Source organism: Pogoniulus pusillus, chromosome 21 (assembly GCF_015220805.1).
Source record: "Pogoniulus pusillus isolate bPogPus1 chromosome 21, bPogPus1.pri, whole genome shotgun sequence".
NCBI classification, from domain to species: domain Eukaryota; kingdom Metazoa; phylum Chordata; class Aves; order Piciformes; family Lybiidae; genus Pogoniulus; species Pogoniulus pusillus.
Window position 1 is genome coordinate 14,366,652 of NC_087284.1, and position 144,179 is coordinate 14,510,830.

The 144,179-nt window shown below is 43.2% G+C and overlaps 3 long non-coding RNA genes across 9 annotated transcripts; 1 reads left to right on the plus strand and 2 right to left on the minus strand.

Annotated features, from left to right (window-relative positions):
• The first annotated feature begins 8,320 nt into the window (after positions 1–8,320).
• Positions 8,321–114,332, plus strand: LOC135184860 (uncharacterized). 6 transcript variants are annotated; one of them, XR_010306224.1, is made up of 4 exons: positions 8,321–8,507; positions 27,674–27,796; positions 62,455–62,785; positions 113,114–114,332. It is a non-coding gene; the product is annotated as an uncharacterized LOC135184860 (long non-coding RNA). The 6 variants fall into 6 exon arrangements; XR_010306220.1 differs by lacking the exon at positions 113,114–114,332 and adding an exon at positions 81,675–83,514; XR_010306223.1 differs by lacking the exon at positions 113,114–114,332 and adding an exon at positions 73,032–73,364.
• LOC135184706 (uncharacterized) lies at positions 97,456–105,494 on the minus strand. The gene is made up of 3 exons (XR_010306131.1): positions 105,405–105,494; positions 103,481–103,643; positions 97,456–97,689 (listed from the first exon to the last, which is right to left on the minus strand). It is a non-coding gene; the product is annotated as an uncharacterized LOC135184706 (long non-coding RNA).
• Positions 107,175–111,091, minus strand: LOC135184861 (uncharacterized). 2 transcript variants are annotated; one of them, XR_010306226.1, is made up of 4 exons: positions 110,820–111,091; positions 110,396–110,590; positions 109,912–110,054; positions 107,175–107,649 (listed from the first exon to the last, which is right to left on the minus strand). It is a non-coding gene; the product is annotated as an uncharacterized LOC135184861 (long non-coding RNA). The 2 variants fall into 2 exon arrangements; XR_010306225.1 differs by having other exon boundaries at positions 109,912–110,590.
• Positions 114,333–144,179: the final 29,847 nt, after the last annotated feature.

Genomic DNA, 144,179 nt, shown 5'->3' on the forward strand with positions numbered 1-144,179 from the left:
AAATTTGGAAATGTGAATTTAAAAGTGCATGAGAAAACTGTCAGTGAGTAAATCCTGATGCTTTTGTGTCTAAGAGTCAAGCACACAAATGCTTATTTGTATACACTTAAAATCCAGACTATGCTGTGCATGGGAACCCCACCTGCAACCTGGTTAGAGGACAGATGAGTTATCTTGGCTATATGTGTTGTGGAGAAAGATCCTTATGGACAACAAAGAGTTTCAGGAATAAAATCTGGTAGGGGTGGAGGGAGGTGGAGGGGAGAGGGAGCAACAGACCAGCTCTCTGTTATTCAGAGGCTGCTCTAAAGCAAGGTAATGCAGTCCAGGCAAGAGCCTGAGGGATCTGATCCCAGCCATTACCACTCATGCGAAGGAGAGGGTATGTCAAGGGTAGGGAACGTCTTGGGGGACCTGCAATATGGTAACTCACTTTCAGCTAAGTGGAGAACAACAGCTTTAGCTGTACAGTTTAATAACAGGCTAGGCCACTCTGTGCACCGGCAGGGCTGTTAATGCACAGTAGTCTGCCTTTCATTGTTAGGAGAGGAACCCTGCAGTTCTCATTTGACAGCCAGGAGTAAAATTATTTTGCCGCTAACATTTCTCTTTGGCATGAGACAGTGGGGTAGCTCATTGCACTCATCCTGCCTGCAGCCCCCTGCACCTGCAGCTCCCTCCTCACAACACATGAAGGTTCCCATGGGCTTGGAAGCAATGGATTTTTGCTTTCCTCCTGCAGCTCCCGTGCTATGCCATTCAGCTCTATTTGGGTGGCATACCCGCCTGTGTACCATTGCTGCCAGCTGTGAAGTGCTGTGCAGCATCCTGGAGTGCCTCCAATGGTATTTTGAACAATTAGTAACCAGCCCGGCATGATCATATCCTAATGAATTACTGAACTGTTTTCTTCTGGTTGAATACTGGGCTAAATCCTGAAAGGAAGTGGACACCTGCAGGTTGTGTTGGCCAAGGCCTGTCAGTGAGGATTTGCCTGAGTTAGGACCATAGTAGTTGTCTCAACCTTTCCCAAATGTCCTATATTTACCTTAATGTCATTAATTTCCCTTGCCATTTTAGAAGGCATGTTTCACACAGGTATCAAGCAGCAATTCAGAGAAACAGAGGCTCTGTCAAAGCATCAAATGCCATAATCACAAAATGGCACTTTCCTTACTTACCTGTTGACCCGTGAAAGCATTTTTTATCCCTTACCTGAGCTTAGTTAGGAAATGATGGGGAGCAGAGGATTTTCCCCAGTACTGCTGCATTGCCTATATTATTAATAATCCATCTCCTGTAGTCACAGAGTCAGTGTAAATCTTCCAGAAGAAAAGCCATTATCAAAAACAGATTGCTCGAAGAAAAAGACATGACTTTATCCAATATTTTTTGATCTCTTACTGTGCTTGGCAACATCTTTATCAACAAATTATTTTGAATGGTTATAAAAGGGCACACTGACCATGAAATGACAGAGTATTTCTATTGTTGGAGAAGAGGGGAGGGGGTAGCAGAACTGCCACCTGGGAATTCTGGTGGGCAGACTTTGGCCTGTTTTGGAAACTTGTCATGAGGCTGTGCAAGGAGAAAATTAGAAGGGTCAAAGCCCAACTGGAAATTAATTTGGCTTTACCTGTTAAAGGGAACAGGAAATCCTTCTACAAATATATTAGCAATAAAAGGAGGACTAAGGAGAATCTCTGTCCTTTGTTGGATTCAGGGAGAAACATAGTGGTCAAGGATGAGGAAAATGCTGTGGTGTTCAATACCTTCTTTGCCTCAATCTTTAGTAGTAAGACCAGTTGTTTCCTGGATACCCAGCCCTTTGGGCGGGAAGACAAGGGATGGCTGGCAGAATGAAGACCCTATAGTCCAGGAGAGGATGGTTAGTGACCTACTGCACCACCTAGACACAGATCTATGGGGCCAGAGGGCATACACCCACGGGTACTGAGGGAGCTGGCAGAAGTGTTCAGCCAGTCCCTTTCCATCATATGCCAGCAGTTCTGGTTAAGTGGGGAGGTCCTAGCTGACTGCAGATTGGCAAACATGATGCCCATCCACAGGGGCTGGAAGGAGGACCTGGGAACTATGGACCTACCCGTCTGACCTCAGTGCCAGGGAAGGTCATGATGCAGGTAATCTTGAGTGCCATTGTGCAGCATGTGCAGGGAAACCAGATGATCAGGTCCAGTCAGCATGGGTTCATGAAGGGAAGGTCCTGCTTGACAAACCTGATCTCTTTATACAAAAAAGTAACCCACTTAATGGATGAGGGGAATGCTATGGAATTTGTTTATCTGGACTTTATTGAAGCCTTTGACACTGTTTCCCACAGCATCCTCCTGGAGAAACTGGCTGCTTATGTCTCAGATGGGTGAATGCTTCACTGGGTTAGGAACTGAGTGGATAGTTGAACTCAAAAAGTGAGGCAAAGAGAGTTAAAACCTGTTGGTGGCTAGTTACAAGTGGTGTTCCCCTAGGCTCAGTATTGGGGCCAGTTCTCTTTAATATCTTTATCAATGGTCTGGATGAGGAGATCACAAGCACCCTCAGTAAGGTTGCAGATGACACTAAATTGAGTGGAAGTACTGATCTGCTTGAGGGCAGGCTCTGCAAAGGGATTTGAACAGGCTGGATTGATGGGACGAGGTCTATGAGGTTTAACAGAGCCAAGTGCTCAGTCCGGCACTTGAGACACAACCACCCCATGCGACACTACAGGCTTGGGGAAGAGTGACTGGAAAGATGCCCGGTAGAAAATGACCACGGGGTCTTAGTTGACAGCTGGCTAAACATGAGCCAGCAGTGTGCTCAGGTGGCCAAGAAGGCCAATGGCATCCTGGCCCCTGTCAGGAATAGTGTGGCCAGCAGGAGCAGACAAGTGATTGTGCCCCTGTACTTGGCACTGGGGAGGCTGCATCTCAAAATACTGTGTTCATTTTGGGGCCACTGACTACAAGAAGGACACTGAGGTGCTGGAGTGCATTCAGAGAAGGGCATCAAAGCCTATGAAAGGCCCGGAGAACAAGTCTTATGAGAGGCAGCTGAGGGAACTGCCATTGTTTAGTTTGGAGAAGAGAAAGCTGTGGGAAGACCTCATTGCTCATTAGAACTACCTAAACGGAGGTTGTAGTGAGGTGGGGATCAGTTTCTTCTCCTTCTATCAGGTGGTGATATAAGAGGGAATGGCCTGAAATTGTGCCAAGAGAGGCTAAGATTTAATATTAGGAAGATTTTCTTTACTGAAAGAGTGGCCAGACACTGAAATAGATTGCCCAGGGAGGTGCTTGGAGTCACTGTCCCTGGAGGTGTCTGAGAAACACATGGGTGTGACAGTCTGGGACACGTTTTAATGGGCATGATGCTAGTGGGTTGATGGTTGGACTCAATGACCTTAGAAGCCCTTTCCAAACAAAACTTTCTCTGATTCTATGAAAAATGCTACTTATCACTCTTGAAGTAATTTTAATCAAAGCACTTGCTTTGCTTAAAAATTACATATGATATTTTCAGTAACAATCACCATAAAATTCAATTAAAAGAAAGATCTCTTTAAAAGAAAGAAATCTTCTTTGAATTTTGCTAGTAGAAATTATTTTGTGTGTCCCCCCAGCCAAGTATGTTTTTTCTCTTTCATAAACAGCTCATATCTATAAGTCTGACTTTTTGGTGGGTGTAATCATACAGGTCATTGTTTCAGCGAAACAGACCACCTCTGTCAGCAGATAATAGTGTGTTTTCCCTTCTGTACCAAACTGGTTACAATTGACTGGGGCATCTGGTAGCTGAGATGTTCTTCTTTGTGCTGATTTTTCACGTGTGTGCTATAATCCTTTCCACAATTTATTTTTTGTTAAATTGTTTTATTCCACCTGGCTTGCAGGAAGATTTCATCTGCATCAGAAATAGTTTGACTGTGCATTTTTAATTCTGGTTTAAAGAACTAAAATGGCCATATTTAATGTAGCTGGTGTAATTTTTCTTTACAATGAATCCCAGTATCCAGACAATTCTGGATAAGGAAGAGATACTGCAGCCAGCACTTGCTTCTATCGCTAGACCATTTCACAGCTTATTTAATTTGCTGTAAGTTTTCACAAGATTTGATAGAAGCCTGTGAGACATGGGGAAAAAATACAGGATTGTTTTTTAACACGGTAGTATTTGACCAAACTGGAGGAAGGAGGTGGGGGAATGTGAAAGTCAAAAGTGTAAAGGATGCTGGAAATTTTTTGAGCAGATGTAGCAGGTGTAAACATGCTTCCTTATTTTGGTTCCCGGATTTAACATCCTCCTACAAGACTTCCATGCGCTCAGAAAAAAGGTTATATGTGCAGATGGTAAACTGCTAAAATGCCCAGAAGGTTCAAACTCATCTGTGCTTGAGAAGACAGGGAGAATTTCACATCGTCTGACTCACAGGTGTTTGGAGCACTCTGAGTTAGATGCAGGTTCAGCAGCCCTGCTTTGCTTGAGCAGATGCCTTAGGTTGTGCACTGGAAACATGCAGGCTCTTTTTCCTGTGATGACCAAGCAGCTAAGAACATTAGGAGAGCTCCCTGGAGCAGGGAGGTGGGGAGAGACTTTTTGGCATGTGGTCCACACAGTCATTACAAATTGAGGCTCTGGGCTGTTGCTGTCCCTGGGCTGCTGCTCTCTCTTCCTGACACATTGCACTGCCTCGGGTCACTGCTTCACTGCTTGCCTGCCCACTGTAGTTTTGATCATACATTTCCTTTTGGCACAGGACGATTATTTTCTGCGTTCTGCTAGGTCCTCTTCCTGTTTGTCCCTATTAGTCTGTGGCCAGCACATGAGTGAAAAGAAGCAGGTGTCTTAAACGCTTGGCTGACACACTGGAATGGGGACGCACCGGGGACAGCTCCGACTGTGCAAGCACTGCTCGCAGCACGCTCTGACCAGCTTCGCTCAGTGCTGACAAGCAGCAAGAAAGCACTGGGCTTGCCTCTGACAGCCTTGCTCATTATTGGTGATAAACATACCTGTCAGGCCTTGTGTGTAGGGGAGCTATGATGATACCATCACCAGGTGAGCAAAGCATAGACACTGTCTCCACAGGTTCACCTTCAACCCAGGACTGCCCTGCAGAGTCTGCTCAGGCCACCAGATCTGCCTTCGCTGCAGTGGAGCCAAAGTCACCACACCTACACATTACATGTCCACATCCCTGCAATGGGCAACTACCACCTGTGACTTCATGTCTTCAGTCAGATCTTCAGCTAGTATCAACTGCTTATGTCACCTGAACAGCCAGCTTTATGCACACTGCCTGGCCTTCACTGGCATCCCTCCAAATATGCTGCAGGGTCAAAAAGAGCCTGCCAGGACCTCCCTGAGGAGAGCAGCTATCTTAATCCAAATCTAGGTAAGATGTAATCTGTGCTGGCTGAGAGAGGAGAAATAGTAAAGGTACCCCCTATTTCCCTCCCTCTTGTTTTGCCAGGATATTAAGGAGATATCAAATCTGTCTGCTGAACTGATACAATACAAGGAGGATGAACAGCAAGGTGGTAAGCTTCTGGGTGACACAACATTATTTATGGCAGTAAACCCGTGACACATGACAAAAGCCATCTCATACAGAGTAAGTCGGTGACAAAACAAAGGAGGAAATGCAGCATAGATATGGGTATTGTAATGCCAGTGGGCAATGCAGACAACCTCATATACAGAGTTGAGGGTGCTGGGCTAGCTGTCAGCTCTCAGAGAAGAAATCCTTGCAGTGCTGTGAAATCTAGATATGCTTATGAAAATGCCAGATCTACCCTTAGCAGTGTTCAAAAAAGCAAGTAAAATTTTAGGATTTAGTATGGAAGAAACAAAAGTGAAACCACTGCTACATCCTGGCATAAATACATCTGATCTGTCTGCACCCTGAACGTGGTGTTGCTCAAGTCCACTGGCACAAAAATGGTAACACTGGAGCTAGAAGAAGGTCCAGGCTGCAGGACAGCTTCTGTATTAGAATTTCGTAATAGAAGTATCTGTCTGGGAAATGAAAATGTGAGGGAGATATGACAGAATGCTATAATATCATGAATGGCACCACGAAGGCAAATGGGGAATGATTGTAATTGACTCTTGTACTACGAGAAATAAGAGTATCAGATGAAATTATTAGGTAGCCTGTTCAAACTAAACAAAATAAGGCTTTTCCTTACACACTGCTTTGTTGGAGCATGCCACTAATTGTCATGGGATGCTGCAATGTCAAAAATTGATACGGGTTCAAGAGGCAATTATACAAATTCATGGAAGCAAAAAATCCATCAAGGGCTATTAAATTTAAAGATTCCACATCTGTCTCAGGGAAGTCCCTAAGCCACAGCTTGCTGGAGTTTGGGACAGCATGCCAGGGAACTATCACTGTATGCTTACCCCTCTCTTATGCTGTTCTCCAGGCATCAGCTGTTGTTTATGTTTGAGACAGGCTACTGGGTTGGATGGACTTGTCTCAACCAGCGTGGCTGTTCTTACACTTGAATGCCAGGAAATTAATTTCTCCACATCCAGCCTGTCGGAAATGATGCCCTTTCTTTCATACAAGGACTTGGGTAGGATGATTCATGAATTTGTTATCTGTTGATTATTGTAATCACCTGTAATGGGAATTGAAGTCCGCAGCCACACAGCCATTGCTCTGAGGCAAACTGTGTTCAGTTCTGGGCCCCCCAGTTTAGAAGGGACATTGAGATGCTTGAGCGTGTCCAGAGAAGGGCGACGAGGCTGGGGAGAGACCTTGAGCACAGCCCTACGAGGAGAGGCTGAGGGAGCTGGGATTGGTTAGCCTGGAGAAGAGGAGGCTCAGGGGTGACCTTATTGCTGTCTACAACTACCTGAAGGGAGGTTGTGGCCAGGAGGAGGTTGCTCTCTTCTCTCAGGTGGCCAGCACCAGAACGAGAGGACACAGCCTCAGGCTGCGCCAGGGGAGATTTAGGCTGGAGGTGAGGAGAAAGTTCTTCCCTGAGAGAGTCATTGGACACTGGCATGGGCTGCCCGGGGAGGTGGTGGAGTCGCCGTCCCTGGGGCTGTTCAAGGCAGGGTTGGACGTGGCACTTGGTGCCATGGTCTAGCCTTGAGCTCTGTGGTAAAGAGTTGGACTTGATGATCTGTGAGGTCTCTTCCAACCCTGATGATACTGTGTGATACTGTGAAATGTGGTAGAACGTTGTCAAAGCATAAGAAAAAGCAGGGGCATAAGTTTCAATGGCTCTTAGGCCCCCACACATGCTAATTCCAGAGCTAGTGCTCAGTTTTCAAGGGCTAAGCAGAGGGGGCTTCACTGATAAGCCAGGAATTCACCTCTCAAAAATCCTCCGAGGCACACTTGCAGGTCCCACTTTTATGAGCAAACTGCAGAGGCTTACAGCAGCCAAAACCCCAACAAGCAGCCCACGTCAGACAAAGAATTTTTTTCTTCTTTATCTATTTACAACACAGATATATTCCTACGATGAAGCCTACACTTAAAAGATTTTCATCACTCACCAATGCATCTAACTGCAGCCTATTGCTACGGCCAGTGGCCTCCTGGTGCTCTGAACCACAGAGAATGCAGACATGTCTTCTTTGCATTGCCCTGGCTGAGGTGAAGCTAAAGAGCGGTGGCACACTTCCAGCGCCTGGTGAGTCACCACAATACACACAGCAGAAGGCTGGCCTTTGTTGCCCATTGTCTTCAACAGCAGTTCAGCCACAGAGCCCTGATCTTCCACTCCATGGGCGTGCAAAGCTCGCACAGACCGAAATTGGCGTGCAGGGCGGCTGCACTAAGCAGCTGTGCAGGGGAAGTCGCGGTTCAGCTAATGGGCCTCAGGTGTTGGCAACTATCGTTTGAGGTAGCTAGCATTATTCCAGAGCCTTCTGCCTTTTAAAGGAGTATATCTGTGCAACGATTACTTTATTTATTCGTTATTATTATTACGGATGCTGAATCATGGAGTGACCATTTTGGCCTGAAAGTGCAGCCGTTAGGCTCACATAGCCCTGACGGCTGTGCAGATGGGGTTCAGTCCCCAGCTGCCGCCCTGCTTGCCCCGTGGGCACTAAACGTGACCGTTGCACCTGCACGGGACAGGGGCGCAATACCACCTGAGGACCAGCACCGCGGAGGCGCGACAGCCGCACGCAGAGGGTGCCGGGGCCGCTGCCAGGCCGCCAGCCCGGAGGCGCCGCTGCGCTGGTCTCCCGGCAACGCTGCCACCCGCGCCCCGCCGCCTCTAGGGGGAGCCCGGCAGCCGTTGGCCACTCCACTGGTGCCTGCCGGGGGCGGGGGTGGCTGAGGGGGGAGGGCGGCGGGCGCCGGCGGGCGCCATTAACGCGGATGAAGGGAGCGACGGGCCTTGAGAGAGGCCGATCGCTGCGGAGGGCGGGCAGGATAACTCACCCCCCGCCCTCCTCCCCTTTCAGGCGGGAGATCTGTGGAGAAAGCTCTGCTGCAGCCTCGTTGTAGCAAACATCCCTCTTTACCAGCGTACAACGTAAGAGTTTTCGCGTGGGGGTTCTGCCGTAATGTTGTGTGTTGAGGAGCTGTGTGTTGCTCGGGGAGGAGCGGCAGCGGGGAACCTGCAGGTTATCTCTGTGCCGTCTTCCGAGGTGGTGTGGGCTGTGACCCTTTCCCAGCACCAGAAAGAGGTTACAGACTCGGTCACATCACCTCACGCCTTTGGACAGCGTTTGCCACACCGTCGTGGGGCAAATACTGTAGGCCGAGTAAATTGTTAAGTGTTGGTAGCTGAAACACGCCGTTCAATGATGAAGTAAAGAGTTGCAGCTGATTCGGTTTGCTCAGGTAGCCAGGTGGAGGGTATCATGACCTATTTGATCAACGGGAAAGATAGGGTGGGAAGGATTTGCCCAAGATCACGGAGAAAACCCTTGCAGAGCCTCGTCTGGAGGCAGCTGTTGACTGATCCTGTTTGCTTGGCGTTGCTGCAGTGAACATACTGCTTGTGGAGTTTGTTGTGCATGTGGCCCTGGGTGGGCAAAAGCCATTCTTGAGTTTATGTAGCTAGCACAGACCCAGGACAGGAATGACAACTGATGCAAAAGAGAGCTTACTTTATCCCTAAGTGATTGCAGACCACTGCTTAGCTCTGCGGAGAACAGACTAAGAGAGGTTTGTTAAAAGGAAAAAAAATGTAATCTGTCATTTTATGTTTTCCCAGAAGTTACGTAGGGATTCTTAGAGCCAAACCTTGTGTCTGGCACATTCAACGGCATGGAGGTATTCTGGACATGGGAGGGGCTAGGGAGGTGGGTGCAGACAGGACAGCTACACATAAAGGCTCTGTTTTTCTGTGGCACAAGTCCTTCTGCTTGACTCGGGTGACTTTGTTCACAGTTAGTGTTGGGAACAGGATTTCTTCCCATGGATGATAGACAGACATCCCAAAGAGTCTCAAAGGAGCAAAGCACACATACTGAGCAACCCCAGACTAGCATGAAATGCAAGGGCAGAGAAATACCTCCTCCAGCTAATTCAGTTTCCTGCAAGAAACTTTTAGCATGCAGGTGTGACAAATTTATGCAGTGGTTATGTTGACAGTTTGATCTGTTCCCGCCTCTCACTGTGGCTATCTTGATCAGGCAGTGCTGGCTCCCTTACAAAGAAATACATGCTGCTGCTGGAGGTCTGTTTGCAGGGACGTGCACGGTCCCTGGTGGGGTGTGCATGGCATGCAGGTAGCGATGCCCCTGTGAGTAGCCTCCTTTCAATAAACACAAGTTGCTCCTTGAACATGTGCAACTACTGATTGAGTTGGCTGGGACAATTAACGAGGCTGGCATCAAAAATGTGTAGTTATTTTTTATTTCTGAAAAGCCCCACCTACAAACTATATACTAACTAGTTAAATTTGGATTCTAATTCACTCAGGAAAATCTTCACAAGGATGTTTATGAGCAAGTTAGTAATTTAAGAGAACCAGAAAATTGGAAAAGGTTTAGCCACAAAGTGTCTCCGCCCCAATTATAAATAGGCAGCCTGGAGCCATAGGGAAAGTTGGGTTTACTCATGGTGGTGGAGTAGAATTCCGTGATAGTCCCTTGGCAGGTCCTTTCAGCAGGGAGTCAGGTTGTGGTAGTCCAAAAGTGGGAACTACATGCTTTCTCTTGACCCTTCTTCAAAATGCTGCTTCTTCAGGGTTTGCCTCAGGGTCCCACTAGGCAATGTCCCTTTGGGCAAACTTAAGTTTCCAGGTAGATCAAGTCCAAAACATCAGGGCTAAGTTGGTTCGAAGCACGAGGCAGAGCAGAACACATTGTCCAAGCCAAGCCAGGCAGAGCACGCTGTCTGAGCAGAGCACAGAGTGCTTGCAACTTAGCTCCATTTATATTATTTGCCCAAATGATGGCTCCTTTGTCCACAGAGATTTGCCAATCAGAATGACACTTTGCCAAACTGGCCATATTAGGTGAAACCAGGGTTTGCTTACGTTTATTTGGGCAAGACACAAGTACATAAAAACCTGTGGGTATCTGTTTATCACTTTGGGAGAGGATATAATGGCCCAAGCCTTCGTTTTCCTCCAGCCCTTGCTTCCCCCATCAGCATAAGGGTGGGACATGCTTGGTGCCATGGTCTAGCCTTGAGCTCTGTGGTAAAGGGTTGGACTTGATGATCTGTGAGGTCTCTTCCAACCCTGATGATACTGTGACATGTTTTAGGCCTATTGGTCTTCCAGAACGCTGATGAAACAGCAAAATGGATGTATGAGTTTGTCCTAATTCAGCAGGCTGGATTGTGTAACTTGGAGAGCAATATTCAGCTGAGGATCTGTGTCTTCTACCTGGAAGATGGTATTACTTAAAGGTGATTTGATGAAGTGTACTTTTGCCTTAATCCTGAGGAAAAGTGATCTCTCCTGCAAAATTGCATCCTTTCTTGCATACCTCTGCTCATCTGTCAGACAGCTACAGGTACAGTGACAGCAGAAAGATATGAATATTCCTTACCTTTGGTGAAGGGTGCCAGTAACGATTGCACAAATGCTCTTTCATAACAAACTCTAATCATCAGCAGACAAGTTACAATCAAGGTTTTCTTTCCATCCTCAGCCCCACTGCTGGTTTGAGTAGTGTATCATTAGAATGATTGGATAACAGATTCATGCACAATGCTGAAATTAAACTTGACCTGTCTAATCATATCATAAATAGCAATTGAAGGTTGGGGTTTTTTCAGCTGTCAACTGCAGATCTCATCTGAAATGTGTTGGCATTGGGGAAACAGTTGCAGTTGATGAGAGGAAATATTAGCAGAAAAAGTGTGCAGAATGTCAAGATACACAAGTGAGTTATCTTGTACCTGAATGGTATGCTTGTTTGGGAAAATACGTGTGTGTGTGTAAATCCACTATATTTGGCACCAGAGAGGCTTGGAGATGAGTGCTTCATGTGGGTCTTGTGGAGTTGGTTTGCCATAACTTTGCAGAAGGTTAACTGTTTAGGGCTGCCCTTGTCAGTGTTTGTCAACAGTCACAACAGTTGCCAAGAGAGAATTCTGCCCTCTGTGTGAAAAAAAGATATAACTGCCCCCTCTCAAACACCACTCTTGAGTGGTGAGTATTGTACAAGGTCAAACAACCTACTTCAGAGCTTTAAGAAAGAAGTGAGAAAGTGCAGTAATTTGATCAAGTGTCAGAACAAATAACATGGGTGACTTATACACCCACATGAAAGCGTAACAGAAACCAAAACAAGAAACAGCTCCTCAGCTTCTACTAAAACTTAACCCAAATTCTCTGGCATACAGTGTAATAGAATTGATCCCTCTTAATATTTTACAAGGGAGTTCACTAGAGATCTATAACAATGTATTTTGTTGTTGAAGTCTTTGTCCAGCAGTTTAGGTGTGAGGAAAGTGCAAAAAGCCCCGACCTCAAGTGAGAGTTCACCATGCTGTGGTGTCTTTAAGGTGGTTCTTTTAATGTAAGTCATGATAAAGAGAGAAGGTGAGATGTAACATATATAGGATACTGCAAAATCTATCACAGTTTAATGATATACAGTACCAAAAAAAAAAAATCTTGTGTGTTGGCATAAGTGTGTAATACATAGCAAAGGCACAGTTTGGCCTGGTATTTTATTCCAAACAGAAGTGTTAAGGATATAAGCTATTATTCCAGATAGCACAAAAAAAAAATGCCCCAAACAGAAAATACAGTTGGTAGCAAGGTCAGCTATATGCTACTGAAAGTCTTTGTTACCTTTGTAGCTGGAATGGGTTCTGTATTTATATTTCTCTGGAAATAGTGAAGAAAAAATACAAGAATTTTGCAAGTATAATCCAGTGTTAAGAAGGATTTTATTTTTTTAATATCAGTGTTCTTTTAAATACATTAAGAGTACTTTCTATATAAGGATTACTGGTAGTGACAGATAAAGATACTTATTTGGCATAGCTCTTTTCTTTTCTTAGTACAGTGTCTCCTATTTATGTCGTAATGCTCAGACTGTCAATGTTATTTCATTACAACACATATAGGAGATATATGTGTTTTACAGTTGTTTTAGTACCAGATAGCAGGAGTCCTTAGTGATATGACAGTAAAATAAAATGATTTTTCAATTGTCCTTTTATTGTGTAGGTAATACTAATGCATATGCGACAAGACTATATAGGAAAATGTGAAGACGTAGTGTGAAAAAGGTCTGTATGAAACGGAGCCACTAAAAGAATTTTTTTAGATTAGTCTTTAACATACAGATTTTTGAAATGTGAGTAATATTTGCAGTTAGAAATAGGAAATTTTGTGGAAATGTTTTTTTTTTTTTTTTCCCCTCATAACTGTATTGCCAGCAGTTTTTGATAAAAAGAGATCCCCTAGTTGTTGCCATGTGTGCGCTTTAAAAGGAGGAAGTGATATGCCTGACTTCCCAGACTTCCTCAAGCATCCCTCAGGTCAGCTGTGGCTGAAGGGTCACTGTCTTTGATTACTGGTTTGTGAACAGGGAAGGGTGGTCTAGTCCCAACAGGCACACTTCCATTTACATACTTGCAATTGCACGTATGGAAGAAGGCTGAAGGAAAGCCATATGCCTAGCATAAATTTTAGGCTTCTGAGCACCAGGTATGCCTCAATGAGGCATAGAAAAGAACTGATGGGCTCTTGTATTCCTGTTTGCCCAGGTTCAAGAAACATTATATAGAACCAAAAATTGGACTCTAACTATGTCCACCTTTTTTGCTTGACTTCAAGGACTGGAGAACAATGGCGACTGCTTTTAACCCTCTCACTATACTGAACTGTTGTTGCAAAGAATTATTTCTTCTCCCATTAATTATTTAGAGTACATGCTGCCTTTTCAGTATAGATATGCACAGTACCAAACTAAATAGAGCTTCAGTCACTAGGGCCTCCAAGTAATACCATGATGTAAATGCAGTAATAATAAGGCCCTAAGTGCAACTGACTTCCCATTTGCTGGAGACAGATATCAAGCCTTCTATTCCCAGAGAACACACTGGGCACAGCACAAAGCAAATTACAGAATAATGCATCCATAGAATGGTTTGGGTTGCAAAAGACCTTTAAAGGTCATCTAGTCCAACCCCCCTGCAGTGAGCAGGGACATCTTCAGCTCAAGCAGGTTGCCCAAATTTGTTAGGTATGTAATGAAAGAATTCCACACTGAAGTGGATGAATTTCAAGCGTTATTGATAAGAGTAAGCTCCTTATATAAGTATTTTGAATATATTCAGTGCTAGCAAGGTACAAAATCACATAAATTGAAAATTAGCCACTGCAGAACAAAGCCTACTGTGGGCAGAGGAATTGTAATTTTACAGGCAACATTGAATTCAGTTCCAGGGAAAACGAATGCCAAACATAGCTGTCTTGACAACTCCATTCATAGAGCTACTCAAGATGGAAGCTATGTGAATGAAAAACATTCTGCAACAATAAAAACAGCACTAAGGAGGAAAATCTCTACATTACTAGGACATGTCAGAAGCTGTCAATTCCTCAGCAGACATTTATAAATCCAGATAAGGAACAAAATATCCAAACCTTTAAAAGTGGCAGAATCATAGAATGGCTTAGGTTGGAAGGGACCTTAGAGATCATCTACTCCAATCTCCCTGCCATCAGCAGGGGTGCCTCACAATTAGACTCAGCTGCTCAAGGCCCTGAACACCCAGCCCTGAACACCCCCAGGAAGGAGGCACCCACAGCCTCCTTGCGCAAACTATTCCAGAGGCCTGCCACCTTGTACTGAAGGACTTCTTCCTCAGATCCACTCTAAACCTACTTCCTCTCAGCTTAAAACCATTCCTCCTTGTTTTATTGCTAGACATCCTTCCCATAGGATTTCTCCAGGTATTGGAAGGCAGCTATATGATCCTGCTGGAGTCTTCTCCAGGCTGGACAGCCCCAGCTCCCTCGGCCTGCCCTCACAGCAGAGGTGTTACTTTTCTGCAAAGAGAGGGAAGACGTGGCACAGAACTGGAGTTTCTAGGACTTCTGCTAATGATCTTCAGAAGGATGTAGACAACAAAACACGTTACAAGCAGCTGATGACAGTTTTTCATCACAGTGATAGCTTTTAGGCATGTGGGAGGAGAAAAAACGTTTGCAATGACTTTCTGGGAGAACTTTTACTCAGGAGTAATAGTTAAAGTGGGAGAACATGGAGCTAATTCTTCTCTACCTTTCCCTTTGCTTAGAAAGTGTAAAATTCTATCATAATGTAAAAATGTTCCTTTCCCACAGACATGCATTGATATTTTACTTCCAAGGACAAACACGAATATAGCCAGTGACAACAGACAGATTTTGCAGTCTAACCTGATGTTAAGGGGTCACAGCCATTGACTCAGAAGGCTTTTGGCCTGTGGGTTAAATAAGATGTAGCTTTAGTTCAGTGTCAAGAGTACTGATTCTCAGCAAAAGGCTGCTGTTGACATCTGAATTACCAGATCATCTAGAACAAACCTGAGAATAGATAATTGAATAAAAACTTGAGACTGGGTCACTCCTAACAAAGCTGAGGGTAGGATTGCTTGTGTGAGTTGATGGAAATACTGAGGTGAGTTCTGTGTCCATTTGTTGAGATAAAAGATGCTTTACTGTTGTAGACTTTGATTCAGCAGTTGATGCCTGACGGAAGGGGAAGAGAGAGAAAGGAGTAAACCACTTATCTGGTTTCTTTAGACTTGGTGTAGTTTTAAACTAATCTTGACAGCTTGTTTGCTTGTGGCACAAAGGAGATCCTGACCTGACACATGAATCCTTCAAGTGCTACCCAGTTAAGACAGGTTTGAGGGGAACTGCTGTCCCTGGTGTATGAGAGCTTTAAGCCAGCTGTCATAAGCAGAGCAGAACAGTTGTGGAGGAAGAACATAGGTAGGAGGCAGACAGGAGTTTGCAGCAAGCTGTACAGCAGCAGGAGTGCTGCAAACTGGAACCTGACCTAGGCTGCTGCACAAGCCCAGGGCTGTGGAGGTCTTACCGTTTGTACTGGAAAAGAGATGGATGCACATGCAGTGGCTGGGTTGGAGAGAACAGAATGAGACAGTACCCATCTCTCACATGGGCAGTGATCACAGAGAGAGCAAGAGAATGAGGATATTGATTACCCCAAGTGCCATGTCTGTCCTCAAATGATGTATGACTTTAGCTAAGCAGGCCAGCAAGTATGATGGAGCTAGAGGTGACTTGCTGCTCCTACTGATGCTGTTTTACTTTGCTGAACCACCTCAGTCCATGATGGAGCCCATGTGTTTCCCCCTTCTGACAAGTGCCCTAAGGCCTTCATCAGATTATTCTCATGCTCTCTGACTCAGTGAATATATAAGGGTTGCAAGCAAAGGGGAACAGAGCCAAAAGGAGAGATTGAGGCAAAGTGGCCTCATATGGCAGTTTCCTTGCATTTAGGGCTAAGGCTGTGGTTCAGTGATGCATTAGATCCAGTTCCAGTGCTCCTCCTATGCTATCAAGTACATCCCAGCTAGATTTGTAATGCAAGTGCTGACACTGGTTCCAAAAATGTTCATGGGTTACCTTCAGCACCCAGCTTTATGCTGAGACTGGCTGATGTCTTGCAGCCAGACAAAGGTCAGTGTAAGGATAAAGGCAGCATGAATCCAATCACATGGCAGGTCCACGAGAAATAAAATTGAGTGTTAGCTTCTGCTGTGGATCAGATTGGTACTGCTGGTGTACGTACAAGTTTGTACAAATCTAGGGTTGATTAATAGATTCAGGGCTGAGAGCTGTGTTCTCAAATCCTTGCTCTAAAGAGTGGTCAGGACAGAGAATAATTATTGTGGAATGGATTATTGAAGATACTTGTTCAAAAGGGGACATCTTCTGTGCAGGCTGATCAAGTGACTTTCAGGTCATTGAAAACAAAAGAAATGAACAACACATACACCTGACAATACTTACTGTCTTTTGTGTGGCAGTCTTACAAGGGTTTCTGCAACTGTTTCCTTTGAAATTTTAAAAGGAAAATGGATTTCTACTCCCATTTCCCATCCCTTTTCCTTTTGTTTAGAATGCTTGTGGTTTTCAGCAGAAATAAGGTAAAACTGGCAGTCCCAAACTCCCATCTTTTGCTGAGGATTCAGTAAAATCAAGCACTTTAGTTTACATACTGTGTGTCTGTAACTGGATGCTCCGTGCAGAGAGCTGCTTACCTTCTGCAGTGCTTGGAGGAAACTCGCTTCCCCTCTCAAAGACTAAGCCATACACACACTGTTCACTGTATATTAGTTAAGAAAGAGTGTTCTCAGTAAAGGGCACGTCCTGGGGAGTATGACTGGCTTGGTGAATGGATGGCCTGAGATCTTTAATTAAAGGTGCAAGCTTTTTCTGTTCTGGCATGTGAACTTCCATTTAAATTAGGTTCTGTAGAATTAAGAAGGTTTTTATGGCATGAAGTTCACCCGTGCTGGCAGTGCCATGTTCCCCAATTTAATGGGTGGTGGTGCACTTTAGAAAGACAGCTTTCAACTGTCTCATCAGTTCCAAAGTAGTATTGCTGTGTTTGTGGCCAAAGAGACCCATTTGCTCTGCTGGGAGCTTCAGAAACTTTCAGCTGCTTTATCTGTGGCAGCAAAAGAGTTGTTTTCAAAATTGTAAATACATGAGGTCATAGCAGAGATTCTTTTCCATTCAGAGTCTACACTGAACTTTCTAACAACCCTTCACCTATGTGAAGATGGAGGTGGAGAATGGTGGGAGATGGGTTTATGGAAGGAATGATAAAAGTATATGGAAACCAGAGATGTGGATTGCTGAGAACAACTAGAAGCTTCCTTATCTGTTTAGTGGCATAAACCCAAGATAAATTAAAATTCCTTGAGTTTGTTTCCTTAAAAGCAAAAGAAAATGCAACTCTTAGGAGTTTTTGCTATTGAAAATTGAATGATCTTTTCCCTGCCTGAGCGGAGATTACTCTGTATGCAACCTTTGTGCCAGCAGTAAAGCCCCAAGGGTCAGCAGCAGAGCTGCTGCCAAAACCAGTGTCTGTGTAGCTCAGGCAGCCTCGGACAGGAGGCCTGTTGGTCACAGAAGAGATGGGTTGAACCCAGAGCAGGAATACTAGTGTTCCCTCTGTTTGGCTTGGAGATGTCCTAAAACTGAGTTGCATGCCTGCTTTTTGTTGCTGCACTCGGACTTCATTTCTGTCTTTAGTTTGTCTGAAGCTCATGCATTATATCGCTTTAGTACTTATCAGAAAAACAAAAGCAGGGCCAGGCCCTCAATTTATGGAAATGAAATGCTGTCAAATCTGTTTAACTCCTTTAGGACTTTTTCACAACTTTATTATCGTTGCATCAGAGACTGCTTTGTTAGGAAATAGTAACATATTTTCTGCTCCCCCACCTCATAGCACTACTGTACAGAAACTGATCTGACAGGGAGCAAAAATACACTATTGAAAATAAATTCAGTGTTGTGCTGAAAGCCAGCAATTAAACCTCGCTGAAGATGGTGGGTGAGAAAGTTTCCCTTCCTTAAGGAAAAGCCTAAGAACTATCTCTGTGGGACGTGCTCACTGAGACCGCAGAAGGCCCACCATGCATACCACCCCATACATATGGCACCACACGTGCCTGGCAGTGCCGAACTGTGGGGGCTGAGGCACTTCTCCAGTATCTAGCTGCAGACGCTGGGGATAAGGTGGCATATGATGAAACAGAGCAATTCAGAAAGTGACAGCAGAAACATCAGAGAAGCAGACAGAGAAAGTAGCAAGGATACACAAGAGCCAGCAACAAAAGCCCTTGTAGCCTGACCCTGAGAGAAAGCTAAGAGAGAGGGAGCTGGAGTTGGGGCTCCAAAGAAGCTTGAAAGTGTGAAGAGAAAGCTCTGACTCTTGCCGTACACAGAGTAACGGGACATTGTGTACATACTTTCTAAACAAACAGAAGTGCATTTAAAAGCCCAATTCACTCCCTCCTCTGTTTGTTCTCCAAATAGAAACAACCTGTAGGGACCCTGAATATTGGCTAACGACTCAGGTCAAAGAAGGTAGCTAGAAGTATAGTAATAGAGGGAGCGTTCTCCTCAGAACTGATTTTGTCTTGCCACTAGTAAATCATTTTAGTCCCTGTTTGTGATGATATTGGCATTAGCATTGTCATGGCAACAGATAAACAAGGAGGAAGAGCTGTGTAACAACTTTTTTTTTTTCTCTTCTCTTTTTTTTTAAAGCAGGCGGTCCAAATGTCTTACTAACAAGTAATTTGGTGACAGAATTTAGCAAAGTGGTTGCACAGTAAATGGGTTTATCTTTAAACATAATGCTCTTTTCCATTTTAACTGAGCATAAAATTGTATCTTTAAAGGATCGTCAAAAAGAAGGGCTTTATGCCTCTTGAGCAGCTCCATGTGACATATGGTCTCTCCAAGCAATAGTTTTATCGGCTGTGCACAGGAGCAGCAGATTTGAGCTAATGTTCCTGTGAAAACAAGTAAGAGTTTATCCAAAAACTGAAGAAGGGGAGGAAAAAAGGCATCTTTGCCCTACTGTACAGGAAAAACCAAATTGTGTCTTGCGTCAAACTTATGACATACCCCTATAAATTTAGCAGCTGCTGGTAGTGACTAACTTCAGCACACGCAGTGAGCAGGTTGAAGAGGACTCAGTGACCTCTTTGATTCCCTGCCCACCACTGATGCTTCCAAGCATGCTTCAGCCACATGCTGCCCTGAGGCTTGGTTGGAGCAGGGTGGCTTTAGGGGCCAAGTAGACTATTGCTGCCCAGAGGGACTTAGCCCTGGGCTTTCTGTGTGACTAGGTCTCCAGTTCCCAACGGAGATGCTGTAGTCACATCAGGCGCTGGCAGAGAGCGCACGTTGCTTGTTGCTAGATGAGTCGCGTGGGGAGCTGGAGAGCACCCTACCTCTCTGCTCCCAGACATCCTCCTTCCTGCTGGGGAAAGGCTTGGGGACTGTTTACTTAGCAGCTGGGCAGCAGTGAAAGGCAGTATGAGCCTTGTACACAAATACACATGCTCTCTTGTTAATTGTAGCACACAGCTCTGGCCGGATGCTGGCCTAAAACTATTTTTGAGCTCACAGCTACCTCAGCTGAGGACTGCTGCCACTGACTAGTGCTAGAAATAATCCCTGTCAAATTAATGGATACTGGCATTACAAATGCAGAAAGAAGGGAGAAATTAATGAAATGCAAAACATTTATGCATCTAAGGGATTTTGATATAGTGGTTGTACACAGACCAGAATAAACAAACATATGCTCATATGTTCCTGCTTACACACACATACGCACACACACACGTTTATATTTACACTTTATATATAGATGTAATGACATTAAATAACAGGTAACAAGCAGGGGAAATTGAATTGTAAAGGAATAGAGTTGAGAAAAAGTTCCTATGGCTCCACAGCTCCACAGAAGTCATGTTTTGAGAAAAGCTTTCAATGTGCTTGAATGGTTCTGTAATACTTTTGTAGTACTGAGTGATTTCTCTCATTCTTGCAACAATGCAATAATTTGTAGGTTGAGCTCTTCAAAGCCTTCTCGTTGGCAAGAATGAATTCCCTCCATTTTGCAGTCTTTCATAAGCATATCTTTACCCTGCTGTCTGTACCTCCCTCTTATCCATGAATATTAGTGTCAGTTTTACTTCAAATTCTGTCTAAAGTTCAGTGAGATTTTTTCTTGTGAGGTAGCTGCGTAGCTACCATGCAAAGTTTTCAGAACTGACCTGGGCTTTCACACTTGTGCAGCTTTGACATTTTATACAGCTGTGGTTCTCTCTGGGAGACATGGAGGAAGATACTGGTCATGGGGAGCATCTGAAAATCAGAACTGAGGCATTAAGAATGCAGCCTGTGCATTGTCCCGGGTCCTAAAACTGCAGAGGAAAGTGATACATATTTGATTTGAGATCTGACATTACACTTCAGAGAAGCATCTGCTTGCAAAAAAAACAACACAGTGGAAAGCAGGATATTAGTCTTTTGCATTCTGTACAGATACAGAAGGATCAAGCAGAGACACAAAAGAAATTTCCACCACTGGTGACAGATGAACAGCTGAGCTGACTTATGAAATAGGAGGAAACTGCATCTTTCTGCAGTCTTTCTGTCTCAGAATTTCTCTTGGGATAGTGGCACCATACAGAGTTGCTAACCCCAGGATAGTAATATCAGCCCTTAGATATTGCATGCTTACTAAGGACATTGTTGTATACACACAGCACATGAAGTACTCTGCAATGAAATAAGACAGACTTTGTGGTGACTCAGCAAAGCTAGGTAGCAAATGCACCTTTAAAAGTAGCTCTCTGAATGAAGGGTAATCAGTTCCTGCCTTTTCTTACTGTGTGAGGTACACATTCATTAGAGAGCATCTGCAAAGTTGAAGTAAGAAACAAGAAGAACGGGAAGGGCAACAGAGTTGTAAATCAGCTTGTGTGTCTCAATGAAATGACAATGAACTGATAACACTTTCTGAACAATTCACTGGGTACAGATGCCATCCCTAGAATTAGAGCAACAGACGTTTGGTATATCAGTATCTGCAAGGCATAGATGGAGACCTGACTGTCATAGAATGCTGGAATGGCTGAGGTGAGATAGGACATCCTCAAAGCAGGGGAAGGTTGAGCTCAGTCCTCAGGGCTGCGTCCATTGGGGCTTTTAGTATCTCCAAGGAAGGAAACTCACACGTCCTTTCTGGGCAACTTCTTCCAGTGTCCAGTCATCCTCCCAGTAAAAAGGGATTTTCTTACATTTAAAAGGAATTTCTTGTATTTTAATTTGTGCATATTTATAGATCCATAGAATGGTTTGGATTGGTCCTGTCACTGGGCACCACTAATGAGAGACTGGCTCCTGCTTCCATGCTATTTCCAATCAGGAAATACACACATTGGTAGGGCCCCCCAGCACCTTCTCTTACAGACCAAGTATTCCCAGGTCTCAGTCTCTCCTCTCATGTTACATGCTCCAAATCCTTATTCATCTGTGTGGTCCTTCACTGGACCTGCTCCACTAAGTCCATGTCTCACTTGTCCATGCCTCACCTGTGCTGGGGAATCCAAAACTGGACCCAGCACTCCAGGATGTTTCTCACCAGTGCTGAGCAGACAGAGAGGATCACTTGCCTCCATCTGCTGATGATACTCTGCCTCATACAGCCCAGAAGGTTGTTGGTGGTCTTTGCCATGAGGGTACATCACTGGCTCCTGGTCAGCGTCTGTTCACTAGGACCTCCAGGGACTGTTCTACAATTCCACTTTCCAGGTAGCTGGCTCCAGCCTGGAAAGTGGAAGGTAATGGGGCTGTTACCTTCCCAATGGCAGGACTTGGGATTTTTCTTTATTTAACTTCATGACATTTGTATCAGCCTGGTTCTCCAGTTTGTCAAGGTCCTTTTGAATGAAGACACAATCATCTGATCTAGCAACCACTCTTCCCAGTTTCATGGCATCTATAAAACTTGCTGAGGATGCACTCTAACCTAGTATTCAGTTCAGTAATGAAAATGAGAAATAGTGCTGGTCCCAGTGTGATCTTCTGGGAATATACCAGTAGTGCCTGGCCTCCATGTGGTGGAGGTGACATGCTGATGTCGGTGGGAGCAGCTGCTTTTAGTCCAGCGGTTCTGCCAGTTTGCAACCTGCCTCATTATCCACACTGCACTTCATGTTACGTGAATGGTTATGGGAAACAGTGCTGAAAGTCCTATCAAAATTGAAAGCAATCATACCCACTGCTCTCCCCTAAAATGCCAAGCTTGTCATCTCATTGTTGGAATTCTACCAGGTTGGCTGAGCATGCAACAACTTTAGTGTAGACCTTGCTGATTAGACAGGAGAGAGATGAATAACTTCTAAGGGTCATTTATTTAATGATATCTGACTTCTGGTCACAGAATCTGTTATCTAGTCACAAAATGTCCCTGAGCAGAACATGTGCAGTGTGCCTCTGTCCCTTTGTTCTTCCTTGCCAGTGCATTTCACATCCTGAATTGCAGACCAAGAATTACTCCATGTCAGTCACATGGTTTGTCACAATGTTGATCTAATGTTCAAAGCCTTAGACAATCTATGTGGCCATTAATTCATGTAATATGCTTTTGTTGCCTTGTTAATCCTTAGAATGAGGTTTCAAGTACATCAGGTCAAAACTGGCTTTCAGCAAGTATTGATACTGAGTGAAAAAACAGTATTTCATGTACAACAGCACTTTTTTTTTTTTAGCTAAAATGCAAACTGAAGACATTCACTTAAAATGAGAGCTAACATCACCAAAAAAGTCCTAAATTTTTAATTTAAATATTTATTAAAAAGACTCTAGCTTGAGATTTTTGTTTTGCTATTCTTAGGGTCAGACTCATTAAGATGCCATGCAAATCCTGGGGCCTCTGACAACGTTGCACATTTATTCCTTCAGTGGTTTCCCAGCAACTTGGTTCTTGGTGAAAGTAGATCCTTACAGACAAAAGATAACTAATGGACTCTAGTCTTGTGAGCTGCTCTAGCTCCTGCCACTCTAGTGGTCTTGCTTGGAGTCAGCTGAACAGCCATACTTTGGCCAAGTTCTAGACTACTGCTATTCCTGCTTTTTCAACCTTTTCTTGAATGGAATATCAACTACTTAGTGCTGCATTAGACAGGGAGGAGTAGAAACATCTTCTGTTTCTCCTTTAATTCCTGCTATCTTTGTAACAGCTGTCAGTTTTAGTTTGTTCATCTATCATTCAGTTGAGCAAGAGCAAGAAGATGAAGGGCCATTCGCCCCATGATGTTGTTAACAAGCCTGTCAGACTTTGACAACTTGAGTGAGAGACATCTCATAAAATTGTGAGTGAAATTTTAAATGTCTTGTTGAGGCATACCACAATATCCTTTGCTGTCAAGTGAGCATTTGCAGTAACTTTTGTTGTTTTGGTTTTTTGAGCCTGACTCAGCGCTCTGCTCACACCAGGTTTTTGGAAGTGTCTCTTTTTTATAGTGAGCATGTTCAGCAACATAAGACAAGCATTGACACTCAGTTTGCCTGCTGACATTACTGTTGCACATTGGTACTGTCATTTGTGCACATATAGCAAAAGAGCAGACTAGTTTAAAGATGACTTTTGAATGGACTGAGCTTCTTGTTTTGCTGTTGACATCACCTGATTCAAACTTACACCATTTTACAACCTGTTCACTGTGCTTTTTCTGCCCAGACACTGAGTGGCCTGTGTGGATTTTAGGTGATGCTTTGGTCTCATGACAGATACCCTAATGAGCCCTTTGCTCAAATACCTCTGCAGTGAGTACTGCCACCAGGGCTCTCAAGAATAGCTGTGGCACAGCCCTGCTGCTTGTCAGTGTTGCACAATAGCTGCAGGAGCCTTTATGTCTGCTGCACTTGATGCAGTCTATCACCCAAAACACAGTGCCTGAAGGTTTGTCTGCCTGTCACTGGGACCGACATGTCCCAGCAGCCTCTGTGAAAGCTTCCCAAATTTTGCTCTTCAAGGTATATCAAAGCTGGCAGTTTGTTTCCATACAGATTCCTGCTGAGGCGAGCATAAGCAGCCCTAGCTCAGCTGACTGCAAACCTCGTTTGAACAGAAAATTGTTTTCACAATGTACACACGTGTGGTGCCAGAAGGATCTATTGTATTACATGAATAAGGGTCATTATAAGCTTCCTTCAAACAGAGTAGGTATCTGAGGCAGTAGCCAAAACCAGATGTAGCCATGCAATTTATAGCTAACTAGGTAATCCATCAGCATGTAGGCTTCAGCTTGGAAAAACATTTAGAGCACCCGTTTAACTTTAAGTGTGTGTTTATACACAGAGCTTTCAGTGGGGCAAACACGTGCCTAGAGCTATGTGTGACGAGCTATGAGTGATTAAGTGAATCACTGGGAGAGTGTCATTAGAAAAACTCCTCAATTTTAACAATATGAATGTGTCTAGAGATAAATATAACAGCTCTGCCTTGCCTGGCGCTGTCTTTTTGCTGTAGTGCAGTGTAGGCAAGCTCCTGTTACTCTAATATTGATGGCATACCTTTATGCTTTTGGAATAGCACATTCCCAGCTTTTTACATAGTTTAAAACTCATCTTTCCCCCCACTGTGAGGGTGGTTTTCCCTCCAGTTTTACTCCTCAGAATTTTCAGAAAACAGTATTATTGATTCTGTGTGTTCAAGCTATTTAATCAAAGGGGAACCTACACAGTTTGCTAATTTCTTATTCTCTTCTTCTCTGCTGTCCTTTGTTGTCTGTACTCTTTTCCATGCTCAGGACCAAGCGCGCTTTCTGTCAGAGGTTCAGTGTATTCCTCTGTCACACATTCTTCTGCTTGGAGTTCTTTTGTTCTAATACTCTTGACATTTAAGCTTGGGCACTTTAAAGGTTCTTTCTCTTTACTTTATTCTATGATTTATTGATTACTTCCAGCTTCTGTTTCCCTAAGCCCATTTCCTTTCATGTTTTCTCACCCTTCCCACTTGTTATCTCATCTCTTGATACAAATAGTGCTTCACAATTCCAATTTTAAAGCCACCACCACTGCACCAGTTTTTCTCCCATTGGCTTGGCATAGCAACACTTCTATAACACATGGAGGCCCAAAGGCATTGTAAATGATTACAGGGGTCATTGTTACTGATGAATGAGACCCAGCCTCACATTTACAAAGAGCCTGCTGAGCTGCATTGTCCCTTGCAAGTAGTCCCTGTAGAAGTCATAGGCACTACTCACAGATCAAGGGACCACTCAGTGTGGGAAAGTGACACTCTGCACTGGAACTCAAGTCAGCATTATACAGGGAGAAGCCTCCTTCCCAAGGGCTGAGCTACGCTGGCTGTTCGAGCCTTAGGAGGACCTGTTCTCCTCATGTAAGAGGAATTTTATGATCCATAGGACCTCAGTGCTCTAGCAAAACTACCAGAATAGCTGTGGTGCTGAATGAGGGAGTTAGAGGGCAGTTTAGGATTATTGTGGGGCAAATTCTGCACTAATCACTAACTGGTGGGAGCCACACAGTTGCTGACAAATGTGGATGTGTACTTTTGTGAGGTACCATTTTACACAGAGTCAGATTGCACTGAGTTGGAAGGGACCCTCAAAAGCTATCTTATGCAGTTCCCCTGCAGTGAGCAGGGATGCCACTAACTAGTTCAGGCTGCTCAGGGCCACCGTGCAGGAGCTAGCTATCAAAGGAGACTTCCATTCACCAGGAAGACCAGTTCTAGCTTAAGAAACAGGCATGCAGCAGGACCTGTATTAGGGGTGGACCTAAGTGTGACTCCTGGACTGAAGTTACCTAATGGCTGCATTTTTGCTTTCCTGATGTAGTATGTGTCCACCATGGCACCTTCTGATGACTCAAAACTATGCAAATAACTTTGCAGTCATCAGATGGGAGAATTTAGAATTGAGCAAAGCATTGTTACTGTGTGGCCAAACCACATGCAAGGCTTTGAATAGTCTTCCTGTTCTGCCCCCTACTTGCTATGGGAAAGGACCATGTCTTTCTGTGATCCCATCCTGGTCTGACACTTCTGGCCCTTTGTGCCCAAGGCAGTGCAATGGTTGTTCTGCTGTAAGTATGCTGTGGCAGAACATGGTATTTCTGCTAGGTTCAACTAAAAGTCTCTATATTAGGGTTTAAGGGTAAATTACCACAAGTTAACAACCTGCCTGTGCAGCACAATGCTGTGTTTGGATGGGCGCCTTTGCCCTCTTCTGACTCAGCCACAAGGGGGTTGAGGAACAGATTGTAACTAATACTCCCATATAAAGCATGCTGTAGTCAATTACCTAGTGATTTTTCTGTCAGCCAGGATTCTCTGCAAATGAATAGATATCAAGGATGTAGAAAATAATTGAACTCATCTGAAAATGTACCTCCTGCTTGTGGTCCAAAGTAAATAAAGACTTTTTACTAGCAAAAAAAAAAGAGCATTGTTCTTTACAGTTTAGCATTTCAGTACAAATGAAAAATGAAATTGCCAATAAAATTTTATGAGAAAGGAAATTCTTGTTAGAAATTTTATCTCGGAGTATTGATTTTGCTGCTGTGAAGAAAATTGCTCTCTAAAAGTTAATAAAGAGTGAGCAGGGGTAGACTTTTAATTGTCTGTTTTAATTTAAAGTCTTCTAACATATAAAATATTGGTAAGATTAGGTTTTAAAAGTAAGAAGTAACTTTCTGGGTTTTGTACATTTAAATATCAGACAATTTAAATGGTGAAAAAGTTTGCCTTAGCTATATGTTAGTCTATGAGGTCCTTATTAACATGTGAATAAAGATGACTAAATAATTGGCCTTTGGTTTGTCCATCAGAATATCTGATGCCCTTACCAGAAGGATATTATTGTTTCATTTTACATACCTCACACTGAGTGTGCTGTCCTAGAGACTGGAACTAGGTTTAAATTACATTACACAGCCCAAAATGACACAGCCTAAAGTTGAGAGAATTCAGAATAGTAGTAACTGTGCTTTCACTAACACCAGAAATTTGGCAGTTATGCTTCTGGTCAGAACAAACATTAGTAAGAAGTACTGTTGCTGTGGTTTTGTACATATGTATGAATGTATGCACACACACACACACTTAGCTTTATTTTAGGCAGCCACACAGTGACCTCTTCCAATGAATAAGAAATCAAATGAGCAAGTAAGAGAATGCTGTGGGTTCTTTCTTCTTTTCAAGAGGGGGAATAATACTCAATTATGTGCCTAGAAATATTTGGGAGAGAGGCTTCAGAAAGTTCCCATTAATTAACTTCTTTCAGAATCTCCATGAAACAGATAACAAAAAAATAGACAAGATCTTTGAAGACAACCTGTTCTCCTTGTGTAAAAGGAGTTTTATCTTCTTCATAGAAGTTGTTGGTTTGCGTCTCCAAGATTGCTTGGAGAACCACCTCAAAGCAATCAGCCATGTTCCCCTTCCCAAGGACTCTAATATGATCCATGGGATCCCAGTGCTCTGCCAACTTCAAGGGTGCAAAACCAGGGAAGGAGTTTGCCTTGGACTCCTACATGACAGAGTGATGCTCTTATATGGGTTTTAATGGTGTTACCCTCAGATAAATTCAGCCGAGGCAAGCTGAGGAGGTGACAAGCATAAATCTCGACGTGAATGACTGGTACTTTGTGTATGTATATGTGCATATCCTTCTTTCCAATTTACATTTCAGGCGTGGCTACCCTCTTCTGCTGTTGTGGCTGTGTTTTCTCATCTCCTCACTGGTGCCTGCCAGCAGCTGGATACGCAGAAGACGACGGACACTTGGGCTCTTTCCCATAAGCCAAGGCCCCCTGTAAGTTCTCACATGCAGAAAAGAAATTCAGGACAACAAAAAGGTATCAGTGAAAAGGTTCTTTTAGAGTAAAAAATTTGGTGGAGATTAAAATAGGGCAAAAGTTCAAATGAGAAGGAACCACTGCCAAGCAAGCAAGAATCATGGCAAAAAGGAAGAAAAAGAACCATTGGTTTAAAAGGCAAGTAACCATGGCAAGGCAACAGCTCAATGCTAGAATCTGGTTAAGAAGTAATATCACACAGAGCTGTGATTGTTTATTCAAGGCTAACTCATGAGAGAACAGTTGTCTCCAATGAGTGTTCTCACAGCTTGGATCCAAAATTATGACTGCATTTTTTAAAGCATCCAGCACTTCTTCACAACCCATTTGCTGTTAGACAAAAGAAAAAGAAAGTTCAAACTTTATTCTTAGTGTCCTCTGTGTGTTTAAAGCGCAGCTTTACATATGGAAAAGCATTTCATGTCAGCTGTTGAGCTGGTATCATGCTATTCTGCAGCAGTTGCCAATGGAAACTTGATACATTTTCAGCACCTTTCCCAAGCTTCAGAAACTGGAAGCAATGTGTGATTTAAGGATGTTTTGTTTGCGAGGGTTCTTGGAGGGTGAGAGAAGAGATCTTGCACCTATGAGTTGCATTACTGAAGTTGCAATACAAAGCAGATAGTGGCCTGTGGGAGCTAACATCTGTGGAGGTAAGTTTAGGCATGAAATAAAAATAACGTCTGCTTTGATACAAATAATAATTTACTAAAGATGTTTTGTGACTATCAGCAAACTCACAACATGTGCACACAGCCCTACACCTGCTTCAGTTGTGCACCTGTTGTCCTACAAATAAATCAAAAGGGAAAAATGCAAGATTCCAGTGTTCTGCTATAAATAAAAGATGATTAATGCCATTATAGTGACAAACAGGTATTGGCAGCATCCAGAAAGAATGGAAGATTGTCATCTCATTTGTGCTTTTGTTCCACATCTAGATGAGCTTGGAATACGTACACAGTGCTAGAGGGCACAGCTGCAGCCCCGCAGATGAGAAGAAGAGAGCAGGTCAAATTTGATCTCACTTTAAGTCAAAAGCAGCTCAACTAAAGTAGAGGTTTTCATGGAAATGAACACAAGCAGATTTCCTTACAAACTGAGTGATTTTATTCCTATCAGTATTTCATAGCTCAGAGGATCTTGGGCTAAACTAAGACACAGTGGTCTCTACTGGGTCCACAGGTCTCAGAACTTTTTGGACTCTGACTTTGCAGCTATTCTTTGGAGACCTACAAGTCTGTAAGGAAGGTCTCTTCTTGGAATTAGCATGCAAAAAGATCTTTCAGGCTAAGAGCTATACCACCACATTTGCACTTAGTGAAGTCATTTACACATGCAGAGGACAGCTTTGAATGTTGCTAGAGTCTTTGGTCTCTTCAAGTTAATAGGGTACATGAAAAGTGCTGTGTAGACAACTTCAAAGTTCTCATTTACCCAAAGACTAATTAAAATTTAGGCAACAGAAGCGCAGAATTTTTGAACTTTCCTACCTCAGGGCTACTCTGGCTGTCAAGGTGAGTTTTGGGGGGAAAAAAAAATTAAAGGATTGGATTTTAGAGGATAAGGACAAAGTATTTCCTTGGCTCCTGTCCTGTCCCTCTCCTACTCACTCCCTCTCCCTGTCCCTCCTCAAATGCAGCCTTTCCTCTACACCAAAGCAGGTAACTGCCTGCAGAATTGCCTCAGCTGGAATCAGGCTTTCTGGTAGGCTAAGAATGGCAGTCAGGCAAATCAACTTCACATCAGTACCATCCCTTGTTGAAAGGGGTTGGGTACAATGTATTTTGGTGTTTTTATGGAATCTGAAGTGGCTTTGGTCCACTGTCAAGTAAATGTAGCATGTATTAGGGACAGATATCTTCAGTGCTATGACTGCATTTTCCCTATGCCTTTACAGTGCCAAAGAGTATCTTCCCAAACTCCCAGCTGACATTGTGTGATGCCAAACTGCTAGAGCACATTTGAAAGATATGCAGAGTCTTCTATTGCATTTGTTTCTTTGCTTGTCATCTAAAGTGAAATCACTCAGAGCAGGAATCTTTCATCATGGCTTTATGCTTTTGTGTTGCTCTGGATCCCACCTGCATTGTGCTAATTTCCTAATGTCAGACTCAGTCTTTGTATCCCTGGCACATCAATGGACCTAGCCAGGAAGAAAAGAATTTGGCACATTGTTTTTAGCTTTTTTGTTTGTTTAAGAGCTTAGAGGTCTTCAGGAGCAGAGGCTTTACATCTATTTTTATTACTGCATATAGTTTTTCAGCAGCAAAGCAGGAATGACTATATTTTTATCCTGTGCTCTTACACTGGGCAAAATCTGCTCTCAGGTTCCTTTTGCATATCTCTGATGCCATGAAGTTCTCTGTGGTGTCTTTCGTGTTCACAGCCTGATCCAAGGGGCTCTCTCTGCAGATAGAACACTGCTATAAACAAGCACTTGTACAGAAACCAAGAGGCAATCCAAAGCATATGTGAAAGCAGAACTCAGGCCACTGTTAGTGCATATCTTAAGACTGCTAAAGAGGAATATGTGCTCCACTGTTATATTATTATCTTTTCTTTGGTTCAGTGAGAATCTTTGGATTCTCCAGTATGAAGTGGGGACATGCTGTCACTCCTTGATGACTTTCACCTTACCATTGTCAGGCATTCACAATCCAAATGACTCATGTTATGTGAGCAAATATTGCCTCAATTTGAATAATTTTATTTTCATTGCAACCACTTTTGAGTGTTACTATAGTAATATCACTGGTTTTCCTTGTCAGGGAACTGTCACAATTTCATAAACTCTTTCTGCAGCCACAGGGCAAAGAAAATGATGCATTTATTTTGCTTTTATGCTTCCTTAAAAGCAAATGCATCTTTATATATATAGATGTAAAATAGATAGCATATCATTGCATCAGAGGGGTAACTTCTTTACTGTAAAGGTCACAGACCATTGGAACAGGCTCCCCGGAGAGGTTGTGGAGTCTGCTTCTCTGGAGACTTTCAAGGCCCGTGTGGATGCGTTCCTCTGTGACCTGAGCTAGATTGTATGGTCCTGCTCTGGCAGGGGGGTTGGGCTTTCTTTGGGTCCCTTCCAACCCCTGACATCCTGTGATAAGAAAAGAATATGAAGATGCCAGAAACAAAAAAGGTTAAAAGAAAAGAAAATACTGGAATGAAGGTTGAAGTTACCTCCCTTGCTCAGCCTCTTCCCAAAACTCTACCTCATCTTCTTCACTCTTCTTTGGGTGCATGAGTGGATGGAGAGTTGGGAATTGAAAGGCCTAATTCCCTGGCTTTCTGATATAGTGACAGTGAGTTATTTGGGCAATCAATGAGGCAGGAATTCTAAAATATGTAATTATTTTATTGCCAAAAAGCCCTGCCCACAAACTATACAAACTAGTTAAATTTAGGTTGTAATTTGGTCAGGAAAATCTTCACAAGGATGTTTATGATTAAGTTGGTAGTTTAGGAGAATCAGAACATTTGAAAAGGTTTAGCCACAGAATGGCTTTGCCACACTTACAAACAGGCAGCCTGGAGCCTTAGGGAAAGGTGGTGGTGGAGTAGAAATGTCGAGATAGTCTCTGGCTCCTTTGCTGGAACTGTTTGACATCTTGATAGCCATTGAGAGGCTTCCAGATCTTCCCAGGCTCTAGCAGGGCGCTGGGAAAGAGGCAGATGATCTCTAACTTGATCCTGGTTCCTCTTGGCACAGAGGTTTGAAGAGGTGCAGGCAGGATCTCTTGCAGATGTGCAGAGAGCACCGTGTTGGTGGCACTTCTCACCACATTGTGAGACACTTAATGCCTTCTCCTGGTAAACTTGAGGCACTTAAGTTTCCAGGTAGTTCAAGCCCAAAATATCAGGGCTGAGCTGCTTTGAAGCATGAGGAAGAGCTAGAACACATCCAAGCCGGGAGCAGTGAGGCAGAGCATGTTGTCTGAGCAGAGCAGAACATAGAACAGAGAAGTACACACTGAGGCAGAGCAGTCAGGCAGAGGCAGCACATGCCTGGGCATCTTCTGGTGAAGGGCTAGAAAATGCTTGGCATTCACTTTCAGTTACTGCCTGGCTGCTGTGCTCTAAGAAATCATTATAACAAAGGACAGTGACTGTATAACTTTAATTTATGAAACCAGCAAAGGTGGAGATTTTTGAGGCAAATATGTAGCAAAAAAGCCCTGTCCATCTCCCTCAGAGAAAGCTGCATATAGAGATGTGTAACAAAAGGAGTTTCCAAAATGACAACTCACCTTCATAAGAAAGTTAAAAGATTTAGGTTTGGATTCTTCCCTCACCCCCCAGTATTGTAGCTTGTATTTATCTTGAAGCTCCTTTAACCAGGGGCTAGCCTTGGTCCCACAGAATGCAAGAGGAATATGTCCATTCAGCTGGTAGATGCAGAATCAAGCCCAGAATTTTCCCCCAAATTTACTAGTTTCCACTTTTGCTGGTTTGAGGGTAATTGGAATATTTTACTGAGAGAAATGAAATCCTTAGCTGTGAGAAGAAAGGAAAAAAGCCAAGAGTACCTTATATCACCCATTCTTCTGCTAAGAAACACAACTACTCAAAATACAGATAGGATACGCCTCACATATTTCTCAGCTCACAGTTCTGGCTGTGCCTTCTCTCTGGCAGGTCTGTGTGGTTGCCTCTACCTTAACTTTAATCCAACTTAACCCTTTTTCCTCTAACCTCCTTGTTGTCTTTTTGACATCTCACCTCAGATCTCCAGATTTGTCACATGCTTCCGTATTTTAACTTGCATATGACTGTAAATATTTGTGTATATATATGCTTGTAAATTGTGCTAAGCTTCATTCCTTAACTTCCAGCTGGCTGAGTCTAGTCAGGGTGATTTCATAAGAGTAGGAGGGTGGGTAACACCCAAACCATCACACTACTGAATTAAAACATAATGAAATTCTTCTTGTCAAAATTCCTGATACTGTATGAGCTTGGAAAACCTGATGGTTTCTTGAGACAGATTATCTAAACAGGTCCTATTGGTCCTCTGAGATGTGAGTTGCAGGAAAATTAATTAATACATAAGGCACATATTATGCTAAAACCAAGGGAGGTGTTGGGTAAGAAATGTGTTCTCCTGGACTAAGATACTTCAGTGAGTAGTCAAGGCCACTTTAGGCACTCCCATACATTTAGAAAGGGCTATTTCTACCCTTATTCTTACCATGTGTGCTAAAGTCTAGATAATGAACTCTGGCTACTTGTATAAGGGAACAAGGCTGCTCTGCTTATTAAGTCATCCCCTTAGTGCTTCTCAGCGCAGCAACCGATTCACTGTACACCTGGGTAATAGATGACTACGTGCCTCAGTTCCCTCTTGTAACAGCACACTTATAAAACAGGGTCACAGAGGCTTCATTTGTTAACCTTTTGTAATATCTTTGATATTATTACAGAATCAAAAGGGTTGAGGTGGGAAAAGGTTAGGCTGGAAAGGGACCTCCAGAGGTTGTCTTGTCCAACTTTCCCTGCTCAAGCAAGGCCACCTAGAATAGGCTGCCCAGGACCATGTCCAGACAGCTTTTGAATATATCTAAGAAGGAAGACTCTCTCTCTCTCTCTCTGTCTCACTTCCTCTCATTTTTCTTGCTACCTGGTGATCAGCTTCAGTTAAATCTGAAATACACTTGCACAGTGGTGGAGGCAAAGCTGGCAGGTACTTCACAAAAGCTCAGATGGTGGGGACTATATGGTGAACTAAATTTGCTCTGTCAATAAAAATCTATCTAAGGATTATTTTAAAATAGAAATAATTTCTGATTTGAGGTTCATTGTTCCTGAAGCACAGATGAATGCATGCCATTCTCTCCCCCTCCCGCCTCCACTTGCACCCAAAACTGGTATCAAAGCTGCCAGCTATCTTTACTTTTTTTTGTTTGGTTCTTCATTCATCAACAGCATAGATAATGTGGCCTCTGCTTTGAGGGTGGCACAGCACTGGAACAGGCAGCCCAGAGAAGTTGTGGAGTCTCCATCTCTGGAGCCTCTTAAAGCCCACCTGGATGTGTTTTACGTGATCTGCTTTAGGCAGTCTTGCTCTGGCATGGGGGTTGGACTCAGTGATCTTCAAAGGTCCCTTCCAACCCTTACCATTCTGTGATTCTATGAACCCTCTCTTCATCTTTTAAAGTCCATTGGTCCAGTTTCATTAGAAAGGGTAAAGCCCAGAGACCAAAAGGCAACTTATACCCATCTGCTGTAGTATCTGTCACTCTTGAGCTGTGCTCAGCACTGTCTGACAGGGGAGGAAACTGAGCTTCTTGTGGTACCATCAAAGACACCAAACTGTTACATGACTTACCTGCTGTAGGAGCTCAGTGAGGTGGGAGACCACATCACCTCCTGACAGAAACTCATTCTGGCCTCTGATGGACTCTTTTAGCTGTGTACAACAGAGGCCAGGATGGTGGGACCGTCCTGTCGCTGTGCCTTGTCCTCATACTGGCAACAGGAGTGCCTCAGCTGAGTTTGGGCACTGTACAAGGCCACAGGGCTAGCAGCTATCTCGGATAACCTACATCCTAAATCCTGAATGGCTGGTTTTCTCCCTCTCACACACTAAGTAAATTGATAGATTGAGATGTAATTAAAAATGATCAGCTACTGCAAGGACAGGCTTTTCCTTTTTTTTCTCCCCAGGCACTTGGTTTACATGTTTACTGTGCTAAAAACAGTTACGAGCAATCTGGATAGCCCTCTGTTAGCTGTGATGAAAACATTCTCCAGTACATCCAACACTGCCTGCCACTAAAGAGGCCTGAGAAACACACCATCTAGATGGGGAATGAGCCTTGCTTTCCACAAACTACATGCTGAAGACCTGATGCTGGCTTTCATCTAGGGTCAGTGAGGTATATTGTCCATGGTAGAGACTCTGACTTATTCACCATGAAATCCCTTTGGTGATTCCTACAACCAAGGCACAGGTGGTGATGCCCATGGGCTGCTCTGGATACATCCTGCGCCCATATTCCCTCTGCCATGCCATGCCACTCACAGAGCAGTGGGAGACAAGAATGTGGCTGTCGCAGAACTCAGCCTGGGGCCTGGGTGACTACCACATTCAGTAGGGGTGATAATATAACTCCCTATGATCCCTGGCCTTCAGTGAACTTGGGCACACAAAACCAAGCTTATATCCAGAATCTCTGCAGAAATAATTACTCTGACAGAAAGATGGACCAGGACATGGTAGCAACTCAGAGCTCTCAAGACAGGTGCATCTTCACCTCATAGATCAGTGGTCACTGCACTCCTTCACAGGACACTGGAGCCCCACTGCCCATTCAGCAGCATTGTGGTGCTATGGCCACAGCCACTACTTCATTTCCTCACTTCATTCTGAGCACTTCATGGCACCTTTCTCCAGAAGCAGTTGTCCAGGCTGTTTCCCTGGCTGCCTCTTTCCTGTTCCCACATGCCACCCCTCATTCCCACACCCATTCTGAGTTTACCACTCTCCTGGTGCCAGTCTGGGGCCATCTGTGAGATGAGTCATTGTTAAAAATCCTCAGTGCAGAGTTGTCCAGAGTTCAGTTGTCAGACAAGGCCACTCTTCCAGGCAGGCCTAGCAAAAAGACAAAGTCCATCTCTGCTTATCAATTATAGAACATTCAGTATGCAGTAATGCATTACCAACTCTTGCAAGTCATAGAATGGTTTGGGTTGGACAGGACCCTAAAGGTGATGTAGTTCCAAGCCCCTGCAGTGCCTTCCACTAGACCAGGTTGCTTGAAGCCTGGGAAGGGGCATTCGCAACATGGCAAACCTGTTTCAGTGCCTCACCTTCTGGTTTGCTCACAGACTTCTAATGCTAATGCCAAAACTGTCCTCCCTTCACACCTTGCACACAGTGTGAACATACATAGACATACACACACACACACACACACATACAAACATTTGATGCATCTCATGGTTAGGATTGTTTTTTTAGGTCATAGTGGGCTGCACTGAGCCAGGACATTCCCACAGCTGCTTCATTATCAATCTTGAAAATGGCCCTGTCCATTGTTATAAAATATCCTAAATAGCCATGTTCAGCACCATTCTGTAGGTACTTAGATTATGAGTCACTAGGTAATTTAGCCCTGTGAGGGAGATTGTAAACTATTCTCTCCCTGTCTTTTCCAGAGAGGAGATGCCAGTGGGGAACCTTCATTAATATTCACTGTAATGTACATCTGTTTGTCCCCTCAGCCACTGCATGAAAATACACAGGGAGAGGGGGAAGGGCAAAGGGAGAGCTTCAAAATGTTTGTTGCTAAGGCGGGAGCCAGGGATGCACCTCAAGCTATTTCTGTCAGTCTGACAGGGATAGCAAACATTCAGCATCTCCAGGAGCCATTCTTTGTGCCTTTATAAGCACAGAAGCATTTGAAATAAGAAAGGCACTAGCTCTGGCTGAGGAATAATAATGGAGCTCAGGTTGATAATGCTTCTCAACAGCTCAGTGTTAGGGCTGTTAGGGTGTGGATGCAAGTGACCCACTTAAGATTTTTCATTGCTGTTGTTCAGAAAACCTCACCGTCTACCTTCTGTCCCGTTGAGACTCAGCTACGACAGAGTCATACTTCATATTCATCTATAGGAACATCTGGCCCATGTCTAACATTTAATTTCCACACCATTAGAGTCAAACAATACGTGTACATCAGTAGATAATGTAATGCATTATCACGCAAGGCAGAGAGCAGCAATTTATTAGCCTAATTTAAAATAGCCTTCAGCAAAAAATAGTGCATCTTAATTCACGGATCTGAAAGGAGTGACATATTTTCCTGTAAAATGTGAAGGTATGAACAGAGCCATGCTTTTGCACAGTGGGGCATATATTATTTCTTGTAAATCTTTTAAAAGATGAAATATCAGTTCTCTGTACGAAACAAAACAAACCCAAATCATAAAAAAGGAATAAAGCAAAAAAGGAAAAGCTCAAAGCCACGGCACATCCATGATAATACAAAAGGAGAAGAGATCTTAGCAAGGGGACAAAAGAGAAAAAGCTGCCCTAGAACACAAGCAAAAGTGACCTTTCCTTTACAGCAAAGTTGTGATCTGAATGTGAAGATCATTCAGACTTCCCATGCTCATATTTGAACAAATCCAGGCTCCTCAAGTGCACATCAAACATTACCTCCTTTTTTTAATCTGTCTTTTAAATCTCTTTTCCAATAAAGGACATTCCCAAGATAGGACCAAAAGTACCAAAACAAATTAGAAGCCTTTGCCACCCTGGCAAAATGAGTCACTTTTCACAAGCCTTTGATTAAAGACCATTCCTTCTGGGGGAAATTAACTTCCCAAATGGCAGAGTAGCACCAGGCTTATGTGCTACCCAAAGTTCACTTCACTTGTCTGAATCAGGATGATTTTCCTCACTTTTGGTTACTAAATGTGGCTCTGACCATACTGCTCAGCTTCTATCTAATGTACCCAAATTTTTACAGCTGTCTGAAGCTGAGACTTGTATTTGGCATAATTTCTGTCTATTCTTTTTTTATTTGACATTAAAATGCCATTGAATATATATATATATATATATACACATATATACGTGTGTGTATGTCTCTCTGTGTGTGTGTGTGTGTATATATATATGTTTATATATAGCCAGGGGCCTTGGAGCAAAGTCTAACCAAATAAATCCTGAGTTGTTTTTCCCACAGTGAAACAATTGTTCTAGGAGAAATGCAGCATTGCCTCGCACAGACTAGGATATAGCCTGGAGGTTGGATAGTGCCCACTCTCAACAGTATTATGGGGGCCACTCAATCCACGTCAGGTGCTTTGAGAGCTTCTTGAGAGGCTTAGGTAGGAGAACCCACACTTCTAAATCTGATCAGCTCAAGCCCTCCCAAAATTGAAACTGTGCAATATTTGAAGCAGAACTTTTAGACGGACAGAAAAACTTCAAGGTTAAAAACCTTACCCCAAAAAATCTGTGTCAGTGCCATTGTGAATGAAGGTTCCAAGACCTCAGCTGTAGACTTCAGCCTAGACAACATGTAAATGAAAATCCCAAACAATAGAAGGCTTACAGTTAATTATTGTTTTCAGCAATCCGTTATCTCCACTTTATCACAATAAAGTGCTCCATTCAGTGGGCTTGCACAGAATAGCACAGAGGTGGTTGGTCATGGGAAGTATGAAAAAAAGGAACACAACACTGCAATACTTGGAAAGAGAAAAGTCAGCAGTCTTAGCTTCACATGGGAACTCCTCTGGTCACCCAGGGGTGGGACCCACTCAGCACCACTTAAAACACCACAGCTGTGCAGAGGTCAGGGAGCTGGGCTGACAGGGAAAGGGTGAGGAAAGTGTTGGCTGTTTCTCTTCAGCTGCTGGCAGCTTTCTGAATAGGTGTATGACATGACTTTGGTCAGGTCAAGTACAGTCTGGTGGAGACTAGGAGGGATGTAAGTGCCAAGGACAATGAAACTGAAGATACAGCCCTGTGCAGAGCATGCTACAGCAAAAATCTGACAGGCCGTGTCTGTCAGCAGTGGCAAGAGGAATTTTGGAGCTGAAGCTGCAAAATTAATGTGCTTGACCAAATTAAACAAGCAGACAGTCACCCAGCTTGGAGGAGTGCTGGTGTTCTTGTACTTACAAAAATACTCTGCTGCTGCCTTAAGACATGAACAGCAGCAACATCAGGTTGAGTCCAAGATCCAGGTGGGTGATCCAGCTCAGCAGTCACACAGACTACTGTTCTTCTGACAAGAGGACTAGGAGCTTGGGAGTCATGCTTGACACATGCTGAGAGAAAGAGAAACCAAATAAATCTTAGATCAAACAAAAGTAATCTCATCCAATTGGCTGACACACCAGAAGGCTTCGTTAGGATGTTTAACTGACTGGCTGCTGTACAGCGCCCTGGCTTGTGGTGGCCGGGGGAGAGCTGTCTTCATTTGTGTGTGAAAGAAGGGAAAGATGGCACATTAGCAAAAGGTTTTTGGCTACCTATCTCAGCTGCTAAAGAAGGAGAGTCTTCTGTCTACCTAACCCTACGGTATGTAAAGTGGCCTGGAATTAAGCTGGTATATCTTACCTGATTTTCTGTTTATCATCCCTTTACTAAGAGGCAGCTGGACATACTCTGCCACAGTTACTGCCCTTGCCAGGATGTGCCTTGTGCTGAGATACCTGCATCTCTCTAGGAAGGAAATAAGACAAAGAAAAGGTGCTTGCATTAATGCTGCCTCAGGGCACCAGCAAGTTACGGGTTGGTGGGTTTTACAAGACTACTTACTATGCTATTCAATTAAAAAAAAGAGCAGTTACCATAGCAACACCCACATCTAATGGCTCTTATGCTACCTCTGAGATACAAAGCACCTTCTTACAGAGATACATTGACCAATACAGCATGTCGTGGGAAGTTTTATGCTTTTAGCAGTGGTTTAAGGGGAAGAGCGTGAGTTCCAATAACCAGACATATTTATATCCCCAGGTTGTAATATTAATTTATAACAAATTATTTTGGTTCCTTGATATATTTTTTTTCTTCTCATTACCATTTCCTTTCTAATAGTGCCTTCGTTTTTTTTTCTTTTCCTCCCCCCTGGATGCATGATATTTGATTAAGTACAGGATGAGATTTGCATATGGGAGAGCTCAGGGATATGTCCAGCAGTTAGGTGGGTCATATCTGTGTGTAGATCTCATATCTAGGAAATGTGACCACTTTATCACAGTTGAGCAGTCACAGCTGAATGGAAGCCAGGGGCTATAAGGTGTTTGTAGAATGCAGTCTGACACTATTGGTGGTAAAGGATAGTTCTGCTATCCTGAAAAGGCACACAAGGCAACATCTTCTATTCCTATTGCCTAGGAGGGAAAGGTGGAAAGGTGAGAGGGTTGCACATCTCCCTCAGGGCTAAAGAAGAGGATGTGGAACTCTCTTCCTTGTCCTTCACTACAAGCATAGTTGAATGGGAGAAAAGTTATGTGATCCCTTGAACATGGCAAGGGCCAAGCTAACATCCTCGCAGGAACACCAGAGCTGGAGGGACGCTGTCAGAAATGCGAGGAAGAGAGGAGGGACACCTGGGCCTCAGGATGTCCTCCTCAACACTTGGCCCAATCTGTGGACTTTTTTTTTTGTAGCAAGTCAAAGAGGTCACATGCACTTCATGGAAGAGCAAGAAACTGCAGGATGCTTCATCCCCTGTCCCCAGCCTCTACTTTAAATGTATCCCTACAAAGAGGCATGTTACTGGGCCAATCTCACTTGGGCAGGCAGAACTGGCTTCTGCTCCATGGGGAGGTTGAAAGGGTGAAGGGCAATCCAGGAATCCCAGAGCTTCTTACCCTTCCCTGGGTAAAGCCCAGCTTGGGCTCTGGGTCTCACGCAGCTCTCCTGCCACTTGAGCTCCCACCATGTTTCTGAAGAGTAAGGTCAAAGCTGACAGTTTTCAGAAACAACAACAAAAAAGAAAGCAAATCTTCAATAACCTCTGATTTTCAGTCTTCTAATTATCTAGTCAGCTCAGTAGGAGAGGAACAACATATTTGTCCTTCCTACAACAAATATTCCTTGTAAGTCTAAAAATAATTCCATACAAAAAACCCTCTAATGATCTAAAGGAAGGGATAGATGCAGATTAATCACAGTAATTACTATTTAGATATAGATTATCTGCAGAGACACAGGACACTGCTATTTTGTCACTGCAGCATCACCAAAACATTTCTTTGGCTGAAGTTACAAGACTGAGTATGAGTTCCATGTTGTTTTGCCATGAACACAGGGCTCCATGTATTATTTGCAATGCTCCTAATTTTTAATTACCGCAAATTAAAACAATGGGATGATATATGATGAGTGAAACCAAGCATATGTTAAAAATGTCTAAACAGTTTTACCTGGGAAAATGAACAGAAACATAAATTGCTTGTAGTGCATATTTAAAAATTCAATAGCAAGCTAAAATTATCATTTGCATTAATGTATTCTGAAATATGAATTATTAAGTGATTCACACTGGCGCAACAAAAGCCAGTTTGGAGAACCCAGCTTTAGCCTGAAGCATTCCTCAGCAGCCTTATCTTCCCAGTCCCCTCTAAATAGTGCTAAATTTATAAAGGAGATTCTTCTAATTGGAAAAATGTACACACAACACCTGGATGAAAAAAAAACAACCGACAAACCAAAACTCCATGTTTCCAAGTGGCTTTAAAAGAAAACCCTCTCAAACAAAAGAAATCCAAATAGCCACTGTTATCCAAGTCCTTTGTCTCTTTTTCTCTTTCCTTTTTTAACCCCCTTTGTACTTTGCACTCCTGTCACTTTTCTCTTTGGTTTAATCCCACCCATCACCTTGTTTCTTTTATCTTTTTTTTTTTTTTCCCCCATCCCTTCATTCTTTAAATATAATTCTGTCGTTTAGAGGTCAAGGCAACAACCTGTCAGAAGGAAGCATGGCAAGTGGCCATGCCTGGGCTGCTGGGGTTGCTGCCAGGGCTCAGAGGTGGGTGTGTGGAACTGGCCCCTGGGCAGTGGGATTCCCCCTGAGGAGCACTGGGTGGTGGGAATAGGAGTTTATCTGTGTAAAGGGGCAGGAGCAGTGCCTTTCATCTCTACACAGCAGCAGGGGAAGCTGGAGGGAGTGTAGGATGGGGAGCTGAGGAGGAGGATTGCAAACAAATATTATTCAGTGCTTCATCCAGCAAAATCTAAAGTTCACAGAGTAATACTTGTTCCTCTGCATTGTGTACAAAAGGAGAAACCTCCTCAGTGAGGTTTTCTGGGACTGGGGCTTGGACTTCATAACTCATAATGCCTTCATAGAGCACTATTTACCCCCATCTTTGAGGAAATGAGATCCTGATGGATAGCAAAACAGACAAGTGCTTGTTGAAGAAGGACAGCCTGGTGATAGACAAACAGCTCCAAATTACTCTTGGACCCCCCGCCCTTGTTCTGATGTCCTTAAGGTCAAGCAATGAGTCTATGGAAGAAACAAAGTTAGCAGCCTGTATTCCTAGTGCTCTGCTTTCACTGTACAGGCTCTATTTCCCAGAGCACTTCCATAGCTCCTGCTAACTTCACTAAGAGAACAGTTGCAAAATATCTTTGACCCATCAAGATAAGATGCTGCTTCTTCTCCAAGCTGCCTATCAATCATAAATGCCAGTTATGTCATGTGTGTTATGTGTGTTACACAGCTTCCTCCTGCACTGAGACACAGAGCTCAGCATTTCTGACATTTCATTTCTCTTTATGCCATGTGATTACAGATATATTCTGACTCACTGTATCCATTTCTCTTATGTATTAGTAGAAAGCAAAAAAAAAAGGGGGGGGGGGGGGAATTATCTCTGTAGCATTATTTCAATACAAATTCATTTCATATGCAGAGTGTTACCCTGCTCTGGGAAAAGTGACACCAAAGGACTTCTGTGTAATTATGTGTATGTGTTGTGCATATTCAAACACAGACACACACACAGAGCACCTGATGAGCTATGCTAATGCAGAGACAAAAAGTGAATGTGATGTCTAACCAATACAGTAAACAGGGGTCAAAAAATAAGTGGCCATGAGACCCTTAGGAGCACAGTTATGCACAGATAGCTTTACATGGACAGCAATATTGTAAGTCCAGTATCCTTAGGTGCTGAGTTGGCTTCTAGGCCGTGAGGGAGAGGGAGGGACACTGGGCTTACACCAGTGTGATGCATAATGGGCAATCCATTTATTTGAAGCTAAACATGATACCTATACAGTGGAGTTTGGTAGCAGGGCATGTACTTTTGATAGGCTTACAAAGCAGAGATGGGCTGTCCACATGCACAGAGGCAGACCTCACCAACTACCCCACTCAATCCCCCTTTGCAACAACTTAGCCACAACATTGCATGTTCCCAGGGCTGAGCAGCCTACCCTCACACAACTCAGAACTCCCTCAGCTTCTCTGCCAGCCGCCCAAGGCCACTCGTCTGCAGCTGTGCCTCCTTATCAGTTCAGTTTCTCAATCTACCTTACTCTCCTTATTTTCTCAGACTATTCAGTTCTGCCCAAACCCTGACACTTAGGAAGCCTGACTCCCCAGAATATTTTTCTCCTATTCTCCACTGTGACAGAATTCATCAAAAATAATAATCTGTATTCATTTTGATATCTGGGCAAAGATTGTTAAGAACTATAAACATGGGTTATTAACACTAAATCTCACCAGAAAATTTACTGGCAAGGTTCAAAATGCACAGTTTAGATACTTAGAGGGAATAAGCAAAACTAGAACACTTTAAGTGGTAACTAGCAAATGCAAACATCATACTGGAATAGTAAGTTCTTGCAGTCAGTATACTGCTTGCAGTTAATTATTCCACTTATCCACCAGATGGATGCAGGAAGCTTCTTTTTGCTTATGGCAGAAGGCAATTAGTGAATTACAAGAGGCTTTAGGTATTTACTTACAAAATAGTATCAGACAGTACCCAGAGCATGTGGAGGAGTTGCCGTTAGAGGCTTTGGAGTTTCCCAGGCTCTTTTCTCAGGAAGATGGGAGTCTGTAGCATAGTCCCTGACCTGGTTCCTCTTGATTCATGATTCAGCAGAAGCCTTGCAGAGGGGCAGGCAGGATGCAATGTGATGTGCAATCTTGGCACGATGTCACACTGGCTATGTAGGCTGATGACATGCAGACATTTAGAGCCTGTTCCTGGTAAACTCAAGACAGTGGAGTTTCCAAGCAGTTTAGGATGCAGAGAGGCAGCAGAGCACACCGTGCTACCTGCTTATCCCTTTTTATCAATACAGCCTGAGGCCAATGGGCCTTTGGATGTACATAAGCCAATCAGAATGGTACTTTTCCAAGCTTGACCATATTAGGTGAAGCCAGGGTTTTTGTTTTCCTTTCCCATGGTTGCTTCCCCCAGCACAGAAAGAGGGAGAGCAGGGAAATATGTCTGGGCAAGCCAGAGTCCTTAGACTCAGTGGCTCCAGGTTCTTTGTGTTCTTGCCCACAGTTGCTTCTCCCCATAGTGGAAGGGAGGAGAGCAGAAAACATGTTTGGCCAAGCCAGAACATGGACAAGCCTATTTTGGCCTACCACGACATCCACTCATTAGAAATGTGTATAAACCCTGAAGCTGAAGAGTTTCTTTTGCTTTTGTCAAATTTGTTAACCTGGTTAGATATTTTTCTTATCTCATTAGCTATCAGATCCTTTAAAAGAAATAACCTCCTGTGTTCTTGGCCCCTGAGAGACCTCCTGGAGCAGTGAAGAGATTAGTCACATGCATGCATAAGAAATCATCTGTTTCTCATTTGAGTATTTCACTTTCTTATGTTCTTATTTCCTCATGTTCTGGTACCAGAGTCCCATTGTGTTCACTGGGAGAGGAGTAGAAAGGGCAGGAGCTGCAAAACAGGTACCTGCTCATACAAACCTGCCATGTTTCTGCCTAGGAGATCCCAGCCTAAAGTGCAGCTTTAAAGTTTTCCCAGAGGCCCTGCGTGAGTTGACCCAGTACAACTGGACATAACTTGAGGAAAGCAGAGAACCAAGTTTGTGGAGATTTTGTTCCATGTGAACTTAGAGGTGGCCAGGAAATGCTGACAGATGAACTGCAAGACGAGTGTCTGCTCTGGCCCACACTTTAGATATCCATCTCACACTTTCCTGCATTTCATGAGATGTGGTCCCTAGTCTGAAGTAAACATGGGTAGGTGACCTGGCTCCACCAATCCCTGAAGAAGTATTCCTGGGTAAATGCACTGCCCCCTGATGGGATGAATGCTGGTGGACTAGAGTGGCCAGATGCTCACAGCTCTCCACATAGGACAGAACTGAGGCCAACAGTTCACTCAAGCCATCCTGTGCCTCATCTTGTATCAAACCATGGCTGTGGAAAGGGGTACTTCACTAGGAAAGCCTAGGGCTGAGCACCCTGCTTCATATTCTTTTTTGGCAAGATTTCCAATCTTTTATTGTTTCAGCATGGACAGGGTGGAGAAAGCTTCTTTTGGACATCCCATAACTGGATCCCAGGACCTCTCCCTTTGCTTCTACCTGCTGAGTCCCCTGAACCAAGGCAGCAATTGCTGCCTGGGCCCCTTCTTGGAGACGGTTTGCTCCCACCTGCCGAGCTCAGCCGGGCAGCAGTGAGTCAGGGGCCACACTTGCCCATTTCTCCACATTGTTTCACGTTCAGTGAAAAACAAAGCTGTCAGTAATTAACAAAACATGAGATATTTGAGAGACCAGACTTGCCAAGCTGCTATTTTAGCAAATCATAACGGTGTCGCTGCCAAAATCATCACTTCTCTTCTCCCCTCTGCACCCTCCTCCCCTCCCCCTGCTCTAGAATCAGTGGTGTGCTGTGAAATTGAAAAAACTCTGCATGCAGGAAGAAAGTCAGGTTCAAGGAGAGCTGTGGTTTTCAGTTTGTTACAGCACCAATGCAGAACACACCATAAACAAATTAATGTCACCCTTTTCAAAATTTGAGTTTTTCTTGCTTCCTGAGCAGGAAGAGTTTTGTGAAAACCAAAGAGTTTTGTGAAAAAAAAACCAACCCAACATTCTCTTCCTTTACATGGAGGGAAATCCAGGCTAGCAGAGTAATTCATACAGTCTAGTTCGTTGGCCAGGAGTAAAGTACACAGCTCCAAGGGGCCAGTCCAGTACATTAGCAGCTGGACTGCAATGTTGTCCTGTCCAATGGATAAGCTTAGTTGGAAGGCAGGCTCCCAACATCAGAAGTTACTGCAGGTCTGATTCTGCACCATGCTTTAGTGTTGTGTTTTAAGGTGTGCATAACTCCTGTGCCTCACAGACTGTAATTAGAACGGAGACCTTTCATCCTCTCACCAGAGATTCATAGCATTAGCAAAAAAACAATGAAACCTGTATCCTGTAAAACCTTCATGTCCAGATGTGTATGTGTTTAAAGAAGCTACATACTCACCAGCCTTCAGGCTTTGCTTCAAGTTCAACTGTGCTAGCAAATGACCTTGTGATTTCTAAGAAATTAGGCAGAATGAGATTCCCTAGGAGTTTTGTTATAGGAACAGAATTGCATGAGGTCAGACATTAAATAGGGTGGGAAAAGCCATACGAAAAGCATGAGTCAAGACTTGCTGGAGTCATCAGAAAAAATTTGTCTGACTTCTGTGGACACTGGGTCAGGCTGTGAAAGTATGTTATGATTTCACATTTCAGTATGCAAGCTTCAGGATGTCAAAGGCTATTTGCACTGCATTTCAATTTGCTACCATTGAGGTTGTTATTATTTTTCATCTAACCCAAGCTAGCAGGAGACAACTTTTAGAAGCCACATCCTAAACCTTGAGGAATTCATTTAGTACTAGGATGCTAATGTTAAACTCACTGATGTAATTGATTAGCATGTCTTTGTTGACTCATGGTTGACATTTTCTAAAGTGCTTAAACAGCTGAAGAATTCACCCCCATTAAAATGAATTTATGTCCCTTTGAAAAACAAAGGGACATTTTCAAAGGTGTCCAATTTGGATACCATTTTCCCATTAGAAATGAGGGAAAGTTGAGTGTTGTCTTTCTAAAACTAGCTCTGAAAATCTCACCTTGATTCTTCCTCTGGACCGTATTTTAGTATTTTTCCATCCTAATACCTTTATGTTAAGCATTGTCACTCAATCTTGCTCTTCTAACAGGCATTTCTCCAAACATAGCAGTCCTGCAATGCTCACATAAACAAGCTAACTCCTCCAGTGCTATAGCATCCTGCTTCTCAACATGTGAGATGCCATACATCCAGGGATTTGATGGAATTTCCTGGAGAGTTTTAGCTTCTCTCCCAGTTTCTCACTCTCCTCTTGCTGGTTGTTTCTTACCAAAGACAGTCCCTTAAAATGAAAATAGTCTGCCACTGGCTATGCGTGCATATGTAGACGAAAAAGATTGCTCTGTTATGCCTAGCAGTGACACATTGTGGCAGAGAACTTTACTGAGGATTTTTATTCCATAGTGCTCCTTCATGGGAGCTGCAGATACTCAATGTACCTGATGTGCTGCTAATGTGGGCATTAGCTTTTACAATTACTTTGACCTCTTCCTAGAGGCACTAGCATAATTATTTCATGCTAAACAGAACAGCTTTGTGTCTTGAGGAAGCTTCTCTGCACCATTTCCAATAGTGCTCATGAGAGCACCAGATTTCCTTCAAAATTGGGTCTATTAGATCTGAAGTGTCCTGAGTTAGCACAGCCTGTTCCCATAAGCAAGCCTGGCCTGCCCTACACAGATGGGCAGGAAAGTAACATAAAAAACCCTAGGTTGAGATAAGATGTTTACTGAGAGATCATTCACTATACGATTACCTTAGCAAAAGCAGCAGAAGAAGCCAGTGGTAAAATGGTTCCCCTCTACCCAAGCACGCAAGTAGCCAGCACGGTGGAAAAGATGAACGCTCCAAATGTAGAAACTGGAGGCAGCAACTGGAACAGGAAGCATCTCATGTTACAATCTGAACTTCAAGCCCCATGATACTTTGCTCCAACCAACACTTTTCATTTTGAAGCTGTTGTGACAGCAGCATGGTATTGAATATCATCTGCAGCTTCAACTCAGCCCATGACACTGTAGTTACTGGACAGGTGGTTACTTCTCTTCCTCTTCCCAGCATGAGCCCTCAAGTGCAAGTTAGGTGCTGTAGGAGCACCTGCTTGTTGGGCATTCCAGATATTACAGACACACGAAACCCAAAGGTAGAGAAACACATTTGGTGTAAGATCTCTGAGCATCTCAAACAGTTAGATGATTCAAATGCCAGCCAGCACAAGCAGAAGAGGGTTCTAGGCACCTCCACAGTTTCAGACAATTAAAAGTTGTTAGGAGGAGGTCAGTGGTGTTTGAACAATAAAGTTAGACTGTTCTCAACGATACTGTTCAGAGTGCTGCTGATCCACACTAAGATACTGCCTCTTCTAGCCCAGCCCTAGGTGTTTGTTTACCACATTCATAGTATGTCTGTAGGCATTTATACCCAATTAAGGGAAAACATGCATGTTTAGCCTTTAATATTTTTGGTAGGTTTTTTGTTGGTATGGATCTGCCTTTTTTTTTTAATACTTAGACTATTTTGCCCAGCTGGGGAGTGACAGTGATGCTGGCAGAACTCAAATGAAAGGGAGGAGGGAGGCAAATGCCTATGAGGAAGATAACTGATGAACAGCTGAGAACAGGCTGTATTTGGTAATCCCTTAGTCCATATCAGCTGCAGCCAAAAGTGCCGTTTTACATCTGATTACAGCCTTTGTCTTCCAGAGAGCTCTGAGTCCCTTGGTGGATCTTAGCAGTTTCAAGAAATTGTCTGCTATCTGCATATCCTATGTTGCTTAGGTATATGAGTAAGATACTCCTTACTGCGCCTCTCTCAGACACTCTGGAGACATGAGACAGACGATTCCAGTCTGGATCCATTCCACTCCAATTATCCACTGTTTTTTGGTAACATATTTTTTATTTAAATAAATCAAGAGGTTCCATTTAGCACATTGCATTTGTCTTGGCATACGCTTCACACATGCACAAACTCTATATTAAGGCTTTCGTACAGCCGTTAGCGAAAGAATCAGCCAAATGTGTCCCTGGTGTAATTCTACTGACTTCAGTGAAGTTTCGCTGGGGTATCCCTGTGCTGTTGATTTGTTCTCTTTGTTCTCATTCCAGAAGACAAAACCCAACAAAATGTATGTTTGTACTTAGTTAATACTGCGTATTCTCTGTACAGTACACATGTAAGCCCCTGTACCTTCCTTCATTGTCTGCTATGCTGCCTGTTGGTTTACAGGAATGGTTTTCAAATTATGTTATCACTCTGGTTTTACAGCAGATGCTGTAACAACATAGATGTTGCAAGTACAAGTAGTAGGAAGTCAGGAAACTTTGAGTTGCTATTTGCTCCATGAATATAAGCCGGCAACCTTGAAGTGCGTGTGTTGGCACCAGCAAACACAAGAGCTGCAGGAGTCACTTAGGTGAGGAATTATGAGTGCTGGTCTCCAAGGATCAATTCTTGGCCCTATTTCAATCCAAGGATTACAGCATCCACATCAAAGAGGTGAGAAGCAGCAGATTCTGTAATAGCATGTTGATGTGAGAGGTGGGAAGGACTTCACCTGGCTTACAGTGTTTGCAGGTGACGCTAAATTGGGTGGGAGTGTTGAGCTGCCTGAGAGTAGGAAGGCCCTGCAAAGGGTTGTGGGCACACTAGATCGATGGGCTGAGGTCAGCTGTATGTTTAACAAAGCCAGCTGTTGTGTCCTGCACTTGGGTCACAACAACCCCACACAACACTACAGGCATAGGCTTAAGTGGCTGGAAAGTTGGCCAGCAGAAAAAGACTGGGGGGTGTTGATCTGCAGCCAGCTGAATGTGAGACAGCAGTGTGCTCAGGTGGCATAGAAGGCAAGCAGCATCCTGGCTTCTATCAGGAATAGTGTGGCCAGCAGGAGCAGGAAGGTGATTGTGACCCTATAGTAAGCTTTGTTAAGGCCACCCTTCAAATACTGTGTTCAGTTTTGGGCCCCTCACTACAAAAAGGACACTGAGGTGCTGGAGTACATTCAGAGAAGGTCATCAAAACCTGCAAAGAGCCTGGAAAACAAGTCTTATGAGGAGCACTGATGGAACTTGGATTGTTTAATCTGGAGAAGAGAAAGCTGAGGGGAGACTTCACTGCTATGTATAACTACCTAAAAGGAGGTTATAATGAGGTGGAGATCAGTCTCTTCTCCCTATTATCAAGTGATAGGATGAGTGGAAATGGCCTGGAGCTGTGCCAGGGGAGGTTTAGATTGGATATTAAGGAAAAACTGCTTTACTGAAAGAGTGGTCAGGCAGTGGAACAGGTTGCCCAGGAAGATGGTGGAGTCACCATCCCTGGTGGTGTTTGAGAAATGACACTTTGGGACATGGCTTAACGGCCATGGTGGTGTTAGGTTGGCAGTTGGAGATTCAGGATAATTAACCAGTGAAATTGTTTCCCAAGAGCTACAGATGGAAAATGTCAAACAATAGAGAACGTGAGTTTGTTTGGTGTTGTTGCTGGTGTTTTGGTTTTTTTTTCCAAACAGATAGAAGACCAGTAAGAGAGTCCAGTACTGCTCACTGGTAACACACAGAACAGTGGGCCAGCACTGACATTATTGGAGTCATACAATGGCTTGAGTTGAAAGGCACCCTAAAGATCGTCCAGTTCCAATCTACCTGCCATGGTAGAATACCTCCTCCTCCACATCCAATCTTTCCTTAGTTGACTAGACACTCATCAAATCCTCTAACAGCCTAGTCTTAAAACAGTTCAGGGATGCGACATCCACAGCTTCTCTGGGCAATCCGTTCTGCTGTCTCATCACCCTCATAGTAAAGAACTTCTTCCTAATGTCTAGTCTAAATCTACCCTTCTCAAATTTAAAACCATTGCCCCTTGTCCTACCACCACATGCCCATATAATCACAGGATCACAGGATTAGTGATCCACATCCAATCTTTCCTTACCTTCAGGAATGATGACTCCACCACCTCCCTGGGCAGTCCATTCCAGTGCCTAATCACCCTTTCTGTGAGGAAGTGCTTCCCAACATCCAACTTGAATCTCTCCTGGCACAGCTTCAGACTTCAGCTTCTTTTCTGAAAAACAAAAGGACCATATGACAAAAGGCAGGTGGGAAGTATGTGAGGTGACAGGCAGGCACACTTGCTCTTGGAGCAAGGCAGCAGCTGCCTGAGGGAATGGGGGCAGAAGAATTCCACCATTCCAGGGTGGAATTTCCTGACCTGGGTGCTGGTCACTGGGCAGACCGGGCCAGGTCTGCCCTCACTAAGGTGCCAATTTAATTGCAAATGTACCTAGGTCAAGCTGTAGCATGATCCTGCAGCTGAAGAAGGGCTGTGCATCAGTGCTATGCTTGGAGAACATCCACACAGGGAGAGCAAGAGCAGGAGCAGTGATGAGAGAGTATGTGGGGAGAGTATGTCAGCAGGATGGCACAGAGAGGCCAAGTCCTGCCACACACAGGCTGAGTGCTGTGGCTGCTGGGTGGCTGGAGAGCAGCAGCGCCTGCTGTAAAACCCCTGGAGAGCAAGATGGATCAGGCACAGAGGCCCACACATGGGGAAAAGTCTCATCTTTTACTGTTTTCAGAAAGCATCCACAAGGAAGCCGTGGGTAGCAGCACAATGTCCACCAGGCAGTTGAATGCCTGGGGTGGCATCCATGCACATACCTCTCTTGTGTCTCCCTGTGCTGCTCACTAAAGATGGTGTGTAGACTTCAGGGCTAGGTGCTGTGTCCAAGAGATTTGTCTGGCCACTGTAGTGGGGTGCCAGTCTTCAGGCTGTGCAGCCATGCAGAAGGCCCCACGCTGTTTGGCATCTTCTCCCCCGGGCTCCCTGTCTGCACATGGCATCTTCCAGCACCCTGCAGCCTTGATAAACAGGGCAGCAGTGGCAGCCTGTCCCCATCGAGGGCTGAGGCCTGGATCTGGCTGCTCTGCTGCCTTACATGTGCCTGACTTGGGTCCACCTGTGAGCAATAAGAGGAGGAAAAGGTATGGGGTGGAGGTGGCTGCCCTGGCACAGTAGTCCTTTCCTACCACCCTCCTCTCCCTTCTCTCTAATCTCTTCCTGGACCTCCCTGCCCTGTGGAAAAGTAAACAAACAAACACTACGAATTCAGCAATTATGCTGAAAAATCTGATAGGCATCCAGTCCTGTTCCACATACTTGTCAATAACTGAGATGAGTTGACCCTCAGACAGTTTGCCAGTGCTGCCAAACTGGGAGGAGTGGCAGGTGCAGCACAAGGCTGTGTTGCCATTCCACAAAACTTGCACAGTCCTTACAGCTGGACAGAGGAACTTAACTAAGGACATATTAGAATGCTGCACCTCGGGAGGAATAACCCAAGCACCAGTACAGGTTAGGGGTTGAGCTGCTGGAAGGCAGCTCTGCAGAGAAGACCTGGGAATCTTGGTGGACAGCAGGGTCACTGTAAGCCTTCCTGGCAAAGTCCAGTGGTATCCTGGAGTACATTAAGAAGAGGGTAGCAAGCAGGTGGAGCAAAATTCTCCTCCCCCTCTGCTTTGGTGAGGTTGCCTCTGGGCTCCACAATTCAAGTGGGATATGGAACTACTGGAGTGTAGATGATGAGGGGACTGTAGCATTTCTCTTACAAGGAAAGGCTATGACCTGGGGCAGTTTAGACTGGAGAAGACTGTGAGAGTATCTTATCTGTGTTTATCATTATCAAAAGGCTAAGTGTGAAGAGGACGAGGCCAGACTCTCTGGCAGGGGTGCTCAGTGAGAGGACAGGGGGCAATAGGCAGGAGTTAGAACACAGGAGGTTCCATTAAATCCATATGTTAACACATGTGGTTTTGCATTTTTCTCACTATTTCCCTCCTCATCCCAGTGGGGCTTAGGGATGGGGAGGGGCAGCATGCAAGCAGCTGTGCAGTGCTCACTGCTGGCTGGAGCTACACCAAGACATGTGCAAACACACTTCGGTGGTGAAGGACTTGAGGATGGTGGTGCTGTATGTTGCTGTGGTGGCACCTGCTTATCTATGGCTAGTAATAGGAGATTTGAATTGTCTATGTGCATCCCACTGGGAACTAAGGTAGAAGCATTCAACACCTCAGGAACACCTACATATTTGCAAGTTGTGCTGCATGCAGCCAGTTTTGGCCCAAGCAGTTTCCCCCCCCCCCCCTGCACTTTTAAAGGTTCTTCCAGGAGTTCCTTGGAAAGTGAGCTTTAACAGAGATGTGGCCCTGGGAGATACCAGCAGATTGATCCTGCCCACAGGTTCTCTGCTGCCAGCTCCTGGCTCTCTCATCCAAGGAACACCCTGGGTGCAAAGCACTGCTGATCACTATGTGGCAGAGCAAGCAAAGGCCAGTGTCAAATTCACACGCTCCTGCTCTGTGACTGCAGCTTCTGGAGCAGATCTGGCTCTGTCCTGCATGGGAACGCAGGAGGAAAAGAGCTTTGCAGAGCACTCATCTTCAGCACTGCAAAGTGACAGGACTGTGCTCTGAGCTCTCCTAGCCCACAGCAGGCAGAACAAGATTGCACTGCACTGACCTGCAAAACTGTACCGGCAGAGAGAAGCTGGAAAAAAGGGGCTTGAGTATAATTGAGAAGCCACAATGAAATAGGCCTGTTTGAGTGCCCTCTTGTATTGCGGGGCACATTCAGCAAGCCGAGACAGCCTAGTGCGTGAGAGAGATTCGCTTTGGGTTTAAACACAGATCATTCTGAGATGCCGGCAGCAAGGCTACCTTTCGTGAACGGAATGCTTCCACCTGCGTAACTGAAGGCAGCTGGAGAGGCGCAGCCGTGCCGAGTTCCCTCTCGCCCCGCTCGGCTCCGCGCTCCTCCCGCAGAGGCGTTGAACGGCCGCGCCGCTGCTCACGCCGCTGCGCTGTGAGCTTACCAGCCGCCGGCACGGCACTGCTCCCCGTCCCGCTCCTCACCGCAGCTTCTCTGCGGTGCCTCCTGCAAAGCCATCGTTCCGTCCGGCCTGTGCATTTCCCCGTGCTTCTCCCGGAGGACAGCGGGCGGGCCCCTGCTGGGCTCTGGAGCGCTGGGAGGAGGCTTGGAGAGACCACGGAACTTGGGCCTGAGGGAAAGGGGGCGTCTCTTACAGTGTTAGGAGTCTCTTACCACGTTAGGGAATACTTCTTCACTGAAACGGTTGTCAAACTTTGGAACGGTCTGCCCAGGGCAGTGGTGGAATCCCCATTCCTGGAGCTATTTAAATGGTGTACGGACCTAGTGCTTAGGGATGTAGTTGAGTGGTGACCTTGAAGTGCTGGGTCAGAGGTTGGACTAAATGATCTTGAAGGCCTCCTGCATCCAAAGATACTATGTGATGATCTGCAACAGTGTCATGCTGCACCCACAGTGGTGACCTGCCACTGGAGCAGCAGACACAACATGTGCAGTGCGTCTGCTGTTGCTGCATCATGCTGTGCTGCTTGCTCTGGCCACATATCCCTGCCTAGGGATGCTGGCAGAGGGTCCCTGCTGGCTTTGGCAGAGCAGCTTCCCAGGTCAGATCAAGGTCTTAGTACTGAGCACTGCTTATTTTCTAACTCTCGGAAGGCTGAAAAAACCCCACAGGGCAGCTTCTTTCTTCCCCAGAGCATGGCTGTGGTTGAGGATAGCATGTGTGTCAAAGTTCAAACATCTACCAATTCTCAGAGGTGTTAGGAGCTGCTTAAAAACCATAACAAAAGGAGTGCATTTTCTTCCCATGCTCTATAATTCAAAACTTAATTGCAAATCAAATTCCAGCAATTTTACTCTGTGTCTTTCAGGGGATATATAAAAATTAGGGCAAAATGTTGACAGAATGATGAACATTCTACAAATGCCCTGCAGAGTAGAAGTATTTTAACTATGTGAGTCTCCGGACTGTAAAATAAATGATTTTCTAGCACTGATAAGACAGCAGTTCTTGGTGTCCTGCTACATAAACCTCTGCAGCATGCCACTGGCAGGTACACTGAACCTGTGCATGCATCCTACTCAAAACTGCTATTACAAGCAGTGGGAAAAAGCTCTCCTTTAGCTTTAGTCCCAGCCTTTTTTGGTGGATAGGCAAGTCATGTTTGTTCTGGCTGTAGTATCTCTTTTCAAACATTATCTGTTGCAGTGCCTGTGAAATGGCTGTCCATCAAACTTTTGACAGATGGATTACAAAGATAGATAACAGTGGATATTATTTATGTACTTGTAGCCTGATCAAAAATACTTATTTTTTATGTGTATTAATAACTTCAAGCAATAAAACAACAAGAAAAAAATCCCCAGACTCTAGCAGAGGTGCAAAAGAATCTGAGAGGACAATGAAATCAATTATGCACTCATCTATCTCACCTTGAAATAAAATTCAAGTGATGTTTTAGCAAGAATCATGCCTGGGGCTTGAGTGTTAGTCACACCAAAATACACTGCTAGTATGTAGGATATACTTTTTTCATCCCTTTTGAATTTCCATGAGTTTGACCACTCTGGTGGAATTGCTGCACACCAGCTGCCACTCCCCCTCATTGTTCTTAGGTTGCTCTCTGCAGGGCTGCCACTCTCGTGGAAAATTAGGGTACACCACTAAGAGCTCTCCAAAAAACTCTCCATGGTGTTACCTTATGGGTATCTTGTCCAGTGGGATGTGATATGCTTTCAGACTGGCTCACAAGGGGAAGCCCACCTGAATTTGGCTAGCTAAAACTCATTGACCTGAACGTGACTTCACACCTTCATGCTTGAGAGACTAATACCTGCTCTTCCTTCAGCTTGTGGAAAAGAAATGCAGCTCATCCAATCTTCCCTGTCTCCTCACCCAAAGAGTAACAGCACCAGCATGGTTCTCCAGAAATTTGTAAACATTTTTTCATTCCTGTTTCAGACAGTCAGGAAGATTGCAGAATAACTGTTCTCTAAGCAGGATGCACTTCTAACAAAAAAAACCCAGCAACAAACAAAAATCCAACCCAAACAATGGAAAAAAAAAACCTCAACCAAAAACCAGGGCAGTTCTGTGCAAACAATAGGTTGGTTTTGCTTTAAATTAAAGCACTTCCATTCTGAGAAGGTCTGTTGCCATAGAATAGAATAGAGTCATAGAATCAACCAGGTTGGAAGAGACCTCCAAGATCATCTAGTCCAACCTATCACCCAGCCTTAACCAATCAACTAGACCATGGCACTAAGTGCCTCATCCAGTGTTTTTCTTATTGAAAAGTGTTGATCGATTCTCAGCCATGGCAGAGACTCCCAGGCACAGCATTACTGAGGTGCCTGCCTGGGGTGCCTATCTGTGTGTATGTATGTGGCTTATTTTTGAGCTGTTTTTACTTACGCTTCATATTCTAGTGCTTTCTGATAAGTAGAGTTTATGTCAGAATAATTGGCCTGAGGATTTTTCTTTCCAGTCCAGTACATTTTTGAGGTACAGCTACATGGGAGATAATGGAAATGCCTCTAGAGTATCTGTCTGACAAGGGAAATAGCAAGAATAAGAAGTGAACGCAAACCAGGGACCTTGTCAAAGAGTGTGCAAGTGAATCAGTCCAATCAGTTACTGTAGGTGACGTATCTGAACAAATTGAAGCTGACACAATGGTCAATTTGACTGGGGAAAGTATAATTTTGGATTACGGTGAACACCTTTAATCTGTCAATTGTGGCAGTCTTAAACCTGTAATTGAAAGCACAGCACTGCTTTACTCCAAATGTCAGTCAAACCCTTTGCTCTCCTCTGATCACTGATCAGTTTGCAGTCTTTTCTGCAGTTACTTATTAGACTCCTATTTATTTCCAATTTTAGACAAAATTCTTTGTTTCACATTAAGAAAATCCTGATGTAATGAGAAGAGCCCTTCAGAATAACACTTGGGTTCACATGATTTTCAAGCAGATAGCATTCAGGGCAGAGGAAACAACAAAAGTGAGTATCATCATGTGTTGAATTTTAGCTCTCACTCTCTGAATTGCTGATTCAGCCATAAAACACACTCTTATTTTCGGTCTGCTTGGGTGCTTGTATAGTGTCAGCCCTGCCACTCCAGAACCTCAGTCATGCCTCTCTAGTGTACTTCAGAGTAGGGTAATTTTTGCCCTGGGAACACCACTCCTAGAAGATGGTTGAGTTCCCAGCTTGTCCCTCCTGTCCCATTCTAGGACAGGTAAGGGACTAGTTTGCATAGGCATCTTACCCACAGACCTGTCTGTGAAATTACAGACCAAGAATACTGACTCATGGGATGCAAAGATCTCTTAACAGCTTTGGGAGAAGATTTACTCTATCCCTGCCCACTTGCAGGCAGATGGTTCTATGATTTATCAAGAGAAATGTTCCATATGCTGCTCACAGTCTCTTGAGACTTTTACCCCAACATCATCTCTTCGAATATTTAGATTAAAGCAACATGAAATGGAGAATAAAATTAGCTTGCCCTTGCAATAAACAAACAGATAGCAGAACGACTCACTGTGTGATAGGCCCTCCAGATCTATTCAGCATCTCAGGCAGATTCAGGATGAGACTTTCCTTACCTTTGCTTATACTGCAGGTGAGTCATGCCCAACGCTAGCATCTTTCTCTGAATACTGAACCTGACATTCCCCGTAGCACTTTGAATTCTATCCTCTTCCATTTCCTGGTCATCATTGATACAGTTTGCTAAACCTGTTCTGTCGCAGCTACAGAGGGAAAAGGAAAGAGAAATCTCATGTCATTCTTAACGGCAGTCCTGTCTTTGGGAGACAGAGCAGAGGGAAACAAGAGAAAAGCAGATTCCCATCCCTTAGTAGGAGAAAATGCAGTAAAGGATTAAAGCAGCTAAGCAGACTCATTTCTTCAGTGTGTGAGGATGAAATAAACAGGCAAAGAAGCATCCCACCCTCCAGAGCTTTTCAAGAGTAAATCATCCAAACTATTAGTTATTCATCCTCTACTCTATCATTATTCTCTGCCTGTCAGCTCCTCGTAGGGGCTGTCTCTTCCATCCCTCTTGTGTTATTACGGTTGCCATGCCCTTCTCTCAGCAGCTCCTATCAGTTAGAATGAAGCAGTGAGGAAAAAAAAAACCAACAAACACTTGGGCTCCCCAATTACCAGGAATTAAAGGAACAACAAAACTGTGTAGAGAAAAAACAAAACCAACAGGCAGAATAAAAGGAAAACCATAAAGAGAGAGAGAAAATTTTGCAATCTGTAGATGATTTCTGCTTCTGGGATCGCATTCATCATTAAGATTTATAGGTCAGTCCAGAGCTTAAATAGCAGATGTTTTCTCAGTATTTATCTTCCTGGGTAAGGCATAAGACTCCTTTTTAAGGAAATCTGCATAACACATGTAATGAAAATAGACCAGGTCCCAAAATCAACCCTTCTAACCTGCTCAAAAAGGCCAAATTGAAACACCCAAAGAGGTTTTGTTTCCACAAGAGGAAGAAATGTGCTCACTAGGTCTGATCCTGAAAACTTCAAATAGCAGCACTGAACTTTACCTCTTATCTAACAGTTCTCTGCCTACAGTTATGAACTTTTGAAGAGTTTCTTGTATGAACAGTCAGCTGGTTGGCAGGTTTCAGCCTCTGCACTCCAGCTCAAGACCTGTGCATAGCAAATAGTGCACTGAATAACATCACTGCTATTAGTGTCCCTTATAAAGCACAACTTATGATACGGTTACCCAAACTGGTCTAAGTGATGTCACTTCCACAGGCATCTCATAAAAGCCCTTCTGATCTTTTAAAATGTGTAGCCACAGGAGTGATTTTCTAACCATTGCACCTCTTTATGTGCAAATCTGTGGCCACTTTCTTTCAAGCTGTTTGCCAGCTCCATTGTAAGCAGTGGAAAGGAAAAAACAAACCAAAATATATGAAGAACTTGAATTCTGAACTTTGTTCATGTGTTCCTTATGCCAGAAACATCTTCTGATTCAGAACTGTAGAATATCCTTTCCAACATAAAACATGAATTGTACATGTTTATAACCTCCACCACCTTTGCATGTATTGTTAGGTCTTCTGTCAGTGTGACTGGACTGAGCAGAGCTCCCACATGTTCCCAAGCTAGCTGGGTCAGACCTTTGAATTGTTTCTAGCTCTAGGTGGCTTGTATATGAAGATTCCCTTTCTCTCTGCTCTTCTCTGACTGCAGGCCTCCACAGTTCTCCTGCTCCAGGCCTTATAAGCAATGTTGAGACCATTCATGCCTAAACAACCAGTTCAAAAGCACATACCTCCAGGATGCTAGATCCATGGTAGAATCAAAATTAGAATCTTAATTAAAGAAACACAGATTTGCACAGTAACCTCACTCTCACATCACACAAGTGTTACAGCCCTTCAAGTAAAGCATCAAAAGCCTTTATAATCCCCTGAAGTGTCAGTGGATTCTTCTTGAAAGTCTGTGGTACCCCCTTGATTCTGCAGATATTAAGGCATGGAATGAAAGAAACCTGGCCCCTGTTTCCTGAGATCTCTGTTCTTTATACCTGCTGCCCTGCTTCTCAACATCATTGGGCAATTAAAGCCCAAACCCCATTGGAGATGAACTGGAACAAGCAGCCTTCTTGAGCTAGCCTGCCTTCTTTAGCAAGTCTTTTGCTTTGAGAAATACTTCTGCTGACCCCACAGCAGCTGTGGTGGTGAGGTGTGATGTGATATAAATACTGCCCCACACAAGTGTCATGTGAGTATCGCTTCTCCTGGTACACCTCTGTACTCAATGTTGTGTTTTTAATTCAGCTGGCCAGCAGCTGAGCTCTGACAGTCTGCTCTCATGAGCAGGATTTCCCCTCATGGATCAATAGGGAGAGTAACACAAGACCTGGGCTGAGAGAGTTTGATGGAGTGATAGCAATGTACAAGTTAGCCTATGTAGCAGAAAAACACAGCAAAGGCAAAAGCAGCATAGCAATACAACCCCCTCACACCACAGCCAACCCAGCAGAAGAGACAAACACCCAAAAACTGGAAACCAGAAGCAGCAACTGTAAACAGAAGCCTCTCATGTTACAGTCTGAGCTACTAGCCCCATGATACTTTGCTAAAGCCAGCAGTTATGTTTTACAGCTGGCATAACATAAGCATGGTAGAGAATATTCACCAGCAGATTCATCTGGCTAAAGCCATGACACTCAAGGACACTGTCAGTTTGCTGCTGGTCCAGAGTTTCAGAGCACTAAAGTCACAGCACCTGCCCACTCCCTCAGTGAGATCATGGACAACAGAATCTGCACAGGACATATGAGAGGCCTTTTTTCACTCTTCAGGCAAATACATGATCCTCACCCAGCTCTCCAGCCTGTCCAGATCTCATTGGATGGCAGCACAGCCTGACAGGCTGTCAGCTTCCCTCCCAGTTTTGTATCATCAGCAAACTTGCTGAGGGTGCACTCAGTCCCCTCATCCAGGTAATTACTAAAGATAACGATCAAAAATGGGCCCAGTACTGATCCCTGGGGAGCACCACTGGCCAGAGCCCTCCAAGTTGACTCTGTGCCATTGATGACAACTCTCTAAACTCTGTTGTGGAGGCAGTTTTCAATCCACCTCACAGCCCAGCTGTTTATGCCACACCTCCTGAACTTACCTACAAGGATGTTATGGGAGACAGCATCAAAAGCCTTGCTGAAGTCAATGCATGTGACATCCACAACTCTTCCTCTGTCTGCTCATTTGGTCACGGTTTCATAGAAGGCTATCGGGTTAGTCAAGCAAGATTTCCCCTTGGTAGATCCATGCTGGCCACTCCTGATGACCTCCTTTTATTCCATGTGGTTAGAGATGACCTCCAGGATGAGCTGCTCCACTACCTTTCTAGGGATGACGGTGAGGCTGACAGGTCTGTAGTTGCCTGGGTCTTCCCTCTTGTCTTTTTTGAAGACTGGCATGACATAGGCTTTCTTCCAGCCTTCAGGCTCCTCTCTTGTTCTCCATGACTTTTCAAAAATGATGGAGAGAGGCTCAGCAACAGTATCAGCCACTTTTCTCAGCACTCCTGGATGCACCCTGTCGGGGCCCATGGATTTGTCTCTTTTCAGTTGGTACGACTGACCTCTAACGCAGTCCTGACTGACCAGAAGAACGTCCTCTTCTCTCCAGTTCTGCTCCCTTGCTTCCCAGAGACTGAGGTTCCTGAGGGCTGGTCCTTAAGAGTAAAGGCTGAGGCCAAAGAAGGCATTCAGCAACTCTGCCATCTCTGCATCCTCTATTAGCGTATCCCCTATATCATTCAGTAGTGGCCTCACCTTTTCCCTGCTCTTCCTTTTGTTAGGGATGTATTTGAAAAAGTTCTTGTTTTCTTTCACCTCCCTGGCAAGACTTAGTTCCAAGAGAGCCTTTCTTGTCACATCTCTGCATTCTCTGGTAATACTTCTATAATCCTCCCAATTGACCAGACCTCTTTTCCACATATTGTAAACCTCCTTTTTGAATTCTGAGAGTCCTCTGCTTGTCCACGCAGGTCTCCTGTCTCCCTTACTTGATTTTTTTTGTTCAAGGGGATACATTTTTTCTTGAGCTTGGAGGAAGTAATTATAGTTCTTCTGTGCTTGGGTCCCTTGTTCTCTGCAGGATTTTGCTCTAGGTAGACTGCACTCTTGCTTTAATCTTATGAGTCTCAAAATTTGCTCATTTGCTCTCAGAGCAAGTCACCTTCTAACTCTTCACCCTCTTTCCCATGTATCTGCATAGTAGCTCAATGAACTGTCTGTAGTGTCAATCTATCTAAGCTCCATTCCACTATGTCCATGAGGAGATAAAGAAAATGCATTTTTAAACTGTACAGTCAATGCTGTGTGCTAACTGCCTGTGTCCCTTGGAAAATATTTGCACTGTTATTGACATGAAAGTTCTCTGGGGTAATTTGTACGCTGCATTTAGCTCTTCAGGATTCCTTCCCTCTTTGGCTTCTCTAAAGAAATGTGCTCTGCAGGCTACTATGAGTGTTCATCTGAGCTCCAGCATTTTTCTGTATTAGGCAAAAATGCTGTTTTCATTATCAATCTTTACTCCTTTAAAAAATAGAAAAATGAGAAATCTCTGCAAGAGAAACTGTTTCTCATGAAGTCCACATTGCATACAGGTCCTGGGAACAACAGCCAGTCCACATGTAGACAGCACCACAAAAGCAACAGGCTCATAGTGGTCAGGCCAGGGCAGAACAAGGACATGCTCACTTTAAGGGACAGATGGTATCTATTTAGCTAAACATTCTTCCACTAAGGCTGTTTTAACGCCCAGATAATTTTTTTTCCAGCTTCTTATCACATTTGGGAGCCCAGCATGCTTCTGATGGAGGCTGTGTGTTTCCCAGAGAGTGCTGTAGTTTCAGGGTTCAAGGCAACATATCAGCACGAAGAGGAGGTGTGCGTATGTGGAGGGGAGGATTTAAAACAACTCTATGCCATGTTTGCTGATTTTGAAGTGTTTTTGGATGAGTTTCCAGGTAGAATATAGATAGGATAATGTAGGAGGCCTCCTTCATCCATACTCAGTTTTGCTGTATTATCAGGCCCAGACTGTGATCCTTTAACTCATCTATGTCTGTGCGCTGTTTTGTAGACTAACACAAAGGAGGTCTGCCAGCACTCTGAGCAGCTCAGAGATGCCACACTGCTATCTGTAGCATGGTATTAAGCCCAAGCTATCCTGGATCACATCTGACTGCAAAATTCAGTGTAGACATGCAACTTAGCCTGGCACCCACTCCTAGGAATGCTTCGCTTCCCAGATACTTCTGTTGTGAGGACAAGGTGTTACTCATCATCGCTATGCATATCACAGGGTGCCTTACTGTTAGACTGTCAGGCAGAGCTGTCATCTGAAACCTCCAGTGCAGTGAGGTGATACAGCCCTGTGTCAGTCCTCTTGAACTGTGAAAGTACCACATGCGAAAGTAGTAGCATGACATCTGCAGAGCGTAGCATGCACCAAACCACTTTGATGTAAAGAACAGGAGGGTGTTCAGGGAGAGCACAGAGGAAAGTGTGGGACACCTATGAATGGCAAAGAAAAACGTCTCTCTCAGTCTCTCTCTCTCTCTCTCTTTCTTCACCAGGGAACTGGATCACACAGTACTACAATAACAAGCACTGGCAGGCTGCCCAGCATCACTGTACTCTGGTTGCAAGTGAACTATGAGGCTCAAGCAATCTTCTGGGAAAAGTTCACACCAAATGTATTGTATCTTGCGTTTTCCTCTCTCAAACCAGTCTATTATATTCCATCCTCGTTGCAATATGGGTTTCCTCAAGATTTCCAGGAACTGCCCTTTTAAAAAACAAATACTGAATCATCAAACAGATCTAGCTTAGAAAAGAAGAAAGACAAAATAGTAATCCTTACAGAGACAGCCCTCAGAATAAAACAAGAGCACAATTCACTAAAAGGTAGGATTTTCTGTGGTTGGGACTGTATGTGTTTCTTTTGTTTGTTTTTTGTTTCTCAGATCAAACTGAAGTGAGAGAGAAGTGTGTTATTAAAACACTGTAATTGTTGTACAGTGTACATCCTCAATGAAGTTGAAGCCAAAGCAGAACAGAGTTTACAAGACTAGGGGAGTGAAAGAAAAAAATGTTCTTAAGAGCACATTTCTGTGTTTGACCTGAACTTTCCTGATGGGTTTTCCATGATAGTCCTGGTCACCACAAAGATGGCAGCTATAACTCTCACTGTAAATGTAACAGATAGACAGATTTTATTAGAAGTACTTGAAGAATGAAAAGTCACTCATTCTGTGCTGAAGGAAGTAATAAGAGGCATTAATTAATTTCTTAGTATTTATCACTGTTGCTTTCACAGAGTCATAAAAGGACAAATGTTCACAGTTCACTATAACTATGAACACACAGGCTGTAATTTATCCAAGAAATCAGGCCATGGACAGTCAGTTGGAAACTGGGTAACAAAAGCCACCCATCTATAGTTGTCCAGCCCAAATATGTGTTGCCCATTGTCCTGCAAATACAGATATGGTCAATTTATAATTTATTCTTGTATTTATGGATCAATTTTATTGTATTATTGGCTAGAGGCCTTTGCTAAGCTCTGTATTGCAATGGGTGAGGTGTTTGAGTTTCTGTCTCAGGAGGCTTGGGAGGTTAACTTAGGGTCATTTTGCAGATGTGATGACTGTGTACAGAAAGCAAACTCACAGCAAACACGAAACAGTTCATTCAGCATTAATTTGTGGTGGTATTGAGTACCTGTAATTCCCAGAATCATCAGTAGGAATTTTGGGTGTTCAGCACTTTTGAAAGCCAGACTGAAGTTCCTTGCTATGCTTCTGACAAAAGGTCTTTAGAAAGTAGAGACAGAAAAGACTTATTAGGTTATCAGGCCAAATTTATCCCAGAAGAAAACCCATTGAAGTCAATGGAATGTCATTAGGGATGGATTTACCATAGAAAGATTGTTCCCCACAGTATATTTAGAAGTGCTTTGTCCTATACAGTTCAAATTAGCTCTACATTAGTCAAGGTACTGTACTGTTGCTTCAATCAGCTACCCTTGTAGAGATTTGTCTCTAACTATCCTTGTCCATGCTTTCCCTCCCATCCTTATCCCTTGCTAGCTCCTTCTCATCCTCTCATTATTTTATGTCTAATTTCACTAATGAATTTCTCAGAGCCGCCTTTTGTGTTTGAGAAGGACCTAGCCTATAGTAAGGTTAAAAGAACCAACACTAAAGAAACCACTGCCCCCCCCCCCCCCAATCCAGCAAACAAACAAGGAAGACCAAAACAAAAAACAAATCCCAGAACACATCCAAACCCCCACCCAAAACAACAGCCCAGAACAAAACAAGACCAGGAAGAAAGAATGAACTCTTACAGAGGAAGGCAAAGGTGTTTATGAATCCTTCAGCTTTCCTTTGTCACTCCATCAACCCATCTGTAGGTAGCCTGCAGTTTTTAACCACATATTCTGCATTAAGATGGGTATAGTTACTTCAGTCTTGACTTTCTAATTCCATCACTGATTCAATGCATTGCTAGAGCAAGTGGCTTCAATTTTTAAACCTCTGCATTACCAGTTCTGCAACAGTCATGGTCATGCACATGAAAAGAATTTCTCAAGTTGCTTCACAGAAATCAGGATAGCATTTTAAGTTCCATAGCAGAAAAGCACAGTAATACAAGAAATAGGACTGCTGCCATCAGTACTGTTGTCTTTCTTTTCCCCCTCAATCATTCTAACACAAACATGCATATTTTCTCTGCATCTTGACCCATTTTTGTTTTGCTTTCTCTAATGAAAGGTCTAACAAGATGATAAGGAAATTCATAGTCTCTCTATGCTTTAAGTCATATCATTTCAATGAAAGCAACTGTGTCTATAATGACAGTAGAAACTGTAGCTTCAGTGCTGTCTTCTGCCAAAGAAAAAAGTGTCCACAATTAAAAAACAAACTCTAAAACCACAGTGGACAAGTTACTAAATCCCATCTAGCTGTGTGTATTCATTTCTGAGTCACTGTATCATTTGACTATGCAAGAAGCAAGATAATTTATGTGAGGAATGTTGTGAAGACCAAAATATAATTAAAAATAGCCATGTTTTCAGTTTTCTTAAGGCTCTTCTAAAACAGGCACACGCTCACTTTAAAATTAACCACAGAGCTTAAATTAAGCTTCCTCTGATCGTGCTGGGAGGGTTCCATGTTGTCTTCCTGTGGTCATTTCATCAGCCAGGGCTTTTCATGTAAGAATGTGCTGCATGCATGTCACAGCATGGGATCTCATCACAGACACCTGCTCTCAGCCTGTGAACACAGATTTTAATCCCCCTCCCTGTAAAAATGGTGACAGAAGGGCATATTATTTAATTACTCATGCATGCTCTCCAAGACAGGGTCCACAGCTCCACTTGTTTCATATGACTTGTGCTTTTTTTGGGAGGGTGATCATATAGGATGGTTGTTAAAAAAGGACAAAGCTTTGTCACAGATTTCTTCTTGCTATTTGCTGACAACAATATATAAAGAGATTGGCAAGATGAGAACAGAGCAGGAAATGAAAAAAACCCTAGGTATGGTAAATATAGTCATAATATTATTTGTGATTTCTTTAGCTTTGGCTGTGAAGATAGATAAGATAAGCTGTGCTGCATGACTTAACTCTCCTCTAGTACAAGATTGTGGACCCAGTGAAAATTAATTGTGATAGCCACCTATAAGATACTGAGGAAGATGAACCCAACTTAAACTTACTAAAGCTTTCATCTAAATTAGATCTACAGTAGTCATTATGTTTCCTTCCAATGCTAGAAGGAGGAAAAACAGGAGGCAGACGAAAAAAGGAGTATTAACTTTTAGTTCCACTCAAACAATGTGTTTAATAAATCACTTCAGTCAGAATGACTTACCAGTTCCTACAAAATTCTGTCGTGGGCCAAAGCAAAACACAGCTAAACGAAACGTTATATACTGTATCTGGCAAGCAGTCATCATACTTGCATTCTCATTGCCCTCAGCAGCACCTGCATTCTTTGATCACAGTCCTTTTATGTGCTACACTGTACACAAAAGACCAAGCCAGCAATTAGCCATTCTAGCACTGGATCCTGAAATCTCTGCAAATGCTTCAGCCCTTTAATGAATTCCTAAATAGAAGGAAGTTGCAAACAAAGTTCAGATTGTGTGTTTTATGCCAGGTTCCCACAGCACTGTAGGTTCTTAGAGCTTAATTAATGACACTTGCATCCTGTATGCCTTCCAGAGTTTTAGTGGAAATTTTACTGGTCACTTCAAACTCTGACATCTTTTGGACAACTGTCCTCAGAATATTGGCCAACCTCCCCAGTCTTTGGAAGGAAAAGACAAGACATTGATGCTAGTCATGAGTTTTTCATTAACGGGATGGACCAAAATTGGAGGGACAAAATGTGCATCGTTGAAAATAAACTACCCATCAGGAATCCTGTGCATTTTATAGGAACCAAAATGGGCAATGAAAATTAAAACCACAGCCTAATATACCAGCATTTGGGAACTCTGCCAATGCCCCTAATTAAAATTTTGTACTAATCTCTTCAGGGAATCCAAGAAATTCTTTCAGAAAATGGAACATTCTTCTATGCACATCCAACTACTTATCCCGTAAGAGGGAATATAAAGGAGATTGTATACGATCAGACAGAGGTCAGTGGAGTGGAAAGGACAGTGTGAAAGCTACAGGAAATGAGCCATCTGTGAATTAAAGTACTGGGATTCCTTCTTGAACCCTGACTCACAGAATGTATGATTTTGCTGATCGTGGTCTAAGGATCATTACATGAATGAAATGACATTCATTTTAGTGAGGTTTAACCCAGTTCCCAAACCAGAAGAACAGAAAACAGATATTTAAAATTCCAAAGTATGCCAACATGTCCTTTCCCTTCTTTTCTTTTTCTCCTATCATCATTAGAGAGTTTGGTGAGAGTGGTTTCAGATGAATGAGAAATGTAGAGGCTGGACTGGAGAGGGTCTAAGACAGTACCTCTGACGTTGGGTTATAGACAACAAACAACACATTCAGTGCTGTTAGAGGTACAGTTAGAGATGAAGGGAAGCATTTGTTGGCAACTGGGGAGGAAGGGACACTGATAGATAAGTATTCCTGAAAAGGGGAAAACAAAATCTGATTTCTGCTTAATTAAAAAAGAGACAGAGTGAGATTTTAAGAAGAAAAATAGGGTTATATGCAGGTGTGAAGGAGATGAAAAATAAGGTAACTAGAGGAAGTGTACAAGGCTAGGTTAGAAATGAATTTATCTACCTGGAAAAAAAAGTAGGAGGCACAGGGAAATTCACAGACAGCAGGCAAACTGCATCATACTTTATCCATTTTGTCTTTGAAGAAACCAGCAGGGTCCTATAAAAAAAAATAAGTGAAGACAGTAGGAGAGAGCCACCAAAGATGAATCCAGGCTGGCTCTGCAGTGAGTAAATCTTCTGTTTAGCTATGCGACTGAGCCTCCTAAGTCAAGCAATCCTATCCTGAGCTTAAGTTATTGCAATGTAAGGCTTTTATTTGGTCAATGTGAAACTACAGGGTTTAATCTTTGATTGTCTTAGACTTTCTCTAGCCCCTGGCACTCGTGCAGACTGAGTCAAGCAAAAGGGAAATGGAGATATAATCATGTATGGCATCCACAGTTTGTGTTGCTGTGAATGACTACATGCAACATCAAGACAGTGAGGACTTGGTTTCCTTGGCTAAATTCTCCCAAGTCAGCAAGACCTGCAGTGAACCCAGAGCGAACTTTACTCAGATCCACTTGCCATTTGCAGAGCTTTTCCCCTTCTCCCCAGCTTAGAAACAAACAAAATTTCCTCTGCTCCCGTTTTCTAGAGGATTTTTCTGTGACTAAGCTATTTATGTGTCTATATTACATGTAATTCTCTGAAGTAAGATGAGATAACAGAGATAATCCTCAGAAAGGATTTGTGGCATTATAGATTACAGCTTCCATTCATATGCTGTATGCATTGCCTTCAAGAGGCCTTGAATGATGCTATAAGATCTCTGTATTCAGATTACAAGATATTTGCATTCAGCACTGCCTTATTAGAGGTTTAGAAATACCAACAACCCAACTAAGTGATCAGCTGTTCAGATCCTGCTGTTCTCTTAATCCATGCAAAGGTAAAATGTTATTGTGGTCAGTGGGATCTTTGCCAGGGTAGTGAGATTTAAACCATTTCCCTCTTATTTCTTCACTTACCATTTCACTATAAAACAAACACTCACAGACAGGAAAAAAAAACGTTCAAGAAAAGTCATCTTTGTTTTCACCATAGTTTGTTCAAGCCAAAAGGTACTTAATTACTGTACCTTACCACCACCACCACTTTTTTCTTTTTGTTAGTATATCTAAAGTCCTGTTCATGCAGCCTGTTCAGGGGCCTGGCTAGGGCTTAAATACTTGTGTGGATCTTCTTGAAGATGCCCTTATCGAGCACCTCTCAGGAAAAAGCTGAATAGTTGCTGCCAAACTACTGCTCAAAACCTCAGTTTCTTCATCAGAGTGAATACAGAATTAATACTTCCAGGAGGCAATAATCACTAAGAAGATCTTCAGTTGTGTTTCCTGCTGTGCAGTGCATGCTCTTCTGATGAAGGAATGGAATCATTTTGGGAAACACAGAGGAGCTATGCTCAGCAACTTCACAATATGAGTGTTCTGATACAAGGCCAACTATGGCTCCCAAGCCTGGAAAACAGCATAACAGTGATACTGGGTGGTGTGAAACACTATTCACACAAAAATATATCCTGCTTAGCACATGGGGGCTATGACTAGAGCGAGTGTGGCTGATGATAAATGAGGGCGACATTAACACTGATGTCATGCACAATGCTCTTTTGCCTCGTTATTAGTGTATTTGTGTTCCTTGAGACTTGCAGTGATCATTTTTAAATTTCCTCTCCTGTGAGAGCATTTTGTAGAGTAGAGGAATTTACCTTTGCTCTCCAGTGGTGGCACATCAATCTCCACAGCAAAAAAATCTCTGTTTTGTAGCCTCATCCACACTGACATTTTGTCTGCTGCAGTTGAGCTCCTGAGCGGATCAGCAATGCTCAACCAACTACAGGCACTTCCAGTGTGGAACAACAGTTTATATCTTCAAAGAAGTCTAGGCACCTCTTGATTTCAGTTGCTTGGAAAGCGAGAGTGAAGTATGTTGCATGATCCTGCTACATACAAGCAGACAAACATCTAATGGAAACATACCTTCAGCATCTTGTGTCTGCCTGATTTAGGATGTCACAGATCTCAGCTGTTTGTTGCCTTTCTGACTCGCCTGGCTGTTTTGAAATCACCACTGTGACAGCCAAGATGAAGTAGCTGACTGTGTGAGCATTCCTCGTCCTTTCCAATACAGAGCAAAACTACTTAGCTTAAATCACCGCTGACGGGAACTAACTTCTTAAACAGGTTTGAACTTGATCCTTGTTGAAGACATCTGACTGTGCCCCAGATTGCCTAGTTCAGCTCAAAGCCAGCACATATACCCTATTATCAGCAGCAGCAGCTCTACGTCAGCCAGCAGCTGGCAGACAGGCTCTTGGGGACTTTTCTAGGCAAGGCTAGTGCAGCCCTATGGCTGCTTCAATATATTCTTCATGTGCAAAACAGGACATATCTCTGTGCAAATGTTATTGCACAATGGGTGTCATTGATAGCAGGAAAGAGACAATGCTTGGGAGCTGGACATGTTGTTCAAACATAATTCCAGTCTTTTTATATACTCTGATTAAGGCCCTTAACTTAGAACTGCCATTATGCTGTTGCTGGCTGCTCTGAATGCACAGAGGATATATGAAATCAGTTTTTACCCTTCTTTAAAGGGTCAAATGAACCATATTTCAGAGCCTGAATTTCTGGAATTTGTGGCATTTTCTTAATGTAGCTTCTGGCTTATCTGTATCCCTATCCATACAGAAACAGGAGCATATATATTACCTATCTTTTCAACACTACATGCACTTTTCACTATTAGCCCATTCAGTTTCTCCACTACATTTCCAGGTCACAACCCCACTGCTGTCAGCAATAGTTAGCCCTTGACTCTCTAGCAGTATTTCTTCAGCAGTGGCTGGCAGGGCTGCTAAGCAACCAGGAAATTTAAAATAAAGGAAAACTGTTACAAGGAGAATATGGGACAGTCAGAGGAGTGAGTGGAACTATCAGACTAAAAGCCCAAGAGAAAGAAAACAAAAAAGGATGGGAATAAAGACAATATTCTGGAAGATTTGCTTCCAGTGCAGGCAGCAGCAGCAGCAGCTGCCAGTACTGTTTGGGACAGTGTCAGATCAAGCAAGAGTTCACCTGCCATGAGAGTGCAACAGCAGCATAGGGCTAAAGCCTTTGGCATTCCATATTCAAAATGATACACAGCTAAGCACAAAGACAGAATGTATGCCTAACTGAAGGAACTAATTTCCTAAACTTGGATACTCAAACTCTCTCCCACAGCGGTGGATGTCATTCATCCACCAGCCAGTGTCTCACATACCTCAGATCTCTGTGTTTGGGCTATAGAATGCTAACCACTATGCCCCTAGCTTAGGCTTTTATCCCTTGCTTCTCATCCTCAAAGCAGGACAATGAACGGGGACCAACTCTAACCAACTTGAGACAGAGCAGCTCTGTGATGACCCAGATTGTGCCTGCAGGTTGCTGATGGTGCTAACCCAGGGTAGTGGCCAGCTCAGCTCCCTGCCTGGCCGCCTCTAACATCTTATATAAACCCCTGCACCCTGACACGTGTGTTGAATGCAAACTGTGCAGCTGAGCACTGCCATTTCCCACAACAGTAAAATTCTGAAGAATCAAGCACCAACTATCTCCCATTATCATAACCACACAATTAAAGCCTCACCACAAGACAGCTTTTTTCCCCCTACCTGTCTCATCTGCTTTTACTTGGTCTCTTCCAGTCATTGCCACTCCTCATCGATGCTCTCAAGTGGCCATGACAGGAATGTCTGAGGAGAGGAGACAGAAGCACCTACAGCAAATAAATAAACCAATAAAGCAATAAAAAGACAAAGTGAGAGAACAAGGGGGACATGAGCTGTTTGGAGACTTGAAGGCCAGCCCATAGAGTCACTCAGTCTAGACTCCAGATGTGAACGCAGAGCCTCAGTGAGTGCAATACAGGGCTGCATAAATATCTCAGCCAGATGTCTTAGGGCCCAAGCTACAAATCCTCACAAATGGTGACAGAGTTGGCGGTTGCCGTTCGCACAGCTTTGCTTCCAAGAGAATCAGTGGTCATTCAGTCAGCAGCAGTTTGTTTTCGCTGCCAGATGGGAGGGAAAACCAGGCTCAGAGTTGCAGTAAGTCTCATAGCAAACTCAGCAGTCAGTGGATGGGTCATGGAGCCCTCTGTGGGTACCGGGGTTAGCTTGAAATAGCAGTCTGGGGAAAGAACTGAAAAGATTATAGTAAACATAAAAGCATATGATCCTAAGCTCCTAAACATTACTGGAGTTACAGGCTGCCAAGTTAGGCACCTGAATTCAAATTCAGATCTTCCCATTTAGTCAAGGAAGTTTGCAGATGCTTAGCATTACGCAGTGGAACTACCTTACATTTCAGTTGCTGGGGACTGGCCTTAGGCTGGCTTTAAGGAAGCCCATGCTTGTATCTGCTCTTTCGCAAGCTAAGCATTCCTCTGCCTGACTTTCATTTTCCCAGAACTTGTCTCATAAGTGGGTGTCTCACAGAAAGCAGCTGGAGGAAACATGACCACCTTCCCACCTACTGGTAGATAGATCTCTCCTTTGGGAGGCTGGAGATTAGTTTCAGCTCCCTCTTCTGTCTAAGTTAGACCAGAGAACCAAGTCTGTCTCTCCCAAAAAATATCTCTTAACCACTAGACTACAATATACTTTAACCCAAAACTTTCCCTGTCTCTTGGATTTATCACATATTCCATAAAAAATACTGTGACAGGACTTGGGGTTCAGCAGTGAAAGTCTTTCTATAATCCACCCTGTCACTGGCCCAGTTTAGACTATATCAATTTATGACAGAGATTCTCTTCAACGAGTCACCCAAAATTGGAACTGGAACTGTCTGGATAATCTGTGACGTTATCTGTAAGCAGAATAATGAGATGGCTTACTCTGATTCACAAAGATAATGTTATTTATGATGTTTCTTTTTCGTTCAGACACAAAGCATGTACATGCTTTAGGATGGCAAATAACTGTCCCAAGGCTTGCAGAAAGATTGTCTCATTCTCGTGTTCTAGAATACTAATAGCCAAGTGACTCACACGTTATAAAATATGAGCTGCTGAACCAAACAGCCCAGATAAACTTGACAAAGAGACATATGCCACTCTATCAATATCCTATTCTTCTAAGTGTGGTTACAGCCTAGGTTGGGCCCACCAGAGAAGTATCTAAAAGGGCCATTGTTCCTCTCTCCTCTTCAGACCGAGGCTCATGGAGATAACTTTGTGCCAAAAAAAGATTAAGATAAATTACATTACTACATACCTGGAATATTGTGTCCAGTTTGGGGCTCCCCAGTTCAAGAGAGACAGGGACCTGCTGGAAAGAGTCCAGCGAAGAGTCACAAGGATGACTGGGGGACTTGAGCATCTTCCCTACAAAGAAAGACTGAGAAGTCTGGAGCTGTTTAGTCTGGAGAAGAGAAGACTGAGGGGATCTGATCAACATATACAAATATCTGAGGAGTGGGTGTCAAGTGGATGAGGCCCATCCTTTTTCAGTGGCCAGCAGCAATAAGACAAGGATCAATGGCAACAAATAGGAACACAGAAGGTTTCACCTCAACATGAGGAGAAACTTCTTTACAGTGAGGGTGACAGAGCACTGGAACAGACTGCCCAGAGAGGTTGTGGAGTCTGCTTCTCTGGAGACTTTCAAAACCTGCCTGGATGTGTTCCTGTGTGAACTACCCTAGAAGATCCTGCCTTGGCAGGGGGGTTGGACTCTGTGATCTCTGGAGGTCGCTCCCAACACCTAAGGTTCTGTGATTCTGTGATACCATAGGCTTAAAAGCTCACACATGAGCAATAGCTGATGCAGAGTGACTAGCTAAGCTGCCATGGCAAACTGCTTGGGACAGTGAGCCCGAACTTACAGCCACTATTCTTTTGTTCCCAAGGTCCTGAGGGAGGTCAGACCTGCCAAAGATGTTCTGAAAGACACTGGGCTCCTGTAGCAGTACATTTCAGGCAAATCCTGCTGGGGCTTACTCTGGTTTATACATGTCCTACACCTGATCATCAAACCAGTGTTGGGAGCCACTTAGTACTAAATAAGATGTTTCCTGAGCTGCCACATTCAACTCTGAGTCTGCCCCCATCCTGATCCTGACTCTCAAACAGACAGTACAGAGACTTATGTGCTGGAAACATGCATCCTTTTCTGTACTTTTCTGCAGTTTCTCAAGGGAAAAGGCATTGTGGATAATGGTCTAAATAAGAGTTAACTCCAAGATCTAAACAAGTATACTGAACAATTTATTCAGAGCACATTGTGCTGCTCTTCCACCTCTTTGGTAATGAATGCACAGCATCACCATGGATGAAAGTTAAGGGGGATATTTCTTCTGGCAGTGCCCTCCAGATCCCTTACGCTGATTTATCCAGCAATTGTGTTGGCAGTTTGGAGTTTTTCCCAGGATCTTCTATGGCCAGGGATGCTACAGGCCATTTTATTAAATGTCAGTGCCCATCACTGGTTAATTCTTGAAAAACAAACCAAACCCAAAACTTAGGTTTTTTCCCCTCTGCTTCACATCAAAACCACATCTAAAGTTCTTTCCAGAGGAGGTGCTTTGTTTTGAAATAAAATAGCATGGAAGATTTGTACTTGTAATGTGCATTACTGATTTTCCTATACCAGGAGATAGTAAATTTTATTTGTCTTACCCTCAAATCTGCAGCAGTATTGCAACCCCTCTTCCAGCAAAGGATCAGAACTCGCCTCTGCCTCATAAACCTGTTAATCAGCAGGTAGACAGAAACATAGGATTACTGAGATTTTGCTGTACAGGTCTGAGAGGTGAAACTCACATGGATCAGTGGAAAAGTAGGTGCTGAGATGTTGTTGGAGGAGGGTGTGGAAGTTCCAGAATCCTTATCTCCATCCCTGACAAAAAAGAATCGAGGGTCCTTCCAACCACAAACCACAGCATGTTCCTCTCTGTGGAAGATCACATTTGTTTTGCTATTCATGCAAAAGGAGTTTCCATCTGACAGTCTCAAAGCTGCATTCCTCAATGCCTACAGCCACATCAGACTTTTGGGAAGACAGGAGGAGCCCTTTTCAGGAAAATGGTTCTTTATTTACACTTTGACTCTCAAAAAAATGTTTTGTCTTTCTCTCAGTTTTGTGAAGGGCTGTCAACACTTACAGTGAAGTTTATTGTAAATACACAATAATAACAACTGCACACATTCATCTCTGATTCAATTCCCATGTAAATTTATGTTAATGTGTATGCAGATTAAGGCTGCCCCCCTTGGTCCTGGAAAGTTGTCAGAATGACACAAGTTCTGAAAAGGTTGTGTACTACCAATCTGCAATTTTCCTGTGGTACTTGATAACAGGCAAGCCAAAAATAAGAGGCTGTGGATATTTCTCTTCACCATCCCTGGGTGTACTTGGAGTCTTCCAGATAGGATTAAAAAAACCAAACACCTTTAAATGCAGTCTATAAACCCATGACCTGCCCATTCATATTTCTATTTCATGACAGAACAAATATTCCCCAAGTGAAATCTTTTGAGGAACAGGCTGGCACAAGGCAGTCCTGTTAGCAAGCCTTCAAGAAATGCCACCTTCTAGACAGAAAAACAATTTCCCACCCTAATATTGAGTAACCTTTAAACCAATGCCTACAGTTGACAGATAGTCCTCACTTTTTGCTGCCTAAACCAGAGCAGTTTTTAAGAGAGCTCAAAACATAACTTACTTTATTCTCTCCTTCTCAGCCTCTTTTCCCCCTGTTTTAGCATGGAAATATACTGACCTTAAGGAAGGCAATAGACTGGCATGGCTGAGTCGAGACCTGCTGGTCAAACTAAAAGGCAAGAAGGAATTACATAGGCAATGGAAACAGGTACAGGTATCCTGGAAAGAGTATAGGAATGCTGCCTACTTATATAGGGATGGTATCAGGCAGGCTAGGGTGTGACTGGAGCTGAACTTGGCAAGGGATGCAAAGAATAACAACAAGGCCTTCTACAGGTATGTCAGCCAGAAAATTCATGTTAAAAAAATATGCACCCTCTTGATAAGCAAGGATGGCAGGGCAGTAACACAACAGACGTGGAGAAGGCTGAAGTGCTCAGTGACTCTTCTGCCTCAGTTTTCAGGGGCAGTCTGTCTTCCCACACCTCATGCATAGTTGGACTGCAAGATGAGGACCAGGAGAGAAAAAATCTCTCCCACAGTATGGAAAGATCAAAGGCCATTAAAGAACAGGTGAGGGGGTCTAGAGCACAAGTTATCTTTACCTTCCTCATTCTGGTTGTGGGCAAAGACTGGGAGGAACAAGCAAATCCAATCCATTAACACATGGTTCCATGGCTGGTGTCAGCATCACGACCTGGAATTCTTTGACAATGAGTTAATCTACAGGGTAGCAAGCTCACTGGTGTCAGATAGGAGTCACCTTCCTCAAAGGCAGAAGAGGGCCTCTGCCCAGGAACTTGTGGAAGAAGGGAAAACATTGCACCCATTTTTAAAAAAGGTGGAAAGGACCCTGAGAGCTACCAACCTGTCAGCCTCATCTCTGTGCCCAGGAAGAACAAATCATCCTAGAAGCTACACCAGGTCACATCATGGAGGACAGGGAGATGAGCCAAGACAGCCAGCATGGCTTCACCAAGGGCAAATCCTGCCTGACCAACCTAGTGGCCTTCTGTAATGAAGTGACTACATCAGAAGACAAGGAAAGATCTATGGAAGTTATTTATTTAGACTTCCATAAGGTCTCTAACTTGGTCCCCCACAACATCGCTCTCTCTACATTGGAGAGATACAGATTTGATGGGTGGCCTGTTGGGTGGACTGCTGCATGCAGAGGGTAGTGGTCAACTGCTCGATCTCCAGATGGAAATTTGTGACAAGTGGTTTCCCACGAGGATCCGTACTGGGACCTGTGCTATCTTCATCAATGACATAGTGAGATTGAGTGCGTGCTCAGCAGGTTTGCAGATGACACAAAGCTGATTGGTGCAGCTGACAGGTCCAAGGGACAGGATGTCATTCAGAGGGACCTTGACAGGCTTAAGAAGTGGGCCTGTGTGAACCTTATGATGCTTTCATCTGTGTGCACATGCAGAGCCATCCTGAGCACACTGGCCATACCAGCAGCGAAGTAGCTGAGCGCTACAGTTAGCTCTTTTCTGCTGGGAATGTTTAGCTACAAAACTTTATGGTACTCTGCAATAAATAGAAACTAATCTTTAGTTCATCCCAGGGCTGAGTCCCTACAAGGCTCCCAGGCATTTCTTAAAAAAAAATCACAACAGGACATAAATTGGAACTTCAAGAGATACATGTACTCTTTGCACAGGGATGAATTTCCAGTAATCCAAAAGGGGATGGGGAACTTGCTATCAGAAACAGCAGGCACCACAATTGCTGGCCAGGAAGATAACACCAGACAACAAAAGTCCAATTGCCAGAAAGTATTTATACTCCTGCAGTTCACAGCTGAGGACTTGATCCTGACCTTTGATACACAAAACAGATTTGCTCTGCAGCTGGAAACTCAGTTGCAGCCTTTGTTCTTGGAGGGCAAGATTGTGCCCAGAGCTGATAAAGGTGGGAGCTGAATCATCAGTTCTGAAGTAAGGCAGTGATCTCCTGACCAAAATCACTTCCACCCTAATAACACTGAATGGTCACAGAAGGCCAGTGATTTTTTTAAACAAACAAATAAGAACAGAACTGTACTGCACACAGCAGTAAGAATCTTCAGTTATCCGGTTCTTTCAGGCCTTTCAGCTGGTTTAAAGGCTGACACAGAAAACCCCTTTCTTCTCCAAGCTCTTCTCATTTGACTCTGGTTTAGAGTGTTATTTCACTCTACTTTTTTAATCTCGTTTTATTGAAGGCAATCTTAGCCCCAAGAGCAAAACAAGTAAAATAAAAGCAATTAAAGCCTGGAAGGAATCTGTATTTTGTCTTTGAAATAGAGTCCCATATCAGACAGCTTTCCACATACCTTGTTCAGTGTAGGTTACATTATGGCATCCCATCAGGCCCATTCAAAACAAGCTGCAAAAGTATTGTGGCTGGGATCCAACACTGCCTTCCTGCCTGCAATAGCTGTTGGTGGTGATTTCATCTCAATCATTTTCTCTCTTTCCACCTCTCATGCAGCTGCCTGCCTGTCTTGATAGGACCAAAGTGTAGCTCATGGAATCTATATGATAATCACAAAAATAGTTATTTCTGCTGAAAAATGGATTTAATTCCCCCTCTAAACCTTTGTGGATTGCCAACTGGGGGTGTGAAACCAGCTGGCAAAAGATGCATTCATTTCAATTTCATGACTTTCCTATACTGCTGCTTCCTGACTTTAAATGGTTCCTCCCCTCTCTAATGAGAGCACCAAGGCCTTGATTAACAACCCTCACTTTAAACAAAGTTTTGAAGAAGCTGCTTTTCATGGTAACTTCCCTGGGAATGTCTGACAGCCTACTCAACCCAGGGCATCCAAATGCCTCTTCTTTCACAGCGTGAGCATTTGTCAGAGAAACCAGAAACCAGGCTTGGTGAGGATTTGTGTCCCTGAGTACTCTGCAACTAACTTGCACAACAGCGTGGGAAGGCAGCTTGAAAGTCGTGCTGGTAAAACAGTGCAAAACTAATTCCATCAATATTTGCAAAATGCAAAGGCTGGGAATGGACTCTGGCTTACTTTTTTCAATCCTTTCAGCTCTTTTTGTACAAAATACATTTTTATTTACTGAAAGTCTTGTCTTTAGGACACTGCTGGCAAATATTTTTAGGCAAAAGATGATTTTAGAGAGATGATCAGGCAACATAGGAGAGAAGCTGAATATGCGTTTTGATGGTTAATCACAGAGAAGGGAGCGGCTATATCTTGGGGAAGAGTCCTTCCAAGCAGGCAGAACCATCTGGATCAGAGCCTTCATATGGTTGGGTAGTGATTTATGATGTGAATAAAAACCAAAGGCATCATCCATGGAAAGTACTGTTTTCTTGCAGACTTTGGCTTGTCAGACACTGCCAGTAGTCCATTTAGTCAGTGGGAGTCTTTAATAGACAGTAGATGAAGATCTTAGAATCATAGAATCAACCAGGTTGGAAGAGACCTCCAAGATCATCCAGTCCAACCTAGCACCCAGCCCTAGCCACTCAACTAGACCATGGCACTAAGTGCCTCATCCAGCCTTTTCTTGAACACCTCCAGGGACCTCCACCACCTCCCTCCTTTTTAAAAGAAGTTAGAAGATGCAGATAAACATTTTGGCCTTTCGACTTACAGGAGGCTTCTTCCTAGATCTTTTTGAAATATCTTAATCATAACTGAGTCCTTAAGTGTGAACTTAGAGATTTTAAACATGCCCTGTGAGCAAGTTTGCTTGAAAAGGACTTCAGTATACATCCTCCCTGGTCACAGGCCAAAATGGTTCCACTTTGTGACCTTGCCTCCTTTTCACTGATCTCCCCAGGAGATGGGAAAACAGCAAGGCTCTGCAAGCCTGCTAACAGTACTTGAAGTTATATCTACGTTGCAGTAACATGGCAGCTGCAGTGTGGTACAGGCTAGTACATACCCCAAGCTAGACTGTCTGTGAAGCAAGGGTAGTTGCCATCAACACAGAGCTGAGCACACCTACATGAAAAGAAACAGCTAATTAGCATGTGCTGAGTACTGAGTTGCTGTAACTTGATTGCTACCAATATTTCAACTAATTGAAACCTTCCTTTATGTTTCTGTACCAGACTGCTGTCACTGTGGTTGCCATATGCAGGAAAACTAGCACACTGCTACCAACTTGACAACCCCAGAGGGCATGACTGAGCTAGGGTTAGACCCGAGGTTTTGTTTAACATTTAAATGAAGCTTTGCTTAGGTTATGCTTATTTATAGGCTTGCTCTTGGCAGTCAGAAAGTTTCATTTGCATTCAGCCAAAGCATGAAAGGAAATACTGGGGCTTGGGAAAGATAGAAGGAAAATGGAGAGAGGAGGAGGGGAAAAAACACCCCAAACCAAACAAAAGCTCATGTGAAGTTGATAGCATCGCCAGACTAGCAAAACAAGCAAAAGAGAGTCAGAAATTCCAGGTAGAGAATTCAGAAGCCATAGCTGTCTTCCAGAGAAGGAATACACTGCATCTCATTTCTGCTATGCCTACTGATACCATCTACAGAAAATCCATCACCAGTTGAAAGAGAGCTGCATTCATTGTCAATGCATTCCATCACTTTGGTGTCCCAACTTTCATGAGTTTATTAGATGCACAGGCATGGACTTCTGTATGAAATAAAAAGACATTATAAGCTTCTTTATTGTTGCCTTATAGAACCAATAGGGACTCTGTTCCTTTATGTAGTAATTGCCCTCCTTTTATTGCTGTACCTCTCAATGACTACTATAAATTTACCTTAAATGGTGGCATATATTTCTCTCTATATATATGCACACACACACATACACGCAGATGTATATAGACACACAAAGCCCAACAATAAACAGGAGAGTTTGCTGAAAAGCAAGAAAAATGTAGCATATCCAAAATGAGGAGAAAACCAGTACTTGATTATGATTTACTGCAGCTCAGATACTAGCTATCTTTCACATTCCTTTCTTCTTTTGTCCTAATTCTAAGATTAAGATGTTTTCTTTTTGTGTGTTTACCATTCAGGGTGATAGGCTTTTGGAAGGTCCCATTGAACTGGGATACTCACAGAAGATGATCTGACTAGTTTGTATGGAAGGAAAGAACCACTTTGGAATCAAGTGATTGAGAAGAGCAAGGCTAAAGTGAAGCTTAGATCACTGTACAACCAGTGAAGAGTGGCAATAGCTGCAGAGTCTTTATCTGGAGCTGAAAAAGACAAACAGGCTCAAGCTGACAGTGATGGAATGGCAACTCAATGAAATCACTGTACACATTTCCACTCCAAGAAGATTTGGTCCAGCATTAGAAATTGTTCATGTGCTATAGTTTCTTACCATGTAGCCCCTCCCTCCATACATGTTTGCTTTTAATAGCAATATGCAAACCTCATTCAAAAGAGGGTAAGGCTAAGAGAGCAAAGCATGCTTGAAACTTTAACAGGACTCCATCACAACTGGTGTCAGCTCTTCCACCCCTTAAGAGTTAAGAAACTTGTAGATCTCTGATCATCTTAAATGACCCTTCTCTTTTGATCTGAATTTAGGCATTTCTGTAAGTCACAACAACACATTCTCATTTTCAATTTGTCAGTGCCAAGCACAATGAATACAAACTACAGACTATCACTTGCAAATAGTTGCTGTACCTCATAAAGAGAGCACAGAATTATTATCACAGTATCACCAAGGTTGGAAGAGACCTCAGAGATCATCAAGTCCAATCCTTTACCACAGAGCTCAAGGCTAGACCATGGCACCAAGTGCCACGTCCAACCTTGCCTTGAACTGCCCCAGGGACGGCGACTCCACCACCTCCCCAGGCAGCCCATTCCAGTGTCCAATGACTCTCTCAGTGAAGAACTTTCTCCTCACCTCGAGCCTAAATTTCCCCTGGCGCAGCCTGAGGCTGTGTCCTCTCGTTCTGGTGCTGGCCACCTGAGAGAAGAGAGCAACCTCCCCCTGGGCAGACAATTAAAGTAAGACCCTCTGTGCAAAGAACCTGTGAAGCATCATTCAGTCCTTATTCTCAGCCAAAAATGATGGGAAGTGGAACTTCTCTGCCTCTTTACATACAAGAGACAGTGGTTGTATAAACCAATAAATATGTGCATATCCCAGTCTATAAGACAAGATAGGCATGCAAGTCTGACATGTAATTCTGATGCTGATTGTAGGGGCTGGGGGATTAATTGGCTGAGGCAGAAGTTACCAAAAAAAAAAAATTATTTTTCCAACCCCCTGCCCCTAAACTATATACAGAACTTGTTAAGGTTTATTTACAGCCTCTAATTCAGTCAGGAAGATCTTCAAAGGATGTTTGTGAGCAAATCTGGGAAAGTCAGAAAGTGGAAAAGGCTAACCTACAGACACGGCTTTACCCCACTGTAAATCAGGCTGAGCAGAGAATTAAGGGAAAACAGCTTTTACTCACGGAGGTGAGATAGGGAATCAGTGATGATCCCTCGCTGAATTCCTCCAGGGAAGCAGCCTCCTGCAAGTTATTTCCAATCGTGTGGATCCACGAGGCACAAGTCCGACCAGCCTCCACGAGACAAAGACTCATGGAGCGGCGCTGTCCCAGCAGTACAGGGGGGAAGCCAAATCGCTGGCATCTTCCCCAGCTCAAAGGAGCAGCAGGGAGTTGGCTATAGTGTAGTCTAAGAGGAGCTGGGTCTCGGTGCCACTGGCAGCTCTATCAAGTGGACCTAAGGGCTTGCCAAGCTTGCAGACTTGCACAGAATGGTGCAGAAGCAGCGGACTGGCCAAAAGCGGGGACGGTGCAAAAACGGGAAGCATGCAAAAGTAGGAGCTGTCCAAAGTGGGGACAGTCCAAAGATGGGAACACTGTAAAGCCAGAACTCCATGAAGGCAGGAACCCTGGGCTTTCCCCCTCACTCTTTTTGTGCTTTTCCTAGACAAAGTGTGCACTTGCCATTCCTACTGGGTGCGAAGAATCCAGCCAACCACCATCTGATTCCTGCGTGGGCTTCCACGTGAGTCAGCACACGTATGGAAAAGGCACCTTCTGCTGTGTCCCCTCTTCAAGCTCACAGTGGAGGGGGAAAGCATTTTTTCACACCACCTTCTTCTCCCCATTCAAACCTCCAGGTGGAGTTGGAGGGGAGGAGAAGGAATTTGGAGTGCTTTACAACACTGAAACATTACCCAGTGTTGCAGGCGTCCTGGGGCTGTAACTTACAAAACAAGCATTTTAGAGCATTCATCCAAACCAAACAAACCTCCCCCCCAGAAAAACCCAAACAAAACCAGATGAAACAAAACAACAACAAAAAAGCCAAACCAAACAACAACAAACCCCTGAAACCAAACAAGCAAAAAAATCCCTCACAAAACAAACCAACAAGGAAAAAGAAAGGAAGTTAAATATTAGCCCAACACCTTGAAATGCTTTCTCTCCTGGACTTCTTTCTGAATTCAGCAAAGCCTTGGTTGGAGAGAAAATGCAGTTTCATAAGGTCACAAGTGTTCAGAGAACTCTAACAACACAGCCAAAAGACATCTTTACATTCCATGACTAACAGCTCGCGCTGATGCTATTCACCCTTTGTGTTTCATAAGACAGTTCTTATATAACAATGGAGGGAAAGTAAAATTGGTGGAAAAGAATGAGGGGAAAGGAGGAAATTTAAGTTTGACCTTACACAAGTCACTTCTATAGCCTTTTGGAGGATCTCACTGAGTGGCATTTTCTTCATGTGTTGGTGAAACTGGTCCTGAAATCTGCTTTATCTCCCGCCTCAAATTACTGGCTTTTGTTCTGAGAATGGGCTTGGTTACTCTGTCCTAAGCAGAACACCATAAAAATGATACTACACAGGATCCTCCTCAGAAACATCATTTTGTGTCAGAGAATCTCAGAGTCTGAATGCTTCCAGTCAGGCACTTTATTCACAGAGGAGCCTGGCTTACTGCAAGAGTGCTTTGTAGTCCAGCTAGATGCCGTTACATAATTAAGTGCATGAGCCAGGAGGTAATCTTGAGCATGGCAATTTTACAATGTAAGATCAAAATGTTATTCTTCCTTTCAAAAGATCTTTTGCCATTTGTTGTAATACCTTAGTGCAAGGGATCAAATACAGTATTGATTATTCATTATCACGTTTAAAGAGGTCACTGAGCTTCTGGAATTCAGAAGACTTCTGAGGATATGAGGCCTCAGGGTTTGATGACTCATCTTGACCTGAAGCTTTGAAATATCACCTGCTGTCTGGATTGTTCCTGCTTGCTGCCTAGGATTTCAAAGTCTCTCTCTCTCCCTGCTCTTCTCCCCCCTCAAGGCACCAGTCTTACAGACATTGCCAGATCAAGAGAAGCAAAGAATGCAAAAGAAAGTGAAAGTGAGAGGACCATGAGTTGGGAGCCCAGCTGGTATATATCTGCTTTGCTAAGCTTGAATCGAAAATGAGTATCATTATTCTTGTTCTTCATGTATCCTACTGTGTTCAGTTATTGTATCACACAGAAGAGGGAATGGGCATATCATGTGGCTAACTCCATTTTGTTCAACACAGGTTAACAAACTCTTCTATATTCTAACACAGGGAGTTTTTCAACCTTTCTGTGCCAGTGTGATCTTCAGGCATGTTCAAATAGAGGAATGTTAGGAGGAGACCAGGGGGTGTCATTATCTGGAGGATCCTGACAACATTTAATGTGCTGTCTTTATCAACTTAAGAAAAAAAACTGATGTCATATTCATCTAGACACTGTATTAAAGATTTCCATTTTCAACAACATTGCCTCTATGTTGTAGAATAAACCTCCAAGAGTGCTTTTTGGCAGATGGTTAAATATTTAAGTAGTTGGCCACAGATTTTAAAAATTGAGATAATTAGAAGACTTGAAGCAGTTAATATTTATTAGTCACGAAGAGTTTGACAGATTGGATGTTTTCCTACCCACACATTCTCTATCAGGAAGAAATAAAGCCCTTATTTTTCATTGTATATGAAGCAAGCTTTTATAAGAGTCAGAAATAGAAGGCATGGACTTGTCAGGTTTCTCAGTGAGAGACACTGAGATTAGTGGCTGCCACTTAACTCAAGAACAGGCCAGAAAACAACGTGGAACTGGCAAGGTCTCTGCAGAAATGCACATAGTGCACCCTGGAAAGTGCCTAGGACTGAAACCTAAGGCCTAGCTCTTCTGCACCACTTCAGCTTTTGCTATAATATATGGTCTGATGTAGGCTGCAGGGCTACTTCAGTCACTAGGGATTATGAGACAGCCCATTTTCTGTTAGGTTTGCCCTTCTGTTGTTCTTCCTTGCAGGACAGGAGATGCACAGAAGTCAGATCAGTTCTGTAGCACTCCAGAACTGCATAGAAGAAGAATCCTTAAATAGTGAATTAATCTAGCAGAACTGACAGACTACAAAAACTACTCTAGGGGACAGTTTTGCCAGACATGTCTTTTTTACCTATCTGAAAAGAAGCACTGGAAATTTTGCATAGGCTTGCTGGCTGCCCCACAGAGAGGTTCAAGCAAGGGCAGTATGCTTTGAATGACACTGCAGATGTCCAGCTAGGCTGAACATACCAAGGAGCACACCACAGCACTTCTCATGGCAAGTCAGGTCAGTACAATTGCACTGAGCCAACAGACAACCCACATAGACAGCAGGTTGGATAAGCTCAGGATGGACATAGGGCTACCTGCACAGCACATACATGATAGGTCTGATGTGTTATCCATCTGTCAGACTGTCAGTACATGCAAATGTTTGAACAGTAACTGCAGACAAGTCTGTGCAATGGACAGACACAATGACAGAGCAGCCACTTGTGTTACCTTCTTTCTGTTACCTTACCTGACCTAGTTGAGATGTGTCTGCTTGCTGCAGAGGGGTTGAACTAGATGCCCTTTAAAGGTCCCTTCCAACCCAAACCATTCTGTGATTCTGTGATTTCATAGGAGTGATAGTGACTTTGTCAGTAATTCATGAAAAGCATGAACGTGTTATGCTATGTAGCGTTCTAGCACTGGCTAGAAAGAGATCAATCTCCACCATATCTTACCTTTCTTAAAAGCACCACTGCTTGGGCAGTACATTCAAAAGCAAATAGAAAGTAAGGTAAACCCAAACAAGACATCTTAACAATGAAATTGGCTTACACAGCCTTAAAAAGAATGGGTGCATAGCACTGTGTTGTACAGGGGTATGAATCAAAAGGATTTATATCAACGTCTACACAGCAAGACCAATGTACCTACTATAACTCTTATCTACTACAAACTTGTAAGGCAGAACCAACCGCCCTGACAGGCTGAATGCAGTCCTGATTTGGAGTTATCATAGAATCACAGAATCATAAAATCAACCAACTTGGAAGAGACCCCCAAGATCATCCAGTCCAACCTATCCCCCAGCCCTAGCCAATCAACTAGACCATGGCACTAAGTGCCTCATCCAGTCCTCTCTTGAACACCTCCAGGGATGGTGGCTCCACCACCTCCCTGGGCAGCCCATTCCAATGGCAAATCACTCTCTGGGAAGAACTTCCTCCTAGCATTCAGCCTATACTTCCTGCAGCACAAATTGAGACTGTGTCCCCTTGTTCTGTTGCTGGTTGCCTGGGAGAATAGACCAACTCCCACCTGGCTACAGCCTCCCTTCAAGCAGTTGTAGACAGCAAAGAAGTCACCCCTGAGCCTCCTCTTCTCCAGGCTAAACAACCTCAGACAACCCAAGATAGGGATAGGAAAGCAATGTTGGATACCAACCTGAGCCAGTGCAATTTGCTCTCTAAGGGAATGGTACCTAGAGCAGAGCAATCCCCTAGCTACACACCGCCTTATTGTGGTCAGAAGAGATGAACAACAGGGATTTTTCCTTATCTAACAAAAATCTTTCAGGGATATCACTGTCATATATAAAAGAATAAGGTACTTTTTTTTTTTCTTTATTAATATAATTTTAAAAATATTTCTCCCAGTACCTTCTTTTCAGACAATGGCAATTCATGCTTTATCTCATTGCTACAGTGGGATTCTGGAGGACTGGAAAACTGGTAGAGTTATGAGATACAGTGAAAGCAAAACCTGGTTTAAATGAACAAAGACCCAAAAGTTTCAGACCTTCACAGGTTTTCTTTGACTGCTAAAAAGCATGCTGGAGAAAGTCTGTTAACAGTTTCAGCATAGAATCATAGAATCAACCAGGTTGGAAGAGACCTCCAAGATCATCCAGTCCAACCTATCCCCAAGCACTATCCAGTCAACTAGACCATAGCACCAAGTGCCTCATCCAGTCTTTTCTTACATTCTCAGCCCTAAGAGCTTCAGTAAGACATCACAAACCAAATGACAAGACAAGAATAGAACCTAGCAATAAAAAAGAAGCCACAACCTTTAAAAAAAACCCAACAAATATCACAAGATTCTGTTATGCATTATAAAGAAACAAAATAGAATCAAACCTGCATTGTTCCCTCTTCGAGCACCCAGAATTAAAATCTGCCCCTTAAAAAAGTTTGACCTCAATATAGGCCCTAACATAAAAATGTGAGGATCTTGTAAACTTGTGCTTTTCCTGGCCTGAGGCCCAGATTTTGTAATATATCTTGCCTGGTACTATTTTTTTTTTTCTGCTTCTTCCAAAGTAGAAAAGGCTCTGTTGAAGAAACATGTTTCCTAGGCACTTTGATACACCAGAGTTGGGGTCTGTTTAAATAGTTCACATTTGATATGTACACACAGAGTTGTACATTTTCTGGATATAAGCCAACGTTGCCTTTCTGGATCCATTTCTTACTATCAGTACGTTATGAGACACTAGAGAGTGGTCTCCCCTAACATTTAGAGTGTATGCTAGATCAGACAGATAACTGTAAGACAACTTGCTGTGCCTTTATTTTCCTCACCACAGTTTTAATGAGCAGCACCTGAAAGACTTTCTGCCCATACTGAAATCTTCTTCCTAAGTGAAAAAAACACTGGTAGCACACACTGGTAGGGCATAACATCTGCTTGGAAAAAGGACTTACATTTCAGTAGTTTCATCTGACTGTCAATGGGATGAATACTCTTTCAGGGGCCATTTGGCTGGCCAGAATGTGCTTTTGCACAGTAATCATGCTCTTCTGTTCCTGATGCTCACCAGGCTGAGCTGGAACTGCTGCTACAAACCATCGAGCCTACTGTAAGAACTGCATGGAGTGTCACGTACATCTCTGTGTTTAATCTCTTTGGTATCTACAGAAGATATGTACAAATGTTTTTCTGTATGCTATCTCATACCAGTTCAGTGAGGGCATCAGAGCAACTGACAGAGCCTGATTAATATTTTTACTCCAGATACACCTTTAAATCCAGCTAGAAGGAGGCCAGCCATACAATAATTCATGTTTACTAGCCACTCTAAAATTAATTCCTGCTGTATCTTATCAAACAATTGGCCATGAGAGAAAGTTTTCCCTACTGGAACACACATAAGTCACTCTAACTTTTGTGGCTGTGAACTGAAAGCAATTCCTTCCCTGACATCCAGTGTTTGCTCAGGTGCAGTTTGGTTTCCACATGAAGTGATTCAGGAGACCCTGCCTCAACCACCAAGCTAACAGGAGCCACCAACCAACTTGCACTGACTGCAAAGTCCTTATCCTGAAAGAGTCATAAAAGTACATAAAAGTACATTGCATAAACCCATCTTTGTATTTGTGACTTCCTCTAAGTCCTTAGGTGATTTGCCTTTAAGGATGACTACATTTTTAATCAATCAGCAAGGCATGCAGTATGTAAAGTTCATGCTAGCTTGAGCGGCAGTGGACTGTGTTTTTCCCCTGGTGAACAACCCCCTCGCAGGCCATGAGCTTTAGCTGGTGAGGTTATGCAGCCTGCCTATTAGGGCTGCTCTCAGCCACATGCTTGACTGCACTCTCAAGTCTCAGGGCCAAGAGTAAACTTTAAAGGAACCCTGCCAATTAAATGTAAGCAGAAAACAAAGACCACATTTTTAACCAAAGCAAATGCGATCAAAAATGTTCTCAGGGTGCTGGTACTGATTATTATTTTGAGCTCAGTAATGGATTTTAATTGAATTTGAATATTAAAATCTGTCATGAAAATTAAGCTATCTAAAAATTAGAGTTGATCAAATTGTCAACTGGCCATTGGAAGTAAAGGAAATACATTTTACTAGTGGTTAAAAGTAAGTCTAATTTCAAATGACAGCAAAGATTTTCTGTGCCAAACATTGTATAGCCTAGTTTGGTGGATCTTATAAGGGGAGAGAAAACACAAAGCCTAGATGGCATGCATTATCTACGAGAGGGAAAGACAAAACATTGCAGAAAGGTTATCCCAGATGAATCCCAGTAAACTCTCTATATCATGTCACAGTCCAAATAGACTACAGCAGGCTGCAGAAAACATATTTGAGCAATGACATAGGGGATTTTATAGAACATACTTGGATTAGTTCTTGTACTCTCTCCATTGTAGATATAATTGATTCAGTTCTCAGCTCAAAGTCATGTGCCAGCTTTGCTGTTTAACTCTTCTTCTGGATTAGGGCTCTACCGAAAATTAACAGTCCAGACAGATTCCAGAGAGGTTTTCTCTACTTTAAAATGTCAGCATTTTCAATCCCTTGATCTTGTTTTTCTTTTCAAAATAAAAAGCAAGGGGTGAACATCTTACTAAGAAGCTCCTCTCCAGGGTCTTGATTCTAACCTTGTCACACTATGAGACACCTGAAAGCTATGACAGGGAGGTGCTCACCTGTTTGTTCGAGCCTGCTCAGAGCTTCTAGTGCAGTCTAGGCAGTGTACTGCCAGGAAAAGCAAAAAGCATATGAAAAATGTCAGGGTGTCAAAAACAGACACTGGGTTGCCTGTTACACTGCATAAATGATTTCTTTGAAACAGATCTTGCAGGAATGTATTGGATTAATTTCTCTCATGGCCTCCTAACACTCTCCTGTAAGTCTCATGAACATGCTGAACAAATGAGAGAACAAAGCATTCTGCCTTAAAAAGCCTCTTGATTATATGAACTTTTGCTTAAAGGAGGAACAAGAATGTGACCATTCCAAAGGGATCCCACTAATTTCTACCTACATTGCCGTAATTCAGTACCTTACAATTACACGTTTCAAACTGATCTGAAAGAACCAATAAAGACAGATTGACTATTTGTTTGTGTACATCACTATGAGACGTTATCACTCAGTGCTGCTAAAGCCAATGCCGTGCCAGCCCTTGATCTAAAATTAGACTAGGGACAAGGAAATGTTCTTTTCTCTACAATGACCGCTGAAACTTGAATGAGCCAAGAGAGGCTGAGAGCCTGCAAAGCACTCAGTACCAGTGGGTGATTAGTGATGAAAAACCTCATGACCTCAAGAACAGGCCCATCAGGACTTTTCTAATAATGGGGATCTTATCAATGCTTACCAATATCTAAAGGGCAAGTGTCAAAAGGTTGGGGCCAGACTCCTTTCCAGTGGTTCCCAGTAACAGGACAGGGGGTGACAGGCACAAACTGGAACATGGGAGGTTCTGTCTGAACATAAGGAGAAACTTCTTTACTGTAAGGGTGACAGAGCACTGGAAAAGGCTGCCCAAAGAGTCTCTTCCTCTAGGGAGATTCAAGACCTGCCTGGGCACAAGCCTGTGCAACCTGCTCTGGGTGAACCTGCTATCGTAGGGAGGTTTCCTTCTCCAGAGGTCCAACCCTACTGTTCTGTGACACAAATTTCAGCACCCAAGTAGGCAAGGTGCTCAAAATGCTCAGTAGGGATGGATTTTAAACTTTACTCAGAGAAAGTATCTAGGTAGAATAGATGCACAGCTTGAAGTTCTGAGAGCGGTTTTGGTTTCCCAGAAACTCCAACTGGCCATAAGAGAAGCAGAAAATGCTCCATACTGGCCTCTTCTCCCTGCAGCTGCTCCTCTAGGAAGAAGAGAGATCTCACAGTGTCAGTCCCTGCAGTCCTTCCCAGTCAGCAGAGTGTGGAATTTCAGCCACCTATCTGAGCAGAGGCAGCACCAATTGACCGAACTTCTCATTTCACAGAAACGTGCATACCACTTCACAGGTACCAATTGGAGGCCTTTGGCTCTGACTTCAGCAGCCAATTTTAGCACTTCTCCACACTCATCTAATTGCACTTGGATTTAAGCACTTGCTTAAAGTGAAGACTGCGACTGCTACTCCTTGGGAGACAAAGCCTTCCACGTAATCATGACCTAACATGAATATAGGTAAGTACTGAACTTCCACTGAAGCTGCTCCATTTGGGACCATCTGCACAAGCAAAGGATTGTCCTTATCTAACTCCACGGCTGCTGAACCTGCTGCCACCTTAACATCCAAGATGGGTTTGTACCTGTGCGCTGCGGGTACGGGCAGCTCCCACTACGTTCTGCAGGCGCTCCGCGTCCGCGCGCAGGCTGGGGTGCACGAGTGCCTGTGTGCATGCAGATAGATGAGCAGATAGTCTGGAAGTATTTCAAAGCAAGGGAACATCTCTTCCTTCTTTCGCAACGACTTGGCCCTGGGATCTTCCAGGGAGCCGTAGGTATGACTGACATGCTTGCCTGTTTTTACAGCTCCTGCCTTATGTCAGTTTAAGCATCTTTCCTACACCTGGAGGAGTTCAACAAACATCAGCTCACAGGTGTCACCCTCCACGGGCTGAAGGCTGGCTCCAGAGAGTCTAGCCAATATCTGCTTTGGCTATTAACAGTCTTGGAGAGGCCAAGCTCACTGTGTGGGGGGAAGCGGGGCCAGGGGGAGAAGAAGGTGGAAGGAAAAGGAAAGGGGGGGTGGGGGTGGTACATGTATGTGCATGTGCATTTGCTGCTGCTTTAACTTTCCATCCATTTAAGAGTTTAAATACTAGTCAAGCACTTAAAATAACATTAGGACACATTCCAGCTTTCTCTGCCAGTCAGAGGGAAAAAATGTTTGAAACCCTGCATCTCAGCACCCCAAGGGCTTTATGATTTGTTAGGTTTCGTAGTTCAGAGGATTAAAAAGACAGAAATATTAAAAGAAAAAAAGAAGAGGGGAAAGTCAATGTATTCACTGAAGCAAATCTAATGGGTTGCAGGGCCAGAGAAGAAAAGGTTCTACTACCTGACTGAATCTTATTTATATTTTTTTTGTTCCACGATAAAAAAAATAATTTTCAAGACATTCCCTCCCCCTCTCCTTTTTTTTTTTTTTTTGCTATGCTAGTCACATTTCCTAAATCCTTTATCAACGGCTGTTCTGCATATGAATGGGCTGTAATTGAACTGTCACATTCATGAAGGTCAGTAACCTTTCATTAGGAAGAATGTGTCTTTCTTGATAAATTGGAAAGTCCCTGAGGATTTGAAAGCTTTTTTTTTTTTCCTTCATTCTTTCAAATGTACCTTAAAAATCTAATACAGATCTTTCTCTCTCTTTCTTTTGCTCCCTTTTCATCGCACTCTGACAAACCCCTTGTCTTTGTCTTTGTCTCAGGCAGTTCCATGCAAAATATTCAATCACAAGCTTTTACTGTGACCTTAAAAGCAAAATGGGAAGCACGTGAGCCCCACCCTCAACCTCTTGCTTTGAACCGCAGCTAACTGATAGCTCTGCTTTAAAAACATATCAAAAAATCAAAACCTTGAGATAAGAGCTTTTGCCATTTCCTTGTTTCTTAAGAGCGACTTAAGCATCTATTGCAAAGTCAAACTCTGTTGCTGCCAGTAAATCCAGAACATCCAAAAAGACCTCAAGGCTGTGTGTGAAAAACAAATCGTGGGAGAGAACCGTGCTTCAAAAAAATCAAACACCTAGCACTGTAGATAGCTTTCAATCTCTGCCACAGGTTAGCTTCACACAACTCAATCCTCTATATGTAAGGAAAAGAAGCTCTTCCCAGAAATGCTTTTGCACCTTGATCTGCACCCTGACACAGCAGGGTCCTCAAAAGAATCTTTGTGGCTGCCAAACTCATAGCTGCTGCCAGAGGCTCAAGTGCTCCTCCAGATTTCAATCAGAAAGCATGTGGCAGGGTGCGTGGAAATGTGTTGAGCTTCCCACCCTTACGAGTGCAAAGGTGCCTTCAGATGTCTTAAAAATCCTAGCAAGGCGCTGAGCACAAGGGCAGAAGCCATCTGTTCCTGTACATCCCAAGACTAGGCCATGTTCTAGCCAGCTAAGCCTAAGGCTCATCTCCAGTCAGTTGACCGACTTGATGTCCAAGGGTCAGAAAAGATGCAGTCAGTCACCATCAAGACAGAAACAGCAGCATAGAAAAGGGGAGACTATCTAAGTGGAAGAAAACATCTGGCCTTCTGCGTTAGCTAGTCAAATACTTCAAGAAACTCTCCAGAGCTGTCAGGAGAGCATTCTTTTGTTGTCAGTCCCAACAAAATTGTGGTGATTGAAGATTTACCACTGTGAAATGAAATAGAGAGGGAAAAAGGAACAAGGTGTAATTGCAAAGCAGCTGGAGTCCTTGAGTGGTGCAGGCCACACTGCAAGCTTTTTGGCTGGAAAGACAAAAGAAGCAAAACACTTCTTTTGATTTTTTGCAGGACCAGTTGAAGAATTCTTTTATTAATTAGGCTTAACTTTTCTCCAGTGCTCTCTCAGCTAGTAGACTACTGTTGACTTTATATGCCCAGTTTTGAGCCAGGTGTGCCCAGAAGCATAATTTAGCCTAGATCATCATGATGATTGTCATGGGTGAAGTGCAGGTAGCTGTAATAACACTGTAAAGAAAAGGACCAGCCTTTATCAGTGGCTGAAATCTGTGGCAATAACTACCCAGGGTGCTAAAACAACAGAAAAGTTTTCACAGACCATCAACTTTAGTGCTATGTTCAGGCTACCCAGTGTAGAAGCCTAATTTAGAAACCAATGGTAGAATGGCATCTGAGGTCAACAAGCCTTCAGACTCCTACCTCTGTGTGCAGCAGTCACAATGCTTGAAGTAGGCAGGACTCAATCCTCTGTATGCCTAACTTGGACACTAAGATGACTTTTTCTTCATCTGACTGATCAGGAAGCTAAAGTCTAGCAGCTTGGCACACAAGGTGGTCAGAACTGCTCACCAGTTTGTTGACCTGACACACTGTCATAGCTCCCATGTTTCATAGCAGGCAACAGGAATACAACTTGCAGCGTGATGTGTCCTGGGCCGCATCAAGAGAAGAATCACCAGCAGGGCAAGGGAGGTGATTCTCCCCCTTTACTCTGCTCTTGTCAGACCCCACCTGGAGTACTGTGGGCAGTTCTGGAGCCCCCAACACAAGAAGGACATCAAAATGTTGGAGCAAGTCCAGAGAAGGGCCACAAAGATGATCAGAGGTCAGAGCAGCCCTGCTATGAAGGTAGGCTACAAGAGTTGGGGTTCTTCAGCCTGGACAGGAGAAAGCTTTGAGGAGAGCTTACAGTAGCCTTCCAGTATCTGATAGGGTCCTACAAGAAGTCTTGGGAGGGACTTTTTACAAGGTCCTGTAATGACAGGATGAGGAGTAATGGATTTAAACTGGAAGAGGGGAGATTCAGACTAGATGTTAGGAAGAAGTTCTTGACAGCGAGGGTGGTGAGACACTGGCACAGGTTGCCCAGGGAGGTTGTGGATGCTCCCTCCCTGGAGGTGTTGAAGGCCAGATTGGAGGAAGCCTTGAGCAACCTGTTGTAGTGGGAGGTGTCCCTGCCTATGGCAGGGGGTTGGAACTGGATGATCTTTGAGATCCCTTCCAACCTAACCCATTCTTTGATCCTTGCTTTGTGGAATAATCAGATACATTCTTGTCGTGGTGCTTTTTAACTGTATGTCAGTAGGTGACTCTGTAGTGAGCCCAGTTTCAAAGGCAAGACCCTAACTGCTTTTCTAGGGAGAGACTAGTAAGCAAAGACAAAAAGCAGGTGTATTTTAATGTAAAGCACTGTACACAGACCAATTTTCTCAAGAGTTAATTTAGAAATCATTGCTAGTTTGCTCTCCTGCAATGTAGGTGGGTGTACCATTGACATGGAGAATGGTTTCATGCAAGCACTCAAACATTCAGATACTTTCAGTTGCCAAAAATCGAGAATTAACTGCCAGTCAAATCAACTCAAGTGGTAGACTACAATCTTAGGAAAGAAATCTCATCACAATAAGTATTTTAAAAGAGATTTTCTATCATGCCTGGCTTAGAATGCCCCTGGGGCAGCACTTCTTATGGTGTACTGGTGTTTCTCTTCCCAGATAAAAGGCTAATGGCCAAATGGATGTGAGGTAACTACTTACAAATCTCGAGGGAGATTCTCTTCTGATTTATGCTCTTGTGTCCTCCGTCCAGAATATCCAAATGTCTTCCCTTGCTTGAAACTGGAGGTAGTTCCCCACACCTCAGTACTTGGGTCTGCATACAGATAAACTTCTTTGTGCACCAAGGGGTTTGTATTCTAAGATCTCAGTTCAGGCCTGTCTCAGATGAAGCTCCGGTAACTGTGTATGGGAAAAACAAGAGCAGAGTACCACATCATTATATATACATATATATATCTCCCCATTAAATATATCCAGACCCAAACAATGAGGCTTCTCAAGCACTCTGCACTGTATATAAAATACAAGTGGGGGAAGAATTTGTTTAGAAGTCCGTTAAGCATTTCCCAGGCAGGCACTTTACCACTTCATGGCTTTACAAAGAAGCACATCCATTAACATGGGAACCCTCTTGTTTGCATTTCTTAACAGCTGACATTTGTACCTTTCCTAAGAAAGTGAAGGGCATCTCATTGCCTCGTTGTTTAAATCAGTGTGGAAATAATGGGGATGATAGGGAATTGGAGCTAATTTCTTTTGTCTCCTATTCAGCAGATAATGGTGGTATGTGAGGGATGCTAAAGGCCAGGCAGAGGAGGTGACCTGAAGATGACTTCATTCTTATGAGGTTTATCAAAGGCTCCTGTCAGTCAAATGCATGCTGAGAGATTGGGGACTGGCCATCTGGTCCAAAGTTAATCAAAGAGGAAAGGAAAGTAAGGAGGTGAAAAATCCCCCTGTCAGCTTTGTGCAAGGTGGAGGGAAATGCAGACAGGAGAGGGAACTTCTGTGTTCCAGCTGCCCAGAAAGCTGGGCTGGATGGCCACGATGCATGCAGAGGAGTAACCACAGCAGAGTGGGGGAAAGGGAAAGATAGCATTGTTTTGAATTTGCGCTGAGATGATCCAACACCAGTTTAAAGTGGCAAGCCTGAAGGTCACTGCTGCTGCTAGTGCAGAGGCAGAGTTGTTTCACTTGTCCTCAGGAAGAAAAAGAAGGAGTGACTGACTCACAGTAGGGAACTGGTATGATATAAAACACACTCTTCTCTCAGAGTCAGACTTCTTTCCTTCGAGCTTTTGTTTCTTGCCAGCAGGAATGAGAAGTACAGTCATGCCACCTTCATGTCCTGCAGACACAACCATACCTAGCTCCTCACCTGCTACTTCCTCAAAACCAGGATTAGTGGCTTCTGAGAGATTTACACAACTGGCCCATCGTGGCTTTCCTGTCAATACTGACCCACATACCTTTTCACACCGTTTTTAAGCTAAGAAGGCTATAGAGAGGGAATTTAACAACCAAGGGGTTGGTTTGGTTTACGCTGAGAGGGCATCACATGATGCTTCTAAGAGTGAAGACAGATACATTTCACCATAATGCATTCTGAAGTAAAACACCCGAGTGTGACAGCCTGTTGGTCTGATTTCCATAACCAGCCCTGTTCAGCTGCTCAAATCAGCTAAATAGAGACATATTTTTAAAACTACAAACGTCCAGATTGTGAATCCCTCCCTCATGCTGGCAAGTAGTCATGTTAATGAGTAGTCTCCTTGACTCCAGGGGAAAAATTCTTGCCAGCAAAGGTTTCACAATCCCAGCCCTAAACATTTCTAAAATAATTAATCAAAGTGAAGTAACTTAAAACAAAAAAGGAGGAAAAAGGAAAAAAAAAAGAGGGGGGGGGGGGGGGGAAACATAGGAAGGTTCTCTTGCAGGGCTGCAAATTAAGGCTGAGCACTAGAAGATGTTTCTGTGCACCTAGGCAGTGGAAGGGATGAAAGTGCTGCCTCTAGTACACACCATGTACACACAATGCTGTCTCTGGTATGCACACACACAAACCCGTGAAAAGAGTTTGGCTGCTTTATGTACCTGAGGGTGGAATTTGCTTCTCTGTTAAGTTTCCATTCTGCTTCCTCCTCAGGTGAGGTCCAGTCAGGCCCCTATAGAGAACATACAGAAAACAGTGGCAATGAGTTCTGCTCCACCTGAACCTTTGCTGGGCTGACTCATAGAATCACAGAACCTTAGAGGTAGGAAAGGACCTCCAGAGACCATCGAGCCCAACCTACCTGCCAAGGCAGAATCACTTACGGTAGTTTGCACAGGAATGCATCTACGTGGGTTTGAAAAGACTCCAGAGAAGGAGACTCCACAACCTCTCTGGGCAGCCTCTTCCAGTGCTCTGTCACTCTCACTGTAAAGAAACTTTTCCTCATGTTGAGGTGAAACCTTCCATGTTCGAGTTTGTAGCTGTTGCTCCTTGTCTTATTGCTGCTGACCACTGAAAAGAGATCGGCCCCATCCACTTGACACCCACCCTTCAGATATTTAGAATCACAGAATGGTTTAAGTTGGAAGAGACCTAAAAGATCATCCAGTTCCACATTGATCAGATCTCCTCTCAGTCTTCTCTTCTCCAGACTAAACAGCTCCAGGTTTCTCAGTCTCTCTTCTTAGGGGACATGCTCCAGTGCCCCAGTCATGCTCATGGCTCTCCACTGTACTCTTTCCAGCAGGCGTCTGTCTCTCTTGAACTGGGGAGCCCAAAACTGGACACAGTATTCTATGCGTGGTCTCACCAGGGCAGAGTAGAGGAGGAGAAGAACCTCCCTAGACCCGCTGGCCACATTTTTCCTGATGCACCCCAGCATGGCATTGGCTCTCTTGGCCACAAGAGCACATTGCTATCTTCTTCAACATCCTGTTTGGAAGCATCTCCTTTCAAGGCTAAGCACAGTAAAGTAGCACTATGAATAGTGAGGGTGGAAGCAACAGGCCATTAAAAACCATGCCAAACCTTTAGAAAGCACCTAACCCCAAAGAAACTGTCTGAGGGTTTCAGCCAAGAACGTCCATCTCTGTCTGCATATATACACAAGCTATACACCTCTGACTGCCCTCATGTTTTTAGTGAGTTTCTGAGATAGCAAGCAACCTCCTGCAGGCTAGGCAGCTTGAAACAGACACAGCCAAAAATGAACAAGGGCAGAGACTGAGAAGCCTTGGATTTTATTGCTGCTAATGGCTGACACAACCTTTATGCACGGGAATAAAGTCAGTGAACAATCTCATGGGCATCACACACTGCAGTTTAACTGACCCTGGCTTGTACTCACTGTCTTTTTGAACTTCCTTACCTGATCTGTGATGACTTCAGAAGGAAGGCAGTTAGTAGATGCAATTTTTTTGATTAGTACTTATTTTATCTGCAGAGCTCTAGATCCAAGAGAATGATGACTAACAAAATGATCTTTCCTAGCCCCCTGGAAAGAAAATGCAGCCATGTGGATCCCAGCATAAAAACAAGCATCGGCATGCCTCAAGTACTGTGCCTGCTATAATTAAAACGCACAAGCAACTACAAAACAACCCTGTTTCTGTCTTTACAGAACAAGACCTGCAGACATTTACAAATGAGTTGACAGAAAAGTCAGCAAGGAAATTTCACCAAAAATCTGTTATCACCTGGGTGAATTAGGGGGGTTTATCAGGCAGAAAGCCGTTGTCATGTATTTATGATTGCCCTTGCTCAGTGTTCTGCTGGATCTCACAGGAGGAAAGAGCTTTGACTTACACTTGCAAGGATTCCTAGTGTAACACACTGGTTGGATACACAGGCGCAAACGTACTTTCATCAGCATGGCCTCCTTCTGGTGAACCTGAAATAATTTGATATATCAAGTTAGATATTGCCTTAAATCAAACAGTGGAACCATTTTCTTCAGTGGCTGAGACTAATTCTAAAAGCAGGTAGGGAATTCAGCTGCGTATCTCTAAACTGATGGAAGATAAATGACTACATTTCCTTGAAGATGCTGAGAACATGCAACTGTGCTCTTTTCCTCATACACTCCACATTTCTCTGATTCAGTCCTTCCTGAAGAACCTTTTCAACTTTCTCTTCTGTTAAGCTGCATGGTCAAGAACAAGCATGCTGAACATACTACCTGAGGGGTGGTTCTGGCCAGGAGGAGGTTGCTCTCTTCTCTCAGGTGGCCAGCGCCAGAACAAGAGGACACAGCTTCAGGCTGTGCCAGGGGAGATTTAGGCTTGAGGTGAGGAGAAAGTTCTTCACTGAGAGAGTCATTGGACACTGGAATGGGCTGCCTGGGGAGGTGGTGGAGTCGCCGTCCCTGGGGCAGTTCAAGGCAAGGTTGGACGTGGCACTTGGTGCCATGGTCTAGCCTTGAGCTCTGTGGTAAAGGGTTGGACTTGATGATCTATGAGGTCTCTTCCAACCCTGATGATACTGTGATACTGTGATATGCTTTAATGCAATAATTCAGGGAACAAGTTTCCTTTCAAAACACTTCAAATCAGCAAGGAGTTGGGGGAGGGAAGTTATCAGGATGCTGGAAAGCACTAATACAATTTATTAGACAAACCCTGTGTGGATGCAATGGCAGGTCTGCTATCAAAGGCAAAAACCTTCAGGCATTTTACATCCCATAATCCCAATGAAAGCCTGTTTTTGTAGATACCCTGCAGTTCATGAATCACTGGCTGTAGCATACAAAATCCCTTGTTTAAGTAATTACAGTACAATACACAAATCTGCACAGTGCCCGATGTTATATAAAATATTCCAAGGCTCAAAACTACAACTAAAAAAATATCAGAAAAGAAAAAGAAAAATAAATCCCAACTGGAATCAAGTTCTTTGCAGTAAGCTTATTTTTGAGGTAAGGAATGCTCTGGCCTAATCATGTTAGCTTTTTCCTGGGAACTGGAGAAGGTCTGGCAACACAGGGGCCCAAGTGAGCCGTGGACAGAAGATGGCTCCTGTCTCCAGACATCCTTCTCCCTTTGTTTTCACCTGGGCTTCAGTACACCCTCAAGCTCCCATCTTTACATAGTTGAATGATTTTGTTATTGCCACCTGAGTTTTCAAGCATCAAAGAACACAGAAATATCTCAAATCTCAACCCTGGCTCTTGGCCTTCATGGCACCAGTAATGGAGCTGGTTTTCATTTCTTCAGAATGAACAAAAAGCCTGGTATGTTTAGGAGGATGCCTAAATTCCACCAGGAAAGATGAAGTCTCATCTCTACTTAGATCTGATTTAATCTCCACACCTGGGCAGTTCAGCTTCAGCACTGATCAGTAGGTAAGATAGGCTTTCCAGAAGGAAAGCCTGACTTTGGTTTCATGTACAGACGGCATATTTCAACAAAGCTCGTACCCTTGGCTGGTCTGTAACTCAGACTTGGAGTGACATACAGGTGGCATTCTGCCAAGTCACTTCCAGATCAGACCAGCAACTGCCAATGATACACACATCATCGGAGCGCCGATGAAAATGTAGAAGCGTGGTATGATTTACAGAGCGTGATGAATGTGTTCAGTTCAAATTCATTACAAAATATGTTCAAATTCTCAAGTTGCAATTTAAGATCTGGCAGAGGTCACAGCAGAAGAAAAATCATCTGAACTGGAAACTAAGCATCACTTTGATTGCAAGAGTTTATTGACTTCTTCTTGCGGAGCAGGTACAGTTGTCCTTTGGTGCAAGTCCTGGTTTTAGAAGTCTAAACCAGACTTCACATCTCAGAAATCTCCTGTACCAACCTATCTGACAAGGTCCAGCTCTTCAGTACAAATCTGCAGAACAACTGTAACTTTGTTTTCAAAGAGGAAAACCAATAATGGCAGACAAAACATAAGGTCAGTCGTGTTTTGGAAGTCTTTTTACCAACTAGAAATCTTTCTCCAAAGCATTTCACTGCAGCCCAATAAAGCTCTAAATGCTGCCAGAATTTTATCCCATTAAGTTGGCAAAGGTTTTCTTCACCAAAGAGCAAGTTTTGTCCAGTTTTAATATACTTCCATGCTCCCTCAAAAAATCCATGGTCAGGGGGAGGTTAATAAGTTCCTTATAGCCTGAATTAAGTGACCCACAGCAGCTAAGGCATAAGGACCCAACTAGACAGTGAAAATTGGAAGAAACAGCAGTTACTACCTTATGCAAACTCAGTCTCTGCTAGGTTCGTGTGGAGATCTCAGGGCAGGCCATTAAATTGGTCTAAAGTTTTTGCTGAAGAGAAGCAGAGCCATGATGCAGAAGGCTTTCCTGGGTTAGTCTGCCTTTTACTACACAAAGAGCGCAAGCAGTTTGAGTTAAAGACATGGTGAGGAGTTTGGCAGAAATTTGGACTGCTCTGTATATGGGATGTTGTGATTCCTCCAGCTGCAATTCCCTAGGATGCATTTCACTGAGCCAACACCTGACAGGAAATATTTAGGAGGTTATAAGTCTTCTTTAGAAGAAAATTACAGCAGAAGGAGGTCCAATATAACAACTAAAACATAAGAAAAAGGTTTCTCACAGTTTGTGCTCTAGGTGCCTGGCTGAAATTTTGGCTCTGTAAAAAGTCTTTTGCTCTGCACTTCTAGAAGGCCAAGTTTGTCAAAGCCTAGCTTGCTTTCATATATATTTGATTTGCTGTATTGCCTAGCCTCACAGACAAAGAAGAGTAGATTCGATTTCACTGTGAAAGAACAAACATAGCATACACTGAGATGGAAAACTCTTTGGTTTGCAGAGCCCTGTACACCTCAGCAGGCAGCCATTAAGTAATACAAAGGTGTCCCCATTCTTCTCATTTATAGGATTTATTCAACAAAGACAGGGAGGCAGAACTCCAAGACTATTTGTTGGACACAGTTGGTGTGTTGATGCTGACTCTTCTTTAAAGAGTCTTACTGTCTCAACAGAATACCAAATATGATGCGTAAATAGGTTGTTTTACCACTTTAATTCAAAGAGCAGAACAAAAGATTCAGCTTCATAAAATGGGGGGTGGTGGCTGTCGTACAGGTGTTTTGCTAAAAAAAAACCCAACCCAGAACATAATCTCTGATTTACAAGCTAAGTAAATCTAAAAGGTGGGAAAGAAAGTGTGCAGTCTCTTCACTCCCACCGTTTTATGCCAATGTAACAAATTGTTGCTGTCAAAATTGCAGCAGTAATGTAAACAAACAAGATAGCCAGTTTCTTCTCAGTACCTAAACATAAATCCCATGACAAGGATGTTAAAATAAGCATGCAATTTTTTCATGAGGAGTGTCCAATGCCTAATGTCTGCCTTTTCCCCCATGTTTGTGGTCAAACTCTCAATGTGAATGAGCACTGAAATGTTGAAATGATTGTGCATCCTGGTAGGGTGGCTGAGCTCATGATTCATGAACACAACTACACAAGAGCTTCTCCCCCACTATCTCTTCTCCCATAGTCCCTCTTAGCAGCCATCCTTTCAAAACCACAGAATGCCAGGAGCTGGAATGAACCTCAAAAGATCATCCAGTCTAACCCCCCCGCCAGAGCAGGATCACCTATACCAGATCACACAGGAATGCATTCAGGTGAGTTCTGAATATCTCCAGAGGGAGACTCCACAACACCCCTGGGCAGCCTGTTCCAGTATTCTGTGGCCTTCACAGGGAAAAAATTCCTCCTCATGTTTACATGAAACTTCCCACACCTCAACTTCTGCTTATTGCCCCTTGTCCTGTCAAAATCCAGAGCATGAAAAGATAATCAGAAGAAAATAGTATTAAAAAGATAGATTAAAAAGTGCACAGCTCTGCTAACAGCTATACAATCTTGGAATAGCCTCTGTAGCCACCAAATGAAGCACAGATTTTGCTCTGTTGTGGTGTATTATGTGACTTCAAAAAAAAAAGAGATCACAGAATCACAAAATGGCAGGAGCTGAAAGGGACCTCAAAAGATCATCCTGCCCAGCTGCCCTGCCAGAGCAGGATCACCTATACCAGATCACACAAGATTGTGTCCAGATAGGAAGGTAAAGACACAAAGTAGGATTTAGCATGGTGCCGTGTGCCGAGGGACAATGTACCTTCCCATATTTGTCAGTAAAAAAGAGGGTGACACAGTTACAGAGTTAGAGAAGGGTCAATAAATCATCATCCTTATCTTGCAAACAGAGCCTGTGACTTCAAAAATTAGCTCATTTATTCTGCACAATTAAATTTATTGAAGTGTGACAGAAAAAGTTGAGCAGTCGCTGATGCAGAAAGGCAGCAACAACGGAGGCAGGCAGCTGATTGAATGACACAGTTGATTTTCATTTTATTTATCAATATAATTATTGAATTGTATTTATCCTTTTCCACAGATTTTTACCATTATTAGAGCCTGGTCCTCAAGGGAAAGAATTAGTTCAATTTTCAGTCTAACTAAATGTGATTATAGAGCTGCTAATAAAGGAAAAGTTCTGTAAAGTGCTATACAATCTTGTATTCAATGTCACCCCATGATTTCGGGCTCTGAAATCCAGAATTCTCACACATAAATGCAGTAAATTGACTATGAATTGTGAATGTACTACATTCCCTAGGTGGCAACTGAATCTATGTTTGCAGGATCTCACCTTGATGCTACCTCAAAGGAGCCAAGATTCCTTCTAAGTTGTAAACTCAGAGATATGTTTCTTTCTTAAAAACGAAATGACAACCACAACAGCAAAACCAACCAACTCCCCCCCAAAGAAACCCCAAGCCCCAAAACAACAAAATTTCAACCTCAAATGAACAAAACTCCCACCCACAACCCAAAGAAACCCAAGCAACCAAAACAACAACCAAAACCAAAGAAATCCCCCCAAGCAAAATAAAAACAAATCATAGAATCATAGAACCAAACAGGTTGGAAGAGACCTCCAAGATCATCCAGTCCAACCTATCCCCCAGCCCTAGCCACTCAACTAGACCATGGCACTAAGTGCCTCATCCAGTCTTTTCTTGAAGACCTCCAGGGACAGTGCCTCCACCACCTCCCTGGGCAAGTTTAGACTGGACGTTAGGAAACATTTTTTTACAGCAAGAGTGATCAGGCATTGGAGTGGGCTGCCCAGGGAGGTAGTTGCATCACCAACCCTGGCTGGGTTTAAAAGTCATCTGGATGTGGTGCTTGATGACATGGTTTAAAGGTGAACTTCGTAGAGTAGGGATAATGGTTGGACTCAAATCCTGAGGGTCTTTTCCAACCTGAATGTTTCTGTGACTCTCTCTGCTTTGGTTTTCAATTACAAAGGACAGAATGAGAAGTTCTGGACCTGACTCACTCACATATTCCATCGTTGCCTTCTACATACACAGGGAAGCAAGCATATGTTCAGCAGCAAGCTGTATAATAATTCATGGCCTTTCTCACAGGTTCAGGAAATTAGACCACATGCTATTGCAAGTGTCTAACTTTTCCAATGTTTTGAAAGCCTATTTCCACTGCAACTAAGTAGCTTATTCAGTTCTACCCTCCACTTCCATTCCATAAAAATTAATTTATTTGCTCTGACAAAAAGACATGCAGGCCATTTTTCTAAATGCTGGTCAAAGTGTCATGGAGCATTGCCTAAAACATTCAAAAATGGAGAAGGTCCAACATAATTCTGTAGCCATAATAAATAATTACAAATATTATTACTTACAATTAATAGCTGACTTTGGGTGATAAGATACTTAGAGCATTCCCACTGACTTCAACAACGTATTCCTGTTACTGGAATCTTGATGTCTCTGCAGGCTCAGAATGTATTTTGGGAATTTAGTCCAGTGACTTCTGCAGCAATGGGCAAGAAGGGAGATTTATGTCTGTAAGACATATAAATTATTAGAGCTAATAAAGTGGATCTTGCTGGGAGTATCCAAGTTAAATTTGACATGAACTGCCCACAGAAAAAGGTATCAATGAAAATTACACATCACACATTCTCTTTTGTGCTTTTCTTTTGTGTGAAGCCTGGAAAGCTGATTCTCTATTTATGGAGAATTATGTGTCCCACTGGGACCTGGAGCTGATGGAAACCAGTCCACAGCAGAACTATGTGGTGATCTGTCCACCTCCAGAGATGCAGAGGCAGAGGTGGCCTTGATCTTCAAGGAGTCTTTAGCATCAGAAAGGGACAGATGGAAAGAAAGGAATCAAAGAAATAAAGAAAATTTTAATGGTGTAATTGACTGAAGAGGTTTCTGCTTCTGCCCAGACAAATAGAATCTTTGTTGCTATTGCTGATACTTAGCAGAAGAGAACAACAAACTTTCAAGGACTGACTTGGCAGAATTCAGCAAGGCTCTCACCAGCAGGGAGAAGCTGCACTTCAAGAAATGGCCTTCTAGACCAAAGTGACTGTTCAGCAGTTTGATAACTACAATTTTACTTTTCTGTGGTACTTTTCAATCCAAGAAGCCCAAATCTCCTTGCAAAGAAATACTGTTGTTGTGTTATGATATTCCAATTTGGCAGGTAAACCTCCTTTAGGCAGAGCTCCTCGAAAAAGAAAATAAATGCTTTTGAACACAACCCATCTGGATTTTACTAGAATATAAATTAGAATAGTTAACTTCTCAAAGCAGTGTAAACTAGACTGACTAGATTAAATTATTACCATAAAATGGGTAACATGATTTTTTCCCCGCCTGTTGCATTCTTACCAACATGCCTTCTGGTCTGGTTTCATGCAACTTAGTCAATAGTTGGATCTCATCAAGCCACACATATTCCCATCTGGTTCCTACAAAGCTTATTCTTGCCATCCTAAAGACATCTGATTGTGTCTGCTTCTTGCTTATCTCTGCTATCTCCCAGTCTGCCCACTGGATTGGAGGCCTCTCTTACCAAATGCTGAATGGTTGCTCCTCTCTGCCATACCCAAGCTCTTCTGTGAAATCACCTCCTCCTTGACAATACTGTATGGATATGAAGGGTAGGAGAAACCATCTTCCTCTCACAAGGGCTGCAGTTGAGCCCACTACATCTTTTTTAGAAAGAAATCTAGCCTATAAAATGGCAATAAAGAAAGCTAACACTGTCCACCTGACCTTGGCACTATCCTCATTTTCCCACTGGGAAACAGAAGCCAAGAAAGGGAGGCATCCAAGATAAAAAAAAATTTACCTGGAGACCTCTGCCTTCTCAGGTGCCTTGCCTGAGTCCTTAGGCTCTCTGTGCTATCTTACATAGCACGCCATAACAACTTAGATGAGTTCATTTTAAAGCCTTTCATATGCCAGAAACTCTAGTAGAGCTTGCACACTCATCACTGAAAAGGATATTGTTCATGTGAATATATAGAGCATTGGGCTTTATCCATCTGATGTACAAGATTTTGTGTCTTAAAATGTCATAAGCCTGAAAGATGCTTTCCTCCACCTACAGCCAATCAATTTTGTTTTGTTTTTCTCTCTGCTTTCCAAAATAAAAAAAAATAACCAAGGCAGTTTTGTTCATGGATAAATTTGACTTTTCACTTTACAACTTTCCTGGATTAACCTCATGGACTGCTGTGGAACCATCAGGCCACTGAACTGATTTTTCATTCCAAATCAATGTTTTCTAAGTAATTATTTACTCACATGCAGGCTGATGGCAGTATTTTCCTCTCCACTCCATATGCAGAATTGTTACTCAGACAGCACACCTTAGGTTTCCAGATCTCTCACCAATTCTTCTTTTAAGCCACGTTATAGAAAAGCATTAATACGTGGCACAAAAGCTGGAGAAAGTATTTGGAGGAAACATGTTAATCAGTGAGAAGAAAATGCAGAGGAACCCTGAGCATATGAAATTCCTGAGCCCCTCCTACACTTCTCAATTAACGGAGGCCCAGGCAATGGTAAATAGCAGTTCTGCAAAGCACAAGGAGCAGTCATTTCATCTTTCATTCTTCTTATGGAAAAAGTGAAGATTTACCAGTTGTCCTGAAACACTCAGCACTCTGGTGCCTCAGGAGGCTGCCAAAAGGGATTATTCCAGGCCTAAAACTGGGCGAGCTGGTAGAATGGATCAGAGAGGTGAGTCTGCAGTGTGGAGGTGTGCAGTTGAAGCAGTAGAGTGGCACAATGTCTCAGCATGAAGGAATCCACTCCTCCATGTGATATCTGCTGAACTGAACAATGCTTCTACTTGGACCTGTCCTGAGTTTGAACACAAAGCAAATTCCATTGTAAGAAAGCTCAAGTGCTATAAAAGTTGGCTCAGCTTTGCCAGCTTCAGCTTCCTACCAGTGTTCTACCCATCACTTCCTTTGAAGCTTCTTTCACATTATAAATAGATCTGCATGACACATCTGACTTCATCTAGGTTGAACTTAGTTACTGATTCTTCAGAGTTATTGACCTGGACATGACAGTGAGCTGTATACCAGTTGCAAGGAACGACACCTGAAGCCAACACAACAGAGAGTGAACAGGAAGCAGGACCAGGATTTGAATTCATGACTCTTCTCCCATGTCTCTGCTGAGAGTGCACACAGGAGAATGTGCTCAAGGCTCCCATCACACATACACAGTTTGACAAACAAGAAATATTAAAATAATACAGCCTGAAATAGACAAGTTGTAATTACAGATTGTTATGGCTAAAAGCCATATCCTAAGGGAAATGGGGAGGAAAATGTGGTAAAAAGGATACTGAAAGCTTCTGTGGGAAGTGTTTGTGCCTGTGCCTAACTGCAAACAAGATAAACCAATACAGAACAAACAAAATATTGCCTCCTCTAAAATGATCAGAATCTTTGAACAGTAGGAAGCCCCCTAGTCTGAAGTTGAACACAAAAAGTGCTTTGAAAGAGTGAAAGAGGCCAATGCACAGACTTGGAAGAGGAAATGCGTCCACACTAAGATGTCAGAACATGGTTTGACTCTCCTCTCTTCATCTCAGTTAACAGAAGCTGGTGGTCAGTAGAGCACCTTCTCATCAGGTCCTCCTTGAGGTGGTGAGCAAGAATACAGAGCCAAGCTGTTCACAGTGGGGAAGATAAGGCATACGTTTAGACAAGAGGAGTTCAGGCTGGCCATAAGGATATTTACGTTTCCCACCCTGAGGACAATCAGGGCTGCTCAGGGGTTGTGCAGCATTCTTTGAGGCTTCCAAGGCCCACGTGGATAAAGCCCTGAACAATCTGGCCTCGTCTCATTTCCAGCAAGCTAAATTTATAAGCACATATACAAAATACATTGACATCTATTTACAATTATATACCATTATTTACAATCTAGAAAAAATACAGAAATCCAATCCTCTCCCTTGGACAAAGAAAGCCCAGAAAGGGCCAACACCACCTTTTTCTCTCCCCCCAGACAGAAAACAAGTCAGGTCTCACATGTTATCTGATCAGTCAAGGTTAGTATTCAGTTATGCCCAGAGGAGCAGTGGAGGAGGTGGAAAACTGGAAGCAAAGGGAACAAAGAGTGAGAAATTGTTGATACATTGCCATTTTATCCCTCTTAGCGAACCAGTGAATGATATAGACTTTGTCATTATTATTCTCTTTACAACCAATGCCCTGCTCATTCAATTCTGCATTCAGAAGAATGTCCAGAAAGTTCTCTCTTGTTTATAATTTAGAATCAAAACAGAGAGTTAGCTCTTACCCTTCTACAAAGTGTCAATGAGCAAACAATTTTAAGCACAGAGGAGTTTGCATCCTGGATGCTGCAGCACATACTACATACAGTAAGGTGTATGCTGCAGTGACTCATAAGAACAAAAAAATACCTGCACATAGAAAGTGAAACTTTATCTCCTGTGGCTGGGGATGTTAAAATATCCAAAGCTCCATCAGACTCTTCCAGCTCAACACCATCTTCCCTTGCATTTCTAGTGGATGAGAACACAAGGAAATGCCATTCCTTTTACAGCTAAACCATGCTATTACTTGAACTGCTTCTGAGATATGGGTACTGTTTGTTCTCCTAGCAGCAACTTTGAGGAACTCAGTCACATATTGCTCAGAAGAAAAATACAGAAGAAAAGCACAGAAGAAAAACAAGCTGCAGTTTTGGTGAAGATTTCTTAATTATAAACACAGAAGGTGAATTACATTTTTTCTTCCAGTCTAGAATGTCCAGCCTGTACAACACAGCAAGAATTTCCAACCCTTCTTAAGTAAAGTCACTGATGCCAGATATTTAATGCAATTATTTCAGCAGTGAATGTCAAATCCCTCTCAAATATTTGCATGTTTCCTAGCTCCTAAACTGACAAGCTTTAATTTAAGCAGATATAAGTGAAATCTGCCACAGCACAAGATATTTAAACGATACAGGCCACAATGGTAAAGGCACAGAGCTCATGCAATCCTCGTCAGAATCAGTGTGGCAGAGGCTCTTCTTGTTACAGTTACTTACATAATAAATTAATTAAAAACTCCTCAAAAAGCCCAAGTCCAAAACTATTCAAGATGTGTGGGAAAAATGCCACACTCTTGCAATCTGCTCTTCATGGAAAAAATGGCAGTCCTCTCTATTAATCTTTGCTCTCATCTTTATTTCTCTTTTCCCTGCAGAACTCCTGTGGAGTATATAATACATAACCAAGCAAATGAGGCAATGGAAAGTGCAGGAATATTAATTCCTGCATCACACCTTGTGAGCAAGTTCATGTCAACAGACCCCAGCAGTGTAGGTAGTGGCGAACTTAACTGTGAGTCTCATCAAGTTGCTAAAGGAATTCCATGCACTCTCTGTCATGAATCCTTAATATACCATACCCACTTCAGCCCATCCTTTAGTGTTTTGCCAATCCTTCAGAGGTACAGTGAATTTCATAGAGCCTATGCCCTTCTGATGTTACCTTTCTCAGAAAATCCCTACATATAAGCCTATATCTGTCTATCTTTCTTCTCTCCCCACACCAAAGCATTTTGAAGCTGTTTCAAATTGACCTAGTAGGTGACTAAAAGATAAAAAAGATGAAATTCCACAAATATTGGGAAAATAAGAAGGCAGATACAGGAAATAATTGTAGTGCCTTTAACAAGTGAGACTTCCAAGAAAAAATCTTCTATCATATTTACTAGTAACTGAAGAATTCCCAGACACAAACACTTTTAAGAGTCACCCATCCACCACCAAACCTCAAACTAAAGCCTGTACCTTCTTAGGCACAGGATAATTCAGTCACAAGAGCCAAAGCCTTAGAAAATCCGGCCACATGTGCCAATCAATTCCAGTTATAAGGCCCTGCTTTCAAACCTCCATTTGGATAGAACTGGTTATCTTCACTTGTCAGTTCAAATCCATGGAGGAAAAAGGACTGGTTCTACAACTGCAGTTAGGTGCCCAGTGTGCCATTTGGATAGAGGGGAGAGGCCTGATGACAAGGAATTGATCTTCAGTCCTTCCCTTAAGCACTGAGTCCTCCTGAAGAGCACTTACTGAGACATCTGTAATTCTTCTGCTGAGCATGTCCAGAAACACAACTCTTGACTATATTGGGCCAAACATTGAAGCCTTTATAACCCAAAGGCTATTTGGGACTTATGAACTAGGTCCTCCAGTGCTCTTGTTCACTTAGCACACAGCTGGCAGAGAGAAGACAATCCTGTTCAGTCTGTTCTGTTACACAACTGGCCACAGCTCAATTCCTATGGTTGAGCAAAACTGCACAGGTGGGACTTTCTTTTTTGGATCTGGTCACTTTCTGCCCAAGGCATCTACATCCCAGGCAGCTCTCAGATCTCTTGATCTGAAGCCAAGGGAACTGAAATTGGCAGTGATGGAACTGGCATAATGATAATGATTAACTACAGATGCCCTGTTAATGCCCTGCTGAGATGATCAGTCAATAAATAGCCATTTGAAGATAAGTGCCTAAGAAAATGGAACATAACCAGAGCATGCCAGTCTCTCTCTCCACTGACTGAAGAAGTAGCTTTGACTGTTAGACCTCTGCCTGTTACACAGGTACTTCTGCCATGTGTCCTTCTGACTCCTAAACACACAACTCACTTCTGAAATACTTTGAACTTGAAACAGTTCTATTCTTAATAACAATCCAGACAAACTTGTCAGATTCAGACTTTATAAATAATGTTCCCATCTCCACATTGTGAATTTAGCACAGAAATCTGAGTCTTACTTTTCAGATGTTGAATCCTTTTAGTAGAAAGCTGTTTACATAATAGAGTCTTCCTTGTATAACCCACTCAAAAATTTCCTTCAGCGATGAGGAATAGTTCAAAGATCATTTCAACATTGCTGATTGGTTTCTTAATTAAATTACTGCATTTTAAAAGAGATAAAACAATTACTGGTCATAGTCTGAAAGGAAGCAAAAGTGGCTCACAGAACGTGAAAAGGCTGCCCAATTAAACAAAAACAACATAACATTGCATTTTCCTCTCTAACTAAGTATGTTTGTGAACAGCCCAGTATCATCTGTCTCACTCCCCAGAAGAGGGCTGGAAAACCCTGGGCTGAACTTTTGTGGAAGAAGGGGTCAATCAAGGCTGTTCTGTAAGGTGTGGAATAAGATTTACAGAAACATAAGCTCTTAGCCAGTTCATCATTGCACACTACACATGTCCTAAATTAGGAGAGCACAAAGTGGGTGGACACATTACACTGTTTCCCGAGAAGCGTACTGGCTGAGTCGTTCTTGTTCCAGCTCTTTGAGACTCAACACCACATCTCCCAGGAATCTGTAAATCATCAGCAGGTGATATTCATTGGCTGTCATAGTATGGACAGTCAGAGCCTGTTACAGCTTTTACCAGACATCTTCTGCTCATGTTTTCAAAGTTCTCTTTTCCAGGAAGCTGCAGAGCAAACCACAAACCAACAAGTAGCACAGCACAAAACAGAATTCCAGAGATAAAAGACATGCTGATAATGTAGCCTTTGACGTTTGTTTGGGAGCATTGCTGAGTTAAGTATCAGTCTTTGACCTTATTAATAAATGTATGCCTGCTCTCTCTCTCTCTGATCACTCAGGAAGCCCCTGTCAGTGCACTGTATGAATAGCCATAGAAACATCAGCAAACTTACCCTCATTGCATCCCTTTGAGGCAGCAACATACGAAGACCAACAGACTTGTCCGAGGCGAGATGAGAAATATGTAGCAGAGAAAACCCTCCAGAATTCTGGTTCCTCATAACCATAGCAGAAGCATTTATGTTGTAGGGTCCCTCATTTAACTGGTACATAAAAGGTTGTTACTGATTGCATCTCTCTTTGGCCACTGAGGTGGGAACAAGATCTGTATCAAAGACAACTATGTTGGACAACAGAGAAAACTTCTGACCACAGAGAAATGAGGTACTGGGACAGGATATTCACATCAGTGCTGTAGCATATTTTTCATGCAGTTTTCTGGTTGGTTTTTTTTTAAGAGTTGATAAATAATTCTCAGGAATGGGTCTTTGGAAAAACTGAACTGGCCTGTTGCCATCCACACTGTAAATATGACAGCAGAGGATCACAGGATATTACCTAGTTTGCTGTGCTGTCTTTACTTCTGCTGTGCATATCAGAACTTGAGTGGCAGACAAGTGATGGTGACATTTATTATCACCAGAGTAAAGTGGAGATGAGTCTAATTCTAGTGTGTCAGAAGATATACAAAATTATATACCTCATCAAGTTATTAAAACAAGGGTTCTAGGACAGATGCTCTTAGCAATGCTGAACCACAGCAAGTGGAGTGTCAAGGAATGTTTTCACATAAAAAGATTTGGGCTTGGGCATGGGTAATGGGGAATAGGTAAGCTGTGCTGAAAACTAAAGCAACTTGTATCAAGAACTCACAAGATGAAAAAGCAAATGAGACTGCCACAACTGCATGTTATAAGCCCAGCACAACTGATTTTTTAATCCAAGAGAGTATTTCATGTCATCTACCAGGCATTTGACTCTGTCCCACATGACATCTTGGTCACCAAACTGGAAGAACGTGGACTTGATGAGTGGACCACTCACTGGATATGGAATTGGTTGGATGGTCACACACAGAGAGTTGTGATCAACAGCACAATGTCCGTCTGGAGACCAGTGACAAATGGCATTCCTCAGGCATCAGAGCTGGGACCAGAGCTGCTTAAGACATTTGTCAGCAATATGGACAGAAGAATCGAGTGCACCATCAGCAAGTTTGCAGATGACACCAAGCTGTGACACACAGCTGACTTGCTAGAGGGCAGGGATGCCATCCAGAGGGACCTGGACAGGCTGGAGAGGTGTAATGACACAATGAGGGGTAATGGGTTTAACCTGGAAGAGGGGAGATTTAAACTAGATGTTAGGAAGAAGTTCTTGACAGTGAGGGTGGTGAGACACTGGCACAGGTTGCCCAGGGAGGCTGTGGATGCTCCCTCCCTGGAGGTGTTCAAGGCCAGGTTGTATGAGGCCTTGAGCAGCCTGTTGTAGTGGGAGGTGTCCCTGCCTATGGCAAGGGGTTGGAACTAGATGGTCTTTGAGGTCCCTCCCAACCTAAACCAATCTATGATTTCCATCTGCCTTCAGGAGCTTGAAGCTGGCTTCCTCTTAGAGAAAGTGAGCCAAACCCAGTATTTTATAAGGGGCTGAATTCCTAGGGAATGCCAAGAAATATAGCCCACTCCAATGGAGTCTCTTGTTGCAGCACATTTGTATGAGATTTCTGAATACCTGGAAGTTTAGACATTCAAAGTTATGGACAAACAGTGACCTCACACATGTGCAACAGGTCAGATACTGCCAGAGGGCACACAAGCAGTATTGCACAGGCATCACACTTCTGAGCTGGCCCTTCCAGTCAAAACCACTGTCTCTGCGCACATATATTTGACTCACACGACCCAGCTATAACTTTGCCATGCATCTTCCTTGTCTTCCTTGTTTGGATGGGATTTGCCTCTGCCCTGTTTATACAGAGAAAATAGTAACAGTGAAACAGCTGACATAAAGCATGTGTTCTGAATTATTGATGTGTTTTCTGGTTTGGCTTTTTTTTTTTTTTAAATGGATCAGTGGGAAAAAAAAAAGAATGACTAAAGAAGAGGAGAAATACCAAGCATACCTGCCTAGCTATGCAGAAGAAATAGACTTGAGGATCCAGTAACAAATCATACAGACAAGTGTCAAATTATGGTTTGCATTTTGTGAAGAAAATGCATGTAACATCATGTGTGGGTCTGGGAGGTTTCCATGGATTAAACAAACATCAACATATGCTGCAGGTCAAAAGAAACTGAGGGGGAAAAAAAACAAAACAAAACAAAAACCAAAAGCCACAACATCCAAAAAACCCATTTGTGTGTGTATAGAGATACTGATATCTATCTCTTTCTGCCATTTCTAACAGCATGCAGAGCTGGAGTACATAGCAGGATCTGGCACCGAGGAGCCAACACGTGCATGTGAATGTGGCCCAGCAGAGATGGATACATTTGTTTATATCTTCCTACTGCATCAGAGATGGAATATGCAGTTCATTTCTTCTCTTTTGGCTAATTTGGGGAAGGCTCAAGCTCCTAAGCCCTACCAGCACACCATTCAACAAATTCCTCTGGTAGCCAAGCTTCAGGCGTATACCTGAGAGTTTCCACAGCCCATCTCACCGCACTACAGGATCACAACTCTCAGAGCATGATGTTCTTTATTTTTTAGGGAGAAACCTAAATCAAAAGCTTTCCAGAGCCACTGGAAAGCCCACTACTCTGTTCATGAGAGAGACTATTTATCTGTGGTCGTGATATGCTGCATTTATATAAAGATTACATTCAGCTGTTCCCTTTCCAAACCTTTTGATACAAGTGCCAGTAGATGTTCACAGGTCTGTCAAGGATAAAATGAATACAGGGGAATCCTGGAAAGACATCAAGCAGAGAGGAACATGGATCACAATAATGAGATATCAAGGGTGGATGAAGATTCAAACTTATACAGATTCTGGGGTTTAGTTGTCCCCATTCTGTCCCTCTCTAAAGCTTAAAAAAGCAGCTTCCATGACATTGGTCATTGATGAATTCATGCTGGGTTTGGTAAATGCTGGGAAAATTGGCCTTTTGGCATGGAATTATTACTTTGGCCTCTGAGAAGCAAAGAAAGTAAAAATAGTTCAGTAGTGACAGCTTGAGAGGTTTATATAGCCCATGTAAAGGAAACTTTTGGCCAGACTTCTTTTCAATTGTTTCATCTTCATACTACCTTTTCAGCTTCACATTAAAGATGGTTCTTTTATCACAGAAATCAGATTCAAATCCAAGGCAAGATGTGGAATATCCAAATATCCTCCACCTGGGTCAGCCTTTTTTAACCTCATGCCTGCCCACTACAGTGCTCAAGCCCTGGCTCAGAACCAGCCACAGCTTCCAAGCTGCCCTCTTTTTCAGATGATCAAGTGTCTGTCTAATCTTGCTGCCCATAAAGCATTCCTTGGCTTCAGTTCAGCTTGGCTCCCCACAGGCCATCCCATGGTCACTTCAGAAGAACCTGTCCTTTTGCTTCCTGCTTTCCATCTCCTGGAGTCAGTATGTGCTGGTCAATAAACACGTCACTGGTGTGACATGATCCCTTTGCAAGACCATCTCCTCTCCTTTGTCCCTTAAGGTCAGAAACCCATTGCTACAGATTTTTGGTACTCCAGGCCAGAGCCAACCATCAGAGTGATCATTAGGTGAGTATACAGCAACATAGCTGCTCCCTGCACACGTGGCCAAGTGCTAAAGGGGAGGCTACCAGCATCTCTGCCCCTACCTTGACAAACACTGCTGCCCAGTTACTCAAACTAGTTGCAGATTTCCTCTTTGTGCCTGTGATGAGCAGCCCCAGACCACTGACTCAAAATCTCCATGTTCTAGCATTACTTTCCTGGCTTCACAAAGGCAACTTAAAAATCTGGTAGCTTGGAAACTCCAGGGGCTCAACACAAATTATTTTAAGTCCCCATGGAAAATGAGCTTCTTCCATTTCAATAACATACAGTTTGTTTAGAGAGCTGGCAATTCAGAGGAGACTCAACCAGGGTTCCTGCCAAGCCTGGGCCTCATATCACAGTGACTGGGGCAGTGACTAAAGAGTTACTTTTTCCCACAGTGGTGGAATTGGGACATCACTCATGCAAATACGCTTCCCCTTAACAGCCCAGATGATGGCTGTTAAAGGATCACATTTTTTCCTATGCTTCAGGAAGCTTGGAGAGTCTCTTTGTCAAGTCACCTGCTCTGGAAAACTCTGATCAGGTCATATGTTGGGAGCATGTGTCAATTTGTTGGAGGTAGGAGGGTTCTGCAGAGGGACCTGGACAGGCTGGATAGATGGGCACAGTCCAGTGCCATGAGATTTAACAAGTCCAAGTGCAAGGTTCTGCACTTTGGCCACAACAACCTCATGCAGTGCTACAGGCTGGGGACAGGATGGCTGGAGAGCAGCCAAGCAGAGAGGGACCTGGGGGTACTGGTCGACAGCCAACTGAACACAAGCCTGCAGTGTGCCCAGGTGGCCAAGAAGGCCAATGGCATCCTGGCCTGTATCAGGAAGAGTGTGGCCAGCAGGACCAGGGAAGTCTTTCTGCCCCTGTACTCAGCACTGCTTACGCTACACTTTGAGTACTGTGTCCAGTTCTGGGCCCCTCAAGAAATTTTCAGCCTACTAGAGACTTATGCTAAACATGGAAACAGCCTCAGTCCCATCCAACTATCAATACCTTTAAACACCTTGCTGACTTGCTAGCTGCAGGAAAAGGGGAATTATTCCCTGTCATCCTCAGCCCAGCAAACACCATCCTTTGTTGGTCACCCAAGGTCAATACCGTACAATGGATCAGGTCTTCCTTATTGGCAGTGGATGATGTCACAGCACTGCAGGAACCAGAGGAAAATACCAGCACCACAAAGAGTTGACTTCTCAAATCAGTAGCACAATCAGCAAGAACCAGAAGCTTTCTACAGAGCCTCATAGCCAGGACTGCCACTAGGATTTAACAGTGTACAATAAAGACAGATATGACAAAAAAAATTCAGGTGCTGCATTTTGGGTGCAACTGTGTCTCAGGGTGGCCAGTGCTTTGAGGTGATTTTCCCACACCTTTCCCTTAACATGAGCAGCACAAGCATGCCAAAGGGGTAAGGATCTGCACAGATGGGAATTCCAGATACTGAAATAAAGATAACAAAGATCTTAGGGGAAAAAAAATTAGTCTCCTCTACTCATTTCTCACTGCAGCTTCCTGGCTGCTGTGTAAGTTAAGGAGCTATCAGTTCTTCTGCGAGTCTAACAATTTTCAGTGTGCTTTGCTCAGCATCAAGCCCTGCACCATTCCCACTGGCTCCCAGGAGACTGCATAAGGGCCACATGGGGATGTCATGGCCCAGTGCCTTGTTCAGGAGTTTCCCATGAGCTCTGCTCTACGTTTGGGGGTGTGTTTCTCAGAGAATGGGATACCTCACACTGCCCTCTCTAAAAGCTCTTCTGCACTCCCCATATCCTTCTGAGAAGTGGAATTTTCCCCTTCCTTCAGAACTGAAGCAGGCAGAATAAAACAGCCTTCCTCTTTCCTGCTGTCTCACAGCTTTTATAACAAAACAAGGCAGGCACTAGCTGAAAAAACAAAAGGGGGGGTGGGGTGGGGAGGGAAAAGCACTACCTTACTTCACAGCAAATAGCAAATTCTACAGCTTTCCCTGGCATATTTTTCCACTCTAAACCATCCCAAGAATAAAAGCAGTAAGTGGGCACCACCAGGAGGCTAGGCACAAATACCAGAACAAGTTCCACCATAAATCTCTTGTGTAGCTGCGGATACACTTACAAGGATGAAGACAGAGAAAAGCCCATGAGGAAATCAAGCATTTTGGCATCAGAGCAGAGCCTGAATATTGTGCAGTAAATAAGGCTAGGGGCCACACACTGAGCAGTAAGGAGAAAACTAAATATTAAGTTGCTGCTCAGTAATTGAGCACAGCTCATTCCACGCACGAAATAAGGCAGGGAAGAAAGAGGGGAGAAACAGCAGAAGCATATGCAATTAAAGGCTACAGCAGAAAAACATTCACAAGGGGACAAATTGAAGACACTAGGGGTAACCAAAGTGCTGGAATTGGAAGTGTCATGTACATCCATGTATAAGCACGTGTGTATGCACACTGTGAGCGTTTGATTACACCACACGTAGGTAGTCCACACAAAACTAGTGGCCAAGTCCTTAGAAAGGCTTCTACAAGGAAGGGAACTGAGGTTGGAGGAGTAAGCGTCAGAGCTCCAGCAGGAAAAGTCCATGCAGAATGTCAGAATGAAGGTACCATTTAACTGCTCATGTACATACATAATCCCCCAAACTGCAGAATTCAGGTGAAGAGTGAGGCAATTAGAGTCATGTTGAAATTACCTGCCAGAAAACAGCAACCTTGCCTTTGCAGCTATCATGGGTTGGGTTGAATCTGCTGACGTGTATTCCATACAATGCTGCTGTCATGCCATCTTCAAAATGAAAGTGCTGGCTGGAGCAAAGTATCATGGGGCTTGAAGTTCAGACTGTAACAGGAGAGGCTTCCTGTTCTGGTTACTGCTTCCAGATTCTGATTTTGGGGGTTGACGTCTTCCACTGTGCTTACTGTTGCATGCTTGGGTGAGGGGAACTGTTTTACCACTGGCTTCTGCTGCTTTTGCTAAGGTAATTGTGTAGCATATCTCATTAAACTCTTGATCTCAACCCAGAGGGGTTTTTGTGTTACTTTCCCTTCCTTTAACTAATCTCTTTTTTAATGTGTGTGCATTCAGCTTGAGTGTGAGCAATGACTGAAGCAGAGGAAATTCATGATAAATAACTTCTAGCAATAATCTCTAGGGGAAAGTTAGACATCTATCATTTATACCTTTAAAAGAACCTCCTTCAGAATGATGTTTGCCTGCAGATCATGCAGCTCAGCTGGCTTTGACAAAAGCAGTCATTGCAATTTCTGGGACAGGCTAGAAAAAGCGAGTGGTAGCTTTCTTCCCCAGAGCAAGGCCTGGGTGGAGCTGGAAGAAATGGCATCAGGCAATGAATAGAAGTGGAGGTAAGCCCAGGGAGGAGAGGCAGTGCAAACAAGTACTGAGGCAGCAGCTGAGATGAGAGGGAAAGTGTTCAGTTTTCGGGGAGAAGAGAAAGTAGAGAAATGATGCTCTTCTTTCTAGGCACTTTACAGCAAATTACAAAAAGGATCATGCAAAAGAGAAGTCAAAAAGACAGCCTTTGTCCCTCTGATTTCTGGCAACCTAGGAAGCCTTGCTCTGCCCATCAACAAACAAACAAACAAACAAAAGTCTAAAATACCATGAGAGAGGCAGGAAGCAATGTGGCCCTTTATTTGGGCCACCAGGCACCTTTCTTACAAACCCCATCAAAGACAGAAATTTTCATAGAATTAACCAGGTTGGAAGAGACCTCCAAGATCATCCAGTCCAACCTAAGTGCCTCATCCAGGCTTTGCTTGAACACCTCCAGGGATGGTGCCTCCACCACCTCCCTGGGCAGTCCATTCCAATGCCAATCACTCTCTCTGGCAACAACTTCCTCCTAACATCCAGCCTATACCTCCCCTGGCACAACTTGAGACTGTGGTCCTTGTTCTATTGCTGGTTGCCTGGGAGAAGAGACCAACCCCCACCTGGCTACAGCTTCCCTTCACGTATTTGTAGACACTAGTTTGGGCCTAAGGAGGCCAGAAAGCCAACTGTTAATGTTGAACAGAGCATGTGTTGTCTCAGCAGCTGCAGTGGGGTGAAGCACAGAGGTTTTAATGCCTGCTTTACATCCTTTCTGCTTATACCCAACATGCCTCTCCCTTCATCACATGGCTTTGCTACCTCCACTCCTACTATTTTCTACCTTCTGTTTCCAAGAGTCAGCTGCAGAACTGGGGAAGGTGCTGAAGTGCCATGCGGGAGCAAAGCCCAAACGTGGCCATTTAAAGCAAGCAGCATTTTTCAAACTAAAGACTTCTCTTTTTTTTTAATCCCCTTTTTTCCTTTTCCCCCAGTTTATTTTTAGAACAATGGTAAAACACACAAATCCTGGATGCCTCAAGCACTTTCCTGCTGTGCTAGTGACTTAATTTATTTCTTTAATTTGTTAAAACCTCACCAAAAAAAATGTTATTCTTTGGAGACTTCACTAGCCCAAGTCTTGCATGTATTATTTGCTGCAAAAAGATTAATGAGGTAGCAGAGGCAATTTTTAATGGATTCCCTTGGTTTTTTCTCACACTCCTTCTTTTTTTTCCCCAACTCACATGGTAGTCCAGGTCCATGAATCTGCTAAGTGCTCTCCATGGACAGCATACAGGGTGAGGAAGAAACTAATGAAATCATAAAGCCTCTTTTTTTCACAACTTCTCCCCCTTCTCTGTCAGCACCCAGAGCAGTAACTCCAGGCTGCACCCCTGCAGCAGATGGAAGACCTCTGCAGCCCCTGTCCTTCACAATGCACCGAGGGAGTGGACAGAGCCCAACAGGCTGGGTTTGTGGGAAGGCTGCGCGTGTGACAACAGCTCTTGCTACGCATAGTTCAGAGGTGCTGTCATCCAGCCAGTGCTGAGGCCCTTCTCTTGGCTTGGTTAGAAATCTGCTGACACTCCCAGAGACTCTTGGGGAGCGTTTTGGAGATCAACAGCAGAAACCTTCTCATTGACCTGCTCCTCTTACGGGAACTGAGCACTGCCTGGAGTGTTGCAGCAGCACATGCTTTGGTAGTGATGGCTAAGAACCAGCTATTTAGCAAGAGAGTGCAGTATGCTTAGAAATGTCTAAATCCTTTCTCCTTGGTCCACAGGCAGCCTCTCTTCCAGCACAGCTCTGCAAGGCAGATTTTACCTAACAGGAGGTGAAATGGAAAGAAACAAAACTAAAAGCTAGGGAGCACAGGGTGAGTGGGTTAGAATGCTGCGATCAGGGCAGAAAGGGATGTGGTAAGTTCTTCTTGATAGCTTTAGAGACAGGATGAGTCTGTGATGGGGTAAAAGTATCTGAAAAGGAAAAGAAATCACAAGTCCCTGCTTCAGAAGTGAGGTAAAGGAAGGTACAAGTCTCTTTGAGGCAGATGGCAGAGGCCTCTACTCTTTATCCAGATGCAGAGATGGCTTTTTACCCTCAACGAACCACAGAGAAACTGTGAGCAGCCACTCCTCTAACTTGCCTACCTGCCTGTGGCAGAGTCTGCTCATCACTTTAGTGATGGAGATTCTTATTTGCAGAATGACTGAGATATGAAAGCCCTTAAGCATGACTGAGACCAGGCCCCTCACTACATCATATCAGTCAAACTTCTTGGAGCCATTTGGAATTCCATCCAAATTGAACCACCAGAGCGAACATAAAATAGTAACTGAGTTAAGGATACTAACCATGGGACAATTTCAATTAGACAGATCAGCTGGTAACTCAAGGGCTATGTATCATAGAATCAACCAGGTTGGAAGAGACTTTCAAGATCATCCAGTCCAACCTAGCACCCAGCCCTATCCAGTCAACTAGACCATGGCACTAAGTGCCTCACCCAGTCTTTTTTTGAACACCTCCAGGGATGGTGACTTCACCACCTCCCTGGACAAGGGTCTATGGGGTTAATCCATGTAGCTCAGTGCTTTTTTTGCCACAGCCTTAACCCTGACAATTCCAGGACCACTGCCTGAGTGTGCCACTCGTGTAGCAATGAATCTCATAATCTGCATTTGGGCCTTCATCATGGTGTATTGGCCACGATCAGCCAGATTTCTGCAGGCATTTGCACACTCTGTTCTGCATTCCTAACTGCACTGCTTCCAGTACTGGTGCCACACAGGCACAAACGTTCTTTGAGAAATCTGGCCCTTACAGTGTGCCACTTGAGCAAATACATCAGTAATTTTTTTTTTGTCCTGTCTCTTTTTCCTCAAGTGGCAGATAACATCACAAAAAAGCAGCAAACCAGAGCAACAATGCAGGAATAATGAAAGTGCATGAGGGTACTGAGCTGAAGAAGTCACCTCAAAGTCAACGACACACAGTAACTGAGCTCTCAAAAGAGCACTCACATTCTCCATCATGGCAAAAGTGTCATAGAACATAACAGAGATGTGCCAATTGTTTGAGGACCCCACAAACTAATTTTTATAGCACCATATTTTATAACTTTTTCACTATCCTGCAGGCCCAACCTTCTGATCTATGTCTGCTTCCCCATTCAGTGGCATTTACTCAGAAATTCATAGTCTCCACTGCCATGGGTGTATTCAAGTCGCTGGCTGCCCATCCCCAGAGACAGCACTGTCACTCCAATGCATATGAAACAGAAGGCTTCATGCAACATGCTTGATGCTGGGATCCAAAGAAGTGCTGCTGAGGGATACAAGAAAGAGATAGCTTTGTTCTGATTCAGACTAAGAAGCAAGCTCATCTGAGAGGAAACGTCCCCTGTGTGTTTATCAAGTGTCAGAGGCAAGCCTTCTGCCCACACTGAACTCTGTGCTATCAGATAAGGTAGCAAAGACCTACAAAGGCATTTCTAGATGAGTTATTAATAATATATTCAAATAGAAGTTTGAAACATGCAGAGAAAGCCCTAACAACTTTCGATGTCACTGACTGAATTCCCCAATAGATCACTTTGATGAAAATATCATGATTCCCCTTCTGCATTTTCTTTGGTTCTGGGTTTTTGTTTTTCCTTTATCTTCCCTTTTTTTTTTTTTTTATGTTTGTTTTGTTGTTTGCTTAGAATTTTTTGGTGGTGGTGGTGGTGGTTTGTTGGTGTTTGTTTTAATGGAATGGCACATGCTCAACGATATCACACAGGTATATTAATGGCACTTAATCCCACACACAGCAAAGATTCCTATACACATTCATTCAAAGTTGGCCTGAGGCAAGCCAAATAGACAAACAATTAGAGATCTGTAGACATGCCAAGAAATATTCATGCAGCATATAGGCCCAAGAGAAGAATACAATGAAGATTACGAGTATTATTAACACGTAAGAAGGAGGTAATAGTATTTGATGGATTTCTATATGAGTACCTGGGTGATCCTGGCAAACCCCAGGAAAAGGACTGGACTACACATCATGCATTTACCCATAGCTCTCAGATCTCCAGCACTTCAGTAGCATTTAGTATCTGCAATTTAAATGTCTGCTAAGCCATCTTTTTTTGTTTTGCTACGCTATAATCAGATCCATCTCATTCACCAGTTCATGACAAATGTTTCTGCTTTGCCCACATCCCATGACAACTTCTGCTGCGCTTTGCTTTAATTCTCCCTCCCCCCCCCCCCCTCCTTCCCCAAAGGGCTTTTTTTCCCCCTGAACCTTCTAAGCTTTTTGTTCCCGTTAAAATCTTTGGCACACAAAGCAGGTGGCATCAGAAGTGCAAATGCCTCCACGTTCTTTGAATCACTAAAAACCTCTGTCTTTGTTCTTTTAAAGTACCTGGTCTTCTGACACCCTGGCCAGTTCGTTCCACACTCCTGAGTTAACAAGACTACAGGCAGGGAGAAACACAAGGAAGGCCACGCAATTAAAGGGAGTAGATGGAGATCAAACCAGGATACTGTGCTGTCATATGGTCAGGTACAGAAATGTACCTGGTGCAATTACTGATAAAAGGGTAGTTAACATTGCCCCTGTCACTTTGCAGTGACCTGAATCAGTCACCTCTCAGCCTTGTGAGAGCTCACTACAGTTTGAGTTAAAAGGCTTAGACTAAAAATATTAGTAACCCTGGAAATCCTCAGACAGCTTCAATGCAAACAACAAGAGAAATGACTGAAATTACAAGTCCTGTGAAGAGGACTCTGCATAATTTGATAATGGGCACAGGTCATTTTCTCCTCTATTAAGAAGGAAATGAGCATTGAAATTCCATGCTTACCTGAGGGATGGGGTCTATCCCATGTTACCTAGAAGAAGAAGGTGTCCATTGTCTGGATCAATCCTTGAAGTTACTCAGGCACAAGCTGCTCCATGCAGCACGTGCTGTCTTCTAGATCATTCATCCAGAAATCATGGCATAAGCAGAAGGTCACAAGCAGCACTCTGAAACACATCATCAGCCTCCCACAGAATCTATCACTCTAGGGACTAATGCCATGGAATGAGAGTTCCCAAACTTGGCATTCCTGTTTGTTCACATGCTAAGTGCGAAGACAGGCAACTCACCGTTAAGCAGAGACAAGGGCTTCATTAGAACACCACAGTGAAGGATCATCTAGATTTCAGAGAGGCCTCATGCCTGAAAATTGTTGGGGAAAATAGGACATAAATACTAGTTTCAAAACTACTTAATCCTATATACTTCTGTGGATTTTTCCTTAGAGTATTGAAAGAAGAATTGCCTCTTCCTGCAAATGCAGGGAGGCTGAGAAGGGCTCACCACACATCATAGTGAATAAAGCTCTTTTTGAAACAGAAGGTATACCACAGAAATTATTTGTTGGTGCATTCTACTGCTTTTGACCAAAGTTCCTGTGGGTTCCCCTGCTATCAGAGCACTCAGAGAGGGAGAAAAGGGAATCTAACAGCCTAATTGCCCAGTAGCACCACTAGACATGCCAGTCTGCAAAGAAGGCTGGCCAGTTTTCCTCCTGATGAACTTGGTATTGTGCATGATGAGTTGCTACCTTAAATAAGATAGCAAAGAAAATGCAAATTACTAGAACTAGAGTACAGGTAAGATTTTATTACCAAACACTTCAAGTAGTTTCAGAACTGGTCTCTCAAAAACAAAGGGAAAAGAACCACCATCAAAATGCTGAATTTGGCTTCCACAATGCAAAGAACAGCTGGAGCATTTCTGCATGATTTAGTTTAATGCAGCAAGATTGGAATTTTTAAGTTCCCAAGGAAAAAAAAATAACCAGGCGCAAAGTTGCTCCTGCTCTTCACTTTCTGCTATCTGTACCAGTTACCACCTGGATCCAACTATTTGCCACTCAGGATCCAACTACTCAAGAATCCACATGATTAATTAGTATCAGACCAAATGTCTGAGAAACAGCTGTACTCCAGGAGTGACCTTTTGATGAGAGAAGGCTATTCCTTGACTCCCCAAGTCTTAGAGCTCAGGCTTGCTGCTCAGAAAAAAAACTATTTCCCATGAGAAGCCTCTTATCAGCTCCAAGCCCCACCAGTTTGGCAGTGAAGTGTAGGCAAGATTTAAAGAAGCCTAGAGAAAAGGCAGAGATTTCTTAGGCATTATTGCAGGTTTCTGTAATTTGCCTCTTCTGGGGACATCCAGATTATTTTCTTTTTTTTCCTGAGACCTTCCTGAAACCTACAGCACAGCAAACTGCGTTTTAGGGAGGACAACTTTTGCGCCACCAGAATGACCAAGGGTGGACATGGATCTCACCCCACGAAGGCAGCTACAAGCCAACAGCTGAGCAATGATTCAGGAGTTATGCACCATCGTCAGCTAGGGTTCTCTGTGGAGTCAGTACAGCAAGGGAGCTACAGACCTATTTGCCCCAGATTTGCTCCCAAATTCCACACTTCTTCCCGTGAAGTCTGACACACCCAAGTGTGAGTATTGCACAGAGTGTGTATTGCTGGATACTATTCTTTTGGCCACAAATCATACCACTACTTGCAACCAGGCACTGGCACTCGTTCCTAATTTTACAGTACTCTTCCACCTAACAGCTCCCAATCTGACTTCCTGAAAGCAGCAAGGGACAGCTGCTGAAACCCCATCAATCCAGACAGAGTCAACATGACCTGTGGATGCGATCCAGCTCTGCCAGGAAGGGCCCAACGGTGAGTGAGGCTGAGGAAATATTATTGCAACCTGGAGGCTCTCACATGCAGGGTTCTATTCTGGTGAACAGTTGCTCATTGCATGAGCATACTTTGGGCATTCTGAGGACTCCAGACACAGCACTTACTTCTAGGTCACAACGTTTTTACCAGTACAGGTCTCATCATCCCGATTTAGATGCCAATGCTTGTGGACACTGCAAGATTATATACTGTGTAATCACTTGCCATGGTCCAGAACATGTAATGCACCCACCAAAAAAGCACAGTAAATAAAATAACAGTGTTTCTTGCCAGTTCAAACAAACATTTTTCCATTGCTAGCAGAGCAAGGGAACACTAACCACAGAACAGCAGTGTTTCAGAGCTTCATCGGATAGTAGCAAGGAAGAAGTCACGCTGCTGCAAAGTGACACAGAAATGTGTGCAGTGCAACTTTGTCATCAGCACAGAAGCAGTGGCTATATACAAGAGAATGTTTACTTGATCTAATTGCTAACACACAAATCTCAGTCTAAAACTATTTTGTAATACACATTCCCAAGCAATGACCCAGTTTGAAGCGATAACTATTTTCTCAGGCAACTATGGCTTCTACATCCACAGACTGCAAGAGTTTGCATCAGAAAGAGGACTGCAGTTAAAACAAATTAACCTATTTTACTTGATCCACGTTAATTATTTTTGCTTAAGAAAGAAAAAAAACCTCCTTAGTTAATGGGAAATCTTCAAGGACTTGGACAAAGAAGTCATGTGTATCCACTTGCCCTAACCTCTGGGTGGCCTTTTGGCTAAGTACAAGGGGCACATCAGTTAAGTATCTGATGTCTTCTCTCTGGGAAACTCAGTGAGTTATTAAGTCATTTCAAACTATTATGATTTTGATGCATGGAAAAAAAGCAGCTTGGCTTTCCTCAGACAGTACAGCTGGGTAAGTACAGAATTTCCCGGCACTGTTTAAGCCTGGGTGGGGTGGGAAAAAGAAAGAATTAAAATAACCCAAAAAACAAAAACTCTAACCAACCCACAACCAAATGAAGTTTATAAGGAAGAGGGGGGGGGGGGGAAATAAAAGAATAGAAATCCTGCCAGGAATCCAGGACGTCTTTCCTCCCTTGTTTTATTTGACGGAGATCAAATGATCCAAATTAGACATGAATCTTCTTGCAAAATACTGATATTTCTACTGAGAGTAGGGGAGCAGGAATGCTGAGAAGCCATGAAGCTCAGCTCCAGTACTTTAGATAGTCATACAAGCGAGTAGGTTAAGTACCAGGCCTCATATCTACAGGATCAGGACTCCAGACAGACAGTCCCTTCAGGAGAAATGGACGCTTGTTTATACCTGTGGCCCAAGCCAGCTATATCCAAGTGCTCACTGTAGACCTCTATGTACCTCCACAGCACAATCAGAAAATGGCAGCTGCAGATGAGATTGTGTGATCACAGCAAAGCTGCTGCTACTTTTCAGGGAGATCTCACCACCCAATGAAGGAACACAAAGAGGACTGCTAGTATCTTTCCCAACCTGTTGCACTGCAAAACGAAGTGACATTAACCATAACACAAATGGGACAACCCAGTTTGCTCAGTGCTGCAGTGAATGAGACTGTGCTCACAGCTATGCCCAGCCACCAGGTGGGAGGAAGGATTTCCAGTCTCAGGAAAGGACTTTCTTATTGCTTGTTAACTTTGTCTTTTGTCAAAATGTAGTCATATGCTTAAATCAAATCTACAACTTAATTGCATTAAATCACCTATTTTTCACCTGAGCAGCCCTCCAAAAATATCAACATGTGCTTCTCAAGCCCTACAAAATCTACACCTCACACTATACATCCCTACTTGAAAAAAACAAGCAGTGCATAAATTGGATCTGAAGGTGTGTGGCAGAAGGCAAACACACTTTCTGAGTCCCATTCATTACATGACCAGTTTTCCCTCCTCTCGTTTCCACTGTGGCTTCCATAAGCTACAAGACTTTTCAAAAGACATAAATATCACCTAATATACACAGGAACAAATTCAGGACCATGCCTACACACAATATGTGTTTATGAGTATTTGTTCCACACACTGATTTTCCCAATATTAGCAACTCCTCTGACTTGCTTCCTGTGGCCCAGAACAAATAATGTTTTAAGAGAAGTCTGAAGTTAGGAAATACATCATGCAGATGTATGCAAGCCAGTACCTCCCCCACATACCCAAGTTTAGCAGGCAGATCTTTCACAACCAGCTTGCAGGAGGTGGCTCAGCGAACATGAAGGTTTTTTTTAAGCAATGCACAGGTACAGAGAAGATTTTCATGAAATAAAACCTGCTTACTGTAGTGATTTACAGACCTATGAAGTCAGAAGAGACCATTGGGATCCTAGTCAGTGCAAAGCACAGCCCAAGGGATTCCATCCAGCAATTCCTTCATTAAGCCCCTAACTTTTGACTAATCTAAACCTGTCTTGCAGAATTAAAATCAACTTAAATTCAGAGACTTCAAGGCTGTGTCAACATTGTCTTGTGTAACACTGACATGGGGGCAGGCAACTAAGGCCTGACTGTGCAACCATATTGTTAACAACCTGCTGCTCAGCCACCTCCAATGCCAAAGGACTTCTTGTCACGCAGTAGGAACCCTTCCAGGAATGAACTTGTCCAATTCACCTATCAGGGTACACTTCCTCATGTTGGACAGGATGGGCATTAGCAGATTCAAGCCAGCTGTAGGTGTATCTCAAGAAATGCCCTATCCTGAATGCAGCCTATTTGCAGTGCAAGGATTTTTTTCTTTCCCTATCCACATACAGTTGACGCAAAGCCAGTGTTCAGCTTGGATGTGAGATGAACAGGAGAATGACTCCAAACTTCAAACCTTGCTGAAAAGGCAGCCCAGCCAATGTGCAGGAAAACCCACCATCATCCCCTTTATCACATTCCTTGCTTCTGAAGTACTCTCATCAAAAAAGTAAGTGCACAAAATTCCTCTTCACTGAGAGCATAATTTTGCAGTTAAAGAAATGATCAGTAAAACACTGTTTCAGGGGAAGTGGTGCAATTATGCAGTACAGCCCTACTAAAATCGGTCATATAAACTGATCACTGAAGTAAGTCACTGCTCTGGTGAGTTTCTGCTCTGTACTTGACTCTGCAGCTGCCTTGCACCTCCCACTCTTCCACCTTTACTGTCTTCATGTAAATCAAAAATCAATCAAACCTCACTTCATCAGTAATAAATCAATCACTTGGATCACTCAACTATAAAACAATGACCTTGTGGCTGCAAAGGCAAAGTATGTGTGAGCATGTGGATGACAGCAAGTGAAAGAAAGAAGTGTTTTTCTACATGCATTTGCTATAGTTCACAGGGGCCACATCTAAGCTCTCCAGAAGGGCTGCACTAATAGGAATTCTCATTTCTTGCTTGCCAGTCACCCCATAACAAATCAAAGCATTCCTATCCTCTTTCTGTGTTATTTTCTCAGATTGCATGCTGTATTCATGCCTTTTTTTCCCCAAAATACAAACAAGTACAAATGGCAGAGTCAGAATGGAAATGCTGAGGAAAAGACAACACACTGCTGGTTTCTTCTAAAGATCAGACCACATCACCAATTAAAAAATAAAATTACAACAACACAACACTCGTCCTTCTCCTACCTGCTTCCACATCAAGATAACAAAACATCTCAGATTTCCCACAAAGCCTTATGTAACCTCCCACTGAAACCAGGAGGCCTGAGAATCTGTTCTACTGTTTTCCTTGCTAGTACTGGATTCCTACAGAGCTTCTGCATTTGTTTGGAGCTTCTTCTTCTTGTTGTTGTTACTGTAAAGCTAAGTATTACACAAGACAGAGAGCTTGACAGCTTTCCCACAATCCTCAGCATGTGGGAATAGCAAGTAACAAAGTGTTAACACCTGCCAACTGGTGGTTAGGTGTAAATGTCTCTGTTAACAACAAACACTGCTGCTAGCAGTCATCAGAGCAAAGCAGCAAATCTGTTCTCTTCTCTAATGTGGAAAACACCAAACAATAACAAAAAAGGCACCTAATTGCTTGATTAAGATGTATCAGTGTTGGAAACTGCTGATCTAGAACACTGAATCTCTGACATTTACTTCACTCTTGATTAAACAGAAATGTTTAAAACTAGCTATTGTGCAGGCAGAAGCCCAAAGCACTGTGTACCATCCAAGGAATTGTGACAGTGAAACTTCTCACAAAGAAACAAAATCAGAACCACCTCCTCTTCGCTGTTTCATAAAACTATCAGCTGCTAAGACTCCCTGGATCTTATGCAGAAGGGGTGGAAGAGCATTAAAGAAAGGTCAGGAATCTGGTTGCTGCTTGATTCCCTTCTCCCCGTGTGGAACTTGAGAAAAAGTCCAGCTCCCGTTTAAAAAAGTGCTGCTGAACAGGAAGATCTGGACTGTTTCTTTATAGAGAGAAAGATTGGTTGTATACTCTAAAAGTAATGGTTTATCTCTGATTTACATGAGACTAATGCCAGAGACCCAGGACTGAAAGCTTGCTTATTTGAGATTTGTCCTCAGCATCCAGCTTGCTAGTTTTTGACAAAAAGGTAAGGGAGAAGTGGGGGCAACTCACTTGTCTCGTGTAAACTAGAGATTGCCAAGTCAGAAAAAAGTAGAATTCATTAACCTACATTACCCACAAGAGCCCACTACTGCCCAGATCTCCCTACTACACACATGGAAACTCCAGCTCAGCTTGGGAGGGACATTAATCCTCGTTTCCATCAGCCTGCATTTCTTCAGTAATTGCTACCAGGAAAATAAATTATTCCATTTTTGGGGAGCGTGGGGGTTATGTGGGGCATGTGTGTGGCATATGACACATTTATATATTTCCCCCTAGTGTACTATCTGAAATACTTCAGATAACCATGGCTGTACCTGATTCATCAGCTGGTGACCAGGACAACAGGTAATTCTAACATGCAATTAGTTCCCTGATCTAGGCCACACGTGGAAGTAAGGTGGGTGGAAGGCATGGGTCACTTCATTTGGTGACACTGCCAACTTATGCTAGCATGAATGATGCATGAAACAAAGACTTTCAACAATCAGCACCTTAAAAAAGAGGCTACATGTTCCTCTTATTTCCTGAAGCATCAAGTACTTGGAAGTCCCACAATCAGTACATGGTCAATGGCAACTGGCATACAAAACCCACAGAGCATTATTCCAGTTCTAAGCAATGTCATTCACCAAATTGTATGGTGAAGGCTCAAATAATATGAGATTAAAGTTTCCTGCAAATGGTTCTATGGGCAGAAAATGGACAAACAATTGCTTAGTTGCCCCAAAGTGGCTTTTTCTACTAGAAATAAGTGAATCTCAGGTAATAAACTTGCCTGACAGCATGAATACTGACCTATTTTTCAAGCTAGATGTTTCCAAACAACAGTTGCAAAGGTTTTTTGTGCTACGGGAGGTTTAGGATCACCTGCTTCAAAATAGTATTAGAGGAGAAATCCCAGATTTCATGTGAATAGTCAAGCCTCTTAGCAGCTGAATTTAGACTCTCAGTCACACGGTTTCTCTGACTCAGCCATTTGTTAGTCATCCTCTGCCCATTATATCTCAGGAAAGTTACAGATACCCATAATTAGAAAGGCAATCCCCCTCTTTCTGTTCTGCCTGTTCTCGTAGATATCATGTCCTTTCACTCCCTTATGTACCAGAGATCATGTGCTATTTCATTCCTATTCCTTTCCCAACTAGATCTATTTCCTTACAGTCTTACCCAATTTACACCTTTACAACAGCCTTTGTATCTTACCTCATGTGTGGAATGTTCCAGGTTAAATGATGACCTCATGCTCCTCTTCAACTCTTCATTTTCTGAACCCAGCAGCCCCTTCCTGGTACTCATCTCTCTTTCTTGCACAAGTTGCTAACAGCTGCCCTCTGGACTCTCCCAGGCCATGTTCAATTAGGTGGCAATCTTGCACAGTCTGGGAGCATAACGAAAGGGAAAATGGTTACTTCTGGCCAAACCTATCCTAGACTAGTTACTTTATGTTGTGTTGGAGTTGTGGATGTGTAGAGCTGCCACTTGGGTGTTGCTGCTTGACATGTTGTTTCTACTTTTGTACACTGTAGACTCCATGCATCATTCTCCCAACTCTTCCTCCTTCACCACATCAAACAGCTTTCACAGTTTTGCCTTTCAGCCCAATATCTTCTCTTCTTGTTCAGACAACCACCTCCTACCATCCCTCTGCCAGTAATAACTGCGCTGATCGCAAGCAGTTTGGTTTTCCCTGTGTTACATAATGGCTCCAGGTTCTTTGTCCTCTTTCCTGCAGTTGCTTCTCCCCAAAACAGAAGGAGGGAGATGAGGAAAACATTCCTGGGCAAGCCAGGACATATATAAGTCTATTTTGGGCTATTGAGCCTACCACAACAGTGAGGAGTCTGGTAAGCTCCAGTTTGACCCAGGTAAGGTTACAAGCTTTCCCTACTGAGTCATGTGCATTCCTGTGTTTAGTTTTAACGATAACAGGTTAACAAATCTTTCTTCTATGACTGTATTCAAATGATAACTGAAAGCTATATGAGCATTTATCCCATTAGATCAATGGCAGCCAACAGAGGACCACTTGTTGCTGGTTTATTTATCTAGGAGGAATGTAGAGCTCATGAAATGTACTGCCAGCAGGGATGGGGTGTGGGAACCTGACTGTCTGCCCTATTTGTCAGCCTCACTGAGTGACTCCATTCCCATATATTCAGTAGAACTAGTGTGAAAAGTTAGGCATACAACTGTATTAGAAAGAAATTACTCTTCCTGCACTTTAGGAAATAGATCCTTTTCTTACCAGTCTTTGAACAGAAGAGGTGAGTTGTCCATTCTGATCCACACCAATCTTAATGGTTTCCACTGCAGACTCTATTACATTACTTAACACTGGTACTGATTATTTGATCATTGAAAGAAATTGTTCTGCTGGTGATGAGATGGAGTTCTCAAATGGATACACTGGAACAACATGAGGAAAATGTAAGCACGGGAAAAGTACTTTAATACCCACCTCCTAGTGAATTCAGGTGTGTCAGCCAGCTTGGATGGTTCCTCAGAGGGCTGAAGTTCTCAGTGCTAGGCAAGGTTTGTTTCTGTTCCTATAGATGGAGGCTCCAGCATGGCACTTTGATGTCCAATCATGCAGACTATTTGCATTTCATCTTCCATCAAAGATGTGCACCTTTTTCACTGCTGAAAATCAGACAGCTGGAGGCTTATTAGAAAGAAAAAAATATTTTTACATGATGCTAAACATCTCCCAAGTGCATAGGTTTGCTCTCCAGACTAAATGCAACATCTCTCCAGTCCACAGCAACCGAAGCAGTCTTACAGAATCTTGCTAATGCTTGTCAGGTCCTGAACATTGGAACTGTCCTGTTCATAACAATATAAGCCTAAGGATGACCTAGCCAGAGGGATGTACATAATCAAATATAACCAACCCTTTAGACTAGAGAGTTAGCCAAAGGCCCTGCATCCAAGGCAGAGATACAGGTGACATTTTTGTGATCAGATCCATTGTAAGGAAAGACAACATGGAAATAGTCACCTCTTATTTCTAGCTTCTACTTTCCAGCATGCAAGATGATGTCTGTCTTATCCAAGGCTGCCTCAAGCATTAGTACTGACAGGCTACCAGATTCTTTCCTGTCCTGTTGTCCCATGTTTTATTTTTCTGCCCATGAGAACACAGCTGTTTCCAACACCAGAACTATGGGAATTCCAGCAGTGAACAGCTCTGTTAGTAAAGGGTCTTGGGGCTATTTGTATCTTCAGGGAATTTAGATGCACTGCAGGGCGAGGCCAGGCCTCATTTTAAGAGAAGGCTCCAGCCCACACCAGTGCCAAGAGGCTGACTAGTGCAATTATTTCCCTGCAAAGCAGCATTTTTCAAAGTGCTGATTCTTATTAAGAAAAAGGAACGGATTTGGAGCTCATATTTTGATCTGGTGCCCAGGATTATTTGGAAATTCTTTTTCCTGGAACGAGACTTTTTATTCCAAATTTCTCCACGGTGGGGAGAGAGGGTTTCCTGGGCAGAATTAGGATAATGATTACAGCCTGTGTACAATCAGCTCTAACCACTGTGGAACTCCAAAAAGAATGCTATTGCTCAGTGGCTTCATTGAAAACAGAAGTATTATTTAAACAGAAGGATAGCAACACATGGAAATAGCTCATTATCATATTTTCTCCCTATTTGAAATGTCACATTGAGTATGCATCTTCCACGTCCACTAAACTTTAATTAATTTGGACTGTGTTTAAGTGTATTATGCAGCATGCTGTATTACAAAAATCTGACACATTCTCATCTGTGACACAGGACATACTTTCAAACACATGCCAATGGCAGTAGGAGTTACCTTGCCTAAATATTGTTTTAAACACAATAAGAATACCAGATCGACTCTGTGCCAGCCTGTGTTTCTCTGTGGCATGGAACATATCTAGCAAAACCAAAGCTACATCCAAAGCTTGCTGTTTATTGAAGGGACAAGGGTGTTAACATTATTATTCTAGGTCTAAATCTTAACCACTTACCTTATTTACATAATTGCAAGACAAACATATATTTTACTCAATGGCTGAATAAGATTCCAGCAGTGTGATTGCCCAGGAATTAAAAAGTGGAATTGCAGGGTGTATGCCTGAGATGAAAATGGCTTGTTTTAACACAGCTGGTGTATCTTCTCTTCGGTGCACTTTCAAACACAGCACTTAGAAAGGATGGCTGTCCTCCTCCACCCAGGCCTCCGACAAAGTGGATGGTTTATTTCATTTGTGAAATCAGCCCCTTTCTCTAGAATGCAGCCGCTCCCATATAAGCAACAGGGGGAATCACAGCAGTTCAATTCCTGTGAAAAATGCAGAGTTCACTCAAACTTTAGTGTTTCTTGGACTAATGATCTTATACTACATGAAATGCTATGTTGAACACGATCAGAGATTTTGTAGGTGTGACCAATATCCAGCAGATACGATGACATCTTTCCACTGTTGTCTCTGCTGAGGCACTCACAAATTAGCTGCTGAACTACTGTAAAACTCTCTGACCTTTAACCATCTTGGGCTCAGCAAAACCTAATGGCATCTCACCAGCTGACTCTTCAGGGCAGGTCTATCTCACTCTATCATTGCCAGTCCTACTAGATGCCACCAAGTGCTGATGATGCTCATACCCGGAAGGGATTCTCCTACCTCACTACTCGTGCACTGTTCAGGGAGTACTCAGAGTTATGGCAGTCATCTGCTTCATTCATTGGGAGCCAGATGTCAGGCATATCTCATACAACAAGCCCCTGCATGACATTACAGTCAATCCTAATAGCTTGTTCTAATATGTATTCCAGGGACAGTTTCTTGGACCCTCACTTCTTCATCTGTCCTCCTAAGAGAGCAGTAATCAAAGCTTTATTCTCTGAATCATACTTTTTTAATTTCTTTCTTTCCCTAGCAGATGGCTTTTTTCCAAAATAATTCCTCAAGCAAAGATTCTTCTCATAGGGAAGGTAATTCTGTTCTGAAACAAACTCCCAGATGGGCCGTGTGGAACAGTACTCCTGGAATACACGTTTTGTTCCTTAGATGAAGTGAAGCTAAGCTGTTAGACTACTCGTCATTATGTGGATGCATGGAAGAATACCATGAGTCTTCTCTGATCTATTAGATGCTCTAACACCTCCATCCTGAGCGTTCTCTCCTCACCCCACATAACCTTTTTGTCAGGAAACACAGTTAGAAGAAAAACGTTTCCCAGAAATCCAACAACAACAACAACAAAGTTGTATTTAGAATACAACACATAATAGCTGTCTTCAAAAATCTGGATTGCTTTTACATTTAATTCATTCAGTGAATTGTAATAAATGAATAAACATAATTTAGAGAAGAATGAAAAAAAAAAAAGAAGAACTTCATTGCTGGAGCCAAAAGCAATTACTGCAACTTGCCTTCGCTTCTTTGCTCCTTCAGACCCAAGCGTTACTGTTGAGATCTTTTCTCCTTCTCTTTTTAAACTTTTTCTTCTTTTTTTTTTCTTTTTATGTGTTTTGGTTTTATTTGATGTCTGCATTAAAGGAACACTCCAGTGTAATATAAAAAGATACTATAATAGCTATGTCTAATTACAAAGAAGAGCTAAGTGTCTAATACAAAAACATGCAATAAAAAAGACTAATTAACAATCAGTTCGAAAGCCACCAACACAGCAATCTGATGAGGCAGGCTAGAAAGCACTGCTCAGCTCTTCCCTTACAAAGTGTGTAGGGAACCAGAATGCTCTGCCATGTAAGAAGACTGGACAGGGTGCTAGACAATTTAATTTAGGCTCCTTCTCCCCTGAAAGGCTAAGCCAGATGACCTTCTGAGGTCACTTTCAGCTTGGGCTGTTCTGTGATTCTCTAAGATGGGAAGGTCTGCTCTGACAGATGGCACCTTTCTAACTTCAAGAACTTGCCCTTACTGTTGAGGCTTTTTTCCGAGTCCTCTGAGTAACAAATGTGAAACTGTATCTTTTTGGCTGCCAGTGGGCAGGATCTTGTATTCTTTACACATTTATATTTTCCATCAAAATCATCAAGACTGTATAAAACAAGCAGAGCTGTCTCCACCACTTGGCACAAGTCAATAAGCATTCAGATGCACACAGAAAGTAAGCCTGAGTATACAGCTAGCAGATTTCAAAGGGAGCAGACCCCCTAAAAGTCTTCCTGAAAGTGCTGAATTTCTTTACCTGGCTACAATCACCTCTACTGAGAGCAACAGCAAAAATACAGAGTCTTAACATCCATGATTTCACTGGAATCAACAAGCAAGGTTTTACGGACCTTTGGCAGTCCACAGACCACCTTACATTAAACACAGCTCACTGCTGTCATCCATATGTAAGTGGATCAGTGTCTAACCTGCCAAATTACAGCCTGAGAGACTGTTTAACCATAAACCCTCTCACCAGATGGAGGCACGAGTGACTGTTTCTTTTACCTTCAGATCCAACAAAAGGAGGAAGTGGAGCCATGGAAATGATTTCTCAGAGATTCTTAATTACCTCCAACCTGAGTTCGCAGAAGATACCATGCAGGAAGAAAACCTCAACAAGCAAACAAACCCCAGTATAAACAAACAAAACCACCATCACCAAAAATTGTGTGTGTGTGTTCCACCTCTCCCCCCTCCAAAAAAAAACCACAATAAAACCCCAAAGAAACACAAAAAACTTTAGATTTGTTTGCATCTTTATATGTGCTTCTTTCTGCATGACTTTGCTGTGCAGCAATAGCTTTTAGGGAAGACACCAACAGATTATTAATCAGCAACCATTTCAACACTGGAAGAGGCATCGGCTCATAGGCAGTATTTTGCTTATTCCCTCTAAACTGATATTTAAACCCACAAGGTACAGACATGCCTTGGATAATGCCATTTTCCCTGCACACAGATTTGAGTGTTGTCTGCGGATTTAAGATCGTTTCAGCACTGGGCAGACGTTTACTAAAGTCTAGATAATGATTCTATAATTATGAGACAGACAAACAGATACATGCCAGACAGCACTGGTTGCTTTTGTTATCTTATTTCTATTCAGCTTTTGAAATAGATTTTAAATAAGTTGGGTTTGGGTTTTTTTAACTGAGGACAAAAGGTGGGAGACAAATAATAGAATCACAGAATCAAGCAGGTTGGAAGAGACCTCCAAGATCATCCAGTCCAACCTATCATCCAGTTATCTAGACCATGGCACTAAGTGCCTCATCTAGTCTTTTCTTGAACACCTCCAGGGATGGCAATTCCACCACCTCCCTGGGCAGCCTATTCCAATGCCAATCACTCTCTCTGGCAAGAACTTCCTCCTAACATCCAGCCTATACTTCCCCCAGCCCAACCTGAGACTGTGTCCCCTTGTTCTGCTGTTGGTTGTCTGGGAGAACAGACCAACCCCCACCTGGCTACAACCTCCCTTCAGGTAGTTGTAGACAGCAATGAGGTCCCCCTGAGCCTCCTCTTCTCCAGGCTAAACAACCTCTTACACAAGCATTCTCTATAGATTAGTTCCTTTTAAGTCATCTTTCCAGTCACAAACCTTATTTATTTTTCCATGTCAATCTTGAAAAAGTGATTAAATAGCCTTAACACCAGAATTACAAGTGTTCTGAGGAAAGGAGAAGCTTTTAGAGATATGCACCTTCTTTTTTTTCTTCTTTCAGAGGAACGCTGGTTACAAGCAATTGGCTACAGAGCTGAAATAAACATTCAAAGCCTCCTTCAATTTCAAAATGTGTTGATTTAACATCTTAACGACATTAAGTACACTGCTCAGGATGCATCCTAATCCAGGTTTTTGACTGCTTATGGCAGGCCAAAATTCCCATCAGTGTTTGCTCTAATGTTCATCTCTTTGCTCTAGTATTCCCATTCTGCACACTATTTCCCTTGATTTTATCTTTACTGCAATTCATTATCCCAAATCTAAGCCAGTACTGGAAATGGACTTTAACTGAGACAAATGAGATTGGGCTCACAAACCCAAGAGAACAAAATTCAGGATGCCTATCCAAATTAGGTAGAAGAGTAAAAGGGGGTAAAACACCCAAAGAACTGCCTTAAACCTATTTGGAAGTTTAAAAGAAAACTTTAACAATAAATAAAAGGTATTTCAGGTAAAGGAAGGTTACAAAAGACAAAGTGGAAAGGAACAGATACAGGACATATACAAAATCAGGTGGAATGGCAGTGGATTCTCTGGATTGAGATTGATTTTGTCTTTGTAGGCAGGAGGTAGCAGGGCTGGCCACACGGTTAGGTGCAACAGCAGCAGGGAGATGTTACAAAGGTGGAGGCAGGAAGCAAGAGAGAGGAATTTGAATTGTCTCTTAAATAGGGTTGTGGACAGGAAGTGGGAGTGAGATAAACTTTGACCTACCCCCCAGGACAGGCCAAGTCTCCCTGTCCACCTGGGGTCATCAGGTTTCCAGACCACTCCCCCAGCCCAGCTGGGCTTAACCTAAAGAGAAGAGATGCAAGTTTACTACCAATTCAGTGGGCATGGACCCAACAGTCTGAGAAGCAGGAATCCTAGCTGCTACCAAATGAAATGAAACACCTTGCTGTTTCTAGACATATCAGAAAAACACCTTCTCCTGCCTTCTCTTTGCTAAAGCAAATGAGAAATTAAAAGTATGTGAAAGGCAAATAATATAAATTCAGCTAAGTTACAAACAGTTGTGCTGCTTCTGCCTTCAGGAGCTGCCTCTGCCTCACTGCTCTTGGACAATGTGTTCTGCTCTGCCTTGTGCTTCAGAGCAGCTGAGCCCTGATATTCTGGGCTTGAACTACCTGGAAGCTTAAGTGCCTCAAGTTTACCAAGAGAAGGCATTTAAGTGCCTCAAGACGTGGCAAGAAGTGCCACTGACATGGTGCTCTCTGCACCTCTGCAAGGGATCCTGCCTGCACCTCTGCGAACATCCACGCCAGGAGGAACCAGAATCAGGTCAGAGATTGTCTGCCTCTTTCCCAGCACCCTGGGAAGATCGAGAAGCCTTTCAATGTCTGAGCAGTTCCACCACTGCCACAAAGGAGCCAGGGACTATCTTGACATTTCTACTCCACTGCAGTGAGTAGAACAGGCTTTCCCTAGGGCTCCAGGCTGCCTTTTATGGGTAAGTGGAGCAAAGTCATTTTGTGGCTAAACTTTTCCAACTTTTTCTGGTTCTCCTAAATGAATGAATTGCCTATAAGCATCCTTGTGGAGATTCTCCTGATCAAATCAGAATCTGAATTTAACTGATTTGTATATAGTTGTGGTCAGGGCCTTCAGGAAATAAAGTTATCTACATATTTTATAATTCCTGCCTCATTAATTGCCCCAACTAAATCACCCACCACCCTCATGGTGAAGCACTTTTTCCTAACATCCCCTCTGAATCTACCCACTTCTAGTTTTGCTATATTCCCCACAGTCCTATCACTACCTGGCACCCTAAAAAGTCCCTCACTGGTTTTCTTGTAGGCTCCCTTCAGACCACAATAAGGTCTCCTTGGAGCAGTCTCCTCTCCAAACTGAACAGCCCCAACTCTCTGTCTGTCTCCATACAAGAGGTGCTCCAGCCCTCTGCTCATCCTTGTGGCTCTTCTCTGGACACATTCCAGCACATCCATATCCTTCTTGTAATAGGGGCTCCAGAACTGGATGCAGTACTCAAGGTGGGGGTCTCACCAGAGTGGAGTAGAGGGGGAAAATCACCTGCCTTGACCTGCTGACCACACTTCTCTTGACGCAGCTCAGAGAGCAAATCGTATTCTGGGCTGCAAAGTGCACACTGATGGCTTGTGTTGAGCTTCTCATCCACCACTACCCCCAAGTTCCCTTCCTCAGGGCTGCTTTCAACCATTATAAAATCATGAAAATGTAAACATGTTCTCTTACAGAAATGATACACTGCTCTGAGCACATGGTACTGAAACACAGCAGCGTGCCCTCACTTTGACAAACACAGGGGGATTTTGCTCCCCACAGACTTCTGGATTATTTTTTATTCTTAGTTTTTTTATTGGTTGTTTTAGTTTTGGTTTTTTTTTAGGTAGCTCGGTGGTGGTGGTTTTTTTTATTGTTTGTTTTGGCTTGGTTGGGGGATGAAGTGGTTTCTTTTTAATGTCAGCACAAAATTTAATTGTTCTGAGAATGAAGATGTAGAGTTGTAGCCTGGTTTGGATTGGAAGGGACCTTTCTACGTATCACCTACTCAAACGCTCCTGAAGAGGTTATTTTTCAGCAGTATTAATAATTTATTTAGAAGTTGAATTAGTTTGTTGTTTACTGTTCCTGGATCTGCAAAAAAGCAGTGAAACTGCTGAGTGATGCTAGTAATGGTTTGGCAGACTCCATATATAAGAGGAGTAAGTGTTTGTACAGAGAATCAGCCTGCTTACTTTCAAGCACTAATTAGCATCCATTTAATTGATGCATTTGGCATCCTAAAAACTGTGTCTGGCTTTGAAATTCTGAGGATCAGTTATGAAGGACAATCAAAAATCGTAAGGTGTTCTGAAGAGGCTACCAAATATTAACTATACAGTACAATGGAATGCTTGTATAAATTGTAAATTAAAACATGTAGCATGCAATCCAGGATCAGAAAGAATGGAAAAGGAGAACTAGATAGGGAGAACAGAGGATGTGTCCAAGGTGGTTAGATTTGATCTAGGTTACTGCTGACCTTACAGATGAAACAGACCATTTCTGAGTGGAGAAAGACAACAAACAATGGCTTTAATGAAAAGGTGCACATGAAGGTCAAAAAATGCATGGGTCTTAAAGACTCATTTATTGATTGAATCCAGCATTTTTAATTCACTGAAAAGTGAACACAGAGAGAAGAGTGTGAAAACCAATGTAGAAGCAACTTGAGATGGTCACTGATGACAGTGTATAAGCAACAGAGATGTCCACCCAAATAATATGTTCCATTATCACATCCTTAGGTTGGATGGAATGAGAAAGTGGCTAAGAGTTGAAGACTGATGACCCCAGTAATATGCAGGCAGAAACAGCCATAATTCTGATAAGTTCTGGGGAATTACAAAGGAAGTGGCTAATAGATTATGGTATTCTAGGGATCACAGGTAATTTGGAGCTAAATGATGGGTAAAATCAAAAGAGGAAAAAAAAAGGTGAAAGTCTGAACAAATAAGAAGACAGAATTTGGTGCCTAAAGGCATCCCATTTCTCAGTATCTCAGGAAAGTAATAAGGTTGCGAGTAAATCCTATTGAAACCTTGATTATTGCTCTTGCCACTGAGCTTGTGTCCCAGTAGGGCATTCTGCTTGAATTAGACTCTAATGTGAGACATTTTAATTGTGATTGCTGGGCCAGCAGGAAATGGTGAGCCTAATGGGCTGGTAATATTTAAGTCAAGTCATAGAACAGAGAGAACATGCAGAGTAGTATGAAGAGGAAAAGAAGTGACAAAGTAATGAGTTACCTAGGGTCAAAGAGGAAAGAAGTTGGTGCTATAAACATGCCTTGGAGGACAGGAGGGTGACTTCCCTCTTTTGGGTTGCTGGCATTTTTTTAAATAGACTTCCCCGATCTATTGGTGATGTTGTTACCTGAGCTATCCCAGCTCATGTTCAGAAGGATTTTTTTCTCTGTGAGTTTAGTTTCCTTTTAGAGGCATATATGTAGCAGAATCCACAACCAAATTTACCTCAAGTAGAGAATAGTGCAAAAATTACTATTTCACAGATTAGCTGAGATGTGAAGGGACCTCTGCATATTTTCTAGTATGACATCTCTGCTCAAAGCAGGGGTAACTAGAGCAGATTGGTCCAGTAAGGTTTCAACCAACTCCAAGAATGAAGGCTCCCTAGCCTCTCTGAGCAACATAATTTAGTGTCAAACCATCTGTACAGTAAGAAGAAAAAAAAAAAATTCATTTACATTTAAACAGGATTTCCTCTATTTCAGTTTGTGTCCATTTTATCTAGTCATTTCATTGGGCACTACTGAGAAGAGTGTGGCTCTGTCATCCTTACCCCTGCTCTACCAGGCATTTAGGCATATTGAAAAGACCTGCCCTGATATACCTGTAGAACCTCTTCTAGTTGCCCTTCACATCCTTTACCAGATTCAATAAGTGGCATTTGGCTTTCCTAATCCCGTCTCTGCATGCATGGATAGTGTATCTATATTCTTACTAGGGTTATATTCTTTTTTGTGCTTGAAGCAGAAGGTCCTTGTTCATCCATGCTAACCTTTTGGCACCTTAGCTTGACTTCCTGCATGTTTGGATGGACCAGTCTTAAGTTCTCAGAGGTGATCTTAGAAAATCGACCTGCTCTCTTGGATCCTTCACATCAATGCACTCCAGAAGCCCCCTGGGTTTCTTTTGCTTTGCCATGTTGTCCTTCCAGCCTTTATCAGAGAGACTAAAATCTCACGAGGACCAGAGCTTGCAAAGGTGATGATTGTTGCAACTGTCTGAAGAAGGTCACACCTACTACCACCTGGTGAGGCAAGTCAGTAGCAGATGCCCACAACAATATTACCCATGTCGTTCCACCCTCCAGTGCTGATCCACAAGCTCTCAGCTGGCTTTGTCTATCCCAAGGCATAGCTCCATGTGTTCGTGCTGCTCTTCCCCATATAAATGTGAGATAGCTTCCCTCTTTGTATCTGAAGGGACATTGTAGCCAGGTGGGGGTTGGCCTCTTCTCCCAGGCAACCAGCAACAGAACAAGGGGACACAGTCTCAAGCTGTGCTGGGGGAAGTATAGGCTGGATGTCAGGAGGAAGTTGTTGGCAGAGAGAGTGATTGGCATTGGAATGGGCTCCCCAGGGAGGTGGTGGAGTCACCGTTCCTGGAGGTGTTCAAGAAAAGCCTGGCTGAGGCACTTAGTGCCATGGTCTGGTTGACTGGATGGGGCTAGGTGCTAGGTTGGACTGGATGATCTTGGAGCGCTCTTCCAACCTGGTTGATTCTATGATTCGTATCTGGACCTATCCTTACAAAAGGAACTCCATTCAAAGATAGCAGTGCTCCAGTTGCAGTTGCTGTCCCTACTGCAGAAGATCAGCAAAGGAAGACTCAGCCTAGCCTTGGGCACTGTGGTAAAGGGTTGGACTTGATGATCTGTGAGGTCTCTTCCAACCTTGGTGATACTGTGATACTGTGATTTGTAGGGAAGACTATGAGGGGAGCAGATTATGTTGTGCCAACAATTCAACCTGGTCACATCGAATATCTTGCAGGGTTTCTCCAGTAGATACCATTCTGTCTTAAACATATCTTTCCCACTGATTATGGTAAAGACTCAGCTCCAAAAAGTAACATCACAACTACATTAAAAAAAAAAACAACCTTCATTTTTTTTAAGAACTGTTTATGAGAGCTGCTCATAAGCTGCTACAAGACCTAGATTACTGCAGCAGCAGCATAAGAGGAACCAGAATAATATTCTGCAACTACAAAAAAAAAAAATGTTTTTCCACATCAGCCATCCCAGCTGCTGAGAAGGAAATGCAGGGCTTGTCAGAAGCTAGACAGAAATCACCATCAACATACAGAAGAAATTTATTGTAAGATTTAGAAAATCCTTCACATTTTTTCCAGGGGCAAGCTTGCATAAGCTGAGATGCACATTTATAGCCTGCCTTTCACTTTCTCATTACAGTGCACACCCTCCTGCCTGTGAACAAAGATCTCTGTAAGGTAAGAGTCACAACAGGTGGTAAACACTCCAACATTTAAGGGCTTGTTTAGATGGTAAATGGAACCAATCCAATTAAATCGCTTGTAAATCACACCCTTAGCATTTCAGCAGTAGTTAGCATGAGCCACAGATTTCAGAGCCATTTCAGTATAGCTTAATGTGATTTCTTTTATCAGCTTAAATTACATCAAAACCAGGGTCTACAAATAGACCTTAATCAAAATATTATGAATTAGAATGCAGTTATTTCCTTTGGTCGCAGAGACTAATCCTAAGACTTTATAAACATATGCATACGCACACAGAACACTCAGTGGTTCAGTGGGAAGACAGATTACAAATTACTCAGTGCTGCCAATTAGTGAACAAGAGGAGAAAAAAAAAATAAGCCTGCAAATAGAAGTAAAGCAGAATGCTTCACAAAATGTATGCTATTTAGTTTATTTTATAAATGTCATAACTGATATCATGTAACATCTTACCAAGAGAACCAGTGAGCGGCCTGTAATACTAGAGAGTGGAAAAACATGTAACATATATAGGAAATAAATTCTCATTATAGCACTAAGTACTTAAGCAAGGATTCTCAGAAGTGGCCCTTGTCAACTTGAGATGCTTAGCAGCAAACGGAAAAGGAGGAAGGTTTTATGCTGATATACTGACACAGTTGCTCATGAATGCTGTAGACAAGTTTCTGCAGGACCCCCCTAAACCAAATAAGTACTGCTATATAAACAACCCCTGTTAAGTTTTCTACCAGTGTTTTCTGTGGTCACGTTAAACCAGTGCAAATGTGCAAAAGCAGGCAAATCCTTTAGAATCACAGAATCAGGAAGTTCTTCACAGAGAGAGTGATTTGCCATTGGAATGGGCTGCCCAGGGAGGTGGTGGAGGCACCATCCCTGGAGGTGTTCAAGAAAAGACTGGATGAGGCACTCGGTGCCATGGTCTAGCTGACTGGGTAGGGCTGGGTGCTAGGTTGGACTGGATGATGTTGGAGGTCTCTTCCAACCTGCTTGATTCTATGAAGGATGGAAAAGACCTTTCAGATCATCAAGTCCAACCATAACAGCCACTACGCTGAAGTTTCAGCACCCGCCAGCCTTTCCAAGCAGCCTGCAATGTCATAACGAGCACTGCTGGTCACTTGTTAGTTGACAATCTCCCTTCCTGAAAGCCCTCTCCTACCTGCAGTAGCAAGCAGGGAGAGGTGACCTCTGTCACTGCAGAGACACTATGCACAGTCTGGCTGTATGTTCTGCAGAAAGTTTGACAGTAACTTCCTGTGAGGATTCAACACAAAATCTCGACTTGCTAAGCTCACTCAGCCAGGGAAGAGACACTGTGCCATGTACCCATTAATAAACAGGCAGCATGTCTCGAATTACCAATATTGAACAC